A 139,928-nucleotide genomic window follows, 5' to 3' on the forward strand; every position below is an offset into this window, starting at 1 on the left:
AATGCCTTGGTGGTTTCAACGATCCCAGAGGTTTTCTTTGGGACTCGGGTCTGGAGGAGGTGCAGGTCACTCTATTTGAGGTTCTGCGGTCTCCGCCAGCCGCTCCCTGAAGATACGACCTCGATGCGCTGCGGCATTGTCTTCCATGGGGATGAAACGAGGCCTGTGTGGAGCAGTTCTGTCTTGCCTACACACACCTGCTCACAGCCTAACACCTCCTCTTGGCGGCCATGATTTCTGCCCAGCATGAACGGACTTTCATCAGAGGACAGCTCTGAGACCCGCCGGCCCCTCGTCCTGCTAGAGACTCAACTGAATTCTCCTCTCCATGCAATCCCAGCTGAGTGATAATAATACTGTGATGCTTCTTTACTAAAGTGACTTGTCTTAAAGCCATCCCAGCTGCGGCAGGCGTCCAGGTCCAGCAGGGCGTTCGACACATCCTGTGTTCATGACGCCTTTCTGTCCGGTGGAGATTTCCTCAGGATGAACAAAACAGCAGAGTTAGAAAAAAATATTTAAATATATTACTGTAGCAGAGCAAATTAGTGATTTTGTGAAGTCATTTTACATTAAAGCGTGTCTGACCTGCTTCAGTTTTTGTTTCTTTTTTCACATTTTGAGGCAACACCAGGTGTCACATGATAATCAGTAATGTACTTCATCACAGTGTTCACACTGTCGTCTACAGCTGAAATGGGAAAATTCTAATAATGATTAGGATGCAAAACATTAAAGACAAGCTTTGTGGAATCGTCCAACGCTTCAGTTGTGATTCGGCCTCCATCGGGTTAACATGTTGTTGAGGGAAATGTAGAAGACATCACTGGTAATTTATCATCTCCATCCTCTCATACGGAAACTGCAGTGTCTGAAAAAAACCAAGTCACTCACAGGCAACACATCTTGATTTCAAATCAATCAAAACCCATATATTATCTGATGGAAATGCACCTCATGGCATTAAACGTGTAGCCCAGAGGCTAAACATTAAGACTAACATTTTCTTGCAAAACACCAAATTTGCCTTGTATGCAAAATTCAATATAAAACCCTAATCATCAGAATTAATGGAGAAGTGATGGGGCAGTGGTTAGCACTGTCATGTCACACTGAGAAAACCCCTGGTTCATCTCAGTTGTGGGGGTCTTTCAAGTGTGCTTTGTGATTTATTTGTACTGGAAACTAATTTAAGCATGTCGTAACTAAACAGACACATAAACTGGGTGCTGATTGAAAATCTCCTCACACACGCCTCGTGCTCAGTGCTTTAATGCGTAACTTTGTTTTTTTTTGTTGTCGTCGGTGTGTCGATGCAGACGCTCCAGGTTTGTGTTGTCCATGAACCCAGCAGGCCTCTCTCCTCCTCCTCCTCCTCCTCCTCCTCCTCCTCCTCCTCCTCTCATCATCGGCGTCAATCTGTGGCTGTCACTCGGGGCCGGACAGTGACTAACGACACTCCCAGTCAGTCAAACACTTATCACCACACAGGTAACACACAGGCCTGGAAATGACTGACATGAAATGGAAACGTCTCTCATTCTGTGGGCCCCGGAGCTGAAGTGAAATATTAGCTGTGGGAGAGATGGCGGACGATAAGAGGCTCCCTGTTTGGGCTGGAATTGTGGAGGTCCAAGTTCTATTACATTTCTTTTTTATGCCGCAGAGTGGAATGAAGATCCTGTTTCCCTGGATAAAGGACGCCTCTCCTTTCCCATTTCATTTCTTCTCTCTGCATCTGCATCATTTTGACGTTTTCCTCACAGGCCCCAACATCCACCAGCAGCTATTTGTGACCCGCTTTTGCAGTGAATGGCCCTCAGAGCCGCCGGGTCTCGTCGACACACACACCGCCGTCCCCGAGGCTTTCTGCCGTCCACAGGAACCAGACCGCGGAGTGTTTGAAACCAGACTGCAGCCTGCTCAGTGTCAGCGGGTCACATGTGTTTACCCTGCTTCTCCTATTAGTCAGAGACTCCTGCGCGTCCTCCCTACATCCATCTTTTTTCACATCACACACACACACACACACACACACACACACACACACACACACACACACACACACACACACACACACACACACACGGTCCCCTGTGCAGAAAGATAGATGGGATGCCTCTAAACACAGGTGCTGCTCTACTTGTGGGTCTTTTGCATTCTTCACTCCGCGGTGCGGATCTGCTCTTTTTGTTTCTTTTTTTCCACTTTTCTGTAAAGTTCAGAATCCTTCCTTCATGCAAAACGTGACCCCGGCCACTAGATGGGGCGAAAGGCATTTCCAGCGGTGTGTCTGTCTGGAGATCCAAACCACAGATTCACTCTGCTGTGCAAACTGCGCCATCTTGTGGCGGAAATCACCAAACTTAAACGTCAAAGGATGTGAAATGACAATACACTGGCCTGTAAACAGCTACAAATGATTCCTTATGTTACATTGCATAGAGGTGAGAACCCGTTTTAAAACCTTTTAGGAAATATATTTGTATAATTTGACAATTTCAACATTATGCAATTTTTAGGGTACAAAATGAATGAATAAAATAAAACTTCCCTATTTGCATCTATATTTTCTCTTGGAATTTCTTTGCGTCCGAGATTAAACAAGCTTTATTTTGTGCATGTTTCTGAAAATCTGCTGAAAGCTCTGAAACCCCGTCCACCAGTGTTTGTCCTCAGGCTAGTATGTGTGTGTGTGTGTGTTTGTGTGTGTATGTATTATTAAATGATCTTCTCACACACAAAAACAAAGCCAGAGAGAGAGAGAGAGAGAGAGAGAGAGCACAATAACTTGAACCACAATGCACAAACCTGAACTCTCACCACATGCTTTGTTTCACCTTCAGGAGTGACGTGTGGTTAAATGATATTTCGCACACTGTTTTCAGTGTAACAATATGTTCATGAATTTGCTACGATTCATATCATTTCACTATTTCCACACTTTATGTTACAACCTTATTCCAAAATGCATGAAGTTATTTTTTTAACCTCAAAATTCTGCACACAGTTCCCTGTAATGGCAACATGAAAGCAAATTTCATTGAAATGTTTGCAAATGTATAATGTTGAGTCAGATGTAAAAGTGTTCACGGCCTGAGCTCATTATGAAGTTGATGCATTTACAGCCTGAAGTGTTTTTGAATATGTTGCAGCAGACATCCTGGCCCAGCCGTCCGTGGACAGGTTGGCTCTTTCTTCTTCGCAGCTCCACTCAGGCTTGATCAGGTGAGACGGACGGCGTCAGAGCCTGATCACTCCGATCTGTCTGCTCAGACGGATTCCGGTCTGTTCTCTCTCTGTGGCCGCTCAAGAACGTTCACTAAGCATTCCTGAAGATGGCTTTCATATCTTGGCTGTCTGCTTCAGGATGCTGAAAGAGGAACTTTCATCCAGGATGTCTTTTTTAAGCCAACATGTTTCCCAGTTCCTTCTGTTCAGCATCCCCACAGCATGATGCTGCCACCACCGTGCCTCGCTGTAGGGACGGAGCTGGTACACTTGTGTGTATGTGATTTCTTTGTTTTTCTACAAACTTTTTTGTCATTTAGAAGGAAATGTAGAATACATTTACTTCATAGGACACTGCTGTTTTCACCGGGCCCTTCATTCAGTCTGGATTTTACACTCTGCTCCATTTCCCCAAAAAGAAATTGGTCATTTCTGCAATTTCCATCATTGTTGCTTGTAAATAAATTGTTTTTCATCAACTGCACACAAATGTAGTATGACTGACCAGCATGTGTGACTCCTTAACCTTCATTTAAGCACTATAATTAATGTGAATTAATCAACAGCGGAGCTTCAACTGAATAACGTTGTAGTTATAAACTGAATGAATTACATCTTTTTTTTCTGGGTAAAGTGGTTTGATTGAGCATAAAATTGTGTTGTGCTTCTTTTTCACATCAAAGTAAAGGAAAACAGAAAGAGCAGTGTTGAGGGCTGGCTGTTCCACTTGCTCTCAGTTCATGTAGAGAGATATCACAGCCTCTGAAGCCATTAGTTGATTTAACTGATAAAACATTTCTCACAAATATGAGGGGAAAATTGTCTTGACAGACTGTACAGCAGCTTTTCTTTATGCAGAGAAACTACTTCTGTCCTGGTCAGCCAAGACTGTGAACTAAATTAACACTGCTTCAGACATCGGTGGTGAAAAGGAGATATATCCTGTTTTCTGCGTACAGTGGTTATAAATAGGATCCAGCCTGACCCGAAAAGCTCAAACAGACATAACACCCTTAAGCTAGACTTGTATAAACTGCTAGAGATAAAGTAAGTGATTCCCAGCTTCATTAAGTAATCCAGCCTCCTGCTGATCACATTGTATTTATGAACAATATTAAAGGCCTTGAAAATTGAATAAAGAGGAGCAGATACATCAATAACTTCATGGTGACTGAAATGGTGATAAAATATATATCCTTACTAAAGAAAGTAGTAAAACTGTGATGGGATATGGAATTTATTAATACTGCTTCAGTCAACTTTATTTGTACTGTCATCATGATTCACCAGGAAACTTGCAGAAACACGATCAGACACCGAATGCCGCTATGCAAGGTGCTCACGCAGCATTAGGAACAACTGGACGGTTCAGCGCCTTTCCCAGGGACTCTTCAGCTCATGAACAGCTGGTGATGGGTATCAAGTCTCTGACCTTTAGGTCAGACGGTGACCTTCTCTGCCAGCTGAGCAGCAGGCTCCTGCAGTAAAATTCGGGAATCAGTTTATCTGAAGTTGGTATTTTCAAGTTTGTTTCATGTTTACTAGATTGTGACAAATTATTAGTTTTAGCCTGTTTTATCTTCTCATATATAAAAAAAAACAATAATAAATCACAATTCCCCAGAGAATTCTGCCATCTTTGAATCACAGAATGTCTTTTGAATTTCTATTTCAAACCTCTGAAACGGCCTCTCATTCCTCACAGATTACTGCCTCTTTACACTGATAGCTGTGAAACATGAAGCCAGATTTTGCAACATGTGACACATCTTTGCTGTTTTCGAAAGGGGCATGAGACACACACCCACACACACACACACACACACACACACACACACCCACACACATACAAGAAGAAACGCCACTCACTCACACACACACACACACGAGTTTCAGATGAGCCGAACACGTGAACGCTGCGTTCAAAGCAAACCGCTCTCCGGATGAAGGTAATTGCCCATCACGTCTTGTCCCGGGACCACCGGGGGTATCGGTGTCTGCTGTGAAGCTGGAACGTGTGTTATTGACTCGACTGATGGTTTCCTGTCGTGACAGTGAGACGTGGTACAAAATGGAGATGGTAACCGAAAAAGCCTGTGGTCTCACCTGAATTGAGCGCAGGTAGGCAGCACTAGTCTGGGGCCAACCTCAGTGACCACAATAACATCTCAGATCTTGTTTTTTTACAGTACGTTTGATGCCTCTGTCTCCCTCTTTCTCTGCCAGCTGTGAGTTGTTGATGTCTAGTGTGTAAATAGCTATGGCATGCGGTCCAGATCAAATTTGAGGTCACTTAATTGAATTTCCAACTCTAAATCGACTTTAAATCCAAAACAAACATCCAAATCTAATAAAGACGACAATACTTTTAAGCGTTGCCATTGATCATTACACTGAACTTTTGTTTTTTTCTCCCAAAAATCATAGTTTTTTTTTCTATTTCCTCTCAAATATTGTGTCTAAATCTGAGCTGGTGAACACTTTTCCTTCCATACCTCTTGATACATTTGATATCGAGATGCTGATTAGAGAGTAGCTTAAGGTTGATGATGTTGATTTACAAAGGCACTCATGCATGTGCGGCCTAAAAACACGCTGTAAACATCAGAGCACGCAGTGGTAAAGCTGAACTCCTCTGCACTGTACAGCTGCAGCGGAATATGAAAACGATCTGAGGCTGTGGCACCATTCCGCCTGTCTGTCACCTCCTTTTCAGACTCAGCTGCCGTGAGGTGAGTTTGAGGACACCGCCAGCACGTCGGTTTGACTGATCAGTTAGTGTTCAAGCCGTGCAGTCAGAGCTAAACTCAGATAAAGTTTCAGTGATCGAGAGCGCCGGCGCACACACGATGACACAGACTCAGATCGAGAGTGACGGCGGATGGACCTGGCCACATGCCACCCTGTTTCCGACCACAGTGTGTCCGTTGTATCAGTGAAAGCCCTCCATCAGTTTGCCAGCTTCCTTTCTGGGCCTGCGTTCACTCTCACTTGTGTGTTTGCAAGTGCTCAGCCTGGACTTTGCTGTTGGAACCATTAAATACAGCATCCTCTATGGGTTTTAGGGTTTTTTTTTATTAAGATTTCTGTCTGGAAAAAAAAATCCAAAACACAGTTTTTATTTAAAAAAAACCAACTACAGCAGCAAACTACAGTTATATGATAGAAATATACTGAAACTAATACACACAGAGAAAAAAAACAATAGTATATACACTATGTTACAGTTTTTAAAGTAGTCCAAGAAGTAGAATGCACATGTACCAGTCAGAATCTGATTGCACACTGCTGCCACGTTTGATTCCTTCACCTGTTGAAATGCTCTGTTGATAGAAGGTAATGCTGGGGAACCAAATAAACGAAAGGTTCAGGTGTCAGGTTTAAGACTTGAGGTAAACGACCATATTTATATGGAAAGGGCCGGGGTGGTGTCAGTGTCTGACATGATGGAGGGACGTTTGGGGACTGCTTGTGATTTGCTGAGTCCTCCTGCGCCCAGGCAACCGCTACAAATCCTGGCGATCCTCAGGAGGTCCTGCCTGAAGCGGACGCCGATGAAGGCGTACAGGAGCGGGTTGACGCAGGCGTGAGTGTACGCCAGGGTCTTGGCGAACTGTCCGGCCACGTCGACTGCGCCTGAAACTCCACAGTCGGTGATAGTGGTGTGAACAGCCTGGTTCGCTTCCACGATCAGCAGGGCATTGTGGGGCAGCTGAGAGAGGATGAACACAAACACCACGGCGAAGATGACGCGCAGGGCCTTGTGCTTCTCGAAGCTTTTGGCCTGCAGGAGGGTGTGAATGATGACGGAGTAACAAAAGATCATGATGAGAAGCGGAAGGCAAAAGCCCATGCAAATCTGCAAGGACAGCACAAAAATCTTGGTCTGGTTGTTTGTGCTCTCGTTGTAGACAAGAGCGCAGAATTTTCCAGCGTTCACCTGGGCAAAGATAAAATCGGGAAGAGCAAGGAGAGCAGAGACGATCCACACCGTGAGGCAGGCTAGCTTGCTGTAGAACAGCCTCTGCTTCTTAAAATTCTGCGCTTTTATGACTTGTACGATTGCGATGTATCGGTCCACGCTGATGCAGGTGAGCAGCAACATGCTGCTGAAGAAGTTGATCTTGTAGACGGCCGAGACTATTTTGCAGAAGGCGACGCCGAAGTCCCAGCCCTTGACGGTGTCCACGGCCCAGAAGGGGAGCGTGCACAGGAAGAGCAGATCGGCCAGGGCCAGGTGCAGCAGGTACATGTCGGTCATCGTTTTCAGGCGGTTGCGCACAGTCGTGTAGATCAGAACCACCAGGATGTTGCCCAGCGCGCCCAGGATGAAGATGACGGAGAAGATGGGCGCTTCGTACTGGCCGCGCAACTCCCTCACCCAGCTTTTTTCACAGAGGCCCGACTCGAAGGTCGGACCCGAATCATAGACGTAGTCGGTTGGGTCCTGCAATCAGAAGCAGAAAGCGTGACGTGGAGTGAAAGACAGACGTGCGCTGCACGTCCACTGACCTCCTTTCCCTTTGTTTTCATTTCCTGCCATACACACACATCTTTCACGTTGTTAACCAACTGATGAAGTTCTGCACGGTTTCATAACGTGATGCTCTCAGCGGGGACACGCTGAGGTGACACGGAGCCCTGCCTGTGACGTACGAGCTAACCAGAGCGAGCAGACGAGCAGCCTGCCGGCAGGTGCAGGTGTTGTGTCTGCGCAGGAGAAACCACACCACCGCTCGGCTTCCTGCTGCTTTCCAAACCTGAGGGGGGCAAAACCGACCGGAGGGGCTCCATGCAGGGGCCCACATCAGTACCCCACAGGCATCGCGCTCAGATGTAGAGCAGAGATAAACTGCGCGGTGCAGCGGCTCACACACAATGGAACATTTGCTGATACGGCTGTGACATTTGCTTAAGATAAGTCAACATGCATCATAAACTCCATGCTTTTAAGTGTCATTGAAAAGGAAGTTTTAAGAGATAGTATAAGGTCTGGCTCGATGGCAAACTTGTGAGTGATCAGTGCTGTATGACTGGCTATGTTTAGAATTATTTTACTTAAATAATAAGACTTTCAGGAAGCTTAACCCAACCAGAATTCTTTATTTTTATTTTACTATATTGTTTATTTCATATAAATGCAACCAAGTATGTTTTTCTGATATGTTTGGGATAAAGAATGGAAAGTCACCTTTTGTCAAATCTGCCTTATTTACTGCACCCTTATGAGATTTTACATTCACTGATATGCATTAAAAAAATAGATACATCAAGATACAATGCAAGTGCAGTGCATTCTTGTATTGAAACCCTGACTGTTAAAGTATTCTTTAAAAACACAATTAAACAAAATTTTTTTTAGTTCACAGTTTTTCCTCTCTTTGTCTACAAACACCCTCACTTTACAGTCGCAGCTTCAGTCTTTTCTTTTCAACGAAACCATGCCATCATACATGAAGAACTGAAGTCCCTTTATTACTGGCTCATAGTGTTTGCAGCAGGTAAAAAAAAAAAAATCAGTGCAGAAATTAACATCAAAAGTCGCACTTACAGTTGAAGCGGAAAAAGTTCCAAAAGTCATCCCAGTAGTTTCATTTCCTGTGTTCTCTACAAAGAACCGTGAGAAAATAAGAAAGCTGTGAAAATCACAATAGCACAAGAAGACAAACACAGAGCACGAGTAGAAACTGCCTCTATAACTGCAATACAACCAGTAAATCTCTTACCCATGCTGTGTGGATGCAGAGACCTACAAGTACCTCTCTGTCTGAGCAGTCCTGCTGTCAGCTCCACCAGCTGCACTCATCCTCTCTCTTATATGGCTTCCTCATCAGCCAGAGAGTCATGTGCACTTGCGTGTGCGTGTGCACCACACCATCCCTATCTCGGTCTGCATTAAAAAAACACACAGACACACACACACACACACACACACACACACACACACACGTCTCCCTGCAGTGCAATTCTTTGGTTCAGTTCGGTCTAACAACACAGCAAAGGCGTGCTGCGGCTTGAAACGTGTGACTTGTAAATGTCACAGAGCTGCACATCAGTTTCAGCCTCTCACCCGGGGCTTAAATCAAAGCGGGGCGCCCACATTCTCCTGAGGTTTCATCCAGTTTTGGCACACTTTGTATACACAGGTGGACCACTTAGTGCCACAGATGAGTGATGTACGAAACAGAAAACCCTGAAGTGCGACTATAAGGTCTAGAATTCAAAGTGGTGGAGATCAGCTGGATGCTGTAAACGCCTCCGGTTTGTCAAGCCTTTTCAGAGGTTCAGAGTCTAAAACCACGGTTGTACCAACCATGTTTATTGTGAAGATGTCACGTTTTGGAATAAACTGGTGTGCTGAAGTGACAGAGATGTAATATTGATTTGACTATCAAGTTCTAATGGTGATAAAATGTCTTTATGTCTTGTAGGAAATAAATAAATATCAAACCCATAAGCATGTTTTGAACAGGTTTTTTTTTCCTCTTACACACACACACACACACACACACACACACACACACACACACACACACACACACACACACACAGCCTGAACCACAATGTACAACCCCTAACTCTCAAACCACACATGCTTCGCCTCACTCTGTGTAGTAACTGTTCGTCATAATGAAATGTTTTAAATGATGACGCTTGTTTAATGTGAACAACTGATAGGATCTTTTGGGAAATTTAAAAAAAAAAAAAAGTCCAAGTGACAAATCATATTTCACCAGAAGTATCTGGTAAGTCTTCAAATATTGTCTGCAGCATAGTTTACCTTTTCCAACCATCTTAAAATCCTCCATAACTCTTTCATCTGCACCTTCTTAAAATACATAAAAATGTATCATTAAAGATAGGTTATAGATTCAATTCAAATATGAGGCAAAGGAAAATGAAAAGCCTCAGAAAATAAAACAATGAGATACAAATCTACTTTTTGGTGAGCTTCTTTCAGCAGTTGCGGTTTCTGCTGCAGAGAAACAAAAAGCTTCAGGACGTATCGCTGAATCAGAGATCTGCTGAGGGCCCAGCGCTGGCCTCAGTGTTTTGATAAATATTTTGCTCGACGCGGAGGAAACCGCTTTAGATGTTGCAGATTATCCAACCACTGAACACGGAAAAATGTCCGATAGTCAGAAAACATAGATGCGAAGCTTGAGCCCATGAAACATGGAAGTCAGAGTGAGTGATAACTCTCAATCAGGTCAAAGGTAAAAAAAAAACAACTGGGCCTTGCAGACAAAGTGGATATCATTACACACATCGGTGTGACGCATCATACAAACAGGTGAATGTGTTTCTTGGAGTGGACTGAGGGGGCCATCATGTCATCGAAAAGTACCTTCTTGTTATGATCTAGCAGCAGCAGCGTCATTTGAGCGTCATGCTCAGTAATACCAGCGCAGATAATGAAACACTCATTTAGCGAGTTCAGAAAAACAACCATCAACCCAACAAGAGATATGTCTAAATTCATTGGTACTTCAGGTTGTAAAGGGAAACACATTTACAAAACAAAAGAAGAAGGAAAAAAAAAAGGAAGAAGTCATGAGTGTGACATGAAGTTTCCGGTCATGACAAGTGTTTCTCCAGAAGCCCCAACAAAAATCATCAACTCATCTTGAGACCTAGAAAACACGGAGGACGTCACAGGATTAATTATGAAACAGAGTTTATAATAATAAAGCAGTCGTATCTTAATATTTCTGTCAATCATTCAAGTTTCGCCTCTTTTTTCTTTCTCTCTTTATTTACACTGAGGCCTCCATGATAGAGGATGAGCGTGGGCCATCAACCCTTCAGATTTCTGCCAATTACTGGTTTCGTTTCTCGGTTTTGTTCACAGCGGGGCTGGAGGAAGCGGCTGTGTCATGATCGGCCCGGTGTTTTCCTCCTGGGAACAGACTCTTCAAGCAAGTCGCAGACTGAGAGCTCTCTCTCACCTCCTCCCCGCAGTCGGTGGTAAATAACTGCCATCGTGCGGCTTGATCATCGCCCTGTTTTGATGTGTGAGAGTGACAAAGGAGATGAAGCAGAAACAGACTTTTAAACAATAGGAAGTCAAATTTTCATTGTAGACAATCTTATGGGGACGAATTGGAGTTCACCACATCGCACGTTAAGATCGACAATCAACAAACTTTGTGCAGACAACTCAGTTTTATAACTTGGAAAAGATTTGACTGCTGACTGTTGAAGTGTCAAAACCTACTGGTGAATGAAAAAGTTTCTTGTTGAAACAGTCGTGCCTTCCTTAGACTTCAAGAAAAGACTGAGTTATGATGCAAAGAAACACAGCGGAGACGTCTCGGCTGAAAACTCTCAGAGGGTCACTTCATTCATTTATTGGAAACTCTGACCTTAAACCTGAGTTTTTTTTGTCCCCCTTTGACCATCTGATTATTACTGACGGTGCTTTTCCTCATGAAGCATAGCTGAAGTCAATGTGATCACGTCGTCTCTTTAGGTTTTGGGAGTAGTCATATCACGACGCTTCTCTATGCGCAGAGGTTATCAGAACATCGGCTTGTGAAAAATTCTCACGGTGACAAAAGACGAGTATTAATCATCGAAGTGAGGATGGCTGCAGACGCGAAAGTGAGACACTTCAGTCTAACTAACCAAGCAGAGAGATAAATTTGGATTTGCTGACAACCTAAGTGATGCTTGACCGATCAAACTCAGCTTTCTGTGCTGAAGCTGCGCCGCTTTAAACTGAATTATATGAAAATCAGGTCATGAAAACCCGTCTACGCAATCTAGATCTGTATCACGACAAAGGCAGAGACATTCAGAAACTCCTGGTTGACTCAGTTTTCTGACAGAAGCACAGAGAAGAACTTTGTGAAAGAGAGAAGCACAGATTCCTGATTTGTTCTCATTGATTTCTGAGGACATTTATCAGGCCATGGTGGGTTACTCAGAAATACTGAGATGATGCAGATTCTAACTGATGCAGACATTTGCAGGCTTGAATCCAGCTGCTGCGCATGAGTAACACACTCTGGTTCATTTCATGTATTTCCTACTGTGGACGTCGCCTTGCACTGAAGAAATCCTCACAAGCCAACATCTGACTTATGATTTCACAGAAGAAGAAAAACCAAAACACCAGAGTTCTACGTCTTGCTGGTAAAACGGAGAAAGCCCCGTTGTGAGGCCTTCTCTGCGAGCAGGAAGCCGAGTGAGAATCGGGCCTGCTCCTCTGACGCTCATGAGCCGGTATCCCATGTTGTGTGAAAGTGCTGTCAGTGCAGAGCAGCAGTTTGAGACACAGAGACAGGAGTTACCACTTCCTGTGTATGTGAGCGCTGTGATTTATTTCATGCTCTGACAGGCATCGAACAGGTTCAGTATTTGCATCGCTACTTGACATTCAGTTCTCCCACGGCTCGTACTATTTATGATGAAATGAGAAAGCATTTATTTGAAAGGACATCATTATGATTGTTTTTTTTTTTTTTCAATGGATGTAAAACAGGAAATGAGGCAGGATTTAAAGGATCATCTTAAAGCTTTTACTTTTTCTTCTTTGACTGATACAAATCTCCTCCCCAAATGTTTCTGTACGAAGAAAAAAACGAAAAGCACACGCACGTCAAGAACCTGTGGCTTTCACAGCTCCACTGCAGACAAAAGGAGATCAACAGTCGAGAGCTTGTGACCACTTTCATAACGGCTCCGAAAATTTAGCACAAACAAGCCACAACCAAGACGTCTGTTACACATTATGTAATGTTGATAAATGTTTTCACGCTTGGTGTCTTACTCTGTCTCTTTGCTCCTACTATCTGGAGATGTCTGCGTTGATGTATCTGTTAGTGGTGTTTTGATTAAAACAGACCTGGCCGTTTTGTAATTAATTTACTTCAGTACTTTACATTTCTAATTAGTAAATATGCCCATTACACATGTTACATGTTACATGCAGTTTTATGATATGCAAACAAACAGGTGTCAGGAAGATGAAGATTGAATCAATCATTCAGTTTGTGCAGCCACTATAGTTACAGTATGCTGCCCTCTGGCTGAATCACACAACTCCACAGACAGTGATTTACTGTACATGTAAAATTAAAGTTATGTCCACAACTTAAAATAAAAAAAGTATGAAGAGTGTTGAATGATCTTACCAAAACTGATCACACACACACACTTTTGGTACCAGCTTTTATTACCCCATACTTTACACGATACAAACAAATGCACACCTAGTACAGTAGAGGGCTGACGTATCATACTCTACAAGAGCATTACTTCATGAACATCATGGATATTAGATTTCATTTCCTCTGATACTTCATCACCCACAGTTATACGAAAAGAACACGGTAATTCCAGACAAAATATGCTAGGCCCTCTGAGGAGGGAAGTCATTCTAGATCACGATCCATGGCATTTAATATGCAACAGCAGGAAAAAAAAAACAATAAATTAATGTGTTTTCAATGATGATACTTCCATACAATGCAAGCTGATTGGAAATATTCTTGTGTGAAATATTAATGAGAGGTTAGGTCATAAATAAAAGCAGAAGTACCCTCAAGGAGTCAACACACTTCTTTTTTTATTACTGTTACGCTGATTGTTGCTGAATTGGCCTGTAGTCGACTTGGAAGTGATCCAATGCAGATCTGCCACAGCAAAAAAAAAAAAATCTAATGAAATTAAAACTCATCAAAAAAGAAAACCCATCAGTAATCAACTACCTGGTGCAGGAAAGCTAAACAGTAGCCGTAACCCTCTGAGAGAGAAGACTGCAAAGCTTCAGGCAGACGGAACACATCTGCCCAAGTCAGCGAACGGACAAGGCCTCTGAACAGGGACGAGTTAGTGTTTGCATAGAGCACTGAGGGGGGGGGTCTGCTGGCTGCTGAGGGTGAGCTCCAAACTGAGACGGACAGAAATGAAAAGCACGGCTGATAAAAGGTTATCGTTTTGTCTCCACTACATTGGAGCGCGTCCCACTTTCCCCGCACCGCCTCCGCACTAAAGCCGATCACTGGTGGTTCTTGTCCAAGCCGCAGCCACGCGTTCCGGTCCCGTCTTCCCTGGTGGACCTCTGTTAAAGCAGCTGTCCGGGAACAACTCATTCATTGGGCTCGTACCTGAAACAGGGTCAGACAGGAGGGGGAGGTCAAGTCTGTGTGTCCAATCACAACAAAGCACATCCCTGTGAAATAAACTCCTGCGATGCTTTCTCAGCATCGGTCAGCGCTCACCTCTGCAATCGTTTTCTAATTTCTTTGATCTGCTCATTCTTCTTGGTCAGGATCTCCTTCATGTTGCGATAGGCTGCAGTCTGCTGGAACTTCTTCTCCAGCTCCTACGCGGCACAGAAAACGCAGCGCCAGAGGTGTCAGCAAAAACAGAAATAGGTGAAGGTGATAGGAAGCAGCGTGTGACAGCTGGTGGGTGGATGCATCAGCCGCAGCTCAAGAAACAATCTAATACAGCTTCACACTGAAACGCCCTCCTTCCTCCTGCTCAGAGGTATTAAAAAGAACGAGTGGCTTGTTTGTTTCATGAGTGTGAAGGTCAATTTCAGAACACATTTTTCGAAACTGCAGCTAATTCATGTTATTTTACATAAATAAGTGAATATGATCTCATATAGCTACTGCAGAAGCCACATAACAGGAAAGCCTCGTAGTGTTCTGCGTTTTCACCTCCCACTCCCCACGTCAGTCACCACAACTTTATTTGAGAGTGCTACCACACGAGAAGAGAAAGAGCATGGCCCTCAGGCCCTCAGACAGTCACAGAGAGTGATAGTTTCCCTTCACAGAGTTTATCTGTTAGTTTTATCAGCGGTGGACGTTGGCCTTCCTCCATCAACGTACCTTCTCTGCCAGGCTCAGCTGTTCCTGCACTCGCAGAAGCTCGTGTTTGGCAGAGATCAGGTTTTCCTGCAAATCTTTCTGGGATGCAGCGTTGGCACTGAGAGACCTCTGGTAGTCCTCCTTCAGAGCCGCCACCGTGTCCTCCAGACTGTTGATCTCCTGGGATTGAGCGGCCAGCTTAAAGGGAAGAGAGTTCAGCTTGAGATCAGACGACGTGATTGGCCGTCGCTGCTACAACATCCTCACACTGGAGAATCTACGTCCTCTAAAGCTAAAAGTCGCACTTTGACTAGGTGGATACATACCATTAGGTCCAGATTAGCAGATAAATGCAAATGGCAGATGGACAATTAAAATAAATCAGAATTATGAAATGAAAAGGAAATGATTATGCTGCATAAGCCAAACAGGGGAGAGTACCTGTTGTTCACCTTGCACCTTCTGGAGGTCTTTCAAAGCTCTCTCCGCCCTGCTTCTTTCATCTAATGCACTCATGGCCTGTTGAAATTAACAGGGAAGGTAATAAGTAGCAGAACTGCTTTCAGCAGCTCCATGCAAAAGGTGCATAAACCTGTTTTTGATTGATACCTGAGACTCTAAAGTGCGGAGCCTGGCTTTCAGCTTGTCATTTTCCTCCTGTAGTCTTGCGATTTCCTGAAGAGGCAAGTAGAGAAACAGTGATAAATGGTGATGAAGGAGCATCCGTGCTGGTAATCGATGTAACAAAGTGTTGTTTTGAACCTTGTTGAGAAGTTCAGACACGCCGCCCTCGTTCAGAGGTGCGAGCTTGGGTTTGCTTGTTTCCTGGCTTGTCTGCAAATAAAACAATAATAAACATGTAAGTGTTATTTCACATCGCTCATCTCTTGCCTTTCCCAGCACGCTGTGGTTCGTTTGCGCGTGCCATTTGAGAGAGGTGTGAGCAGAGAAGTCGAAGCATTACGCTTCGAAAAGTAATATGTATTTAAGGCACTAAAACCGCAGCATCCGCAGCGAGGTGTGACTCCTGACCCGCACAGCTAGCTACAAACGCTCGGCGACCCGACACGTAAAACTACCTCAGATGTGCAGGAATGCATGGCCGCTCTCACGTTACTGAACTTCATGTGGGGTCGAATATACTAAACCTGCATGATTAATGACGGCTGAGATCATGGCGGTGCTTGACGGTCCCACACGTGAGGGAGAGGAGCGCACGACGCTCACCTTATCGGCGGTTTTGAAGTCGGTCTTCTCAAATTTAGCTACTTGCTCCAACAGCTCCCTGCATGGGCAAGAAAAAAAAAGAGTGAGACCAAGTGTTTTAAAACAGACTAATGACGGTGAAAGGCAATGTGAAAACTAAACAGAAAGCTGTCACCTGATAACCGCTGCCGTAAAACCACTGTGTTTATATTTTCTAACACTACAACCGTCGACTTTGGTGGTCAGAAATGTTTGGCAAGAAAAAAAGACGGCGTTCCTTTCAGAGGAGTGCTTTTCAGATACACACTTGTGGTGAAACACAACAGTTTTCTAAGTCTTAATGTGGTTTACTTAAAAGCAGCGAAAGCCACGTACACCGTGATGCGGGGTGTGCTCCTAGGTATATACGCCCTGTATGTCACGTATCACTGAGAGCTGTGAACGGGGCTTCACGGGCGGCTCATCAACCCACCCATGCGCACGTTTACAAAAGAATTTGTTTTCCAAAAGTTGCTTTTATACGGTGAAGGGTTACCTCGGTCAAAAGCTACACAAAGTTCACCTGAGTGCAGCGAAGCTTCGCCGCGATCAGCCTGGAAAACAGACTCAGCTCACATGACTTAGGATGTGAAGACAATACTTTTGTTTCTTTATCTCACGAGCAAAAAGAGGAACAGAGAGAGATGTGTGTGGTTTACATCTGAAATTTGAATAATTGCTCAAACCTCCCCTGCTGCTGATGTTGAGTTTCAGACACGTGATTAGTGAAGATGATGGACTCTCTTTTGCATAGTTGTGGCTTTGTGTATTATTCAACCTGACGGATGCTTCTAACTTATGAAAATAATTAGAAAAATGGCGACAACAGATGCAAACAGCATGCATTCAACAGTTCACTGTATCAGATTTATGGTAATGTTCAGATCATTCAGCAGAGCGCTGCCAAGTGCATGTAAACACATTGCACAGCAGTCACCAAGTCAGTTTTGAGAATATCAGCTATTTCTGCGAATTACATTTGTGGACTTAAAAATTTGTGGATTTAATAAAAGTTGCTGTTATTAATCACTATTTATAAAGTATTTATTGCATTTGTGGACTTTTATTAATTCAGAAATCAAAGGTAGGAAAGCATGTAAAGGAAACAAAGAATAGACAGAAATATCAGTGTCAAAATGTCTATAGAGAACATTTGATTGAAATCTAAATTCAGAAGAGAGGAAGCGGACATTAATAAAAAAATATGCTTTTTGCTTTAAGCTAAATGTACTGAGCAGGTGGAAGAAGATGTGGTGGAAGGGTCGAGTATATGTCACTGTAAGGAAAAAAGAATGTAAGCAGTCTTGTGGAAAGGAGGGCTGATCTTGTGACAGTGACCTTTTAACCTGGTATGACATATGAAAGACCTGCATCGACACACTGCTGAAGAGGAAGTGGCCTATCGCACACTGAAGAGGAACGCTTCTCAACAGAGACTTTTATCACATCTCGCATCTGTGACAATCTGTTTGCAATCGGACTGCAATTTCTTGTTTTCGGTTCTTTTATGACCTCAATAAAACCTATTCCTGTTTTTGGTGGCTCACCTATTCTCCAGCTCTGAGATGTCGCTCTGCAGTCGGAGGTAAAACTTCTCCGCCTGGGAGAACAGCTGGCGGAGCAGCAGGACATTGGTGTGGGCCGTGTTGATGAGCTCCATCTCCACCTCCCCGCGCACCACCACCTGCAGCCCGTCCAGCATCTCCCGCACCTCGTCCACGGTGAACGTCTCCTCCACCAGCCTGCAGGAAGAAACACACACAACCTCCGGAAACTGCAGTCTGTCATGCCTTACTTCTACTGACACTGGCACAAAAGCAAATATACAGTAATAATAATGATAATAATAAGAGTAATGACAACTTACCTGCTCTCCTTCAGCTCTTCAAAGCACGAGTCAATTGTCTTGAGTCTCAGGGCCCTTTTTGAACGTGCAAACCTCATGTAATTGATGACTTCATTCTGATGGTGTTCGTTAAAACCAAATTCAGCCTACATGAAGACAAGACATCGATAGTGGTTAGACACAAAAACTGGGATTTCTGTAGATTAAGTCACTGTTGCCCTCTTCTTTTTCACACAAACTAAAATTCACCCTTAAGTCTGCAACTTCTTCAAATGAAACAGTGTAGATATTTCATCACATCAGGAATCAGAGAGCAATTTTTTAACATTTCACTTTTCACAGATCACCTGGGATTGGCTCTGTGCTACATCACGGAAATAGTGCTCCCATATGAACCTTGTTGCAGCCAAGATAGAGGCTAATGGTTTTGTTTTGCTACCTGGTACCTTAAACCTCATGAAAATAAATGTGATGAGGCAAAATCATCACTACTCAAAATGAGTTCCTTTTCTAATCAATATTGTTCAAGTCATAACCCCACTTTAATGTGATGACATGGCTTTATGGTCAGTCAAATGATTTTCACTGTTTATTTATAATGATGTGCTCATCATTTATTTATGTGAGCACTTTTAAATCCCTTATTGACTTAATTTATGTCTTTTATTACAGTTTCAGCCTTTACTTCTAGTTGTATTAGTTTTAAAAATCTTTTGTCTGTTTGGCTTTCAGCTGAGGGGAATTATATCTATTATTATCATTTGAAGTGCTAAATATGGACAGAGAGACACCACAGAAAAGACAGAATATCTCATCAGCTAACTTGAAGAGGATTTTCTCTTGCTAACATCCAGCAGGGCCTTTTTTTAATGAGCCGGGGAGGTTGCACGCTATCGCTAGCCATCAGCTCGTCTTTGACTGTAACTCCTAAGCCTTGTTCGGAAGCGAGAGATATCACGCTAAACTCCTAAAAGCAGAGAGGCGGCCTAGACAGCAGACCGCAGCAGCTACTCACCATGACGGCTGTGGAAGTGGTGTTAGCCGAACTAAGTTAGCTAGCCTGTGGTCCAAAGAAGAGAGTGGAGAATGTGTGAGTCTAATGTAGGCCACAGATTAGACAGCAGACGTAACACGTTGGAGTCGAGGGTTCTCCTGAACTCCCGGGCACTTATATTCGCCACAGTGAAGAGGCTGGACACGGGTTAGATCATAGCTATGAGATTATCTCGCAGATTTGCTAGCATGGCTACCAAAGCTACTGTTTGCCTCGAGAGCGCCTTGGTAACGGAAAAGAGCGTCAGTACCTTGGTTACGGGCGGGGCGTTCAAGGACACCACGTACAAAAAGCAATGCGATTAATCCTCATCTAAATACGCTGCATCGTGATGCGAAAAAAAAAACATGTTACGTAAACAGGCTAACGTATCCCGACTTTCAGGTTAATATTTTGAGATTTATTCCATTATAGACTCGTATTTTCAAACCAATAAAAGTTAATGCTCTTTTTTCCGGGGTGTCCTGAATCTTGCAAAATGCTCGCTACTTTTTTTCAGACTTTACAGAGATAGAAAAGGGTAAGTAATCGGGCTAAGCATCTACCTTACCTACCTGGAGAGTACAATACTTTTTTCTGTGTCTATAACTATATTGGAGTGATATAAAGTCAGGATTTTTTTGTCTTTGTTCACCCATCAAACCTGTATTAGTACGTGATGTCCATCAGGAGGTGGCAGTATAGAGCTAAAAACTCTGATGGGGAAGCAGTTTGACTGAGAACTCCCCATGAACAGCCTGAACTGGGTGACTCTCCAGTGACCTCTGCCTTTCCTCTTTACCACTCTTTACCTTGTAAATAGAATTTTGAATCAGAAATCCATCATTAAATCCAAATTCATCACCACATTGGACCATGCAGTATATGCAGCATTTAATATTGTAATACACTATAATGTCACTATATGCGATAATAATGCATATTCCTTGGATTTATTCATGAATTTGTGACACTGGTAAGGAAGAATACTCTCCGGACAGATCACAGCTCCATTTTTGGACAAACACACAATCACACATGTTCACAAACCAAAGCCACACACTGGCCTCAAGTATGGACTGAGAGAAAACCAGAGAATCTGGAGAAAACCAAACATTTGGAAAAAATGAAAACCTCACATTAGAAAGCTCAGCCTCAAATCTGTGACATTCTTGCTGAAAGGCTAAAATGCAAACCACTAATAAACTTGTTTCTCCAAATCTAAAACTCATAAAGAGTTACATTATCTAATCAAAACCATAAAACATTATTGATACAGTCTTAACGTAATCAACATTATCAGCAGAACCTGGAGAACTTCACTTCCCATTTCCTTTAGGGGGATTCTGGGAAAGACAGAAGGAGGCCTTTTTTTCCTCCTCATGTCTCTCTAGCTGTAATTGAATTAGACTAACTGGCAGCACATGATTGGTCACCTAATCAGATGCTTTATAACGTGACCATTCTGATCTGCCTCTAGTTCAGTGTGCAACATCAGTCAGCAAACAGAGGCCAAGATGTTTCCCCTTTATCTTCAATCACGGTGAGTCACTTATAATTGAATATGGGCACTAAACACTGCATGCTCAGCCATATATGACTGCTTTAAGTTTTTCCTAGAATTCTCCATGTTCGCTCTGTTACACTGTTAACTTTACATTTTCTTTCCAAACTATGAGAAAGTGGATCTTGTCAGAAAGAAATGCAGCATATGACTGTTAGCCTGTTCATGTAAAGTCACCAGATGGAGGCGTAAGTGCAGCTTTTAGTACGTTTATTTAAAGATGTTACTCATAAATGATTCACAAGCCACCGAGGCTGGAGGCTGTGAACATGGCTTGAACCAATCATTTTTAACACCGTACTTTGAACCTGAGCCTACTATTTAGAGTCAGTGTTAGCAGGGGTGATTAGAGTACAAATGTTTTAGATAACATTCACAAAATAACTCTTGTATGCCAGCATAGTTTGTTTTTTAAGCCTAAGTTGATCTGGGTTTTCCTGCATGGTGTTCCTACACCTGATAATGAGTGCTGGACGCTGGAGGGTTTTCCCAGGCTTCCCTGCTTGGGAATGGAAGTGGACAAGTATGACATTACTTATCAGAAATAGCTCACGTTCAAATATGTCTGAACAGAAACTAAAACATCCCTCAGAATAAATCTTTCACTAACCTGTCCAGGATCTGCCTTTCACTCAGTGATATATGAAATATGCTCCAGCCTCTGAGACCCTAATCTGTATAAAGAATGTACAGATGATTTGTGGATGACATGCCTCTTTTTAAATGAAACATGTACAACAATCTGTAGATTTTATTGTACTTAGCTTTATTTAACCTGGTGAGTGCCATTGGGATTACAGGATCTCTTTTTCAAGGGAGTTCTGGCAGCAGACATCCAGCAACCGAGCCAGGGCGGCAATTGGCAAGTTGCTGGATGTCTATGAGATTAAATACCATGATGTTAATCTCATTGGTATTTGGGACTTGAGCATATTTGAGGAAATGAAATAATAAGGCGTAGGAGGTTTTCCTCCTTTTGAAAGTATGCGATTGGGTTGATCCACATATTGACAATCGCTGTCCCCTTTCTGAACCTGAAGCATTGCTGCATTTATGAACAATGTCTTTGAAGGACTTCAGAACTCTGAGGAGCAAACTGAAGGAACTTTAGAGATTAATACAGATGAAGAAGTAAATAGTCAAACTGAGAAGAAATGTGATGAAGGGTCATGAAAGCCAGCATGGTAGAAGTTGGTTTACTGTTTATAATGTGTATAGAAAGTAATTAACCATTAGATTGAAAAAATACATAATTACTGCTTGTTCACTTTGTTACATTTTGTCACCAACAAGAAAGATTTCTCGAAATGTAAGAGTTTAGTTCCTCCTCTTTCGTGTGTAAGGGTGGTTGGTGTCCTTCGTCTGCCTGTTTTGACAGTTTGTTATGAGCAGCTGGCAAAAGATGTACGTTGTTCCCTCCTCCATCTTCTGACACCTGCTGTTTCTTTCCTCCTGCTGAACTGAGAATGAACTCTAACCTTCAGAGACTGGTTTTGCCATGTTGTGAAAGTGGCAGTATGGGACTATATGGGCTGTCTCTGATTTTCTTCAAAGGTTGTTTGTGTGCATGTGCGTGCCTCAGAGCAGCACTTTCATGTATTACAGTTGCAGTGTGAAGAGCAACATGAGGATCATCAAGTTTAAATTACAGACATGAAGAGAATTGGAGAATTCATCTCCATTATGATGGTGAGGAGTTCAGCATTGTTCAGTAGAGGAATCACAGAGGCAGGAGGGAGCAGGTGTAATTTATACACTAGAGATATTTTAGGAGTTTATCATCTGAGTAATGGACTGATGGAATAAAGTGATGATGTCTGAATTGTTCACATTTCAGATCACTGAAGGAAATATGTTGTGATGTGACGCAAAAACATGGTTTTATGGATTAAAAGCAAAACTATTTATTCTTTGGCTTTGAGCGTGTGTGACATGTGGGAGGACGTGTGTGTGACAATGCTGCTTTATTATGAACTCATTTCCGTGTGTATGGAGATTTTCTTAACTTGTTGGGGTCAATAGACATTGGTGGATTTTTATATAAGAGGTGAAATAGCTGCTTTCTTCTTCTTCAAATCATTTTGTTTAAAAACTGGTTGTTTCAGGGTTAGGTTCCATCTTAGCTGATATGGTCATTTTACTCGATTTAGCTTTTTAATATTTTTTTCTTTCAAAGCCCCTCTCTCTCTCTCTCTCTCTCTCTCTCTCTCTCTCTCTCTCTCTCTCTCTCTCTCTCTCTCTCTCGCTCTCTCAAGCATTGCCTAGTGGTTTTGTCAATTTTTAAGCTATCATACATTTTTTGTTGTTTCTCTCCACATGCACCAACAATGATTAAGAGAGTCTGTCCACATCTCTATTTTCTTTGAAATTTGTCTTGGATTTTTTTCATATAAGCAAACAAAGAGCTGCATTTGGAAACTCAACAATTATCACTTGTAGTGAAAGACAGCTTTCAGGTGACATACTGTATCTTCGTTGATCAAACTACCAAACCATGCCACATTTTTTCAAAATTTAGTATTGTGCAACAGCAGTTCGTTTTACTGAAAAAAAATCATTCAAAATCTCCTTTTTCATTTTCATGCTTTACTTTACTTATTTCATCCTTGCCTCTTTTCTTTAAGTTTACTTCCTTTTTATGGCTTTTATTTTACATGCAGATGAGACCCTGTGGTGGACCGGTTTTGGGCCACGGGATGTATGTTTAACACCACAACACTGGCCTTCTGGGGATGGTGCACTGATGTAACAGCGCCAATAGATGGCAGGAAAGCCCCGTTAAACCCAAGGCGAATACTCCAGTCAGCAAACCATTGATGTGCTCAGATGATCAAGTTGAATCACTTTAAAACCCTCATCCTGCAAAAATAGATAGATAAAAGTTAAAAAAAAAAAAAGAAAAAAAAAGACAGAGAGAGAGAGAGGGAGAGAGGAACTAGTGAAATGCAGATTAGATTTCACACGTGCATTATATCAACATGAATGTCAGACTCGGGTGATTGCCCATAAAGCGTGCATAATTCGGTATTTTGTGAATGCAAAGTGAATTTAGTGTTTCTTTGATGACTGAGTGGAGAAATCCTCCTCGACAAACCAATCAGCTGACAGCCGCATGACAGGCAGGCCGCGCGCATGCGCACTGGCTCCTTGTAGCTATCAGGAACATGGCAGCGTCCTGAGTCCTGTTGGGGGGAATACGGCACAACTGAGCACCTTCAGCATCAGAGCAGGAAAACTGAGAGCCACCGGCCGCACTCGGAGGAGGGTGGGGGGCTCAGGGACGGCTACGAATAACGCCCGCTAGCGATTTTACAGGTGAGCGCGACAGGGAGCCGCTGCCACTTTGTTCTTGTCCATGTTTGCTTGAGTGAACCCCGCTGCTAATGCGACGAGCTAATTCTCCCATTAAAGAAGCCGGAGCGACGTGCTAGCTAGCCGCTAGCCTGTGGCTAAGCCAACACTGGCCTGCCTCAGCCAAGCCTTTTCCGCATTCAGCAAGCAAACACTGAAAGCAGTAACACACGGGCTGACAGTTAATACTCAGTATTTGAAGCCTTAATGTCCACGTAACCCAACTTGTTTTTAGACGGATAGTTGAGCGTGAGGGCCCGTTGCAGTGGAGCAGAGTTTAGCTAGCTGCTGGAAACCCAGGTAACGTTAATTCTCTCTGACATGGATCTGTTTGACAGATCGGGGGGGTCAGACGTGCCATCAATCCCTTTGACGCTTCTAGATTACGAGCAATCTTTTGCATCTCTTGCCTGCAGCAAAGCAAAAAAAATGAATAGAAGCTGCGGATTTGGCTTTCCCAGATCATTGAAATTCTTCAAGTGCTGCACAACATGAAGCTGAGCAAGTTTCCTGTGTTGGTCGAGGGATTGCTTCATGTAATTGACAGATGTCGGGAGATGTTGCAATGTGTATCCAATGCAGAAGAAAGTTTGAGAGTAGGAAAAGCACAATGCAGGCTTTGTGAAGACAAATAGAAAAAAAAAATATGATCATGAACTTTAAGGATTTTTTTTACTATATATATATATATATATATATATATATATATATATATATATGTTTTGAAATTCAAATGAGATCATCTAATACAAATGTCAAGGAAGACATTTGAACCAGTGAAAGCTTTTGACATTCCCTTTATGTACAGCGAATAACAAATAGTGTCACATTCAGCTTCATCTTCTCTCAAATGGGTCAGACCAGTGAAATGCCATCAAAATTGCTCCACCTTTCATTGATTTCCCTTTGTTCTGGTACATTGATGTGTTTGTACATAAATTTGCACATTGGGAAAACTTATAGTAAGCAACAGAAATTTGTAATTAAAACAGAAAATCTGCAATCTTCTTTCCTGTTCTGTGATTCTGTCAACAGTCATTGGAGAAAGCCTGTTGCTCGTCAGGAAGTGTAACTTCAGCAGCCTTCAGCGTGCCATATTTCTGCCACCCTGGTATTAGATCATATGATAACACTGAAAAGGCCGTCCTGGATTGATGAGAAAGTGAGAGGCATATAAATGAAGAGCAGCAGCTCGTCAGTCTGCAGGAAAGTTGTTTTGAAGAGTAGAAGCTCATTCATAAAATACCTAGTTGTGTTTCATCCTCCTTCTAAACTGTGGGATGTTTAACAGAGGGGACCTCCGATTGGGACTGTTATTTGAGATATGTATTGTTATTTCAATTATCTTCAGCTCATTTTACTTTCTTTGTATTTTTAGGTAGTGCTACACCTGGACAAAGGAACACATTTTAAACTTGGGATATAAAAGCATGGGTTGGGTCACATAATGTTGCAGTATCACATGATAGTTTAACCCTTGTACCCATTCTGATGTTGAGGCACATTGCCTGTTATCTTTGCTTTCCAAAGCAAGCAGGTGATTTAACGTTTTCTTTTAACTCATGAGACTAAAACAATTACGTCAAGCAAACATAAACTTATGAAGTCACTTGATTAAGTGATTGTGTAAGTGTGTTCCTACATTCCCTTTTGTTTATTGAGACTGTATCCTTTTGCAGTTGTATACTGTCATGTGAGAACTGCAGTGTTACTTGATCTTAAAGATTGAGCTTCCACAATCAGAACAGTGAATAATTAAGGATAACTTTGTTTTGAGCAGGATATTAAAACCTGCTCAGAATATGACTGCATACCTTTGGAAGCTTTGTCTGGCTTCGCACCATGTCTGGATTTACCTCACTGTCCTTTTCATTTCTTTTATAGAACTTAAAAATTTTCCACAAATAAATGGTTATTGACTTGTGTGCACGCAAGGGGAACCATCGGGAATGGTTATCACATGACCAAATCCTGGAGTGTGCTCCACCCGCTGCTGCATCAAAGCACAAGTCATGCAGTATTTCATGCTAGCATCTTCACTGCATGCCGTCATTTCCCTGCTTTGTAGCAGATTCTATGGTTGAATGAAACATTTCAATGCAAAACCTCATTCTGGACCAGACTACGCTCTGCATGAGGGTAACTTTAAAATGTTCTTATCCTCTTTTGACATCTTAATTTTGCATCCTGTTCTTCTGCCATCAGATATTTGCCTCCTTTGTGAATAATGAGGCAATAAATTGTTCGTTATTTGCTGCTCCCTGCTTCATTTGGTTGCTGAAAAAGGAGAGGAAGGAAAACTGGAGTCAGATTTTTCCAGGATCCTGGCAGAGTGCTGACACAGGTTCCCGTTGTCACAGTGCAGTCGCCAGCAAATTACTGCACCGAGGATAGGTTAGACAGTTATTCCCTCCTTTTGCTTTATTATGTACTGATGGGTGCATTTTCTGTGATCCAATCATGTTGGATTTTCTTCAGTCTGTCCCGAACTGCCACACTTTTAATATTATATGACAGAGATTTTATCCCATTTGAGTGGTGTTCCAGCAATCCAGGTGAATTCTTCTTTATTTCCACCCTGATTTGATCAGGAAAATGTTAGTTTAAGTTTAAATCCATTCTAAGACACTGCTTGAACTTTTCCTCCCCCAGGCATCAGTAATCTATTACTTTACACCTGATTTTGTTCTCACACGTTCAACTGCTGAACCGTTTTAATCTTTTCACACCTGTATAAATCTAGACTTGTTCAGTTCCTCTCGGTTTCTGCTCAGGAATTTATGTCTCAATAACTTTAGTTGCGCTTTGGTTTGAAATGAGCCGATGGAACGAAGCATGAGAGAGACTGAGGGTCTTTGGCGATGGTTAATAAAAATAAAAAGTCATGTGTCTCCAGCACACGTGCGGATGCTCTGAGAGTAACGGCGAGGAATCGGTGTGTCGTGGTTCCTCTCCACTGTTTGTTAATCACTGTTTACTCAGCATTAGTTCCTCAGCAGAGGGAGTGTCCGGGGGGGGGAGTCTCTCATTCGGGACAGAAAATGTTGAATGACTGTGTGAAGTGTGTGTTTGTATATATTGGAATGTGTGCCACATAAACTTGGATGTAGTAGTTACTTGTTAAAAAAAAAAAAGAAAAGAAAAAGATTCTGTTTCAGTCATTAATTTTTCTCCGCTGGTCTGACAGTGAATCTTTGTTTCTGTGTTGTAGGTCCTGTGAAAAGATGAATGTTGTCAAAGAGAACAAAGACTTGGCCTGTTTCTACACCACCAAACACTCCTGGAGGGGAAAGTAAGACACCAACTTATTGTCCTTTTCTTTTCTTTTCTTTTTTTTGCCTGATTGATATTATTTGTGCACCATTTTCTCATTCGTGTCGTCTTTTTTAAACAAGCCCTTATTTTCAAAGGTGATCAGTGAACGTCCTGACTCAGCTTCAGCTGTGCTGACTTGCTCGTGCCAGCCGAGGCCAGGAGGTCTGCAGACTGCAGCCCCTGCTCTCCGATCAGCAGTTCTGTGATCGGCGTGTTTTGCAGAGCTGTGCTATCGTATGAAATGTAGCACAGAGCAACAAAAACACTCTTCTGCAAGATGACACCCCTGGATCCAGACTTGCACAATACCTGACTTTTAAACTAAGAAAGGATCCTTCAGCAACAACAGCTAAACGTGAAACAATGCAGACCATTGTTAGTCTGTCTCTCTATTGTCTCATGTGTGTTTCTTCCAGTGATTTTAAAGCTTGGTGTTCTTTAACTGTTGTAATGGTTCAGTTTCTGACACATGGAACAATCTCCGACTGTGGGGAGGATACCCGACAGCAGCGGGTTATTTTTTCACTGCGGTGATGATGGATGACTTATCTTTACCTTACATCACATCCTGACCAAAGCTTATCTTGTTGTCATAACAAATCCAGACTGAAAAGAGGCAGGGAATATCTGATTGATTACCTGGCCTTACCTTTGTGCAGGGTGAACGGAGGTAATATGAATTGTTAGTGTTGTCTCAATTATAGTGAAATGATTAGGATGTACAGTGTCTGAAATAGCATCAAAAAAACTGTAATCTTTTATACATAATACTGTCTGGGTTTCCAGTGTCCGTCATGTCGGTGCTTTGATAAACACTATGAGCAAGCTCCAGCTTGGGTAGTGCGTCGGTGGGATCACATTACCAATACTTGCTCTCTAAATGCCTTTGTGCCATTAAGGCTCTGCATCGACTTGGGTAAGGTAACTTAAGCGGCGCTGCGGAGCAGCAGCCATCATCGGCGGCTCATCCTGCTAATGCTCGCCGAGTTTTAAAGCTGAAACGAGCGTTGATGTACGATCCGCAGCAGACTGAGTGATCTGAATTAGTCCTGCTGTTTCTACCCTCCTGCTGAGCCTGATAGTTTTCTAGATGTGTGTTAAACTGAAGATGGTGTTTTGGTTTTTCTTTTCCTTTTTTTTTTTTTTTTTTTTTTTTTTTAAATGTGAAATGCAAATTGAATTTAAAAACTGTCAGAACGGAACGGCTCAGGCCCAGCCATCGTTCCTGGTTGGGGTCCCAAACCCCAGCCACTTCTGTACTGCATTGCTGTGGTTTATCAGAGATGTAAAACCACAATTGCAGACATATGTATGTGAATTTTAGCAGCCAGATCAGACTGAGGAGTTTGAAATGAACAGACGCAACTGCACCTTGTTTTTTTTGTTGTTTTTTTTAACTACACACGTGTTTGCATTTCAAACAGGATTGATATTACTGTAATTTTTCCATGATTTTTTTCTGTTTCCACCCTGCTGTCACCAGGTGTGACGTTGGAGTAATGCAGGGATATGATTCCTTGTCAACAGAAGGGTGCAGTAAGCCTCCATCTGATTGGCCAGATATATTGATATGGAAAGCTTGGATGCAAATCTGTGGCAGTTCAGCCAGTATTTTTGCAATATTTACATTGCAAATGTGGACATTGTCATGATCAGTTTGCAATATATTGTCACAGCTCTTGGCCGTGCATAAGAAGCATGTTTGCCATGAACTGATGGCATGTGTGACAGTGCACAGTTTCACTGAACACGTGCCATCTTTTCCAGGTGTATTACATTTACATACCTTTTTAAATCAGAAAACGGTGCTAGAAGTCTAAGTTGTAATGCAGAAACCCTTGTAGGGTCACAGTAGACTTTGACTGTTGTAGCATTCCTTTGCTGTTAAAACATTTACGACCTCTGCGCTCATGAGCATGCGATAATCAGATCTTGTGACTTCAGTCATTCATTCAGTGAGATTGATGTGTGTCTTCCTCCCTGATTGACCTTCTTTTCTCTGACTTTTGATTGTGAATTCATATCTACCTGAGGCCGATGTTCTGTTGCTGTTTTACACACAAATAGCTGAGATGTTTAGAAACTTTCTGTCAGGAAAACTATGATGAAATAGACAATAATAGCTACTTCGTTACACCCCAAATTAGAATCAAAATAAAAGTTCAGTAATATTGTTGGAGATCTTGTTGGCACATGGAACCAAATCACACACGTAAAGTCAATACTGTGCCAAAATCCAGCCTTCCTGGGAGAAATATTTGGCTGTGAGATATTCCAAACCCGCTCGGTCTGAGATCTGGGTCAGTAGAAAGGGACCATCCGAATAGAGGACCTGTACCTGTTTAAGATCGTCTCAGCAGCAGCCAGAAACCGAACGCAAAGAACTGGCTCAGCTCAGTGGCACCAAATAATAAAACCTGGGAGTCGATAATGGAGGACGTTTTCATGAAAATCACACATAAACTGAAAATATGAAGAAATGGTTTTTTTGGAGGAAACCTGGATAAATGATCCATTTAGAAGGAGAAAACAGCAACAAAGATAAGAGACTTGATCAGTATTTCAAAATAAGGACTCACATTCCTCAACTTTTGTTGAATGAATGTTTTTTTACTGTTCATTTGTTTTTGTTTTTTTTTTCATTAAGTTTTTTACCTTAATTATTTGTTATATTGTTGTTGATTCTTTGTGTGAATATCCTTTATTTTGTTGTGATACTTTTCCCTAATCTAGTGTTTGTGCTAATTCTTGCATGGAGGATTATGTTGTTGTGTTCAGCATGAGATTATATGAAATCTTGAGTCTTTCTCTTTGTGAGAATTAAATCATTTTTATTTTAGATGAGGAGAAGCAGTTGTGAGGACAGTTTAGTCAGATTCAGGAAGTTGCCAAATTTGATGTTATGAAACCCCAAAAGTGGAAGGAAGAGGTTTAAAGTCGTGCTGTACAGTAGGATTGAATGGAGACCAAACTGTTACCTGTAACTGATCATATTTCTGGAGCGGGCTGTACTTTTACAGCTAGATTTCCAGTCAGTTCTTCTCATAGGGTTGAAGAAACTTGTCAAAAATACACATTTCTTGACTTTTTGTTTTTGCAAATGGACGTGAGAAAACATCCACTGCTTGTGCGTGACGACCAAACTTAATGATATAAACAGTTTTCTGTGAAGGGATACCAAACACCGGTTTAAGCCAGGCCTCTGCAGGTTTGTGCACACGTCCTTGTATTGATGTGAATTTAAACTGCAGCAGCATGACTAGGAAATTGTGATTCATAAGTTTTAGTAGACAGATGCAAAATAGACATATCATGTCTTTATTTGCTGCAATAAAATAAATCTGAATATTGTCTCTTCATTTAAATTTGATGTGAAAAAGATCCCATCAGATGACGGAGAATGAAAAATGCTGACACCCAAGTTGAGCTGTCTTCTCAGCACCAAGGTCAAGACATGTGGACAGTTATACAGACTCTGCAGCCTGAAATAACCAAATTGTGGGGAAGAAGGCCTGGAGATGGCCACCCTAATGAGGAACACATCCAGAAGGGACACTTGTATAATTGTGGAGAGTGAAGGAGGCCTGAGCTCTGTGGCCTCGCCTCAGGCTCGCTCTGCCCGCTCTGTCCGTCTGTGTTAGTCATGCAATCCGTGCACAAATGCATTTTGTGGAAATAACCCCTCGATTATGCTTTCTTTTTGCTCTGCTTGGTGGGGCTGGCTGTCTGAATGTTAGCTTCAGCAGGCCTCTTGTTATCAGGACATAATGAGGATGTGCAAAAAGGAAAGAAGCCCAGTCAGCATGTTGACTGAACAGGCTAACAGTCATTAAGAGATTGCAGGAACATTATGTACACAGACGAACATGCAAAGACAGCTTAATGTTTAACTCCCCTCCCAAAATACAAACCAGTCAGAATCCTCCAATGACTCATTTTTAAAAATCAAAACATGGCTAAAATGCTAGAAATTCAGCAGAAAGGCCAAGTGGAAGTGTTGCCAAACCACGCTTCCCGAAGCCCGTGTGCTCAGACGCACGCACTCGCGCCACGCCGCTCGCTCAGTGCAACATGTAGAAGGAGCGACAAAAGAGAATTTCGCACTTCCTTCCTAGCGTGGAAGAAAGCCCCACTGTGAAAACCGTTGTGATGATTTCGCCTCCATTGTTTCCACGAGTTGATCAGTGAATTTTAATTTCAAAACTCGACTCAGTGGAAAGTATTCGTTCATCACCGTCTGACTTCTGCCCGTGTTAAATGTCAGTCTTGAGGGGTTCTGTGAAATAATAAAGGTGAACGTGGGCTCGTTCGGGGTTGCCGTGGTAACGGGATCCGCCACTCGACTGATCCGTTTCTCACGTTCACCGCAAATATTATGAGACCGTCTCTGCTGCTGTAGGTGTTTCTCTCATGTCTTTTCTCTCTGTCTCTGACTCATCCTGTGTGTGTGTGTGTGTGCGTGTGTGTGTGTTTTCCAGGTACAAGCGGGTCTTCTCAGTGGGGACGCATGGCATTACCACTTACAACCCAACCACGCTAGAAGTAACAAATCAGGTCAGTGTGCGGGAACTGCATCGTCACTCGGGAGCCTCACAGATGTTTGTGGAATGTGCTGACACTGCAGAATATCAGACATTTTTAAATAAGCAAACCGCTTCAAAAACTAAGAGCTGAAACACGGTTGTTGTTTGGCTGGGAATAATCCACACGGCGGTGCACATTCAGCATCACCTGCTCGTCTTCCTCTCTCCGATCCAAATCATTTTAGACGCAGACCTTTAAAGTCTTTAGGCAGCTCGTCAGGAATGTCTAGTGCCGGTATTCTCAGCCTCCCGATGGGATCACCAAGTTACCCGTCATCGTGCATGTTTGATTGTGTCTGAGGCCTTCGTTCTGCTGCGAGGCAAAACTCTAGATCAACCCCAGGATGTAAGAGTTACCAGTTTCAGTCAGCATATTACAAAAAGCAGAGAATGGTCCAAACACAGGCAGCTTCCCTCCACTGCCGACAAAGCCTCAGAAAATTATTTGTTAGTCTCCCACGCCTGGGGGAACTCATCCCACTGATGGTATAAAGCAGAATTCACCACAAAACCACAAACATGACAAAACCGGTTTTGTGGTTTTGCTGTTCTGCAGTGACGCAGCCGTGAGAACGAGGAGCGACACAGACAGCCCAACTCTCCTTTCCCTCCTGTTCGAACTGATCCTACATGAATAATACTGTCTGTTGGTTCCGTTTCAGTGGCCTTATGGAGACATCTGCAGTATCGGTCCAGTAGGAAAAGGTCAGGGGACCGAGTTCAACCTCACATTCCGCAAAGGCAGCGGCAAGAAGTCGGAAACGCTCAAGTTTTCGACCGAGCATCGGACAGAGCTGCTCACAGAAGCACTGGTGAGGAGGAACCGTCACTCTGCATCTCTGTCCTACATGAAGTCCTCCAGCGTGGTGTTCTTGTGGCTTGTTCAGGCTTTTGTCGTCGTGTCATGTTTGCAGATTTGTCTGTAGCATTTGATCATTGATCAGAAATACAGAGCCAGCAGATACTTTGCTCTTTGTGAAAGAAGAATGTGTTTTCATCCACTAACTGCATCTGTTTAAACTTATACGACTCATCCTTCTCTCCTTTTTGCTCATTTGCAGAGATTCAGAACAGATTTTTCAGAAGGAAAGATTACAGGCAGGGTAAGTACTGTTGAATACAGTTGAATCTGAAAAAAACTTAAAAAATTGCTTTTTTCATTTTTTTTTTTTCCGGGAATTAATTCATTGCATTTTTTCGAGATGTACCTGAATCAAAGTTCTTCTTTTCGTGTTTCATCTCAGCGATACAACTGCTACAAGCATCACTGGAGCGACACGCGGAAGTCGGTGTGTTTAGAGGTTCGGCCCGGCGGCATCGACCAGATCGACCCTCACACTAACCGAGTGGTTTGCTCCTACGACTACCGGAACGTGGAAGGCTTTGTGGAAGTCTCTGACTACCAAGGGGGGTTCTGCATCCTTTACGGTGGTTTCAGCAGGCTGGTGAGCTTTTAGTTTATTTATCCTTTATATCTGCTTCAGCGCCTCACATGTTCGCTGAGGAAGATGAAGCTCCTGCCTTCATTTCCTTCTCCTTGCCCCGTCCTCGTCACAGCATCTGTTTGCCTCGGAGCACCGGGACGAAATCATCAGCAGCGCCATCGAACATGCCGGGAACTTCATCGGCATCACGCTACGGCTGAGGAAGGAGGCCCTGACCTTCGAGGCTTTCGTGACCGACAGGTTGGGGAAGTACAGCTCGGACGAGAGCATCACTTCTCTGGCAGAGTTCGTGGTGCAGAAGATCACCCCTCGACACCCGGTCAGCACACGCCGGCCTTCGTCCTCCTTATTTCTCTCTATATCTTTTATGATCTCTTATATGTTTTTGCTGCGTGTTCGTCTCCTCTAGGAGCCTGTAAAGCGCATCCTGGCCCTGACAGAGACGTGTCTAGTGGAGAGAGATCCAGCTTCATACAACATAGTGACCATTAAACCCTTTGGAGAGGTGAACATCTTACTGTTTCACAGCCCCAGTGGGGATCCGCGTCAATTGAACCGCTTGTTTTTGCTTCATTATGTATGAACTGCAGGTCAATGCTCAAAGCCTTTGAGTCTGCATAACGTTAGTCAGCCGCCCCTTCCCCTCCCTCTCCTTTTTCACCTCTGCGTTCTGGTTTCCCTCCAGGTGTTTGCTCTCATCTGTGACGCCGACAACCCTCAGGTGTTCACAGTTGAATTCATTAGAGGTCAGATCAGGAAGTTCTCCTCCACTGAAAGGTACAAACACCATGTATATGTCTTCCTTTGTGTTTGCAGAGACTTTGCAGCCCCAGTGGTGCACATTTAGTGGAAAATTCTCCTTCATTTCATCACATTTGCTGTTCTAACTCTGCTCGACATGCACCACGAGTACCTCACACCGCTTCTCTGAGTGTTTGCGTGTTGCTCTGCAGGGACTCGCTCTTGGCCAGCCTGCTCGATGGAGTCCGTGCATCAGGCAACAGGGACGTCTGCGTCAAGATGGCGCCCACGCAGCGGGGGCAGAGGTGGGGCTTGCTGAGCATGCCCGTGGACGAGGAGGTGGAGAGTTTACATCTCAAATTCCTGGCAGCACCTCCGAGTGAGTCAGAGCTCCTCGTCTCATGAGACCGGAGTTTAATAACATCCTTAAACTATAAATAAAGACTTAAAGAGCAGCTCTTAATGCTGAGCAGTGGTTTTTGCAAGTTGCCAAATTTGGTGTTTTGTTCAAAACCGGAAGATTTTAAATAATTATTTAAGTAAACATAAACAAACGTTTCAAAGTCTGCATGATACCTGAGAGTAAGTGCGTGACTATGTGTACTTAACGTTTGTCACAGCTCCAGTTTGTACTATTTAAATGTATATTTTTACCAAATGGAAACTATCCAGCTTTTTCCACATGACTGAACTACATTTTTCTCCTCTTATTGATTTAAAAGCACAGACAGGTGCTTTTCTACCAGTAACAGGAGGATGTTTGGTCTTTCTCTATTGCTTGTCAGAAGGCCAGTGATGTTATTGAAAAGCATCCGACACTGGACGGGTGGAAGATTTCTCCACATGTCGTAATCACGTTGCGTCTACATCTGCAAGCGATTCTTTCTTGTCTTGAATTGTTCCATCCCTCCTTCCTCCTCTCAGATGGAAACTTCGCAGACGCAGTGTTCAGATTTAACGCCAACATATCCTATAGCGGAGTGCTGCATGCAGTAACCCAAGATGTGAGTTTGCACACTTCCTATGTAATTAAGTCCATCCATCTGCTGAAGTGGAATCCGTGTTCATTTTCCTCTCCGTCTCCTTTATTGTTTTTCCTTCTTCTCTTCAGGGGCTTTTCTCCGAGAACAAAGAGAAGCTCATCAACAACGCCATCCTGGCTCTTTTAACTCAGGAGGCCGAGCTGCCTGCTCTGAACGCTGAGCTGGAAAGCCATTTTCAGGCCATCCGGCGCTTGGTGGCCTCGAAGGCCGGCTTCCAGGCTTTCACCCAGCTGCCGAAGTGAGACCCGCTGCACATCCGTCACTTCACCTGTCTGTTTATTTCTTTAGTGGAGCTGCTGGTAACAGCCATGCTCTGTCATTTCAAGGTCTGGTCAAGGGTCTGGACTCACAGATGCAACGTAAATATGAATCCATACATCTCAGTCTGCCCTTTTGTCTGCCTGTATTTTATATGTCCTTGATCTTTTTTCCAGAGTGTTCCCTTGATGTCTGTCAGCCCTTTCCTCTTTTATCTCTGTTCTGCTCTCATCTCAGGCTTAAAGACAGGCACTTCAGAAAGGAGGCTATGTCACTTCACTCCCTTCAGCCCAACTGTCTGCCGCAATTTGTCTTAAACTTCCACGGCCGCCATCTCATCCTCTCATAGCCGTGCCTGTCTCTCTCTCCCATGATCTACTTTGGCCACTCGGTTCTTTACGTTCCTGTTATCCTTCCTGCGAGGGAATCCTTTTGCAGTCTTTCAGGGTCACTGAGATGTATGAGAGGAACTGTATTTACTGTTTGTTCCTCGTGCCTTGTGAAAGAAATGAGCCCAAATTGGTTTTCCTGACAGATTCATTGCTGGTGTAGCTTGGCGTTTCATTTATGCACGCACGAGACACTAATTTTTATAAATAAGCGTTTAAACAAACATGATTTGCTCTTAAAAGCTGCTTATCAGCAAAAAGAAACAACAAGCCACCTCTGAAGCAATGAATTCTTTGTGTATCCAACCCCAGACCGTTTTTATAACAGTATTTATGATTTATTTTCAGTTGCGTTTAAGTGGTTTTGTTTTTTCCTCGATGCTTTCAAGGCCTGGCGTTCACATGTCAAACTTACTTTAAATATGAGAATTTGTCTGTGTGTTGCAGGTTCAGGGAAAAGCTGGGAGTGAAGACGGTCAAAGCTTTAAAACGGAACAACAACGGTGTTACACATGCTGCTATAGACATGCTCTGTGCCCTCATGTGTGTAAGTGTCACCGTGTACTCAGAAAAATGCAACACACACACAGCTTTGTGTGTTTTTCCTGACGTTTGACTGAGACGTTTCCTCTTATCCTCGTCTCCAGCCGATGCACGATGATTATGACCTGAGGCAGGAGCAGCTGAACAAGGCGTCTCTGCTGTCCTCCAAGAAGTTCCTGGAAAACCTTCTTGAAAAATTCATCACCAACGTGGTGCGTTGGCGTCTTTTTATCGTCAGCAGCTCGGTTGAAGCCTTTCAGAAATGCTGCTTAAATATATTTCGGCACATTTGCATCTAAAATATTCTCAATGTTGCTTCCCTTGTTTCCTTTTTTCTCTCGTAGGACCATGGAACGGGAGCTCTGGTCATCAGCTCCCTGCTGGACTTCCTGACCTTCGCCCTTTGCGCCCCCTACAGTGAAACCACGGAGGGGCAGCAGTTCGACATGCTGCTGGAGATGGTCGCCTCGAACGGACGAACCCTCTTCAAACTCTTCCAGGTGCAGCAAAACAAAGAGTGAAGGAGTGTTCAGTAGAAAAGACTCTGACATATCCATCAGATTGGTCTGTATTGCTTGTTGTCTTTGTTTTTCAGCATCCCTCGATGGCGATAGTGAAGGGAGCCGGCTTGGTGATGAAAGCCATCATTGAGGTGAGTCTCCCAAAGGTTAAAGAGCTCTACAGTCCTAAAACGAAATGATCTCCCTCAGTGTGCGATTTATGACGATAATAAACGCTGCCTTGCTTAAATTCAGGAGGGCGATAAGGACATCGCCACTAAAATGCAGGAGCTGGCCTTGAGTGAGGGCGCCCTGCCGAGGCACCTGCACACGTCGCTGTTCACCATCAGCTCAGACCAGCGGATGCTCACCAACAGGTGAGCATCACACGTTTCAAACGAGACGTTTTCCGTACTTCCCTCAGCTGAAACATTGATGCCGCCGATCGGGGACCTCAACTGCTGCCGTGTGATGTTTGTCAGGCAGCTGAGTCGTCACCTGGTGGGACTGTGGACGGCAGAGAACCCCGTGGCCATGAACCTCCTGAAGAGGATACTGGTGAGCCTGCAGATGAGATCTATCTGAAGCATGTCTAACATCAGCATTTATTAGTGATTATATGCATAAAATCATGCACGCCAGCCAAATTTGGGAAAAACAAATAGTTCCATTACATGAGATTATATTAACATTTCAAGATTTTAGCATTTAGTCAGGACATCTATTGACCTAATGCTGACTAGTTCCTTCACAGGCGAGATTAGACTGACTGTGTTCTTTCTGACCTGTCTGAAAAATCAGATATCAGCTCTGCATTGAAGATTAGCCAGCTTCTGTTTTTATCTATAAACTAATTTCCACCCACTGTCCCTGATCCTGTTGTTTTTCTTCCTCTTTCAATGCCCAGCCGACGGGATTGTTGGCTTACCTCGACAGTCCGGACGCCGTCCCGGAGAAAGACGTGGACAGAATGCACATCCGGGACAACTTGAAAATTGCAACGGTACCTGACACTTTCAACCTTATGACCTCTGAGAGGCGGAATGAAGAACACATTTTTTTTATGGAGGCATATTTTAAAGCCAGGTGGTCATAATGATATGGCTGATGGAGGATTTATTTTTGCAGAATTAAAGAGGATCATCTCCGTGTGCAAATGCAGATTTTGTCTTTTTGTTTCCAACAGGACCAACTAAATCGGAACAAAGTGCCCGAGTGGCAGCGAATAGCAGGCAAAGCAGCCAAAGAGGTGGAGAAGTTTGCCAAGGAGAAAGCCGACCTGGTGCTGATGCACTGGAGGGATAAGATGGGCATCGCCCAGAAGGAGGTAAAGCGTGACTCTCTTTTTGTGTGAATTCAGTTTTTTTTGCTGCTTCTGCTGCCGTCTGGACCCGCCCAGGTGCCTTTTTCCCCTGTTGCTCCTCGCTGAACACTGCTGAAGCATCCGGATGCGAACTGGGTTCATTTCCAGCTGCTGCTGCTGTTGTGCATGGACACGGTGCCGCCAGCATGTGTCAAGAAACAGCCGCATTTACACGTCTTTGAGACTGTTATCCTGCCTTTTTGCCTCTGAAATTGCTTGCGGCTGTTTTCCTTTGTTTTTAAAGGTTAATTAGGGAAAGGTTGCAGGTTTGTGTTTGTGTGTTTGGTGTTTTGATGGGCTTCAGGATGGGAACCGTTCGCTTCTTTCTCTGAAGGAAAACGTCAGTGCTTGTTGTGTTTACTGAGACGTGGCGGAGTTTGTTCGATTTCAGAAAGCTTCGGGTCACTCCAGCTTGCTCTGTGTTGCTTCAATCAATTTTTATTTTCCTCACCTGTATTTTCCCGTGTTTACCCCCCCCTGCCTTCAGTGACCCAGACTCACCTCGGCCAGATGTATTAATTGGCTTGCTTTTGCTGGATGACGGCTAATCACTCCCATCTTTTATCATTTGCTCCATTTCTAATGAATTATGTTGTGGTTGTGGTTAAAGATTCAATAATTGAGCAGATAATCAGTCATTCAACTTTAAGTGAAGTTATTTTATCGTGCCAGCCTGTATGTATTGGTAGTGACGTAGCCTGTGACCCTGTTGTTGTGTTTGATATGTGAGGAAGAGTAATCTCTCTGTGTGTCTCTGCCCCACCCTCCCCTTGTCTTGTGTGGTTTTCTCTGCTGTCAAACAATGCAGCAGGACAGAAATAACCTGGTAAGTGAACTGGCCAATGGGATCCGAACTCTGTTCTTTCCACATTCTTCCTCCTGAGCAAACCATTTTCCATCTCCATGTGACATACTGTGCGTGTGTGTGTGTGTGTGTGTGTGTGTGTTGACTTCTGTAACTGGTAACACATAAAACACTTGCTTATGTTGAGTACAAACATTTCTTTTTTCTGCAGGCTTTTGTAAAAACTCTACAAGTGGTCTAACTTGCATTAAACAACACAAAGTGATTCTGGAGGCGCAGCTTCCTCTTTCATACCTTCTTACTTTGAGTCATGAAAATTATTGTAAGGAAGAGAAAACGCTGTACATGTCAAGACCTTTCTTTCACTGTGAAAACTCCACAACTTTTGGGATCCCGTTTGGTTTTTGTGTTTCTTGTGTCGGTCATATGTCATTGTTTTTTTTTTGGGGTGTTTGTTTCATTGTTTTAACTCTCTTCAAAAACATTGTTTCCATCATTCATCAGTGACATTCAGTTCATGTCTGGTGTTCTTCTGTGTCCATATCGTTGCTCATCTTGTAGCTGTTTTAACTTCACAAAGCTTTTTTGTGGCAATTAAAAACAAGAATGCGAATGAAAATAAGTCTGATTAAGGTTTCTGTTCTGTCATTTAATTTCAGAATCCCAACCAAAAGCCTGTCATCCTGAGAAAGAGACGGCAGAGGATAAAGATTGAGTCAAACTGGGAGCTTTTCTACTACAGGTACGACTCGATCCTAGCTCCTGTCAGTCTACTGGGTGGCCTGTGTAACAATCTTTCTTCTCCTTCTTGTGAAGATTCCAGCTCGACCACGCTCGCTCCAACCTCATCTGGAACTTGAAAACGAGGGAGGAGCTGCGGGACGCTCTGGAGGGGGAGATGCGAGCTTTCAGCGTGGACCGCGAGCTGGGCAGCGCCACCGTCATCTCCTGGAACCACCAGGAGTTCGAGGTTTGCTCGCAGTAACAGACGAAAGCAGAATCACGCGGCGCTGCTGCAGAAACTTAATTGGGCTTGTTTTGCGCCGTGCAGGTGAGATACGAGTGCCTTTCAGATGAGATAAAGATCGGGGATTATTACCTGCGTCTGCTGCTGGAGGAGGATGAAAATGAAGACTCGAGCGCCATCAAGAGATCGTGAGAACCTTTTTCCATCGAGACGATTAGCCGGCGTTTAATCCAAAAAGATAATTAATGCTTTTTCCTCCTGTTCACTTTCAGGTATGAGTTTTTCAACGAGCTCTACCACCGCTTTTTGCTGACACCCAAAGTTACGATGAAGTGCCTGTGCCTGCAGGCGCTCGCTATAGTTTACGGGAAGTGTTACGAGGAGATCGGCCCCTTCACCGACACTAAATACATTGTGGGCATGCTGGACAGGGTGAGTTCAGGCAGCAGCGTAGAGAAGGGCTTGTTTTCTGTTTTCCTCCCTGACCTTGAAATGTAAAAAGCAATTCTGTGGTTGCAGTGCACAGACAAACTGGAAAGAGACAGACTCATCCTCTTCCTCAACAAACTCATCCTCAACCGGGTAAGCTGGAATCTGTTTGTTTTGTGATTCTGATTGACCGGAGTTTTGATTGTTGTTAACATTTTTTTTTTTTTTTTTCTGTCTTGTAGAAAAATGTGAAGGAGGTGATGGACTCAAACGGAGTTCGTATCTTAGTGGACCTGCTCACCTTGGCCCATCTCCACACCAGCAGAGCCACAGTGCCGCTGCAGGTGAAAACCCGAACGACTCAGTTGCGCAGCGCTCGACGCCGCTGATAATCGATAAAGATCCTTCAGTATGAAACGGTGTTTTCTCTCTGCGCAGACCAACGTGTTGGAGGCTGCACCAGACATGAAGAGGGAGAGCGAGAAGGAGTGGTACTTCGGCAACGCAGACAAAGAAAGAAGAGGACCTTTCAGTTTCGAGGAGGTTTGTCCAATTTAGTGAATTCTCCAGTCGTCTCTAGTCTGAATACATTCAGAATTCAAACCACCTCACTTGTAAGTATGGATGGAAGCCACTTCCACTTATCGTCCTGTCTCCGGGCCCCAGATGCAGGAGTTCTGGACCACTGGTGTCCTGACAGCAAAGACCCGCTGCTGGGCTCAGGGGATGGACGGGTGGCGCCCCCTGCAGGCCATTCCTCAGCTGAAGTGGTGCCTCCTGGCCTCAGGACAGGCGGTGATGAACGAGTCGGACCTGGCGACGCTCATCCTCAACATGCTCATCACCATGTGCTCCTACTACCCCAGCAGGTGGGATCAACCAGAAGTCTGACAGGTTTCCCAGCTCGGTTGATTTGAACTTTCAGACTGTAACAAACTGTTTTTTTTCTCAGGGACCAAGACAATGCGATCATCCGTCCTTTACCTAAAATCAAGAGGATGATCACTGACAACGCCTGCCTCCCACACATCGTCCAGGTATTCACTCTTCATTCTGTTTGACATCCGACATCGTTTCATCATAACATCTTTGATTATTGATGGAAACTAATGACTTGTCTGTGTTTTCCTGTTGTGCTTTGTTCTCTCTAGTTGCTGTTGACCTTTGACCCCATTCTTGTGGAGAAGGTGGCCAATGTTCTCTTCCTGGTGATGCAGGACAACCCGAATCTGCAGCGCCTCTATTTAACCGGCGTCTTCTTCTTCATCATGATGTACACGGGCTCCAACGTGCTTCCTGTGGCCAGGTGAAAACATACAGCATCTCACTTTTTTATTTTTTATTTAAAGCTAATTTACAAAAAACATTTATTTGGTTATTTTATCACCAACTTATGCAGATTCAATGTAACACCAGGTTGTGAAAAGCTGTACAAGATTTCTGACTTTTCTGCTTTTCTTCAGGTTCTTGAAATACACCCACCTAAAGCAAGCCTTCAGATCAGAGGAGGTGATTGGTTTCATTGATGTTTATTGATTTCCTCGTTACGGCCATGCACCGGATGCTGTAACTCTGATGTCTGTTTGAAAGTGACACAGGCCTGTGGTCTTGTCTCTCCAGTCCAAAGGTCAGGACATCGTGCAGCGCAGCGTTTTGGGGCCGGTGCTGCCGGAGGCCATGGTGTGTTACCTGGAGAACTACGAGGCCGAGCGCTTCTCCGAGATATTCCTCGGAGAATTTGACACGCCGGAGGCCATTTGGAGCAGCGAGATGAGGTGGGAACTTTCATCTCTGCACAGGATTGCGCCATTTTTCACGACAGATGCTGAGATATTACAGAGGCTCAGTGATGAAAGCCTCTCGGGTTTCACTTGCGCCTCTTTCTGCACTCAGGCGGATGATGATCGAGAAGATAGCAGCGCACGTCGCCGACTTCAGCCCTCGGCTGCAGAGCAACACCCGGGCCCTCTACCAGTACTGCCCCATCCCCGTGATCAGCTTCCCTCAGCTCGACTTCGAGCTCTTCTGCAACATCTACTACCTCAGGCATCTGTGCGACACGACCCGCTTCCCCAACTGGCCCATCCGGGATGCCGTACGTCTGCCGCTCTGCTCCTGCGTCCAGCCTGTTCCCACCGATCGAACGCGGCTCATACATGGTGTTGATGTGTTTCAGGTGAAGCTGCTTAAAGATACACTTGAAGCTTGGAAGAGGGAAGTGGAGAAGAAACCTCCCTCCATGTCTGTGGACGACGCCTACGAAGTCCTCAACCTCCCCAAAGGACAGGGACAGTGAGTGGAGGGCACTCATCATTTAAACCGACGCTTGAATATAATGTGTTGCATTAATGATTCGTCTTTTTTCCTGTGTTTCAGGCATGAGGAGAGTAAAATCAGAAAAGCTTACTTCAGGCTCGCACAGAAATACCATCCAGATAAAAACCCAGAGGGCAGGGTACGTCTGGTCACATCACTACACAGACAGCGCTTTATCTGCCAAATAAGAACCGGTTTAATGTCATTGTTTTGTGTGTTTTAGGACATGTTTGAGAAAGTTAACAAAGCCTACGAGTTCCTCTGCACGAAGTCCGCCCGGATCGTGAACGGCCCCGATCCAGAGAACATCATCCTCATCCTCAAAGCCCAGAGCATCCTCTTCAACCGGCACCGGCAGGGTGAGCAGAGGAACACCTGGCAGGTCGTCAGACAGCTGGACGTTTGTTATGATTTCACCTGACTCGTTGGGTCCTGGTCGGCGTTACAGAGCTCGAGCCCTACAAGTACGCCGGCTACCCCATGCTCATCAAAACCATCACCATGGAGACGGCGGACGATCAGCTCTTCTCCAAAACCTCGCCTCTCCTCCCCGCCGCCGCCGAGCTGGCCTTCCACACGGTCAACTGCTCGGCTCTGAACGCCGAGGAGCTGCGCCGCGAGAACGGCATCGAGGTAACCGACCCCGATTCGCCCGCTCCGCAGCGAAACTTCCCACTGCGATCACGTCCAAAATAACCTTTACCGCATCACATCTTCTCAGGTCCTGCTGGAGGCTCTCTCTCGGTGTGTTGCTGTATTGACTGCATCAAGCAAGCCTGAAGACATGGCTGTGCAGGTAGGAATCAGGAGAAAAAGAAATTCTCCTCTCTGGAGAGATATGATGATTGCCAACATTTTTTTCAACCCTTAACTGTGCCGCAGGTGTGCGGGCACATCTGCAAGTGCTACAGCGTTGCAGCGCAGTTCGAGGAGTGCAGAGAGAAGATCGTCGAAATGCCCAACATCATCCGAGACCTCTGCCACATCCTGTACTACGGGAAGGTGAGATTTGCACGGCTTCCCTGCTCAGTGGATTGTTCACGCTAATGCGGTGACTTGACGTTCAGAATTCGCCGTCCTTCCTCTCACTCAGGGTCTTCCGAAAACTGCAGCCCTGGCGGTTCAGTGCGTGAGCTCCTTCGCGGTGGATTACTTCCTGCAGACCCACCTGTATCACGCCGGCGTGCTCTGGCACCTGCTGGTCCACCTCTTCAACTACGACTACACCCTGGAGGAGAGCGGCGTGCAGGCCAGCCAGGAGACCAACCAGCAGGAGGTCGCCAACAGCCTGGCCAAGCTCAGCATGGTGGCCCTCAGCCGCCTGGGCGGCTACATGCAGATCCCCCACAGCCCCGACGGAAACACCCCCGTGTCGGAGACCAACGGCGTGGAGGGCACGCCCCCGGAGAACCCCACCATCCGCAAGAGCCTGGCCGCCATGCTGACGCCGTACATCTCCAGGAAGCTGGGGACGGGAACGCCCGCCGAGGTCGGTAAACGCCGCTGGTCGCAAGCAAGCGTGGCTCAGTGCCGCCGCTGACAGACGCCTCTCTCCGCCAGGTGTTGAAGCTGCTGAACAGCAACTCGGAGAATCCCTACCTGATCTGGAACAACGGAACCAGAGCGGAGCTGCTGGAGTTTCTGGAGGGTCAACAGGAGGGGAACATCAAGAGGGTAGAGACCGCTGCAGACCGCGTTCAGACTCCAGTCAGATCAATCAGCCTCCGAGACGCCCGGAGTTTGATCCTCGCTGTCTTCTGCTTCCTCACAGGGAGAGAACGATAAAAGCTTCGGCGCAGAGTTTTTGTTCTCCGATCACAGCAAGGAGCTGATAGTGGGAGAGATCTTTGTTCGAGTCTACAACGAACAGCCGACTTTCCCACTGGAGGTGAATCTAATACGTTCTTAAAACTTCTTAAATAATTTTAAAATATCTGAGTAATGCTGATGTTTAGTTTTTCTTCTCCACCATCGGTGTGTTTAGTTTCCTAAGGCGTTCGCGGCCAGTCTGCTGGACTACGTTGGCTCTCAGGCTCAGTACCTCCACACCCTGCTGGCCATGAGTCAGAGCAACAAGGTGGAGTCCCAGCAGCACGCCGAGCGTCTGCGCTTCGCCGAGATGGCTCTGGAGGCTCTGCGCAACGTCATCAAGAACAACCCCGGTGAGATGCGTCGCTTTCACTCCCATAATGCTCCAGTTTTTTTTTTTTTTTAAACATGTTTTTGTTTGGAGCTTCTTGTCTGAAGTCCTCTCTGATACGATGGCAGGGTCGGAGTCGGAGTGCATCGGTCACTTCAAGCTGCTCTTCTCGTTGCTGCGGGTTCACGGAGCGGGCAGAGTGCAGCAGCTGGTCTTGGAGGTTCGCACCGACAGCTCACTGTCTTCATATCTGATCACCACAACTTCCACTCTGTCCTGCTTTGCAATCTTATTGCTTCCGTCTCTGCAGGTTGTGAATACAGTGACGTCCAACCAGGAATGTGTGAGCAACATTGCCGAGTCCATGGTGCTGTCCAACCTCCTGTTACTGCTGCATTCGCTCCCCTCCAGTAAGAAGACACCAAACCCGATCAGACTCCCTGTCAGTCCGATCTGTTCCTGTTTGTTTTCCAGGCGCTGTTTTTAGACTAATGTGCTTCTTTGCATCTGTTCAGGCAGGCAGATGGTGCTGGAGACTCTCTATGCACTGACTTCAAATACAAAGATTGTCAAAGAGGCTATGGCCAAAGGTCGGTGTCTCCCTGTTGGCGAGGATTTCATAAATCTCTACGTTGTCGTGCCCGGGTGTTGATGACTCCCTCCCTGTGTGTTCTGCAGGCGCTCTCATCTATCTGCTGGACCTCTTCTGTAACTGCACACACCCGCAGGTCCGCACGCAGACGGCAGAGCTCTTCTCCAAGATGACCTCAGACAAGCTGGTTGGGCCAAAGGTCGGCAGACGAAACGACGCGTCTCTCTTTTTTCCCCTATATTTTCAAATCTTCAACGTGCGTCCTTCTTTTGTCTGTTTCCAGGTGCGTCTCACCCTGATACGCTTCCTCCCGGGGGTGTTCATGGACGCCATGCGGGACAACGCCGAGGCGGCCGTGCACATATTCGAGGGGACGCACGAAAACCCCGAGCTCATCTGGAACGACAGCTCGAGGGAGAAGGTGTCCACCACTGTGCGGGAGATGATGCTGGAGTATGTGACACCCGCTCAGCTCGGCTCACGTCCGGCTCGCCTCGCCACAGGCATCTTTCTGACACTTTGAACTCTTTTTCAGGCACTTTAAGCAGCAGAAGGATAATCCTGATGTGAACTGGAGAGTAAGTATGACGCTGTGGTCTTGTTGATCTAGATATGCAGTGATTATTGTTCAGCTTGAAAAATAAAACCTGTTTCTCTCGCTCAGCTGCCAGAGGACTTCACAGTGGCTTACGGAGCCGGGCAGGGCGAACTGGAAGTGGGCGGAGTCTTCTTGCGGATCTTCATTGCTCAGCCTGGCTGGGTGTTGCGCAAACCTCGAGAGTTCCTGGTGTCTCTCCTGGAAACGCTCACCGAGCTGCTGGAGAAGAACAACCCCAACGTGAGCTTCCTTCGAGGGGAAATACAACACAACACACATTACACCCACACGAGTGAACGGAGATCCACCTGACCGTGTGCTGTGCCGCAGGGCGAGGCTCTGGAGACCGTCACCACAGCGGCGGTCTGCCTGTTCAGCGCTCAGACGCAGCTGGCCGACCAGGTTCCTCCGCTGGGCCACCTGCCGCGCATCCTGGCCGCGCTCAACCACAAGAACAACGCCGTGCCCAAGAGCTCCATCCGCCTGATCCACGTGCTCTCAGACAACGAGGTGACGCCAAGAAAACTTCATAATAAACACCAGATTTGTTGGATTTAAAGCTCCGAGCTCTGTCTTCTCTGACTGTATGGCTAAACGTGTGTGTTGTTGTGTAGCTGTGTGTGCGCTCCATGGCTGCTCTGGAGACCATCGGCCCGCTGATGACTGGGATGAAATGCCGGGCAGACATGGCCGGTCTGGCCTGTGAAGCTCTCAACCGCATGTTCCAGAAGGAGCAGACGGAGCTGGTGGCGCAGGTACACACAGTTATGGCCGTGTTGTTTACTCCTCGTCGTGTCTGATGCGGCCTGAATGACACTCGGTGCGACTCGCCGCCCGACAGGCTCTGAGAGTGGAGCTGGTGCCGTACCTCCTCAAACTGCTGGAAGGAATCGGCCTGGAGACGCTGGACAACCCCTCAGCCACCAAGGCTCAGATCGTCAAAGCTCTCAAATCCATGACTCGCAGTCTGCAGTACGGAGAGCAGGTGCAGTTCAAAACCAGGAGCTTCTCTGTGTGACCCTGTGGTTGTTTCCCTGATCTGAAACCTGTGTTTGTCTCTGATCTGCAGGTGAATGAAATCCTGGCGAAGTCCTCGGTGTGGAGCACCTTCAAAGACCAGAAGCACGACCTTTTCATCACAGAGTCTCAGACTGCCGGCTACGTGACAGGTACCGCCTTTCCCTCCAGGCTGCTGTAGAATTTTCTTTGTGTTTCTGTGTTGTCCTCTCTCGCATGTTGATGAGTCTCGATGCTTTGCTCTACCCTAAACACCACCTGGTGGCTGACTCCTCACTTTGTGCTTAAACCCAGCAACCCTCCTCCTCCTGTCCGTGTCCTCTAACTTCCCGGCTCTGCCCTCTCCTTCCTCTCTCTCCTCCACATTCTGCTCCTCAGGGGTTTCCACTCCTTCTCTCCTGGCCGCCAGCAGCCCTCTGCGAGGCGGGCTCTAGACTCCTGAGCCGGGCCCTCGCAGCCCTCCTCTCTCTTGCTCTTAATGCAGGTAGACTCTGACCTGGCTCCTACTGCCTCCATCCTCGTCCCCTCACTTTCATTTCCCACTCCCACCTCTCATCTCATCTTCTCCCGCCTGGGAGGTGCAGTGTTTGAGTGAGTGAAGTGGCCGTAAAGCAGCAGAAACAGCTGCACAGATACAGCAGAGATCACTGATGCTAGAATTCTGTTTTCCTGAGCAGATATTCTCCAAATAAAACGTTCATCCCTTCACTCCATGTTCAGATCTCATATGCCAAACGTGACTGTAGTCAATGTGGCGATCATCTTTTCATGCACTCAGTAGTTGTTGTAGCTCCGTAGCATCACTGTAGTTGTCCACTAGACTGTGGTTCCCCCTCACGAGTCCCACCTGAGCGGCATCTCACCCCCTCCCCCTCCCATCTTCTCGCCCGCAGGTCCAGGAGTCGCAGGTTACCTTACAGCAGGAACGGGCACCACAGTGATGTCCAGCGTCCCACCCCCCGTGGACAACGACAGCGGAGACTAAGGCTGAAGGACACTGGCACAGCCACGCCGGGGCACGCCGTCCGCCCTCAGAGAGGGAGCGATCGGCCCCCCCGTCACGCAGGGGACGGACAAAAACAGCCCCAACTCAAAACCCAGCGGGGGGAGAAGCGGACCGTCACTCTCCTCCCCCGACCGCCCAACTTTTACAAACGGCACTCGAGTCTTGGAAAGCGCTTCGTTTTAACCGATGACCACATTTTTGTTTCTGTGCTACTTTTTTCTTGTTTCTCCCGGTGAAATGAAAAGAAGTTTACTTTTTGTAATGAATATATTTTTTACTGTTTTTCTTTCTTGGGGACTGAGGCTCATTACTGGTAAATCTTCTCTAATCCGCTTTCTTATTGTTCTTGTCCTGATTGGCCGAATTTCACCCCACGGCTCTTCTGACCGAGGCCGGTTTGTGACGCATCCGCACACAGGACCTACTCACCCCTCAGAAAATGAAAAGCTGTTAACCAGGATGACAAACGTCACTTTAGCCCTCATACTGATGCCCGCCTCTCGTCTGATCTGATCCAAAATGAGACACACACGCTCATCTCATGTTCAGCCTCTTTCCTCTGGTCTCGTTCAGTCTCCTGTCTTTTCCCTCTCTCTCTTTTTTTTTTTTTTTTTTTTAAAGTAATTCTCCCTTCCAGAATGCAAAAAGCACTAGAATATTTATAAGTGAATAATAACCACACCGGAACATGAGCTTCAGCTGACATGACGAATGACTTTGACTCTGATTATAAATCTATGTGAAAGACTAGTGCAATTTGTGAAATGTTCAATGTAATATTACGTATATAAACTTTCTATATTGAATGTACATTGAAAAAAAAAAATAAATCAGTCACACTTGTACATAAATTTTTAAGAATAAAAGGGAACCCACAGTGTTGTTCTTTTGTACCTACGCTTGTGCTTAATGGGAGAATCTCAGCACATCACAACAATCTCAGAATCATTTCTACATTAAATTTTTGGGAATCAGCCTGCAAATAAAGTCTCCGATTAAATTTAAAGACATATTTGGCGCCGATTAGTCAGGATTTGGCAATTTTGTGTTTGGATATATAGCTGTTGTACCTTTGAGTTAATTTGCAGGCTGAAATGTGGTAAAATAAAACCGCCGAATGTGCAGGGATAAATATATATACACAAAGTGTGTGTGTTTATATTTACACTACATGCATTTTTAATAACTCACGTCTGTGTATATAATTTTAAAGCTATGCTATCGTTATGGTGTCCTCCGCATTGTCTGTAGGGATTATTTATTATGGGATAAAGTGGATTTTTGGGTCTAAACTTCAATGAAACCTCACCAAATTTAGAGGAAAAATGAAGCGTGGTGCGATTTTGAGCATTTTTTGGGGTATCCGGCATTAGCAGGCCAAAATGGCTCCACAGTGCCTTCATTCCTCCAGTCCTTCATCTCGATGAAAACATGAATTACAGAAACAAAATTCAACCAAAATCAGCTTGCAATGCTAGGAAAGATTAACATGTATGATTGTGCAGTACCTTTTTCATCAATGACTCAGATTGACCACTAGAGAGCAGTATTTACAAAGTCAAGATCAGCAGTGATGCCCTCAGCTTTTAATGACTGCAATGTAGCCATGGGGTCAAAGCAAAATTGCAAATATAGCTTAAAGTTCATGCATGAAAGTGAAATAAAAGCACCAGGAAACAGCACAAAGATGGAATTTGCAATGAGCTAACTCGGTTAAACTACATGGGGGTTCAGGAGCTCTCTTCACTATGCTGCCATTCAAAAAGCCACGCCCATCTCGGTCGATGCCACGCCCCCCACGCCAGAACAGGGTCAAAGAAAGTTTTAAAATTCTAAAGTCGAAAACAAGATTTGAATTTGATTTAAAAAAAAAAAAACTGAAAACAGCACATACCTGCACCTGAAAAAAACCCGTAAATTTAAAAAAGGTCTTTATGAATGAAAATAAAATGATTTTATCAAAAGAATTCCAGAGCTGAATCAAAATTATATTTAAGTTGAAAAAAGTTTTCATACACTTGCTCTCATTTAGTGTGTTTTAGGGTTAGTGTTAGACAAATGAAAAACACTGGTCAGTGTTTTTCATTTTCAAAATTTTTTAAAAATTCAAGATCACGGCTTGAGCATTTAGTTTCAAATATAAGGTTTTCAATCACATTTGTTTTTCTCAAATGAACAAACTTGGATTTGATTTAGTCACTGGTCCACCGTAAAAACTGACTTAAAATAAATACCAAATTTAACAACACTTTCAAATCTATTTTGTGATTTTTGCTCAGGCAGTTCGTTGGACGCCTGCACTGAGGTCGTGGCGTCGGAGGACCCCTGGTGAAGCGGAGAATTCAAATTTCAAAACAAACCCGTTGTTGCCTGTTTTTATTATCATGTGACCGCTTTTACCTTCAGAAAGAGGCATTTCACGGCCATTCTAAGCAGCAGGAAATGGATGTGGAGGAGAACCGCGGCTCGGGGACGAACGAGAGGTCTGTGGAAGTCCCGAAGCCGCCCTCCATCGAGGATTTCACGGTGTTGAAGCCGATCAGCCGCGGAGCTTTCGGGAAGGTCTACCTGGCTCGGAAGAAGAGCAATGCGCGTCTCTATGCTGTCAAAGTGAGTCAGTTCAACTTCATGCGGGCTTTAAGCCTTCCAGAACAGCGCTGATTCTGTTGTTTTTACCCTTCAGGTGATGAAGAAAGCCGACATGGTCGATAAGAACATGACGGGCCAGATGAAGGCAGAGAGAGACGCACTCGCTCTGAGCAAAAGTCCCTTCGTGGTTCACCTGTTTTACTCTCTTCAGACAGCCACGAAAATCTATCTGGTAGATCCTGCAACAAACAGATGTTTTTATTTTATTATACAGGTTTTTATTTACGGATGTGTATTTCCTGCTGTGTACAGGTCATGGAGTACCTCATTGGAGGGGATGTCAAATCTCTTCTTCACATTTACGGATATTTCGATCAGGTCATGGCCGTGAAATTCATTTCTGAGGTCGCCCAAGCTTTGGACTACCTTCACCGGCACGGTATCATCCACAGGTACTCTGACACCATCAGGCTTCTTCTCCTGTCCATTACATGACAAACAGAGACAGTCTTCAGTTGTTGTTAAACATTAATAATAATGCTGAGTGGTCACACTCTGTTGACTGCAACCAGACAAAAACCCAGGGTCTGAAATAAATGCGGTTTGGTCTTTACAAGTTAGAAAACCTGAACTATGTCATCGTCCATCTTTCTTATTTTATTTTTAATTCATTCCTCACATTATTCCCCTCAAAGTTGTTGAATCTTTGGTTTTTCAGTCCATCCATATACTTGGATATTTCTTCGGGTTATTTGTCCACTGTGTGTAACAGAGTGATCGGCATGTGTTGTGTCATTATTTGTTTTAGGGATCTAAAACCAGACAACATGCTCATATCCAACGAAGGTCACATCAAACTCACAGACTTTGGCCTTTCAAAAGTTAAGCTTGATCGAGGTAAGAAGTCCTACCAGCTTTATAGAAAAAAAAGCTGTTCCATCGCCGCTGGTGGTACTTAATTAATATTTCTGAATTTATCTGTATCAGAACTGAGTTTAATGGATATTCTCACAACTCCATCCTTGGCCAAACCAAAGAAGGATTATTTCCGCACGCCAGGCCAAGTCCTCTCCCTCATCAGCTCCCTTGGATTTGTAAGTGATCTGAAGTCATCATACCCAAATCAGGGACTCTGCATCTAGTTTGAATGTGACTGTGACTCTGTCCTTTCATTAAATCATACAGAATACACCTTCGGGAGAAGCGAAGCGTCACTGCAGTGCATCTGCTGTGTCCAGCCCCATGTCCTGCAGTAAGATCAAACAGAAGAATAACTCGCTTGGCTCTCCCATGGTGAAGTCAAAAGAGCAGCTGTATTCTCCACGCTGCTATCCTTGGAAGTTAGGTATGTCATGTTGGATATTGAAAAATTGTCATGTTGATTTAGAAAGAAAAAAAACTTGTTTAACTTTGCGGCTGTCTGTGTTGTCACAGGACCAAACAGTGTTGCACTCGGGCCGCATCATTCGTCCAAAAATCTGACTAAATCCTTGCTGCAGAGCAGAAAGAGGCTTGAGACGATGAGTGCAGGCAGCACCACCGACATGGAGGGCTGCATCAGTCCGATGTGGGAGGGGGAGGGTGACGAGGTCAGTGACCCTGAGCCTAATGATCCACCGTATCAGTAATGTTGACTTTGCTTGGAGTTTCCACAACAGCCTCAGTTTGAATTTATTTTGTAATGTCTGCATATTTTTACCTCGGCGCTTTACTCGTTATGATGTTTCCAATCATTTTTGTTTTTCTCTGCAGAAAGAAAATGAACACATCAATGATCAAAAGCAGAACAGACCGTCTGAATCCAAAGACCCGGAGCGGGACCGTGTCCCTACAGCTTCGGACACCTCTGGCCTCTCTGCGAAGAGGTCAAGCAACCCGTTGAGATCAGACCGCCTCACAGCAAATGGCTCTCATAGCAGAAAACCTGTCTCTGTTCCCACAGTTCAGGAGGATTTGTCTGTTTCAATGAGACATGGCCGTCAACCTGCAGTCCCCTCATCAGTCAAAAGAACATTTTCAGATGTAGAAAGAAGTCCCGAGCCTGTGGAGAGACGAGCCAAAAAGAGGGACGCGGACTACAAGAGAGGCTGTGAGATTCCAGAGGAACCGGCGAGGTTCCACACGGGTCTGACTGGAGCGTTCTCCACCGTCCAGATAGACAACTTTACTGCCTCGGCCGACACGGTTGGGGAAGGCGAGGATCCGGTTCCGAAGCGATCCAGCCCGATAGAAGTAGCTAAAAGTCTGTTCTGTGAGCTGGAGGAGCCCGCCGAGGACGTGTTTGAGAGTGCAGGTAAAGACTTTTCACCTCCTCCCGGGGACATCGACGTCTGCAGGAGCCTGAGTCTGGACTCTGACGGGTCAGCGCACGAGATATCGCTCACTTTTGACTCAGCTCAGCAGTCGAATCCTTTCACAGCCAGTATTTCAGCCTCATATGAGAAGCAGCAGGAGGATGGAGACTCATCCATGATCGAACTGCCACCTCAGACCCCGTCTGCTGCCTTCAACCAGACACCCAAACTCGGCCTTTTCGGGAAGAGAGCAGAATCTCAGGGTTTCTTTTTCAACCGGCTCCACGATGAAGTCTCCGGCGGCTTGGCGCACTCCCCCGCCTTCCTCAAGCCGCGGAACGTGGTTGCGTTCCGCAGCTACTGCAGCTCCATTAACCGCTCTAACCTGTCCGGGGTCTCTCGACTCAGCCTGGGCTCTTTGGACGGGATGGACACGTCCGCAGCAGCTTCTCATCATTCGGTGTCTGGGACTGTAACGCCAGTGCAGCGACGATCCGGCTCCAGCGCGTCCCTCTGTCAGGTGGGAGAAACACTGACATCGTTTTAGAGTGGCGGTTTCAGACGTCCAGTGTCTCGGGCTTCATTTCTGATCAGGAGTTGCTACTAAAATATGGATGGACTTGATTAATTCATTGATTTTTTAACATCTATCCTCATTTTCATCTCCCTCACCAGACTCCTCAGCCCATGTCGACCTCTCAGACCCCGTTCAGGACCCCGAAGAGTGTACGGAGGGGGGCGCAGCCTGTCGAGGGCGCTCCCATCCTGGGAACCCCGGACTACTTGGCTCCAGAACTTCTTCTGGGAATACCCCACGGTAAGAAATGAGAGAGAGAGGAAGAGTCCCACAAATGACCATGATGCACCGTTTTGATGAAGAGCTGTCATGTTTGGCCCTGCGGCTCATGTGACAGGCGTCTTCCTTTAGTTTCAGGTATGGGTCAGTGCGGTAAGTTTATCAAAGCCAGTTCGCATGTTCACCCAGCCTGCTAATCATGCTAGAGGAGCTGATTCCCCCTCCCACCACCATTCCCCCCCCCCTTTGCATTGGTGAACAGGCCTGATTGGCGGGAAAGGGATGGAGGTTTGAGTCTGTCATTGCCAATCAGGTGTTTCCAGTCTGGGGCCTGGACTATGAAGCAGTGACGCTGTCTGACTGGGTTCATGTGTGAGTTTGTTGGATTACCATACTAATAACGGGGCGTCAGGTTAAGTCTTCAAGCTTCGATGTCGGGTGGCCCGGGTTTGAGTTTCTGTTATGGCTGGACAGAGATCCTGTGTGGAAACTATCCAAGTCTGCAGTGCAACTGAACTGGTTTAACCGTATCAGCTGAATAAACACCTCTGCGACAAGAAGAGCTCGCTCCAGTAACATGTATGAGTTCCTCAGATAATAAAAACTTTTAAAAGGTTCAAATCCCACCTTTTAGTCCAGGCATGTCCTGTGACAGGGCTAACAGCAGCTGGAGAATCAGAGCCGTTCAAGCTGAAACATTTTGGACTCTAATGGGTGTCTGGACGTTGAGCCTGCATCACTTTTCATGTTCAGCCGCTGACACACTAAATGTGGTCTAATAACAGCTATCTTGACCGGCTGGTGATAACGCTTTAATGCCCCGGGGGTGACATTTCCACTGGATTGCTGCTTGAATTCATGAGCGCTGATTCTGTGACATGAATGAAGCTGTGTGATAAGAAGTGCAGCTTTCCTTCCAGTATGAATGCTGATGTGTAGAATGAGTTCATCTCCTTCCCTCGGCCCCCAGCTTAACGCCAGCACCTGCTTCTGCCACCGCAGTGCATACAGTGGGCTCTCACTCTAACAGGAAGCACACAGGGACGTCTTCAAAACCTCAAGAAAATGTGACTCTTCCTCTTTCTTTCCCCTGGCACGCTGCCAGACTGCATGGTGGACTGGTGGGCGCTCGGCGTCTGCCTCTTCGAGTTCCTCACCGGCGTGCCGCCGTTCAACGACGAGACGCCTCAGCTGGTCTTCCAGAATATCCTCAACAGAGGTGAGAACCAGACGTCACGCACACACACGGGGGTCAGCAGAGAGAACAAAGACTGTATGAATCGTTTCAGATATCCCCTGGCCCGAGGGGGAAGAGGAGCTGTCTGCTAACGCCAGGAACGCCATTGAAATCCTTCTGACCATGGACATGACCAAGCGGGCGGGACTAAAGGGTGAGGGCCTCATTCAGTTTCAGACACAAATAAATAATAAATAATGCTCATCGGCAATAAATTGTCTACTTTTTCAAAAGATCAGCTGTTCCAGTCGAGTTTACCCTACTCTGTTAGAAGAAGAATAAGAAAACCAAGACGTTCTTCCGCTGTGTTAATGCGAGGTGTGTTTTCCCTCCACCAGAGCTGAAGCGCCACCCCCTGTTTGACGGCCTGGACTGGGACAACCTGCAGAACCAGGCGATGCCGTTCATACCGCAGCCGGAGGACGAAACGGACACCTCGTACTTCGACGCCCGAAACAGCGCGCAGCACATCGCCGTGTCCGGCTTCAGCCTGTGAACGCAGCTCAGCCTGACCTCGCCGTCACTTTCCTTCACAATACACTGCATTAATGGGGATTCTTGAATGTTTGGTCTCTTTTTAAACCATTTTATACATGTGCAATCACCAGTTGTAAGAGACACTTAGTTACGAGCATGGACTGCTAACATCGGCTTCATTAAAGATACGGTTTGTTTCTTCTTGATGAAATAGATTTGAAATGTGTGCGTTTCCTCTTTCCTCTCATTGTCACACACTGCTGCTGAGTGTTGCAATGCTTCTGAAGAGAACACCAACTAATATATACAAGGCAAATGACATTTTTTCATTTGTATATCTTGCTAGTTAGTTTATCTCAATATTTTTAAAAGACTTGATATTATCCCAAAAATGTTTTTTTTTCTGTTTTTCTGTTGCTTTTGTTCCTAGTTTTGATGTCACGTCTTTCCTGTCGTCCCACACTACTAGTTTAGTTTGTATGTTTTGACTGTAAGAGAAAAGAAAAATACAAATAAAATGTGTTTGTAACATGATTATTGTATGTTTCAATTTATTTTTCCATTTGGTGACACCACACGAGTGTTGTTAATAATGTTCATTTTTCAGAGTTCAGTGATCTTCTGAATGCTTTGAGGGCAGGTGTGTCAAATGTGTGGCTTGTGGGCTAAAGCAGGGTTGCAGGATGAGCTTTCAACGTGTGAAAGAGAGACGTCTGATTAAGAGTCAAAGAGAAAACATCAGAGGTGTTCACAGCTGAGAGATCAGAGAAAACAGCAGATTTCCAGAGTGTCAGTCATATTTCAGTGTTATAAATCATACCACTATTAAATGTAACGTCTGAACCAGCATAAACATTTGTATATGTATTATTGTCCCGTCATATGTGATATTAAATCAAAGAAGTTTGTCGCTGGTAATAGAAACTAAACCTGATGGCAGATACTCAGTTCAGCCAACCACAGCAACCGAGCACAGAACAGCTGAGATCCTGCAGAACCCTCCAGCTCCCAGGCCTCTGGGAGAGGACCCGGGCTTGAAGGACGTACCACCCAGGAAGGGCGAGAACACAGTTTTTTTTATATATGCAAAGAGATATAACTTACAATATTCAGCCATGACAGTAATTACTGTGTAAAACTCAAAGAAAATGAAAGAAGAAACGGATTTAACCTCAGCTCTATCTGAAAATACATAAATCTAACATTTTATGAATATAAATATACACCTATTAAATACATCTTATGTACACACACCTATCTAGAAATACATATGTTTGCATAGGAATACACATATAACACATATATTTAGTTTGACATTTCTGAAATAATCATGGATTGATAAAAAAATATAATTGGATGCTGCAGAGTCTTCATATTATTGTTCAAATAAAGGTACACAAAAAAAACAACCATACAAACACGACTAATGAGAAATTTACTGTATTTATTGACAAATATATTTACTCTGAGGAATAAACGATCCTCACAGCTCCAGCTTTGAAATCATCCTGTGTGGATTTTACATGACAGATGTAGATTTTATAAAAGCTGCTTTTATACACAGTTTCTTCACGTTTTCACTTCATGGTGAAAAGATCAGCTAAACGGTACAGTAATGGAAAAGTCTGACCAGCGGTTCTGGTGCTTCTGCTCCCATCCGGTGGCGTCCGCCTCGTATTTCATCAACTTTCCTCTCTGCTCACAGGGGGATCCTCCACCGACACCGAATTTCTGCAGTTTAAAGCAGAACTATGCAACTTTTAAACTGCATGATTCCCAGTGATGTTTACACACACACACACACACACACACACACACACACACTATGAGAGATTCTGGACCAATAATGAAATGCGACTGAGATTATTAAGCCTTTCTTCGGATAGTCATAAAAAGTTTAACTTCTTCCCCATAATTGAACATCAATAGTAAATTTTCCATAAACGTATTTTTTGTCAGACTTTAGGTGAAATTTTTCATTTGCATTTTGTTTATTTTACCATAATTTGGAAAAATGTTAACATCAGATTCATACAATTTGCTATTATTGCAATTTATTGTCACAAAAAATGTGACATTTCCCAATACATATGTTGCAAAGATAAAGAAAGAATAGAAATTCTTCATTGTTTTACAATGTTGCTTCACACAGAATAAATAGAAAAGAACATCAAATATGGCAGAAAAGCAAACATGATTTACAAACAGAAATAAATGAGAAAAAAAGGACTTTAAACATATCGCTGTAAAGTGTGCTGAGGCACAGTGGCGCAGTGGTTAGCTCTGTTTCCTCAGGTTTAGTTCTGTGTGCAGGAGACCTGTTGATGTCCCTGCTGCCCCTCCCATGTGACCATCAATGGAACAAAGATACAAATTCACAAAGCAGCTACTCATCACCATCTTACAGTTTCAACAGAGTCATCAATGAACAAGAATCCAACAATATTATATAGTTCCCTCTCATCTCTGCCATACAGGTACGCTCCACTCAATTCCCCATGAAAGGATGAAGGACCTCCTTCTTCCTGTTTGGTGGTCAGACCTGGAACCTGCTGATGAGGTGAGTGAAGAAATGACTGAACGGAACAAACTTCAAACAGAATGTGTACAAATTCTACACTTGTAGCAGGGTGGAGGTCACAAAAAAATACTTCTCTATTTTGTGACCGTTGCTTCTGTCTTTATACAGTAAACAGACTCCTGCTCTCAGCCTCATGTGGTGAGAAGTTCTCCTGTCATGATTTAATCTGCAGGGTGTGGAGGGTGAAGAAACACTTAGTTTCTCTTGACTTTAGCGTTCAGATCCTCGGGGCCGTTAGCAACTTGACTTGACTGACTTTCTTGCCCGTGAACTTTGACCTGTGCGTACACGGTCTCCTCCTGCTGTCTGTTGTCCTGCACTGACACGGTCAAAGCTCCATCTCTCCGCTTTGAGAAGCTGACGTGCTCGTATTGAAGGCCCTCGTCGCCGCTGACGTCCTTCTCTGCTTCATCTGCCGCCATGTGGCTGGAAAACTGCTCTGCTGCTTGAGTCTGTTGAAGAAGTGATTGAAAGGAAACTGAGGTGAACGAGATCGTCCAGGTCAGTGCTGAAGAACAGCTTCTGTTCACTGTCAGCCAGCAAATAAGGAACATTGAATTGGAAAAGAATGAAGTGAATTATATTCAAAGTTCTTGATATACATTTACAGTGGGAAATGTTTCTTGTTGAGTGAAAAATAGAAACACATCACGTAGAGCCAGAGGCCACAGAACAATATCATGTGATCTATTGGAGTTCATGTCTTGACAGGTCTGAACAGCTTTAGCAGTAAAACATTGATATTAGCCACCTGGTCATAATGTTTTGGCTGACTGGTGTATGTCTGGTTCATATAATCTAAGAGTACAGTCGAACCACGTGTTGTGAAATGTACCGACCTGAGTCTGTTGTGGGCGCCGACGCTTCTTAAACCACCTGAAAGACATCAGGAAAGTGAAAATATCCATGAAGTGGGAAGAAGTCCAGACTGAGGTCAAACCAGCATTAATACACAGCTGCTGCTGTCACATGTTTTAGTTCAAGGTACTGACCAGACAGAGAAAAGCAGGAAGATGAACACAAAGCTGATGCTCACTGAAACGGCAATCATCAAAGGAACACGTCCTGTGTGGAGCAAAGAGAAAATCACACTAAGGTGTACAGTATGACATGACTGAGAGTCTTTAGTGTTGAAATAGTTTCTGCTCTACCAACAGGAAAAGACTGAGGGGGGTGAGGAGGAGATCTTTCTTTTAGTAATAGTTCTGAAAAAGACCGATCTGAACCAGCAACAGTTCCATATTCAGATTAACAGGAGAAGGTTTGTCTTCTGGGTTCAACTGGAACTTGATGTGGAGCAGCTTTTAGCAACATCATTGCTGGTAAATGAGGCAAACAGGCCCAGAACCAAGAAACACAGGCCCCTGGTTCTCCTCTAAACCTGAGGGGGCCACAGAGAATCAACTCAGAGAAGACCACACCCCCAGTCCAGGAGGAACCACAGGTGACTTTCAACTCTAAAACTACCCAGTCCAGGAGAATCTGAACTGGGAGTCATGGCAGTCTGGAGGAAGACATTGTTATTGCTCATCTAAAGAACTATTTACTACAGCCATGATTGACATGTGCAGTAGCAGTGGTTCTTCTGTCTGCACAGACAAAGATGGAGTATTTCTGAAAAGTTTCACCTTTGCAACCATTTTCAAAAAGTTCGATTTTTACTCTCTTCAGACACCATTGTAGTGTAACTAGAAACTGAAGAGGCAATGGAGGTTTGGTGTTTTCACATCAAAACATTGTTTAAACAGTGTGTTTAAAGTTGTGGGCAGAATATCAGATGAAGGATCAGATCACAGTGATTTTGTCCCATTTATCTGTTTTGTTCACAGGAATCCGAGATGACGTCTGATTACCGAGAGGATTTTCAGCCACACAGTAAAAACTTGCTGGATCTGTTGTGTTGGCCACATTAAAGGTGTAAAAGTCTCCTTCAGACACTTTGATGGGCCCATGGTCACTGTTCTTGAACCAGGTGAAGTTGCTGACGGCAGGTTTGGCTCTGCTGGAGCAGGTCAGGGTCACCCAGCTCCCTGATGGACTGATGAAGGCTGTCGTGTCTTTAAGGGTTAAAAAAAAATAAAACACATAGTAATATCAATTGAATAAGTAAGAAACAATCAGGAATGAGCAGTGAACCAACAGCGTCAAAAGTAAAATGCTTGTATAAAAACAAAAGTTTTAAGATGAGTTTTAAAAAAGTTGAGGGTTTGAATGTTTCTAATTATGGAAAAGAAGGTATGAGTGTCATCTGCATAGCAGTGGAACTGAATATTGTACTGACATGAAATATGACCAAGGAAGAGGAAACAGACAGTCATCAAAACACATCTCTGTCTGTCTGTCAGAAAAATTAGAACCTATTTACCTGCTTTGTTCACATGAATCCACAATGACGTCTGATTACCAAGAGAATTTTTAGTTACACAGTAAAAACTTGCTGGATCTGTTATGTCGGCCACATTAAAGGTGTAAAAGTCTCCTTCAGACACTTTGATGGGTCCATGGTCACTGTTCTTGAACCAGGTGAAGCTGCTGACGGCAGGTTTGGCTCTGCTGGAGCAGGTCAGGGTCACCCAGCTCCCTGATGGACTGATGGAGACTGTCGTGTCTTTAGGAGAATCTGAGGGGAAAATAAGACTCAGATTAACTTGATTCATCAGAAACATCTGAAGTGTGATGAGCTGACAGGATCACTCACATGAAACCCTGAGAGTTAACTCTGTCTCAGGTGTTTTCACAGATTTTCCTCCATCAACAGGATACACAGCAGAGCAGCTGAGGTTGAATCCATCATGTGTGTCTGACAGAGTGAGGGTCTTCTGGATCTGAGTGCTGAAGGTTCCATCTGTGTTTTCCTCAGTTTGGCTGTGAGCGTCTTGTTGGAGGCTCCAGGTGAGTTGAGGAGGGGAGTGTGAACAGGGAGTGGGAGCTGAGCAGGTTACAGTGACAGACTCCTTCTCCTTCAGGTCCTTCAGATCAGCTGAGACTTCTAATCTGGGCCTCGGAGGAGAATCTGCAGTTTCACATGAAACACACATTATACCTGTAAAACTACAACATAAGACAGTTTCTACAAGTTCTTCTAGTAACTAAACTAGTCCTTTGAGACTTCACATTTATATATATCAATCAGAAAACAAACTTTAAACACTGAATAAATCCAGAGAAAGCTCTGAACTGAGTTTTCAGACAATGACTACAATAACTTCCAGATTGTTTTCAACGAAATACTGACAGTTTTATGTTAGATACAGCAGTGCAGACATGAGTTTCCTGTTGTTGTAGGACACAAAAGCAATAATCAACCATTTCATCAATGATACGTCAATGTTATGGAGTCAGATTCAAATCGTAATTGTGACTTTTTTTCTTTTTAATGCACATAAATGAAGCAGTCTTACCTGTCAGATTAATCTCAACAGGATTTAAAGCAGCTGTTGCCTTGAACGATTCATTCTCAATTCTGAAAAAGAACTTTGTGGTTTTTTCAAGTTTGACAATATTAAACTTGGTGGTGCAGTTTCTTTTTCTCAGGTCTCCAATGATGCTGATATAACGGTAGTTAACTGAATCACTGCTGTTAAAAACTATTCTTTCTGGATGACCCGCAAAAGGTGAATCATCTTTAATCCACACTGCAACAATTTTTCTTCTGTTGTCAAACTCTTTCTCTTTCTCTGAAGCAGGTGTGAAGCCACAGGGGATAATCAAACAGGATCCATTCACTGCTTCCAGACTCCTCGGTGCAGTGATGAAGAGACGTGCTTCTTCACCGGCACAATGAACCAAAACAGCTGGAAAAACAAACAACTTGTGAGTTCAGTTTACAATCTGAATCACTGATTTAAAACCTTCAGATTATTGAACAATCATATTAGATAATATCAACAGAGAGCTCACCTGGGAGGAAGAAAACAGTCAGAAGAAGAAACATGTTGACTGGAACCTGCACATTCACACAGTGGACATGTTAAAGACACATGTAAAGAAAACAATAAGACATCCTGAATGCTACAAAAACAATCATGTTAAATTTTCCTGAATTTGACAACAGAAATCAGTTCATGTCTGAGAATCTGGGACTCAAACATGTAAATTCAGACATGAAACAGTTTTTTCCTCATGTATTTAATTCAAAATAACATTGAATCCATTTCTCTTTTGAATCCCATAAACAGTCTGACACTGGCTTTAAGAACAACATGTTGATGATTCAGCCTTAATTCTTCATATAATGGTTCAAAATACACATGATGCATTTCAACAAACATCTCAAGTCAAAATAAACTGTGAAAAAGTTTCTCACCAAATGTGTTTTCCAGCTGATCAGCTGCAGTTAAAGTTGTCAAATCAATTGAAATGTGAACAGAAGCAGAGCTGCTGCTTCTTAAAGTCTCCCTTCTTCCTGGTTTGATATTTAAAAAAGAGGAAATTAGCTCTCTGAAGCATCTGCAGCTCACTGGGGTGTGAGTGACTCATCCATGCAGCTCAGTGCTTCACATCTCTTTAACTTTAGCAACAAACATTAGAATGCAACCTGAAATGTAATGTCCCATAATGCATTGGGTGGAGCTGAGTTATCGTGAAGTCCATTCTGACTTTAATGTCAGATGAAGATGTTGGAGGGCTGTATGACAGTTCAGTAGTCATAGTTCGTCTCCACAGAATGAAAAACAGTCACTTGAGAAAACCGTGAGATTTCAGTCATTATGAAACAAACTAATCAACTTCCTCTGTTTGCTTCAACACTCTCGTTTTTCTCAGATGTTTATCAGATGGATTCTATTTTTTCTCTCTTCTTCATTTGTCACTTAAGTACAGTTTTTTGTTTTTTCACTACTGACATCTGCTCAAAGCATCACGTTCACAGAGAGATCATGTACAAGTTGCCACGTTGTTCAATGTTGTGCTTCTGGGTTTCTAAATTGCAAGATCACTATTATTATTTTTTTAATACTTGAAGAACAAGCAAATGTTCACAAACTTAAACAATAGTCAAACAAATAAAGATGGAAAATCAATTGAAGATCAAAGATAAACAACAATTCTTTGTAAAGGTTTGATTGTGTACATGTTTCAGAAAGTGTTCGCTCGCCATTGACTGTTGTATTCTGTGAGTTCATAGGTTGACAGGAAATGGGCCAACACTGATGAGGTCAATTTTTCCACCTGCACTGCAGAAGACGGACTGAATGATTTTGGAGAAGGTGTATTTCTTAAATAAATCACCAAAGCCTCTTTTTCACAGTTTAAATTAGTTTGCTCACTCAGCATTAGCATCAGCAATGGCAGATGCTAACATAGTCCAGAATAGTCCCTCATGGCCGACGTGCTGCTTTTCTTTGAGCTTAAATCCCCAAACTCCTCTTCTGGTTCTGATGAGGACATTTCAAGACACCTGTTTTAAAGACACCAGTTTGCTGTTGCTGAGTCTGCCGCGTCTGATTAATTAATATAGTGGGTCGGTTTATGTTGACACAACAGATCCTGGGTCAGGAAAACGATAGATTGTTCAGAAGCAACACAGTTCTGGTGGAGACAGTGACTTTGGGAGAGAGCAGGGCTCTGAACAGCACCTCGCTATGGTCAGACGGAGGTGACGGAGAGGTGAGCACTGCTTCAAGAAGAGCTGCATGAACCAGGACGGTGGGGATTCAGCAACAAGGAGCCTGGATGAGATGGGAACACACGGTGGAGAACAAAGTCTCTGGAGCAGAACAGTGTGAAGCCGAGCACCACTGCAGAAGGCTGTTGATTCCGGGGAAAGCTGCAGTCTCCAGCCTGCAGCCTGTGCAGAACAGAGGGAAGATCCTGAACTGCTGCTCAAACACTCTGGAAGAGAGACGTCTTCACTGTCGTCATTAAAATGCGTGTGTGTGTGTGTGTGTGTGTGTGTGTGTGTGTGTGTGTGTCGAGTCCAGTTGTTTGGTGACTGTGTCAACAAGCATGATCCTGCATGCAGTGGTTGAGTCCTTCCACTGGTTGGGGACGGTGCTCGTGTCCAGGAGGTGCTGGAACAGCCTGGTTGACGCCCCACCTTGCTGGATCGAGCACTCCTTGATCTCCCTGCGTCCGAGCCTGTCAGGTCCAGTGGCTTTGCCAGGGTTTACTCTGTGCAGGATGGAGGTCACCAGCTGCTGGTGTGGTGGGAGCTTGGGGGAGGAAGCTGAGGATGTTGATGTTGAAACAGGTGAAGAAACAGAACTCTTCAGTTAACTCTTCAGTGGAGTCTTAACAAGCAGTCACTGCAGGACTGGATTCTCTTCTGATCACGATGATAATTCTTGCCGTGTTTTGGATTTCCTGATATTAATTTCTTCTCCAGGCTGTCTTGATGCTGTATTTTAGCCAGACTGGTGCAGCTCTCTCACCCTGACTGTGTTACTCTGCTGAAAAGCCTTTTTCAAAAGATGCTGGCTCATTTAGCATGAAACATTAACTTCAATTATGTCAACAATTTGCCTTTACTTCAACATATTTCTTATTTGTTGTCTTTTGATGAGCTTAAAGGTCCATGTTGCTCTTTTGTTCAGCAAGCTGCAATCCTAAAGACTCTTCAGCAATCATCAGTCAGCCTCTTAATCCTGCATCACACTACAGGAATCTGTAAACCTGCCTCGATTTAGAGAATACACACTTGAAGACAACAAAAGACAGATCACACAGGATCTTCCGCTTCTGCTCTCATGTGTGCTGAGTTCCATGGTGCTAATGTTAGCAGGTGTGCTCGCTTACTGGGCAGCTGGGAAAGAACGCTCAGTTACTGCTATAACATCTGAAAATAAATGGGTTACTCTGCAGAATTTTTTTGGGAACAAACCTCTTAGAGGGGCTAAAGAATATTGCTGTTTTTCATAATGATACTTTGAGTTTTTTGTTTGGGGTGACCGGAACTTTAAACTTCTAACATGCAGACAAGACATGACAGCTGATCTTCTAACTTTAAACTATATTTGCAGCAACACAGTTCTCAGAATTTAAAACCATATTTGGCAAATGGAGAATAGTGAATAAAGAGGATCTATGTGATAAACATCTGAGAAAAAACAGGGTGTTAAAACAAGAGGAAGTTGGGAGTTCATTTCACAGACACTGAGTCTCATGGTTTTCTAAAATGACTGTTTCTCACCCTGAGGTGCTGAATTGTGATGACTGAACTGTCATGGCAGTCCTCCAACATCTTCATCATGCATTAAAGTCAGACTGGACTTTACAATAACTCAGCACCACCCAATGCATTATGGGACATTACATTTCAGGTTGTATTCCAATACTCATTGTACAAATACTCAAAATGTTACTTTTTTTTTTACCTATCAGTCAAAATATCTAATTCCACTTGATTTATGATGAATCCACTTAAAGGAATACTCCGAAGATTTTTGGATATACTGGAGCACAGCGGCTATGGCTTCTACTGCTGTGCTCCGGTATATCCTTCCGCCGAGCACTGCACACGTGCAGGTCTGTGTGTATTTAATGGATTGAAAAGATAACACGTCTTTTAAAATGTTTTATAGCCGTTCGGATTTACTTCACGTGCTAATACGCCGTCCCCTGGACCACTGGAAGGGGTATTTTGTCCACTTTCGTCAGTCTGGCTCTGTTCCCTATTGACTTCCAGCAATTGAGCTAAGCTGACTACGATGCTAACAGCTGGGAACCAGCCACTGGACGCAGAGACACGAAAAAGGTATTAATGAGCTTGTCTAAAGGCCCGTCCATGCTTCACATGTCCGCGTGGGTGCGCGTTGCGCGTTGGTCCGCGTGACGTAAAAATCGTCATGAATTCCTGTCCGCTAGGGTCCGTGCGGACCGGTACGCGGACGTCCGCGCAGCAGCCAGAATTTGAGACCGCGTTGCGCATTGCGCGCAGGTCGCGGAAGTGTGCGCCTGCGCCAGAGCGCCATAGCAAACAAAACATGACGGTAAAAGTGAAAGTAGACGGAGCTCCAGCCTGATGGCTCCACTTAAAGACACCAAAAGAGTGTACAAGTCTAAACTAGAATTTGGCACTCGGAGAGCGCAGACCTCCACCACAGCTGAAATCAGTCACCAACAACAATAAGAACACCATTTATAATGAAACAACATTGTGATTGGGGGTGCAATCGGAGCGGAGCGCTGCGGTGTGCGGCGCGCTGAGCAGTGCGGCGTGCGGTGCGCGGAGCAATGTGGCGTGCAGCGCGTAGGGTTGCCAACTCCCAGAGATTGAAATAAGGAATGCTTCTCGCAGGCAGCTGAAAAAAATTGAGTTTTTGGGGGGTGAAAAATGCATATATAACAGCATTTTGCCACAGTTATACCTATTACAGACTATTAAAACACTTTAGAGTAACAAGATAATAACTCATGATCAGTTTGTATTTGAGGCCTACAGTGAGACAGTTATCATTCAAGTATCATCCATCATCATGGACAGCAGCTCTCAGCCACTGCACCGGACGGTAGAGGAGCTCAGCAGCTCCTTCAGTGGTGACTGAGACGCCCTCAGTGCAGGAAGGAGCTACCACAGGTCTCTCATCCCCATCGCTGTCAGACTGTACAATTCTACTGTGCAGAATATGTGCAATAATCCTGGACATTATAGTATCCTGCACCCCCCCTTGAGAAATTCAGCAACACTTTATCATCCATTCACTCTGCTGTACCCATTCACTCCGCTAAAACATATTGGACATGCAACCCATATAGTTATATATTGCATCGTATATTGCATATTGTATTGGATATATTGTATATATTATATATTTTCTGTTATATTTTTAAGATTCATGTTGTCCATACAGTTATCTCTTATTGTCTTGAGCTTCTATTATCAGTCAGTCCTACAATGATTTGCACTGTTACTTGTTAATTATTGCACCATTCATTACTTTTGCACCCCGCTGTGTGTTCTGTGAGCCTATACACCTGTAAATTTCTCCACTGTGAGAATAATAAAGTCTTCTATTGTAAATTTATTGCTAAATGTGCAAAATAAAATTAAACAGTTGCTGTCTCTTCTGGATTTTAACATGTTCTTTTTCTTATTTTCAACTGAAAAAGTGCAAAATCAAAAGTGTAAAACCTTCTGAACAAAAAACCATTAAGGTGCAGTCTATAGACGCAGATCAAGAGATAAAAACAGAAACTTGAACTTGAACGAACAGACAAACACCGGATCAAACTCTACATAGCCTAACACCCTCAGTATTCTTCTTCTTCTGACCCAAACAGAGCAGCTCCAAGGTGAGTTTCTTCTTCACTCTGCTTTGTGCGCTACTGCTCTGGTTGTAGCGCCCCGAGTGGCTGGGCCCGCAAATTACATGCCATGCCATACAGCCTTCAGAACACAGAGAGAGAGAGAAGAAAAAATATGTGTCTTGCCTTGACTCGTGCGGCCGGGACAAACAATGCCCCGTACGGGACACGCCTCTTTTGGCTTAAATACGGGACGTCCCGGCTAATGCGGGACAGTTGGCAACCCGAGGAGCGCGGTGGTGCTGTGCGCGGCACTGAGTGGTGCGGCATGGTGCCTGCATGCTGTGGGCCCGGGACAACAGACCCGTTTGCCCCCCCCCCCCCCCCCCCCCCCCCCCGTCGGCGGGCCTGCCCAACCATGTCAAAGACTGCCCTATGTTTCAATGATAAAGAATCCTTTAAAAAATTCCTGGATCCAGACAGTGATCCGGATCTTCACCAAAATTTAATGGATTCTAAGTTAGCCCAAGACACACCTTTCCACAAAGTTTCATTGCAATCCGTCCATAACTTTTTCCGTAATGTTGCTAACAATCCAACAAACCGACTACATAACCTCCTTGGCGGAGGTAAAAACTTGGCAAGAACTTGAGTTGTGCAAAAGTCAAAGAGATGTGAAGTGCTGAGCTGCAGAAATGAGCCTCTCACACCTCAATGACCTGCAGATGCCACAGAGAGTTAACTTCCTCTTTTGACCCCAGATGAAGAATTCAGAAGACTTCTTGAAGCAGCAGTTCTGCTTCTGTTCACATTTCAACTGATTCCATGACTTTAACTGCAGCTGATCAGCTGGAAAACACACATTTGGTGAGAAACTTTAAAACAGTCGACATTTTCACTTTAGATGTTTGTTGAAATGCGGTATGAGGTATTTTGAACTATTAAGAATTATGGCTGTATCATCAAGATTTTGTTCTTAAAGCTAATGTCGGAATGTTTTAGTGTCTCAACGGAGAAATAGATTCAATGTTATTTTGAATACAAATGAAGAACATGAGCAAAACTGTTCCTGGTCTGAATTTACATGATTTTTTTTCGTAAATATGATTGTTCATCGAACATAGATTACTCAAACGTGTAAATGAAGAGAAATATCATCATAAGTTTTTCTGAGGCAATCACACATGAAAGTCCACTTTTCATTATAGGGTTCCTTTAACATGTCCACTGTGTGAATGTGCAGGCTCCAGTCAACATGTTTCTTCTTCTGACTGTTTTCTTCCTCCCAGGTGAGCTCTCTGTTGAAATGATTTAATATGTTTGTTGAATAATTTGAAGGTTTTAAATCAGTGATTCAGATTGTAAATTGAGCTCACAAATTGTTTATTTTTCCAGCTGTTTTGGTTCATTGTGGCGGTGACAAAGCTGATCTCTTCATCACTGCACCGAGGAGTCTGGAAGCAGTGAATGGATCCTGTTTGATTATCCCCTGTAGCTTCACACCTGCTTCAGAGGAAGGCTTTGACAACAGAAGAAGAGTAGTTGCAGTGTGGATTAAAGATGATGCACCTTTTCGGGATCATCCAGAAAGAATAGTTTTTAAAAGCAGTGATGCAGTTAAATACCCTGATATCAGCATCATTGGAGACCTGAGAGAAAGAGACTGTACCACCAAGTTTAATATTGTCAAACTTGAAAAAACCACAAAGTTCTTCTTTAGAATTGAGAATGAATCGTTCAAGGCAACAGCTGATTTACATCCTGTTGAGATTAAACTTAAAGGTAAGACTGCTTCATTAATGTTCTTTTAGAAGGTAAATGTCACTTAAGATTTTAATAATAATCATAATAATAATAATAATAATAATAATAATAATAATAATAATAATAATAATCTGACACCATCATATTTTTGATCAAATAATCTTATGATGGTGATGACAATGATAAAACAGATGATGATTTGCTTTTATGTCCTCCAACAACAGGAAACTATTGTCTGCACTGCTGTATCTGACATAAAACTGTCAGTATTCAGTTGAAAACAATCTGCATATTGACTGAAAACTCAGTTCACAGCTTGTCTGTATTTATTCAGTGTTTTAAGTTGTTTGTCTCATTGATGCATTCATCTGAAGTGTAGGATTAGTTTAGTTTTTAGAAGGAATTAAACAAACTGTCATGTTTTAATTGTAAAATGTGTGTTTAATGTTGAACTGCAGGTTCTCCTCCGAGGCCCAGATTAGAAGTCTCAGGTGATCTGAAGGACCTGAAGGAGAAGGAGTCTGTCACTGTAACCTGCTCAGCTCTCACTCCCTGTTCACACTCCCCTCCTCAACTCACCTGGAGCCTCCAACAAGACGCTCACAGCCAAACTGAGGAAAACACAGAAGGAGCCTTCAGCACTGAGATCCAGAAGACCCTCACTCTGTCAGACACACATGATGGATTCAGCCTCAGCTGCTCTGCTGTGTATCCTGTTGCTGGAGGAGAACCTGTGAAAACACCTGAGACAGAGTTAACTCTCAGGGTTTCATGTGAGTGATCCTGTCAGCTCATCACACTTCAGATGTTTCTGATGAATCAAGTTAATCTGAGTCTTATTTTCCCCTCAGATGCTCCTAAAGACACCACAGTCTCCATCAGTCCATCAGGGAGCTGGGTGACCCTGACCTGCTCCAGCAGAGCCAAACCTGCCGTCAGCAGCTTCACCTGGTTCAAGAACAGTGACCATGGACCCATCAAAGTGTCTGAAGGAGACTTTTACACTTTTAATGTGGCCAACACAACAGATCCAGCAAGTTTTCAGTGTGTGGCTGAAAATTCTCTCGGTAATCAGACGTCATTGTGGATTCATGTGAACAAAGCAGGTAAATTTAATCTTTTTACCATTTCTGTGCAAGTGTTTTTTTATATTTATATTCATATGTGTGTTGATGATCTTTCTCTTTCCTCTCATCCCTATTTAATGTGGATATTTTATGGAAAATCTTTTCAGAAACTCTTTTACAAACCCATTTGACAGCCATGATATCACCATCACTGGAAACCTGAGGAAAAACAAACTGCATCTCTGTGTTTTCTGGTGTCGTCTTACCTTTGAAAAGCACAAAATACTTCTTCAGTATTGAGAACAAATGATTCAGGTTCTTTTCATGAATGAATGAATGAATGAATGAATGATTCAGGTTCTCAACGACTGCTGATCCTCTTTTCATAAAACTGTAAAGTGACAGTTTTATGTGAATATTTTATGAGAATCAAGGTTATTTTTAAGGCTCAACAGTTAAAATCATCTGTGTTTTCGGCTCCATGAAGTGACCTTCACTAACAGATTAAACTGAGTCTCTGGCTGGATTATCTGAGATGTTGAAGCAGTTTGTCACCAGATTTTGGATCATGCAAAGACTGGAAACTATTGTCAAAGTTAGAGAAAACTCTCACGTGTTTCTCTGCAGATGAACTGAAGATTGAACTCGTCTTCAAAACACTGATGATCCTTCAGGTTGTATCTCTCTACTGTACGATCATCATCTTTGAGTGGTGAGACAAACTTTTCCATCTGCAGACCATTTGATCATTATTTAAAGTTACAGTTCAAAATATTCATCGGTTTATTTTTTCTCTCTTTCAGCTGGTTCAGATGGAGACATTGCCGCAAACAAGTGAAGGTAAACACGTTGTTTTAATAAACATAATAGTTAAATTCAGAAGAAGAAAATCTTTCCTTCATTAACTCTTTAACTTACTCCACTACTAATGTGATTTCGTGACAACAAATGTAATAATTGACTTGTGAGAGTCTCTGATCTTGAGATGGGTGATAAGACTTTATTGCTGTGTGTCGTTTCATTTCCACACAGGACTCACCAGAAGCAGATGACGTCAATACAGTGAATGAAAGTCCAGCATCATGGGCCACAAGGAGAAACCCAAGACGTTAAAGCCATCATCAGTGACCTGCTCTATTAATTCTGATCGTTTTTATCTGCCTGGTTGTCATTTTTGTCATGAAATCAGTTGTTTTGCTGGGTCTCAGCATGAAGCAGGCCTGTATATAAGAAGTGGTGCAGCTCTGTAGAGGATTAACACATTTATATTCATGTAGAGTCTTAAACAGAGCTGATGTCTGTTTCCATTCTGAAGATAAACCAGCATGTATTGAAGCTTCATATTTTCTGTATACATTTAAACAAGTTATATCTCAATGTATTCTTGCATTGTTTTCCATTTTCTCCTGGTTTCATTTGCTGTATCTATTGTAGTGGTCATTTAAGTCATGACAATAGAAAACTTAATAAATTTTCTTTTTTTTCCCACAAAATCATTGTGTTAATGCTTTGCAGAAATAAAGTTTTTTCTTTGAAATAAAGTCATGAGAATCTGTGAAGTGATGAAAGTGAAAGAGGTTAAATGGAAAAACTGCTTTAATTTGGGTCTGTCAAGAAAAAGGTTGTGAACTCCTGCTCCACAGGAAGAATGTATGATGTGAGAAGTATGGACCCAAACACAGAACCCTGCAGAACTCCGTTTAGTCTGAGTAGAAGAGTCATCAACATGAAGTAAATTGAATTTTTGTGAGAAAGAGCAAAATAAAATAAAAACATAAGAACAGTAATACAATTGTGATTTTCCTTTTTTTTTTTTTTTTTTTTGTAACTTCCTGGTTTTCGGACTTGGGCTGCAGGTTGAACATGTCTGCGTCTCACAGAGTGATTCAACCTGCGGTCGGAGCCCTCCGTCTGGCCGCCTTCAGCTCGCTGCTGCGGGGGAGAGAGCCGGGGAGGTGTCCGGGGGTCGGGCGCTGGATGTCGGACACACAAAGGTACGGACCGCTGCCTCCGGAGCTCACCGCCGCGGGTCCGCTCCGTCACCGGGGATCAACAGGCTGGTTCCACCGGGGACTCCTGCAGGGGGAACCGGCTGCTCACAGAACCAGCTGCTGACAGCCTGGGACTGAGAATGATCTGTGAAACTTTCTACACAGACCGGAAATGTGGAGATGTGCCTCTTCAGAATCCACTGCATGAACTTGAATCCACGGTGCTTTTGTTTTTCTCAGAAGAAAACCTCAGACCACTAGAGGGCGTCAGAGTCCTGGACTTGACAAGGTGAGATCAGTCATTAAAACTCGACTCGTGTGGGGTGTGTACCAGTGTTCCGGCTGGTCCCTTCACCACCATGAAACTCGGACGCGGAGCTGTCTGTGGTGCTGAAACGTCTCTCTCTCCGTCTGGTCCTCATCGAAATCCACACTTCAAGAAAAAATACGTGAACTGAACAACCAAAAAGAAGCAGGTCATGCTCAATGCTCCACTGTGCCTATGTGGCCTCACTTCATGCCATTCACACAGTTATCCGTTTGACATCTGATATTACGGATTTCATATCCATAAAACAACAATGCAACGTTTGAGCATTGTTACCTAATGGTTTACACAATGAACACCGTCAACAGGAGAGAGATCAGAGTTACTTTAATTGAAGATTAAATCCAAGTGTTTGTCCTTCTTGACAACGTTGTTGATCACAGCATTGTGAAACTCCTCTGTTTTGACTTCAGTTTGATGAGCCACTCCTCTCAATGGACATCACAGCCAGAGGTGAAAGTCTTCCCTGCTCTGTCCTCTTATGGCTGCAGACCTCTCCACCGATGCTGTGGTGGCCTGATTGTTCAACACCAACTTCAGGAGTTTTGTCCCCAGTGGAACCTTGTGTTCAGGGTCGTTTTCAACCTCAAAAGCAAGAAGTTCATGAGGTGATTTATTTTCTTTGATCATTTGTGAGCTACAGTCCAATGAGGTCAGCTCTCAGCCTCACAAAATGAAATACTGGCCAAATTTAGCCAGGCTGTAGTTACTTTATACAGTTCACTGAAGCCAGAAAATCAAGTTCTCCAAGCTTTTTAATCTTACCTCTCTGTGCAAGTTGATGTTTTCCAGGATGCTGTAAAACTATGGCAGACCGAAACTGTCATGATTGAAACACAGAAATATAACAATGGCTCAGAAAACAATTTGATATGCCAAGAAATTATAAGAGATTTTTTTTTCATGAAAAAAGTACTTGTGACTAAAATGTATATTTGTTTCATCATTATTTGCTGTTTTAATGTAACTTTGTGTTGATACTCTCTGCCTACCCAAAGCTCCATCGTGTCTGCCTGTGTGAAACAGTCTGAAAGGTCGGGTGAATGGTCGCATGCAATGCTATAGAATCATCTGCAATGATCCGATTTGGTATTATTCATTTTCCTACGACTGCGTACCATCTCCTATGATTTCGGAATAGTGATGACTCTTGCCACATACTGCAGATTGATCCTAGACTGTTCACCTATAAGCCTGAACCAGCCAGTCCGCCACAGTCCGCCATTAAAAATTACACGTTTCATTTTTTGAAAAATAATTTTTCAATAATTTCAGACATTTTCCTGTTGATGTTACATCGTTTCACAATACATTTCATGAAGACCCGTAAACAATTTCACCATCTGACAGGACGGAGCCCAGTATGAAAGAAGCATCAGTGTCTGCCACACACACACACACACACACACACACACACACACACACACACACACACACACACACACACACACACACACACACACACACACACACACACACACACACACACACAGTCTTTAATGTGAGGTTTATTGACATATTTGATTCAACAAATCCTGAATTAATCATGCTGAAACATGATGCTGGAATCCAGTTACATAAGAATATTAAATCTCTGAAAACAAAAGTAATGAGATTAAGATGCTCTGTGTATTGGGTATCAGCTGAATTTATATCAGTTAGTGGGAGGAAGATAATCTGGATGTCAAACTTAAATCAATCCACTAACTTCATTTGCTGTCTGAAGACGAGATGCATTAAAACTGATTTCACATGAACAAGAGGACAGTGGTTCAGTTCTACTGGACGACTGAACACTGATCATTTACACACACTATGTGAGATTCTGGGCCAATAATGAAATATGACTGAGATTATTAAGGTGTTTATCAAGATGTTTATTATGGTGCAATGAATAAACAGATCATTTGCAGAAACAGTGACTTGTTAATGTTTCCAGCAAGTTTTCATAAATAAATGCTCAATGGGCACATATAGTTCACTTTTAGTCAGAAAAAAACTGACATTTTCACCATAATTGCATACAAATAGTAAATTGTCATGACGCTTTATACTTATGAGACTTAAATGAGGCTGAAATATTTACAACGATTTTGTTGAATTTACTGTCATTTGAAAATAATATAAATTTTCATAAGAGCTGACTGTTTTATTTTTAAATATGTTAAAAATAAATACTTTTTACCAGCATTGCTCCACTAATGTTTGCCACACTTGGGACGCTCCACTCAACTCCCCATAAAAGGATGGAGGACCTCCTTCTTCCTGTTTGGTGGTCAGACCTGGATCCTGCTGATGAGGTGAGTGAAAAAAGGACAAAATCGAAGAAACTTCAAATGAAATGTGTTCAAAAAATACTTCTGTATTTTGTGACCGTTGCTTCTGTCTTTATACAGTAAACAGACTCCTGCTCTCAGCCTCATGTGGTGAGAAGTTCTCCTGTCATGTTTTAATCTGCAGGGTGTGGAGGGTGAAGAAACACCTAGTTTCTCTTGACTTTAGCGTACAGATCCTCGGGGCCGTTAGCAACTTGACTTGACTGACTTTCTTGCCCGTGAACTTTGACCTGTGCGTACACGGTCTCCTCCTGCTGTCTGCTGTCCTGCACTGACACGGTCAAAGCTCCATCTCTGCGCTTTGAGAAGCTGACGTGCTCGTATTGAAGGCCCTCGTCGCCGCTGACGTCCTTCTCTGGTTCATCTGCCGCCATGTGGCTGGAAAACTGCTCTGCTGCTTGAGTCTGTTGAAGAAGTGATTGAATGGAAACTGAGGTGAACGAGATCGTCCAGGTCAGAGCTGAAGAACAGCTTCTGTTCACTGTCAGCCAGCTAATAAGGTTGAATGAAGCACAATGAATTAGAATTGGATGCTTCTCGTCAAGAAGAGTGAAAAATAGAAATACATAATGTAGAGCCAGACGCCACATCACAAAATCTTATGATCTATTGGAGTTCATGTCTTGACAGGTCAGAACAGCTTTAGCAGCAAAACAGGGATATTAGCCACCTGGTCATAATGTTTTGGCTGACTGGTGTATGTCTGGTTCATATAATCTAAGAGTACAGTCAAACCACGTGTTGTGAAATGTACCGACCTGAGTCTGTTGTGGGCGCCGACGCTTCTTAAACCACCTGAAAGACATCAGGAAAGTGAAAATATCCATGAAGTGGGAAGAAGTCCAGACTGAGGTCAAACCAGCATTAATACACAGCTGCTGCTGTCACATGTTTTAGTTCAAGGTACTGACCAGACAGAGAAAAACAGGAAGATGAACACAAAGCTGATGCTCACTGAAACGGCAATCATCAAAGGAACACGTCCTGTTTGGAGCAAAGAGAAAATCACACTAAGATGTTCAGTATGACATGACTGAGAGTCTTTTAGTGTTGAAATAGTTTCTGATCTCGCAACAGGAAAAGACTGAGGGGGGCAAGGAGGAGATTTTCCTTTTAGTCATAGTTCTGATAAAGACCGATCTGAACCAGCAACAGTTCCATCTTCAAATTAACAGAAGGTTTGTCTTCTGGGTTCAACTGGAGGAACATGTTGCTATTGTCCATCTGAAGAACTGTTTGCTGCAACCATGATGTGCATCTGCAGTAGCAGTGATTCTTCTGTCTACACAGAGACAGAGATGGAGTATTCCTGAAAAGTTTCACCTTTGCAACCATTTTCAAAAACTTACATTTTTACTCTCTTCAGACAACATCATAGTGTAACTAGACACTGAAAAGGCAATGGAGGTTTGGTGTTTTCGCATCAAAACATTGTTTAAATAGTGTATTTAAAGTTGTGGGCAGAATAAGACCAGATGAACGAACAGATCACAGTGATGTCGTCGCATTTACCTGCAATGTTCCACGATGACGTCCGGTAACCGACAGCACTTTCAGTCACACAGTAAAAAATTGCTGGATCTGTTATGTCGGCCACTTTCAAGGTGTAAAAGAAGCTGCTGAGGGCAAGTTTGGCTCTGCTGGAGCAGGTCAGGGTCACCCAGCTCCCTGATGGACTGATGGAGACTGTCATGTCTTTAGGAGAATCTGAGGGGAAAATAAGACTCAGATGAACTTGATTCATCAAAAACATCTGAAGTGTGATGAGCTGACAGGATCACTCACATGAAACACTGAGAGTTAACTCTGTCTCAGGTGTTTTCACAGGTTCTCCTCCAGCAACAGGATACACAGCAGAGCAGCTGAGGTTGAATCCATCATGTGTGTCTGACAGAGTGAGGGTCTTCTGGAACTGAGTGCTGAAGGTTCCATCTGTGTTTTCCTCAGTTTGGCTGTGAGCGTCTTGTTGGAGGCTCCAGGTGAGTTGAGGAGGGGAGTGTGAACAGGGAGTGAGAGCTGAGCAGGTTACAGTGACAGACTCCTTCTCCTTCAGGTCCTTCAGATCAGCTGAGACTTCTAATCTGGGCCTCGGAGGAGAATCTGCAGTTTCACATGAAACACACATTATACCTGTAAAACTACAACATATGACAGTTTCTACAAGTTCTTCTAGTAACTAAACTAATCCTTTGTCACTTCAGATGAATACATAAATCAGAAAAACAACTTTAAACATTGAATAAATCCAGAGAAAGCAGTGAACTGAGTTTTCAGTCAATATGCAGGTTGTTTTCGACTGAATACTGACAGTTTTATGTTAGATACAGCAGTGCAGACATGAGTTTCCTGTTGCTGTAGGACACAAAAGCAATAATCAACCATTTCATCAATGATAAAATTATCCAATCAAAAATGTCATGGAGTCAGATTCAAATCTTAAATGTGACATTTTATCTTTTTAAAGCACATAAATGAAGCAGTCTTACCTGTCAGTTTAATCTCAACAGGATCTAAAGTAGCTGTTGCCTTGAATGATTCATTCTCAATTCTAAAGAAGAACTTTGTGGATTTTTCAAGTTTGAATCTCTCAAACTTGGTGGTGCAGTCTCTTTCTCTCAGGTCTCCAATGATGCTGATATCAGGGTAGTTAACTTCATTACTGCTGTTAAAAACTATTCGTTCTGGATGATTCTGAAAAGGTGCATCATCTTTAATCCACACTGCAACTATTTTTTTGTTGTTGTCAAACTGTCTCTCTTTCTCTGAAGCAGGTCTGAAGCTACAGGGGATAATCAAACAGGATCCAGTCACTGCTTCCAGACTCCTCGGTGCAGTGATGAAGAGATCAGCTTCTCCACCGGCACAATGAACCAAAACAGCTGGAAAAACAAACAACTTGTGAGTTCAGTTTACAATCAGAATCACTGATTTAAAACCTTCAGATTATTCTACAAACATATTAAATAATATCAACAGAGAGCTCACCTGGGAGGAAGAAAACTCTCAAAAGAAGCAACATGTTGACTGGAACCTGCACATTCACACAGTGGACATGTTAAAGACACATGAAAACAGAATAATGAGACATCCAGTCCTTTTACAAAAACAATCATGTTAAATTTTCCTAAATTTGTTTTGCTCATGTACTTAAATCAAAATAACATTGAATCCATTTCTCTTTTGAATCCCATAAACAGTCTGACACTGGCTTTAAGAACAACATGTTGATGATTCAGCCTTAATTCTTCATATAATGGTTCAAAATACACATGATGCATTTCAACAAACATCTCAAGTCAAAAATAAACTGTTAAAAAGTTTCTCACCAAATGTATTTTCCAGCTGATCAGCTGCAGTTAAAGTCATCAAATCAATTGAAATGTGAACAGAAGCAGAGCTGCTGCTTCTTAAAGTCTCCCTTCTTCCTGGTTTGATATTAAAAAAGAGGAAATTAGCTCTCTGAAGCATCTGCAGCTCACTGGGGTGTGAGTGACTCATCCATGCAGCTCAGTGCTTCACATCTCTTTAACTTTAGCAACAAACATTAGAATGCAACCTGAAATGTAATGTCCCATAATGCATTGGGTGGAGCTGAGTTATCGTGAAGTCCATTCTGACTTTAATGTCAGATGAAGATGTTGGAGGGCTGTATGACAGTTCAATAATCACAATTCAGCACCTCAGGGTGAGAAATGGTCACTTTAGAAAACCACAAGACTCAGTGTCTGTGAAATGAAGTAACAACTTCCTCTGTTTGCTTTAACACCCTGGTTCATCTCAGATGTTTATCAGATGGATTCTATTTTTTCTCTCTTCTTCATTTGTCACAGAAGTACAGTTTTTTTTTTTCGCTACTGACATCTGCTCAAAGCATCACGTTCACAGAGAGAACATGTACAAGTTGCCACGTTGTTGATTGTTGTGCTTCTGGGTTTCTAAATTGCAAGATCACTATTGTTATATTTGTTTTAACTGAAGAACAAGCAAACGTTCAGGAACTTAAAAAACAGTAGTCTAGAAAATAAATATGGAAAATCAATAGAAGATCAAAGATTAACAGCAATTGTTCATAGAAGTTTGATTGTGTCCATGTTTCAAGTGTTCGCTCGCCATTGACTGATGCTCTGAGCTCATAGGTTAACAGGAAATGGGCCAGCAGCACTGAAGAGGTGAATATTTCAACCTGCACTGCAGAATTTGGACTGAACAATTTTGCAAAAAGGTCAAATTTTTTGTCAGATATTGTGATTTCAATTAGATTTGCCCTATTTTTTCAGGTCAAGCTTCAGTGCAATATTAAACATGCTCAGTAACAGATTCACCCTAACCGACCCACTATGTTAATTAATCAGGCGCGGCAGACTCAGCAACAGCAAACTGGTGTCTTTAAAACACGTGTCTGGAAATGTCCTCAGAAGAAACACAGGAGGAGTTCAGGGATATAATTCCAAAGAAAAGCAGCACGTCGGTCATGAGGGACTATTCTGGACTATGTTAGCATCTCTCAATACCGATGCTGATGCTGAGGTAGTAAACAAATTCAAACATTGAAAAAGAGGTTTTGGTGATTTATCCTTTCCTGTATCACTGTTGCATGTTCCCCAGACACAACGTTTGGCCTTTATTTATTAACGCACTTAAATAGACCAGAAACACGGTTTACTCTGACACAACAGATCCTGGGTCAGGAAAACAGTAGATTGTTAGAAGCAACACAGTTCTGGTGGAGACAGTGACTTTGGGAGAGAGCAGGCCTCTGAACGGCACCTCGCTATGGTCAGACGGAGGTGAAGGAGAGGTGAGCACTGCTTCAAGAAGAGCTGCATGAACCAGGACGGTGGGGATTCAGCAACAAGGAGCCTGGATGAGATGGGAACACACGGTGGAGAACAAAGTCTCTGGAGCAGAACAGTGTGAAGCCGAGCACCACTGCAGAAGGTTGTTGATCCAGGGGAAAGTTGGAGTCTCCAGCCTGCAGCCTGTGGAGAAACAGAGGGAAGATCCTGAACTGCTGCTGAAACACTCTGGAAGAGAGACGCCTTCACTGTCGTCATGACCAGGCGTCAAAAGCAGCTCTAGATACCATTTGAAGTGGAATCAAGCAGTTCAGGGACCTCCACCCAGGAAAGCGGGCCAACCTCTCTGCTGGCTTTACTTTAATAGCTACAGTCATGTTAACACAGTGAGTGTGGCACAAATAATGGCTAAATCATGAAATAAATGAGTTCTTATCTACCTATATTCATGTCCGTATCAAGAAGTATTTACCTCAGAAACAAAGCCAGGCCAAAGTGCTTTTTTTTTGTCTCTCCTGACCACTGAGCACCTGTACAGTTCAGTCAGAGCTCGTTGGGATGTTCTGGTTATTTTCCTGCCCTGGTTTATTGTGCCAGAGAGTTTTCTGTTGGTGGTGGTCGTGAGGAAGTTGAACCAGGATGAGAGGTTGGAGATGAGACCGGATTCAATGAATGATCTTTAAATAAGAGTTAAAATGTCTTTTGTCATGTTAAAAGTCCTCAGTTTTCCTCTCAGTCATTTCTTTTAAAAAGTCCTTTATCCATAAAATCAGAGAAGGACCAGTGGCTTTGTCAGGGTTTACTCTGTGCAGGATGGAGGTCTCCAGCTGCTGGTGTGGTGGGAGCTTGGAGGAGGAAGCTGAGGATGTTGATGTTGAAACAGGTGAAGAAGCAGTTCAGCTGGTCAGTGAGGGAGGTGGAGTCTGAACAGGTAACCACTGCAGGACTGGATTCTCTTCTGATCACAATGTTTAATTCTTGCCGCGCCTGTTTTGGATTTCCTGATATTAATTTCTTCTCCAGGCTGTCTTGATGCTGAATTTTAGCCTGACTGGTGCAGCTCTCTCACCCTGACTGCATTACTCTGCTGAAAAGCCTTTTTCAAAAGATGCTGGCTCATTGAGCATGAAACATTAACCTCAATTATGTCAACATTTTGCCTTTACTTCAACATATTTCTTATTTGTTGTCTTTTGATGAGCTTAAAGGTCCATGTTGCTCTTTTGTTCAGCAAGTTGCAATCCTAAAGAGTCTTCAGCAATCCTCAGTCAGCCTCTTAAAGGGCAACTCCGGTTTTTTGACACCTGGACCTTATTTATAGGTGTGTGCATGCTCATATACTCACTCAGACAAACATCGTGCAGCTCGGAGTCCTTCAGAAGTTATTTAGATCCAAACGATGTAGCCGCACTAGCGGGGGCCACAGCAATGGAGTGTTAGCACGGGACATAATCTCTGCAAAATCACTCATTTCGGCTGTATTTCTTCAACCATCGCCAGTGTTATCATAAAGTCAGCTCGTCTACCGTCTTCAGGTGGGTCAGCTGAAGAGCTGACAGTTTTCGCTAACTTAGCCATAATTAGGCTAATGGGATGGGAACGTTGCGGCGCTCCTCTCCCCAGCAGAGAGGCACTTTGAGTCGGCCTCGGCTGTCACGGTGCCCCGGCGTCTGACTTCCAGGGGCCGAGTTGGAAAATGGCCCTCAGCTGCTCCACGGAGGCTCCGGACACCGGCGAAGACGCACGGCTCACGCGCGGCCGCTGGGCCGCTGGGCCGCTGGATGTCTCTCCTCGCCGGGAGGATGCGTATCTCTGCTCCCCGGCGGATGCGCGCTCCGGGCCGGCCACGGGATGCGCGACGGCCGGCCGCGCTGAGGCCGTAGCTGTCTCCTCGCGGGGAGGAAGCGTATCTCCGCTCCCCGGCGGATGCGCGCTCCACGCCGGCCGCACGACGGCCGGAACTCTCTCCTCGCCGGGAGAATCCAGATCTCCGCCGCCCGGCGGATGCGCGCTCCAAGCCAGGCCGCGGGACACCGCCGGAGGCTCCCCTTCCGACCGAAAGGCAACCCAGCGCCAATGGAGGAAAAATACAGCCGAAATGCGCGACTGTGCAGAGATTATGTCCCGCGCTAACGCTCCATTGCTGTGGCACCCCCGCTAGTGCGGCCACATCGTTTGGATCTAAATAACTTCTGAAGGACTCTGAGCTGCACAATGTTTGTCTGAGTGAGTATATGAGCATGCACACACCTATAAATAAGGTCCAGGTGTCAAAAAACCGGAGTTGCCCTTTAATCCTGCATCACACTGCAGGAATCTGTAAACCTGCCCCGATTTAGAGAAAACACACTTGAAGACAACAAAAGACAGATCACACAGGATCTTCCTCATCTGCTCTCATGATGTGTGCTGAGTTCCATGGAGCTAATGTTAGCAGGTGTGCTAGCTTACTGGGCAGCTGGGAAAGAACGCTCAGTTACTGCTATAACATCTGGGAATAAATGGGTTACTCTGCAGATTTTTTTGGGGGAACAAATCTATTAGAGGGGCTAAAGAATATTGCTGTTTTTCATAATGATACTTTGGGTTTTTTGTTTGGGGTGACCAGAACTTTAAACTTCTAACATGCAGACAAGGCATGATGGCTGATCTTCTAACTTTAAACTATATTCGCAGCAACACAGTTCTCAGAATTTAAAACCATATTTGGCAAATGGAGAATAGTGAATGAAGAGGATCTATGTGATAAACATGTGAGAAAAAACAGGGTGTTAAAGCAAACAGAGGAAGTTGGGAGTTCATTTCACAGACACTGAGTCTCGTGGTTTTCTAAAGTGACTGTTTCTCACTCTGAGGGGCTGAATTGTGATGATTGAACTGTCATGGCAGTCCTCCAACATCTTCAGCTGCCATTAAAGTCAGACTGGGCTTTACAATAACCCAGCACCACCCAGTGCATTATGGGACATTACATTTCAGGTTGTATTCCAATGCTGTTTGATCAAAAACTCAAAATGTTACTTTTTTTTCACCTATCAGTCAAAATGTCTAATTTCACTTGATTTAAGATAAATCCACTTAAAAAGTATATTTAAGCAGGATAAAGAATCTTGTTTTAAGACAATGTTCCTAAAATGAACACTATTTTCTTTGTTCTGTTTGCAGAAAAGTTTCTAATACAACAAATGGATTTATCTTAAATCAAGTGGAGTGAGACATTTTGACTGATAGCAAGTCGAAAAAACTTGGTAGGAATTTGAGTTGCCGTGTAAAAGTCAAAGAGATGTGAAGTGCTGAGCTGCAGAAATGAGCCGTTCACACCTCAATGAGCTGGAGATGTTACAGAGAGTTAACTTCTTCTTTTGACGTCAAATCAAGATTTCAGAAGATTTCTTGAAGCAGCAGCTCTGCTTCTGTTCACATTTCAACGACGACATTAACTGCAGCGGATCAGCTGGAAAACACATTTGGTGAGAAACTTTTTAAAAGTTTATTTTTGACTTGAGATGTTTGTTGAAATGCATCGTGTGTGTTTTGAACTATTGTATGAAGAATTGAGGCTGAATCATCAACATGTTGTTCTTAAAGCAAGTGTCAGACTGTTTGTGTGATACAAAAGAGAAATGGATTCAATGTTATTTTGATTTAAGTACATGAGCAAAACAAATTTAGGAAAATGTAACATGATTGTTTTTGTAAAAGGACTGGATGTCTCATTATTCTGTTTTCATGTGTCTTTAACATGTCCACTGTGTGAATGTGCAGGTTCCAGTCAACATGTTTCTTCTTCTGACTGTTTTCTTCCTCCCAGGTGAGCTCTCTGTTGATATTATTTAACATGATTGTTTAATAATCTGAAGGTTTTAAATCAGTGATTCTGATTGTAAACTGAACTCACAAGTTGTTTGTTTTTCCAGCTGTTTTGGTTCATTGTGCCGGTGACAAAGCTGATCTCTTCATCACTGCACCGAGGAGTCTGGAAGCAGTGAATGGATCCTGTTTGATTATCCCCTGTAGCTTCAGACCTGCCCCAAGGAAAGAGAGACAGTTTGACAACAGAAGAAAAATATTTGCAGTGTGGATTAAAGATGATGTACCTTTTCAGAATCATCCAGAAAGAATAGTTTTTAACAGCAGTAATGAAGTTAACTACCCTGATATCAGCATCATTGGAGACCTGAAAGAAAGAGACTGCACCACCAAGTTCAAGAGATTCAAACTTGAAAAATCCACAAAGTTCTTCTTTAGAATTGAGAATGAATCATTCAAGGCAACAGCTGCTTTAGATCCTGTTGAAATTAAACTGACAGGTAAGACTGCTTCATTTATGTGCTTTAAAAAGATAAAATGTCACATTTAAGATTTGAATCTGACTCCATAACATTTTGATTGGATAATCTTATCATTGATGAAATGGTTGATTATTTGGTTTTGTGTCCTACAGCAACAGGAAACTCATGTCTGCACTGCTGTATCTAACATAAAACTGTCAGTATTCAGTCGAAAACAATCTGGAAATTTATGTAGTTATTGACTGAAAACTCAGTTCACAGCTTTCTCTGGATTTATTCAGTGTTTAAAGTTTGTTTTCTGATTGATATATAAATGTGAAGTCTCAAAGGACAAGTTAGTTGCAAGAAGAACTTGTAGAAACTGTCATATGTTGTAGTTTTAAAACGTGTGTTTCATGCAAAACTGCAGGTTCTCCTCCGAGGCCCAGATTAGAAGTCTCAGCTGATCTGAAGGACCTGAAGGAGAAGGAGTCTGTCACTGTAACCTGCTCAGCTCTCACTCCCTGTTCACACTCCCCTCCTCAACTCACCTGGAGCCTCCAACAAGACGCTCACAGCCAAACTGAGGAAAACACAGATGGAACCTTCAGCACTCAGATCCAGAAGACCCTCACTCTGTCAGACACACATGATGGATTCAGCCTCAGCTGCTCTGCTGTGTATCCTGTTGCTGGAGGAGAACCTGTGAAAACACCTGAGACAGAGTTAACTCTCAGTGTTTCATGTGAGTGATCCTGTCAGCTCATCACACTTCAGATGTTTCTCATGAATCAAGTTAATCTGAGTCTTATTTTCCCCTCAGATTCTCCTAAAGACACCACAGTCTCCATCAGTCCATCAGGGAGCTGGGTGACCCTGACCTGCTCCAGCAGAGCCAAACCTGCCGTCAGCAGCTTCACCTGGTTCAAGAACAGTGACCATGGACCCATCAAAGTGTCTGAAGAAGACTTTTACACCTTTAATGTGGCCAACATAACCGATCCAGAAAGTTTTTACTGTGTAACTAAAAATTCTCTCGGTAATCAGACGTCATTGTGGATTCATGTGAACAAAGCAGGTAAATAGGCTCTAATTTTTCTGACAGACAGACAGACAGACAGAGATGTGTTTTGATGACTGTCTGTCTCCACTCCTTGGCCATATTTCATGTCAGTACAGTATTCAGTTCCACTGCTATGCAGATGACACTCATATCTTCTTTTCCATCATCAGAAACATTCAAACCCTCAACTTTTTTAAAACTCATCTTAAAACTTTTGTTTTTAAACAAGCATTTTACTTTTGACGCTGTTGGTTCACTGCTCATTCCTGAATGTTTTTTACTTATTCAATTGATATTACTATGCGTTTGACGTTTTTTTGTTTTGTTTTTTTTTTTTTTTACTCCTAAAGACACTACAGTCTCCATCAGTCCATCAGGGAGCTGGGTGACCCTGACCTGCTCCAGCAGAGCCAAACCTGCCGTCAGCAGCTTCACCTGGTTCAAGAACAGTGACCATGGACCCATCAAAGTGTCTGAAGGAGACTTTTACACCTTTAATGTGGCCAACACAACAGATCCAGCAAGTTTTTACTGCGTGGATGAAAATGCTCTTGGTAATCAGACGTCATTGTGGATTCCTGTGAACAAAACAGATACTTTTAATCTTTTTATTATTTTTAGACAAATTTATATATGTTCATATATATGCGCTCAAAAAATGTATCTAATTAATTACAGGATTTGTAATTAATTAACCTAATTAATTACATTTTAATCTCATACCTAATTTAGGTCCCTGAGTGAAGAATTCAAATTCTAGGACGTTACAGAATTGCAGTGCATGACTCATCAAATTAATCCACTGAGAAGAGAAGATTTGCAATCCACATTTTTATTGATGATGAATGAGTCAGGACGTCTCATCCAAAATGAATTCTAAGCCCAATCAGGCAACGTAAATAACACTATCAGTGTGTTTCATCAATGAAATTCAAAAGAAGAAAAAGTTTAAGTCCCTCCCAGCAAACCAATTCAGCCTGGTGCACTATTCAAAAATGCAGTACAAAAATAGATGAAAAAAAAAATCTGAAATAAGACAAGGCTCAGTCTCAAATAGCCACTGAAGCAAACTAAATTCAAAATTAATACTAAAACTAACTCAATACAGCAATTTAAAATGAATACTACAAGTAAAACATGCCTCTAAATAAGACAACAATTCCATTCACATTGAATTGCCACTAAAGTGTGCTATAATTAATATTAGATAAATTTTTTTTAATGCGTTAATTTGCGGTGTAATTAATTAATGTAATTAATGCATTAAAGTGACAGCCCTAATTTATATTCATATGTGTACTGATTTTCAGTCTTTTCCCTCTTGTTCCTATATAATGTTTCTATATTTTTAACAATCTTATCTCAAGCCCATTTGACAGCTCGTACATCACCATCATTGGAAACCTAAGAAGATTCAGGTTAACAAATACCGCTGATCCTCTCTTCATAAAACTGCAAGGGGACATTTTTATAATCATATTTTTTGAGAATCAAGATGACCAATCAAGTGACCTTCACTAACAGATTAAACTGAGTGCCTCTGGTTGGATTATCGGTGATGCTGAAACAGTTTGTCATCAGATTGTTTTCACTTTATGCTGCTTTTGGATCCTGCAAAGACTGGACACTGTTGTCTAAGTTAGAGAAAACTCTCAGTACTAAAATCACGTGTTTCTCTGCAGATGAACTGAGGATTGAACTCGTCCTCAAAACACTGATGATCCTTCAGGTTGTATCTCTCTACTGTACAATCATCATCTTTGAGTGGTGAGACAAACTTTTCCATCTGTAGACCATTTGATCATTATTTAAAGTTACAGTTCAAAATATTCATAGTTTTATTTTTTTTTACTTTCAGCTGGTTCAAATGGAGACATTGCCGCAAACAAGTGAAGGTAAACAAGTTGTTTTAATAAGTATGATAGTTACATTTAGAAGAAGAAAATCTACCCTTCATTAACTCTTTAACTTACTCCAATTGTACGAATGTAAATAAGTGACAACAAATGGAATAATTGACTTGAAAGAGTCTCCAAGCTTCAGATGGGGGATAACACTTCATTATGTGTGTCGTCTCATTTCCACACAGGACTCACCAGAAGCAGACTACGTGAACACAGTGAATGAAAGTCCAGCATAATGGGCCACAAGGAGAAAACCAAGATGTTAAAGCCATCATCAGTGACCTGCTTTATTAATTCTGATCATCTCTACCTGCATGTTTGTCATTTTTGTCATGAAATCTGTTGTTTTGGTGGATCTCAGCATGAAGCAGGCCTATAAGAAGTGGTGCAGCTCTGTAGAGGATTAACACATTTATATTCATGTAGAGTCTTAAACAGAGCTGATGTCTGTTTCCATTCTGAAGATAAACCAGCATGCATTGAAGCTTCATATTTTCTGTGTACATTTAAACAAGTTTTATCTCAATTTATTGTTGCTTTTTTTCCATTTTCTCCTGGTTTCATTTGCTTTGTATCTATTGTAGTAGTCATTTCAGTAATGACAATAGAAAACTTGATTCATTTTCTTTTTTTCCCACAAAATCATTGTGTTAATGCTTTGCAGAAATAAAGTTTTTCTTTGACATAAAGTCATGAGAATCTGTGAAGTGATGAAAGTGAAAAAGGTTAAGTGGAAAAACTGCTTTAACTTGGGTCTGTCAAGAAAAACGTTGTGAACTCCTGCTCCACAGGAAGAATGTATGATGTGAGAAGTATGGACCCAAACACAGAACCCTGCAGAACTCCGTTTAGTCTGAGCTGAAGAGTCATCAACATGAAGGAACCGGAATTTTTTTTTTAGACAGAGCAAAGAAAACAACAACATAAAAACAATAATACAATTGTGATTTTACTTTTTTTTTTTTTTTTTTTTTTTGAGTTTATCTTCGTGGTTTTTTGGACTTAGGCTGCAGGTTGATCGTCTGTCAAAGTGATTCAACCCGCGGTCGGAGCTCTGCTGCTTGGGGGCTGGGGAGAGAGCCGAGGGGGTGACCAGGGGTCGGGCGCTGGATGTCAGACACGCTCACAGCCTGGGATTGAGAATAGATCTGTCAAACTTTTGTACACAGACCGGAAATGTGGAAATGTGCCTCTTCAGAAGCCGCTGCATGAACCACAATGATCCACAATGCTTTTGTTTTTCTCAGGAGAAATCCTCAGACCAGTAGAGGGCGTCAGAGTCCTGGACTTGACAAGGTGAGATCAGTTGTTGAAACTCAACTCATATGAAGGGATGTGGATGTTGTGGCCAGTCCCTTCACCACCATGAAACACGGACGCAGAGCTGTCTGTGGTGCTGAAATGTCTCTCTCTCTCTCTCTCTCTCTCTCTCTCTCTCTCTCTCTCTCTCTCTGGTCCACGTCAAAATCCCAATTTCATGAATAGGTGAACTGAACAACCAGAAAGAAGTAGGTCATCATGACTCATGCTGAATGCTCTACTTTGCCTATGTGGCCTCAATTCATGCCATTCACACGGCTATCCGGTTGACGTCTGCTATTAAAGGGCAACTTCGGTTTTTTGACATCTGGACCTTATTTCTAGGTGCGTGTATGCTCATATACTCACTCAGACAAACATCGTGCAGCTCGGAGTCCTTCAGAAGTTATTTAGATCCAACCGATGTAGCCGTACTTAGCGGGGGCCACAGCAATGGAGCGTTAGCGCGGGACATAATCTCTGCAAAGTCGCTCATTTCGGCTGTATTTCTTCATCCATCGCCAGTGTTATCATGAAGTCAGCTCGTCTACCATCTTCAGGTGGGTCAGCTGAAGAGCTGACAGTTTTCGCTAACTTAGCCACAATTAGCTCAGATGGGAATGTTGCGGAGCTCCTCTCCCCAGCAGAGAGGCACTTTGAGTCGGCCTCGGCTGTCACGGTGCCCCGACGTCTGACTTCCAGGGGCCGAGTTGGAAAATGGCCCTCAGCTGCTCCACGGAGGCTCCGGACACCGGCGAAGACGCACGGCTCGCATGCAGCCGCTGGGCCGCTGGATGTCTCTCCTCGCCGGGAGGATGCGTATCTCTGCTCCCTGGCGGATGCGCGCTCCACGCCGGCTGCGGCACGCGCGACGGCCCGCCGCACCGCGGCCGGAGCTCTCTCCTCAGCAGGAGAATCCAAATCTCCGCCGCCCGGCGGATGCGCGCTCCAAGCCAAGCCGCGGGACACCGCCGGAGGCCCCCCTTCCGACCGAAAGGCAACCCAGCGCCGATGGAGGAAAAAATACAGCCGAAATGAGCGACTTTGCAGAGATTATGTCCCGCGCTGAAGCTCCATTGCCGTGGCCCCCGCTAAGTGCGGCTACATCGGTTGGATCTAAATAACTTCTGAAGGATTCTGAGCTGCACAATGTTTGTCTGAGTGAGTATATGAGCATGCACACACCGAGAAATAAGGTCCAGATGTCAAAAAACCGAAGTTGCCCTTGGAGAACACGGATTTCATATCTATAAAACAACAATGTAATGTTTGAGCATTATCACCTCATGACTTACACAATGAACACTGCCATCAGGAAAGAGTTCAGAGTTACTTTAACTGAAGATTAAATCCAAGTGTTTGTCCTTCTTGACAACGTTGTTGATCACAGCATTGTGAAACTCCTCTGTTTTGACTTCAGTTTGATGAGCCTCTCCTCTCAATGGACATCACAGCCAGAGGTGAAAGTCTTCCCTGCTCTGTCCTCTTATGGCTGCAGACCTCTCCACCGATGCTGTGGTGGCCTGATTGTTCAACACCAACTTCAGGAGTTTTGTTGCCAGTGGAACCTTGTGTTCAGGGTCATTTTCAACCTCAAAAGCAAGCAGTTCATGAGGTGTTTTTTTTTGGATCATTTGTGAGCTACAGTCCAATGAGGTCAGCTCTCAGCCTCACAAAATGAAATACTTGCCAAATTTAGCCAGGCTATACAGTTACTTTATACAGTTCACTGAAGCCAGAAAATCAAGTTCTCCAGGCTTTTTAATCTTACCTCTCTGTGCAAGTTGATGTTTTCCAGGATGTTGCAAAACTATGGCAGACCGAAACTGTCATGATTGAAAGTAAATACAGAAATATGAAAATGATTCATTAAACAAATTGATATGCCATACAATTCCAAAACATTTTTTCATGTGACAAAATATAAAAAGTGACTAAAAATGTATATTTGTTTCTTCATAATCTGCTGTTTTAATGTAACTGTGTTGATATTCACTGCCTACCTTTATGCATGTTTAAAACAGTATGAAAGGTCGGATCAATAGTCATAAGTAATGCCATAGAATCATCTGCGATTATTCCACTTGGTATTATTTTCCTACGACTGTGTATCATCTTGTATGATTTTGGAATAACTACAGTGACTCTTGCCACATATTGCAGATTGATCCTAGATTGTTCACCTACAACCCTGAACCAGCCAGTCCGCCACAATCCACAATTAAAAATTAAACATGTTTCATTAAAAAAAAAAAATCATTTTAAAATTAATTTCAGACATTGTCCTGTTGACGTCACATCGTTTCACAATACAAGAGGTGTCAGTGTCTGCCTGAACAACGTGAGCCAGGAAAACAAACGCACGCACGCACGCACACACACAGTCTTTAATGTGAGGCTTCTTGACATGTTTGAATCAACAAATCCTGAATTAATAATGCTGAAACATGATGCTGGAATCCAGTTACACAAGAATATTAAATCTCTGAAAACAAAAGTAATGAGATTAAGATGCTCTGAGTATTGGATATCAGCTGCATTTATATCAGTTAGTGGGAGGAAGATAATCTGGATGTCAAACTTAAATCAATCCACTAACTTCATTTGTCGACTAATGATCCATAAAGAAGAGATGTATTGAAACTGATTTCACATAAACAAGAAGACAGTGGTTCAGTTCTACTGGACGACTGAACACTGATCATTTACACACACTATGTGAGATTCTGGGCCAATAATGAAATATGACTGAGATTATTAAGGTGTTTGCCAAGATGTTTATTATGGTGCAATGAATAAACAGATCCATTTGCAGAAACAGTGACTTGTTAATTTTTCCAGCAAGCTTTAATAAATAAATGCTCAATAGGCACATATACTTCAGCTTTAGTCTGAAAAAAACCTGACTTTTTCACCATAATTGAATACAAATGTCATTATTTCGTTGAATACAATTGTCATTATGTTTTATATTTATGAGACTTAAAGGTGCATTAAGTTTACAACCTTAAAAATACTTATTTTCCACCATAAATATGTTCCACATTTTTAATGATGTGTACAATGTGCCCTGATATATTCATTACAAGTACCTCTAACAGCGCTAAATTGTCACTTGAAAGTTGCAGTGCCGGTCCGGCACCAGCATGTTTTTGGGGAGAATTTGAAAGGAATGATGTAATGCGCGCTCCAGCTCCTTGAGTTTCGATTTGTCCGCCATTACTCCGCCAGATGCTTAGTGAGCAACAACTGAGCAGGATCTTCCAGAAAGTAAGAACAGACTGGCTTCTGGCACTGCCACAGCTCCACACAGACTCCACCAGGTAAAAAAAACTTACATTTTACTTGAGCGCTTCTAAACGAGCGAAGACGGAGTCCCCCTCTTCCGTGCACGCGAGCCACAGGGACGAGTTTTTCACTAAGCTGCATCACACCCAAGGTCTGCAGGGGGCGCTGTTTTGCATAAAACATGCAGACTCCTTAAACCTACACTAAGGAACTTTTCAACCTTAATAAAACATTTTAATATCTTTTGTGATGATACTTCGACTTACAACTAGTTGAATGACCCCTCTGTCACGGGCTGAGGGCGTCAGTATTGCTTTCACTTGGACTAAGCAGCTGTGAGGAGGGTGGTAGGAATCCTGCACACTAAAAAGCTCCAAATGTGCGAACTGCTTTACGGCATGCGTCACATCATGATATAACATTGTTTAGCCACCATTAGATTCATTTAGATTCATTACCTCGTCGCTATCCATCCTTCACACAGCCCCTGGAAACAAATGTAGGCGAGTTCAGTCCGACAGCATGCCACCGGGAGCAGCAATTTACGACGCCACGCGCTAGTCCTCATGGGAACTGTAGTATTCGGTCAGGCAAAACACTACCGCTTTTGTCCACTGGCGCCGCCAAAATCAACGAAAACTGAAAGTTCCTTAGTGTTGCTTTAAGGCACCTTTAAATGAGGCTGAAATATTTACAACGATTTTGTTGCATTTATTGTCATTTGAAAATTATATAAATTTTCATAAGAGCTGACTGTTTGAATTTGCAGTTATTGCAATTTAATGTTAAAAATAGTTTTATTCTTAAATATGTTAAAAATAAATACTTTTTTTCAGCATTGCTCCACACAGAATAAATTGAAAAGAATGTCAAATTTCAAATAAGACAGGAAAGCAAATTCTATTTACAAACAGGAATAAATGATAAAAATAAGAAATGTCAATATATGTATATATACTGTATATATATATATATATATATATTCTGTGTATATATATATATATATATATATATATATATATATATATATATATATATATATATATACATATATACATATATGTGTGTGTGTGTGTGTGTGTGTGTGTGTGTGTGTGTGTGTGAAATAATTACATGTTGCCTCAGGTGTAGTTCTGTGTGCAGAAGACCTGTTGATATCCCTGCTGCACCTCCCATGTGACCAAAAATACAAATTCACACAACAGCTACTCATCACCAACTAACAGTTTCACTAAAGTCGTCAATGAACACAAATCCAGGAAAATCAAAAAATTTACACTGATTAACAATATTCATGTTCCCTCTCATGTTTGCCACACTTGGTACGCTCCACTCAATTCAGCTTCTGTTCACTGTCAACTAGCGAATAAGGATAAATGGAGCACAATGAATAAGAATTGGATGCTTCTCGTCAAGTAGAGTAAAAAATAGAAATACATTGTGTAGAGCCAGACACCACATCACAATATCATGTGATCTATTGGAGTTAATGACTCGACAGGTTCAGTCTGCTTTAGCAGCAAAACAGGGATATTAGCCACCTGGTCATAATGTTTTGGCTGACTGGTGACTAACAGTAAAGAGCACAGTCGAACCACGCATTGTGAAATGTACCGACCTGAGTCTGTTGTGGGCGTCGACGCTTCTTAAACCACCTGAAAGACATCAGGAAAGTGAAAATATCCATGAAGTGGGAAGAAGTCCAGACTGAGGTCAAACCAGCATTAATACACAGCTGCTGCTGTCACATGTTTTAGTTCAAGGTACTGACCAGACAGAGAAAAGCAGGAAGATGAACACAAAGCTGATGCTCACTGAAATGGCAGTCATCAAAGAATGAAGGCTTCCTGTTTGGAGCAAAGAGAAAATCACACTAACATGCACAGTATTACATGACTGAGAGTCTTTTAGTGTTGAAATAGAGTCTGCTCTACCAAAAGGAAGACTGTGAGGGGGGTGAGGAGGAGATTTTCCCAGTATTCCACAGGCTTATCCAGATGCTGTTTAGCAAACTTTAGACGAGCTTCAACATGCCTTTTTTTGAGGAACGGAGTCTTGCGGGCTGAGCGTCCATAGAGGCCATGGTGGTGGAGTGCATTGCCTATCGTTTTCTCTGTAACACTTTTGTACCTGCTGCCTCCATGTCTTGCTGGAGTGCTTTCCGGGTGGTCCTTGGCTCTTTGAGAACTCTTCTGACCATCTTTCTGACTCCCTGGTCAGAAATCTTGCGAGGAGCTCCTGTGCGCGGCCTGTTGATGATAAGGTGATGCTTCTTCCACTTGCGGATAATGGCCCCAACAGTGCTTACTGGAATACTCAGATTCTTTGAGATAAGTCTGTAACATTCCATTCTGATGCTGAGCAACAATCAGGCTGCGAAGGTCTTGAGAGAGCTCCTTGCTTTTACCCATCATGAGATGTGTCTTGTTTGACTACTTGGTGAAAAAACAACCTGTTTATAGGGCCATCAATTAGCACTAACCCAGCTGATGTTGGTTTGCACTTATAGGAAGTACAAAGACTAATTACTTTCAGGTGTGAGATGGTATGGTGCCTTTCCTTGACAAACTATACAGCTTCCCCATGGTGTGTTCAATACTTTTTTCCTGTGTTATTGCACTTAATTCCACATAATCACTATTTATGGATTTGAATGTTGTGATTTCTTTTCATGTGTGGATTATTTGAGTTAATACCAGTGTCTGGAAGAAATGTCACATGAATTGCATCTTTGGAAATAAATGTAATGACAAAACAGTTAATGCGTTCAATACTTATTTCCCCCATTGTATATATATATATATATATATATATATATATATGTATATGTATATATATATATATATATATATATATATATATATATATATATATATATATGTGTGTGTGTGTGTGTGTGTGTGTGTGTGTGTGTGTGTGTGTGTGTGAAATAATTACATGTTTCCTCAGGTGTAGTTCTGTGTGCAGGAGACTTGTTGATATCCCTGTTGCACCTCCCATGTGACCAAAAATACAAATTCACACAACAGCTACTCATCACCAACTAACAGTTTCACTAAAGTCGTCAATGAACACAAATCCAGGAAAATCAAAAAATTTACACTGATTAACAATATTCATGTTCCCTCTCATGTTTGCCACACTTGGTACGCTCCACTCAATTCAGCTTCTGTTCACTGTCAACTAGCGAATAAGGATAAATGGAGCACAATGAATAAGAATTGGATGCTTCTCGTCAAGTAGAGTAAAAAATAGAAATACATTGTGTAGAGCCAGACGCCACATCACAATATCATGTGATCTATTGGAGTTAATGACTCGACAGGTTCAGTCTGCTTTAGCAGCAAAACAGGGATATTAGCCACCTGGTCATAATGTTTTGGCTGTCTGGTGACTAACAGTAAAGAGCACAGTCGAACCACGCATTGTGAAATGTACCGACCTGAGTCTGTTGTGGGCGCCGACGCTTCTTAAACCACCTGAAAGACATCAGGAAAGTGAAAATATCCATGAAGTGGGAAGAAGTCCAGACTGAGGTCAAACCAGCATTAATACACAGCTGCTGCTGTCACATGTTTTAGTTTAAGGTACTGACCAGACAGAGAAAAGCAGGAAGATGAACACAAAGCTGATGCTCACTGAAATGGCAGTCATCAAAGAATGAAGGCTTCCTGTTTGGAGCAAAGAGAAAATCACACTAACATGCACAGTATTACATGACTGAGAGTCTTTTAGTGTTGAAATAGAGTCTGCTCTACCAAAAGGAAAAGACTGTGAGGGGGGTGAGGAGGAGATTTTCCTTTTAGTCATAGTTCTGAAAAAGACCGATCTAAACTTTGTTCTGAACCAGCAACAGTTCCATATTCAAATTATTCAGGTTCACTATGTTGTGGAGAGTATCAAAACTATACATTTTTGGAGACCTTATAACATGAACAATCAGAAAAACAATGTTTCTATTTGGCCCAAGTCCTATATTGCCACCATCTTGGATTTTACAAAATGGCTGCTGTGAAAAGCATTTTCGTCAATATCTCAGCTTCTAATAACCTACAATTTTTATTTTGACTGCTAAACTACCAACTGTACGGCCAAGGATTCCAAAGCTCCTAGTTGCAGGTGTCTTGAGACACTTGTTACTGCAGTTCTTGCAAATACTGTCTAGTTTCATAAGACAAATTCGTCATTAAGCCATACTTAGCACCAAACACAAGGAAACCTTTATCTAGTGATCTGATTATTGTAGTAAATGAGACCAAGGACTTGTATGGCAGACTGATGGTCCTGGCCAGGTCCAGCAGAGACATCAGTCAGAAAGAGGCCATTAGGAACCACAAATTCACTCTGACACCAAGAGCTCTTTTTGCTCCAGATGGTACAATCCTGTCATGCCTGGACAAATCGAAGTTGATCCACCTCCTGAACAAGTTGGTAACAGCAGGAACTCCACAGGAAGTTCAGCAGCCAGCAGATGGGATGGACACCACACCAGATGCTCCAATTTGCAAGACAGCCCTGGTAGATGGAATGGTCCTACTGCAGAAGATGGCCAAGAAACCAACAACCACAGTGACAGTCAAAGATCTCAACGAATGCTTCAACAACAGGCTTATTTTCCCTCACACAAGTTTATGATGAAATCATCCATGTGTTTGACACATACAGGGAAGATTCTCTGAAGAGTGCTACCAGTGATAAAGGAAGGCAAGGAAGAGCACCAGTCCAGTATCAGGTTAGAGATGACACACACATAAAACACATCCCAATGAGCAGGTTCCTTTCACATTACGAGACGAAGGCTGACCTGACCAACTATCTTGCTGCAAAGACTCTAGAGTACAACAGTACATCAAACAAACTGGTGACCACCTCTTCTTCAGGGCATACCAGGAGCAAGGGAGACTTGCTCTTCCAAGACAACAACCATGAAGAAGCAGACACACTGTTGATCTACCAGGCTGTTCTGGCATCACAGCGAAATCCATCAGATGCACAGATGGTTTTCTTCTCCCCAGACACAGATGTCCTAGTGTTAGTCATAGCAAACTATGACCTCAAGCTGAAGAATACGTCCGTTTCCATGGCCTCTGGGTTTATAGGGATAGAGCCAATAAGGAGAGCCATAGGGGCAGAGAGAGCAAAGGCTTTGCCGGCCTTCCATCCATTCACTGGAGCTGACAACACTGGAAGGTTCTCTGGTATAGGCCAGGGGTTCTCAATTATTAAAATGTAAAAGGTCCGTAAAATAAGTATTGTGGAAGTCATAGGTCCACAGTACATGCGTGTTGGTGGAGAATTTTGGACTTTTTATTTTATGTTTTAATGTGGTTTGAGCCTGGGTTTGCTGTACTGTAATTATCAGGAGTTAGTGGAAGGCACAAAAACAATTATTTTCAGTATCACACTGATATTCTTTCTCACTTAGTATTACTCAGTCAAATAAAAATAAACAACAACTTTCACGAAAGTCAAATCAAGTGTCTTGAGAATTCAAATGTTCACACATCTCAAAAGTAAAACAAAGCGTCCTTTTCCTTTTGCAAAGGAATCATTTTGGTCACATGCATTTTCCCTTCATGCCACTAGGTGGGCTGTTCAGGTGTTCAACTTGATTTTACACAGACACCGCAGAAGAAGAGGGGCCCCTGAAGCGCAGCCTCTCTCTGCAAGTTAGAAAAAAGTCTGTCAGACAGCGAGACAGTGCCAGAAGAAGTTGTGACATGTTCTATGATATGATGCAGCGTTTTTCAGTAAAGGAGAAGGACTGAACGATCGTTTCTCTCACTCGCTTGCTCGCTCTCGGCCAGTCTCACCTCGCGTTAGTCAGTCAGAGCGGTGCGCCGTGTTTTTGTTTTTTTCCTTGGGTCCACAAAGAGATGGTCACCTATTGTGAACCCTGGGTATCGGCAAAGCAACCTGGCAACAAGTCTACATGAAGGGAGATAGAGATGTAATCAGTTCTCTGCAGATGCTTTCAACAGTGGTTGAATTTAGCTTATTTATTTTGATAACATTGAATTCCTTGGCCATGAAAATGGTGGATTAGCTGTCAAAATCTAATTTCTAGGTTATTCAGAAGCTGAGTTATTGACGAAAACCTTTTTTACGGCAGCCATTTTGTCAAATCCAAGATGACGGCCATATAGATGTCAAGGCAAATGGAAACATTGTTTATTTTATTGCTTATCCAATAAAGTTCAGAAAAATGTATAATTTTAATACTCTCCAGAAAAATCTGGCAAAATTACACAGTGAACTTGATTAAATTAACAGGAGAAGGTTTGTCTTCTGGGTTCAACTGGAACTTGATGTGGAGCAACTTTTAGCAACATCACTGCTGGTAAATGAGGCAAACAGGCCCAGAACCACGAAACACACGCCCCCGGTTCTCCACTAAACCTGAGGGGGCCACAGAGAATCAACTCAGAGAAGACCACACCCCCAGAAAGAAGGAACCACAGGAAGGAACCAGAGGTGACTCTCAGCCCTCGCCACCATCATAAAACAGTCACTTCAGAAAACCATGAGACTTCAGTCACTATGAAACAAACTAATCAACTTCCTCTGTTTGTTTTATCACACTGTTTTTTTCTTTTTTCTCAAATGTTTATCAGATGGATTGTATTTTTTCTCTCTTCTTCATTTGTCACATATGTAGTTTTTTTTTTAGCTACTGACATCTGTTCAACATGTACAGAGAGAACATGTTTCATCGACCTCTTCCTCTTCGCTCTCCTCCTGCACTGTTGGCGTCTGTGTGTTTTCCTGGATGTGGTTTCTAAATTTCAAGATCACTATTATTATTATTTTTTTTTCAAACTGAAGAACAAGCAAACATTCTGGAACTTAAAAAACAGTATTCTAGAAAATAAAGATGGAAAATCAATAGAAGATAAAGATGAACCCTGGGGTGGGGGACAGTGGGGATTCAGCAACAAGGAGCCTGGATGAGATGGGAACACACGGTGGAGAACAAAGTCTCTGGAGCAGAACAGTGTGAAGCCGAGCACCACTGCAGAAGGTTGTTGATCCAGGGAAAAGTAGGAGTCTCCAGCCTGCAGCCTGTGCAGAATAGAGGGAAGATCCTGAACTGCTGCTCAAACGCTCTGGAAGAGAGACGCCTTCACTGTCCTCATGACCAGATGTCAAAAGCAACTCTAGATACCATTTGAAGTGGAATCAAGCAGTTCAGGGACCTCCACCCAGGAGTGAGGGCCACCTCCTCTGTCGGCTTTACTTTTGTAGCTAAAGTCATGTTAATGTACGGGGTGCAGGAGGCTGCATGCTGTGGTGGAGTCCTTCCACTGGTTGTCGACGGTGCTTGTGTCCAGGAGGTGCTGGAACAGCCTGGTTGACGCCCCACCTTGCTGGATCGAGCTCTCCTTGAGCAGCCAGCGGCTGAGCCTGTCAGGTCCAGCGGCTTTGTCAGGGTTTACTCTGTGCAGGATGGAGGTCACCAGCTGCTGGTGTGGTGGGAGCTTGGAGGAGGAAGTTGAGGATGTTGATGTTGAAACAGGTGAAGAAGCAGTTCAGCTGGTCAGTGAGGGAGGTGGAGTCTGAACAGGCAACCACTGCAGGACTGGATTCTCTTCTGATCATGATGTTTAATTCTTGCTGTGCCTGTTTTGAATTTCCTGATGCGAATTTCTTATTTAGGCTGTCTTTATACTAAATTGTAGCCAGACTGGTGCAGAGCCTCACCCTGACTGTGTCACTCTGCTGAAAAGCCTTTTTCAAAAGATGCTGGCTCATTGAGCATGAAACATTAACTTCAGTTATGTCAACATTTTGCCTTTACATCAATTTACATACTTTTTTTGTCTCTTGATGAGTTCAAAGGTCCATGTTGCTCTTTTGTTCAGCAAGCTGCAATCCTAAAGAGTCTTCAGCAATCCTCAGTCAGCCTCTTAATCCTGGATCACACTACAGGAATCTGTAAACCAAGATCCTCCTCTTCTGATCTCATAATGTGTGCTGAGTTCTGTTGTGCTAATGTTAGCAGGTGTGCTAGCTTACTGGGCAGCTGGGAAAGAACGCTCAGTTACTGCTATAACATCTGGGAATAAATGGTTTATTATGCAGAATTGTTTTGAACAAATCTATTAGAGGGGCTAAAGAATATTGTTGTTTTTCATAACGATTCTTTGTTTGTTTTATTTTTTTTGGGGGGGGTTGGGGCAGAACGTTAAACTTCTAACATGCAGACAAGGCATGACAGCTGATCTTCTAACTTTAAACTATATTTGCAGCAACACAGTTCTCAGAATTTACAACCATGTTTAACAAATGGAGAATAGTGAATAAAGAGGATCTATCTGATAAACATCTGAGAAAAAACAGGGTGTTAAAGCAAACACAGGAAGTTTGTTACTGTAGTTTGTTTCACAGTGACTGAAGTCTCATGGTTTTTTACTTAAAATGACTGTTTCTCACCCTGAGGTGCTGAATTGTGATGATTGAACTGTCATGGCAGTCCTCCAACATCTTCAGCTGCCATTAAAGTCAGACTGGACTTTAGAGTACAATAACCCAGCACCACCCAGTGCATTATGGGACATTACATTTCAGGTTTATTCCAATGCTGTTTGATCAAAAACTCAAAATGTTACTTTTTTTTGACCCATCACTCAAAATGTCTAATTCCACTTGATTTAAGATGAATCCACTTGAAAAGTATATTTCAGCAAGAGAAAGAATCTTGTTTAAAGACAATGCTCCTTAAATCAAGACTTCATTTGTTCTGTTGTCAGAAAATGTTCTGATACAACAAATGGATTTATCTTAAATCACGTGGAATTAGGCAATTTGACTTAAAACAAGCCTGGTTGGTAAGAAGAAACTTGGTAAGAGTTTGAGTTGTGAGTTAAAGTCAAAGAGATGTGAAATACTGAACTGCAGAAATAAGCTTCTCACACCCCACTGAGCTGCAGATGCAAAAGAACTTCTTCTTTTGAGGACAGATCAAGAATTCAGAAGACTTCTTGAAGCAGCAGTTCTGCTTCTGTTCACATTTCAACTGATTGGACGACTTTAGCTGCAGCTGATCAGCTGGAAAACACACAATTGGTGAGAAACTTCGAAACAGTCAACATTTTGACTTTAGATGTTTGTTGAAATGCATCAATTGTATTTTGAACTATTATATCAAGAATTACGTCTGTATCGTCAGCATTTTGTTCTTAAAGCTATTATCAGAATGTTTTTGTGATTCAACAGAGAAATAGATTCAATGTTATTTTGAATACATATGAAGAACATGAGCAAAACTGTTTTAGTTCTAAATTTACATGATATTTTTTAGTAAATATTATTGTTTATTGAAAGAACAGAACTGGATATCTTATTCTTTTCTTTTCATGGGTCTTTAAAGCAGCTGTATCATGATTTTCAGAGACTGCCAAATTCAGCTGTTACAGGCTATTTTAGCACCTGTGGCACAATGGAGTATTTTCACTTTGAGAAATATTAATAATTCTAGGGCTGTTAAATGATTAAAAATTTTAATGGAGTTAATTACAGCTTAAAAATTAATTAATCGGAATTAATCACAATTCAAATGATCCCCAAAATATGTCATATTTTTCTGTAAATTATTGTTAGAATGGAAATAAATGACACAAGGCGGATATATACTGTACAGCAACATACTGTATTTGTTCATTACAACCATAAATCCACACTGGATGGCATTGATATTGTTCAAGAACATAATTTATGTCTTCGACAGTATTCTTTTTTCTCTTCAAAATCAACAAGACTTTTCTTTCTTTCTTTCTTTGTTTCACTAACGGGACAGTATTCTTCCCTCTCTTCAAACTTCAAATCTCGCAGCATTCCTCCAAGTGTGGTCCGCACGCCTTCTCTCTCTGTCTTGGGCAGGCTCTTTAAGTCTTTAAAACGTGGATCCAACGCCGTTGCTGGCTTGAGCCATTCCTAGTTGGTGTTCTGTTGGTGAGAGGTTAGGTCGTCCTTGATTTTCTCCTTGAAATTCACCACATACTCGTATGCAGGGTCCAATTCAGACACTGCCGTCGTATTCTGCAAGTGGCGGAGGGCAGGCAGTACCATGGAGCAGGAGACGGAGGCCTCTCCACCCAGGAGCTCAGTTACATACCTGCAGTGGAAAACACACACACACACCCACACACACAGAGAGAGAGAGAGAGAGAGAGAGAGAGAGAGAGAGAGAGAGAGAGAGAGAGAGAGAGAGAGAGAGACAGAGAGACAGAGAGAGAGAGACAGAGAGACAGAGAGAGAGACAGAAAAGGAAAGATAAGTAAATTACTTAAACACAGCTTGTTAGATAATTCATTTTTTTGGAATAAATTTTAAGGTTCTTTTATTGGTTTTTAAATCTCATAATGGTGTTGGACCCTCTTATTTATGTGATTTGCTTACCATATGAGCCCAGTAGAGCCCTCAGGTCTTCAGGGAGTGGTCTTTTAAGCACAGCACTTTGTGATACATCTTATGTATGAAAAGTGCTTTATAAATAAAGACTGATTGATTGATTTGTTTTATTTAATTTCAGTCTGCAATGAAAGGTCACATTATATAGCCTATTCATTTATTAATTTGATGTCAGCCTACAATCTACAATATGTGGTCACTTCAGTGGTTCTCAAAGTGGATTTATGGTCTAAATTGCCCCTTACAAGTCTGTGACAGTGTACAATGTAGGCTAAACTATCAGAGTTAAGAGGAGAACTTGAAATTTGACAGTTTGAGAATCACAGAATTAAATGTCATACTTACCGACAGGGCTCTAGCAGCAGTGGTGAAAGTAAGATAAGATTCTTGCAGGAACTGTGAAACTCAAAAAAATGTTTTAGTTTGTGCACAAAGCGTGCGAGCATCGTACAAAACAGATATTGATTAAGCCTGCTCTTTTTGACATCCTTGAAAGCATGATTTTTTTTTTTTTTAATTGTTCAAATATTATTTTGAATGTTTAAATATAATACATATTGTGATGGCGGCCTCTTCACGACAGAGGCAACAATTGACGAGGACTGCTGCCCTTCAGCTCTACTAAAGCTTTTGATGTTGTCACACAACTACTGTATACTGGGAGTTTGTTGCTCACATCGAACAATGTCGGCACAGAGGCCTGGTCACTCTCACACCGACCCCTGTAACTGTTGGTCCACCATAACGTAAATGAAACTTGACATGAAAAGACCAGAAAAACGGCTTCAACACATAGAAAAACAATAACTTAACACATCTATAACAAAACAAAGTACATTTTAACACATTTTAACACAAAATACATCTTGAAACGGCCCGAACAATCCCCTCCCATGATGCCTTGCGGCACCAAACAGTATGGCGGCCCCCAGCGGCGCCTGCGACCGCAACAATATATATAATGTATATATAATATATGTTGTTTTTAGTTAAATGTTTTATTTTTTATTTTTCTTTGCATTTTTGACCTGTCCTGGTTGTCTCTTGAGACGGGGACGGGGGGCGGGGTCCATACATCACCTAGGCAACCAGCCATCCAATGAAAAGAACGCATTGAGTTTACCTCACTTCCACGTGTGCTTGTTTGCGGAAGGAGTGATGCTGCTCGCATGACAGAGAGATGGAGAATATTTTACAACGCGTGAACCCTCACAATTTATTACTTGTGGATTTATGTTGTTTATTTTGCAAAAATGACTTCCCTGTTGTCTGCAAAAAAACACACAACCGTGGACATTGGATTAACGTTACGCTACAGCGAGAGACTGCCGCTACAAGCTGCAACCTGTCACGGTAAGCGAGTGCTCCATTGCTCGTCAGGCGCATTAACCTTGTTCAACACGTCACAGAAGATGTAGTCTGGAGATGAGTTTTATGTATTCATCAAGTTTACACTTATTCCGGTAAAATTTGCTTGAAAAAAGAAAGGGCTCGCTTTGTATACATGAGTGAAAGTTGCTTTTCAGAGGCGTTCCGGGGCGTTCCTGTAGAAGAGGCCAGAATATTTCTTACCGGCACGGCGTTCCGGTGCGTTCCGGCTTACTTTCACCTATGTCTAGCAGGGTTTCAGGTTTGTGGATTTTGTCCCATTCGGCTGGTGTCAGCATAACGAGTTTATGCTGCTGTTGGCTCAGCGTGGCTTTTATTGCATCTTGATTGCGTGACAGGCAACCAATTTCCAACGTGGAATTCCAGTGCATTGAAACGTCCTGGGTCAGTGGCTCCTCCGTTTTTTTTTTCATCACTTTTGCACTGCGTTCAGCTCCGCCAGGTTCGCTGGGCTCTTCTTAAAATGACCCACAATTTTGCGACACTTGGCGAACAGAGCGTCAAACCCACTGTCGGCCAGACTCACAGTGATGCTTCTCTGTATGATGTGGGCGATACATGGCATGTGATCGTATGGTAGGATGCGAGCCGCGGCACCCATATTACGTGCGCTGTCCGTCGCTATGATGGTAATCTTCCCCTCGATATCCCACTTGCGCAAAAGTTTGGAACTGTTCAGCGCATGCCGATGCAAAGCGGCGTTCTTTTTTTTATTAAAGTTAGTGCGAATGAGACCAGTTCCCAGTTTTTAGTGATGTGATGTGCAGTATTACTCACTGAGGTCCAGTGGTCTCCTGTCAGGGCGACACATACTATATTCATTCTGCATTATATACATTCCGCTTGAGATAAAGCCTCTTCTTTTTTCTTTTTCTCGGTTTCATACAGGCTGTGGATCCTCGTCATTATTGTGGTTCTGCATGGTGGCTTGTAGGACGGGTCGAGGGACGCTACTCTTACTGTTTTTGCGAGGCCCTTGTCTTCAACAATGCTAATCGGTCTGCAGTCCTTTGCAACCCATTCAGCTATTGTGTTGGTTAATTTCTCCTTGGTGGATTTGGTCACTGGCCGGCGCTCAGTTAGCGTGGTCTGTCACAAGCTCGCTGTAGCTTTGGGACTGGAAGACCCCGGATGCTTATGTTCGAGATGGTACTTCAGGCTAGAATAGCTCCGGTGGAACCGGAACTCCTTCCTGCAGTGAGTGGAAATGACCTTCTCCTTATTTATTGTTCCATCTGAATTGTTTTTAAACTGAAATTCCCCATCCAGAGGGCCAACCTGCTCTTCCTCCATATTTACATTCACCACGTGCATGCATCCGCTCTGCCCCCTGCTCGTCACTGAGAGGTATTATGGGCTGTAAGGGGCAGGTCATTCTGCATGCGTCAAATGCGTGAACATTTTTAACGGCACTAATTCTAAAAATTAATTGTCGCCCATTAACGCGATAATTTTGACAGCAGTAAATTCTACACATCGACACAGAGGTCACTCACTTAACCACGCCTTGGAATTCAATTTGATGAAAGTACTGTTTGCAGCATGCAGGTCAGATGTACTTTCTGGATGTCCATCTGATGGCTTTAGTGGAGGAACTGCACCACTTTAAAGAGTCAGCCTCACAGAATCCACGTTGAAACCGGCCAAGATTTGTTAAGCAGTCAGCAGTGAAATGTTTGTCACAGAAAAAATAAAGAAGTGTGTTTCTTGTGGTACACTCCCCAATACAAAATCCAACCACTCTTGATGGCTGTGCTCTTCTTTTGGAGGGGTAAAAAAAGTTTTTGAGCAAACAAACAAATTAAGCACTTTGCTACGAGGCTATACTCGTGTATTTGGCGCTTCATGACTGGTTCCAGTAGTTTGAGGGGAGGCCGAGCTTGGACAGAATATTCATGTAGATTACTCAAATATGTGTGAATAAAATGAAATACTGACTTGAATTTATTTATTTATTTTTTTTTGTGAGGTTATCACACACTAACAATGTTAAAAGCTCATGAAAGTCCACTTTTCATTATAGGGTTCCTTTAACATGTCCACTGTGTGAATGTGCAGGTTCCAGTCAACATGTTTCTTCTTCTGACTGTTTTCTTCCTCCCAGGTGAGCTCTCTGTTGATGTTATTTAATATATTTGTAGAATGATTTGAAGGTTTTTAATCAGTGATTCAGATTGTAAATTGAGCTCACAAATTGTTTGTTTTTCCAGCTAATTTGGTTCTTTGTGCCGGTGAAGAAGCTGATCTCTTCATCACTGCACCGAGGAGTCTGGAAGCAGTGAATGGATCCTGTTTGATTATCCCCTGTAGCTTCAGACCTGCTTCAGAGAAAGGCTTTGACAACAGAAGAAAAATAGTTGCAGTGTGGATTAAAGATGATGCACCTTTTCATGGTTATCCAGAAAGAATAGTTTTTAACAGCAGTGATGCAGTTAACTACCCTGATATCAGCATCATTGGAGACCTGAAACAAAGAGACTGCACCACCAAGTTCAATGTATTGAAACTTGAAAAAACCACAAAGTTCTTCTTTCGAATTGAGAGTGAATCATTCAAGGCAACAGCTGCTTTAGATCCTGTTGAAATAAAACTGAAAGGTAAGACTGCTTCATTTATGTGCTTTTAAAAGATAAAATATCACATTTATGATTTGAATCTGACTCCATGACATTTTTGATGAATCTTTTCATTGATGAAATCATCATCATTTGCTTTTGTTTCCTGCAACAACAGGGAAGTAATGTCTGCACTGCTGTATCTAACATGAAACTGTCAGTATTCATTCGGAAACATTCATTTTCTGCCGCTTTATCCCTTTTTGGGGTCGCGGGTGGCTGGAGCCGATCCCAGCTGCTGTGGGCGAAGGCAGGGTACACCCTGGACAGTTCGCCAGTCTGTCGCAGGGCTGACATATATAGACAAACAACCATTCACTCACACATTCATACCTAGGGGCAATTTAGGGTGATCAATTAACCTACCATGCATGTTTTTGGACCGTGGGAGGAAGCCGGAGTACCCAGAGGGAACCCACGCACACACGGGGAGAACATGCAAACTCCTCACAGAAAGGCCCAGGGCCTTCTTGCTGTGAGGCAAGAGCGCTAACCACTGCGCCACCGTGCGGCCTCATTCTCATTCGGAAACAATCTGGAAATTATTGTAGTTATTGACTGAAAACTCAGTTCACAGCTTTCTCTGGATTTATTCAATGTTTAAAGTTGTTTTTCTGATTGATATATTAATCTGAAGTGACAAAGAATTGGCTTAGTTACTAGAAAAAGTTGCAGAAACTGTCATATGTCGTAGTTTTACAGGTATAATGTGTGTTTAATGTGAAACTGCAGGTTCTCCTCCGAGGCCCAGATTAGAAGTCTCAGCTGATCTGAAGGACCTGAAGGAGAAGGAGTCTGTCACTGTAACCTGCTCAGCTCTCACTCCCTGTTCACACTCCCCTCCTCAACTCACCTGGAGCCTCCAACAAGACGCTCACAGCCAAACTGAGGAAAACTCAAACAGAACCTTCATCACTCAGATCCAGAAGACCCTCACTCTGTCAGACACACATGATGGATTCAGCCTCAGCTGCTCTGCTGTGTATCCTGTTGCTGGAGGAGAACCTGTGAAAACACCTGAGACAGAGTTAACTCTCAGGGTTTCATGTGAGTGATCCTGTCAGCTCATCACACTTCAGATGTTTCTGATGAATCAAGTTAATCTGAGTCTTATTTTCCCCTCAGATTCTCCTAAAGACACCACAGTCTCCATCAGTCCATCAGGGAGCTGGGTGACCCTGACCTGCTCCAGCAGAGCCAAACCTGCCGTCAGCAGCTTCACCTGGTTCAAGAACAGTGACCATGGACCCATCAAAGTGTCTGAAGGAGACTTTTACACCTTTAATGTGGCTGACATAACAGATCCAGAAAGTTTTTACTGTGTGATTGAAAATGCTCTCGGTAATCAGATGTCATCATGGATTCCTGTGAACAAAGCAGGTAAATTTAATCATTTTATTATTTTTGTATGTATGTTTCTTCATATATATGTGTGTTGATGATTTTTCTCTTCCCTCTTGTCCCAATTTAATGTGGATATTTTATGTAGAACCTTTTTACAGACTTTATTACAAACCCATTTGACAGCCATGATATCACCATCACTGGAAACCTGAGGAAAAATAAACTGCATCTCTGTGTTTTCTGGTGTCGTCTTACCTTTGAAAAGCACAAAATACTTCTTCAGTATTGAGAACAAATGATTCAGGTTCTCAACGACTGCTGATCCTCTTTTCATAGAACTACAAGGGGACATGTTTACGTCAATGTTGTTTGAGAATTAAGATGATTTTCAGGGTTAATCAGTGAAAATAATGTCTGCTTTTGGCTCCATCACGAGCACATTAAACTGAGTGTCTCTGACTGGATAATCGGAGATGTTGAAGCAGTTTGTCACCAGACTGTTTTTAATTTATGTTGCTTTTGGATCCAGCAAAGACTGGAAACTATTGTCTAAGTTAGAGAAAACTCTCAGTATTAAGATCACGTGTTTCTCTGCAGATGAACTGAGGACTGAACTCGTCTTCAAAACACTGATGATCCTTCAGGTTGTATCTCTCTACTGTACAATCGTCATCTTTGAGTGGTGAGACAAACTTTTCCATCTGCAGACAATGTCATCATTTCATAAAGTTACAGTTCAAAATATTCATAGGTTTACTTTCTCTTTCTTTCAGCTGGTTCAGATGGAGACATTGCCGCAAACAAGTGAAGGTAAACACATGGTTTTAATAAGTACACAGCAAATTTCCCAGTGTTGAATTAACTCTGAAAGTGTTAAGAGTGGTCTCATATATACACTGTTGTAGTGTTAAATGTAAGTGTTAAAATATACACTTTAAAGTGTTCATTCTAAGAATTAACACTGTATCGAGTTAAATAGAAACACTGGTCAACAGAGAGGAATATTAATATAACTCCACAAAGTGTCAGCATTAGAAAATTAACACTGGTCAGTGTTGACATTTTAACACTACAAAAGTGTATATATGAGACCACTCTTTAACACTTTCAGAGTTAATTCAACACTGGAAAATTTGCTGTGTATAATAGTTAAAGGAATACTCTGAAGATTTTGGTATTTATGAGCTTGTCTAACTTTGTCAGTGATAGGGAAAGGGCGTGGGTCCAAAATCTTCGGAGTATTCCTTTAAATTCAGAAGAAGAAAATCAACCCTTCATTAACTCTTCAGGTTACGAATGTAAAGAAGTAACTAATAACATAGTAATTGACTTGAGAGAGTCTTCGCCCTTCAGATGGGGGATGACACTTTATTGCTGTGTGTCGTCTCATTTCCACACAGGACTCACCAGAAGCAGATGACGTCAAAGTGATTGAAAGTCCAGCATAATGGGCCACAAGGAGAAACCCAAGACGTTAAATCCATCGTCAGTGACCTGCTTTATTAATTCTGATCATTTCTACCTGCATGTTTGTCATTTTTGTCATGAAATCTGTTGTTTTGCTGGATCTCAGCATGAACCAGGCCTGTATATAAGAAGTGGTGCAGCTCTGTAGAGGATTAAGACATTTATATTCATGCAGAGTATTGGACGGAGCTGATGTCTGTTTCCATTCTGAAGATAAATCAGCATGTATTGAAGTTCCATATTTTCTGTGTATATTTAAACAAGTTTTATCTCGATTTATTGTTGCATTTCTTTTTCCATTTTATCCTGGTTTTATGAACTTTGTATTGCTGTATATTTCTGTTCTATTTGTGTGACTGAGCTGTGATTTTACCACTCTGCTTTTGTACTTGTGACGGCATATTTGAAAGGTCACTTTAGTTTAACCTTTGAGTGAGCTATAAACGATGTTAAACTATAGCCTTGGAGAAAGATTTGGTCAGAGGATTAACAGTGGGGAGAGCAGTCATCTCTCAATCGGAAGGTTGTTAGTTCGATCCCTGTCTCCCCCTGTCTGCATGTTGAAGTGTCCTTGGGCAAGACACTGAACCCTACATCGCCCCCAGTGGATGAACTGAGTGCCTTGCATGGCAGCTGCCTCCACTGGTGTGTGAGTGTGAATGGGTGAATGTGATATTGCAGTGTAAAGCGCTGTGGGCTCTGTCAGTGCAGGGTAAAAAACGCTATATAAGTGTTGTCCATTTAGTAAATGGACTACGCTTATATAGCGTTTTTTAACGTATAGCGTATAGCGTAACGTATAGCGTTTGTAGTTTCCTGGTTCATGAAGCCTAAGTCCGACGCTCCTATTCCCTCCTTAAGTCCACACATGAAAAACCGAAAAAAAAAAAACTCCACACGATCCTCGTTTCCTTTTAAAACGTTTAGTTGAACTTTAAAGTCACGTTACAAAAATATAATGTCCACAAAAACAAGCAAATAACAAAGGTAATATCCAAAGATACAAATACAAATCAACAAAGAGAAAATGAGAGAAAGAGAGAGAGAGAGAGGTCAAAAAAACTGTGGCTCCACTCCACTAGCCTGTCTGCCTGTCAGATCCCAGACAGCCCCACTCAAAAACGAAACTTAAGTTTTTTCACAAACGATTAAATATGCAAATTATAAGAAAACCTCCACAATTTCTAACTAACTTTATCCATATGGCATTTTAACCCTAACTTATTTATAAACATATTTTCAAATATAATTACCACATCATGAACTGTAAATAATCACATGTAAATATTTCAACCATGAAAATAGTCCTTAATCATCACAAACAAAAATAAACATTCAAACATGAAATCACAATTTCCACGTTAAATAAACCAAAATTGTATTTAAGCTCCTACATTTCCGGCCCCTAATTGTTATCAACGTCCTTGAAACAATTACTCAAAAAGAGCAAACATAACTCAAAGGAGCTTAAATAATATTACTTTCATTATGTAAAACATTGCTCTTGAGCCCTTTCTTCAGCCCACTGTTCCTATTGACTTCAGAACAGTCCATCAGTCCTCTTCTGATTCCTGAAGAAGACATAGCTTCGTTATAGGGCGACAAAGCTCGTTGGTTTTGGTTTTTACTTTAACCTGACGAACAAGACCATTTCTGTCAGGAAAAGTCTCCACGATTCTTCCAAGTAGCCATGAATTCCTGGGAGCAGTGTCGTCCACGATCAGGACCACATCACCCACACAGAAGTTTCTTCTCGGTGTAGACCATCGCTGACGTTCTTGGAGCTGTGTGAGATATTCTTTGCACCAGCGTTTCCAGAAGACATCCGCAAGGTATTGCACCTGTCTCCAGCGGCGATTAGCATACTGGTCTTCCTTCTGATATACTCCTGGTGGTAAATCAGGTTTGACCTTCATCAACAACAGGTGATTGGGCGTTAAGGCCTCTAAATCATTGAGGTCGGATGATGCCTTTGTGATGGGCCTGCTGTTAATCACTGCCTCTGCTTCACAAAATAAGGTGTGGAGACCATCTTCATCCAAAGGCTGTTCCTTGACTGTGATGTTCAGGATTTTCCTCACTGAGCGGATTAATCGCTCCCAGCTTCCTCCATGGTGAGAACCTGCTGGCGGGTTGAAATGCCACTGAACACCTTTCTGTTGCAAATGTTTCTCAATCTTGGTAGTGTTCCAATCTTTGATTGCCTTTTTCAACTCACTGTCTGCTGACCTGAAATTGGTTCCGTTATCTGAATACATCTCTCTGACTTGACCTCTTCTGGCTATAAACCTTCTGATCGCATTGAGACATGCATCAGTGTCAAGTGAAGAGGCAATCTCTAGATGCACCGCTCTTAAGGCAAGACATGTGAAGATCACACCGTATCTCTTTATTTGTCCTCTTCCTCTTTTCACCAGAAACGGACCGAAGTAATCCATGCCGACTCTCGTGAATGGAGGATCATCCGGCAGGATTCTGCATGTTGGTAGATCTGCCATAAGTTGCTTGCCAGTAGGTCCATGTAGTCTTTTACAGATGACGCACTTGGAGAGATAACTTTTGATGGCTCCACTGGCTCCAGGGATCCAGAATTTCTGCCGTAGTTGAGCCAACATGTGATTGCGTCCTGCATGAGCTGTAACTTCGTGAATGTGTCTCAACACAAGTTTGGTGATGTGTGAGTCCTTAGGCAAAATAGCTTGCTGCTTAGAGTCGTCAGGCATAGCTGCACGGCTCAACCTTCCTCCAACCCTTATAACTCCATCTTGAAGTACTGGATTCAGCTTGAAAAGTGAGCTACTTTTCTTCACCCTTTGATGTTCCTTCAGCATAGCCAAATCTTCTTTGAAATTTTGCCTTTGACAGTACTTCACGATTTCTGTTTCTGCTTCGATCAAGTCGTCACACTTCAGCTTCTTTCCTTTGAAAGCTTTCTTGATCTCAACCATCTTGCTTTCTCCTCCTGACACCTTTAGTTCTTTCCTCTTATCTTTAAGCTCTTTCAGTAACTCCTTAAGTTTCAGAAACCACGCTACAGCACGTTTCAATGCTGTCCAAGAAGAGTAGTGGTTCATCCACTGGTCCATGAAATCCTTTGGTTCTTGTGCCTGGATGACATGCACTTGAGTCACTCTTTTGACCTCTGGGTCATCAATATCCAGCCTTCCAGGATCCGGATTCTTGGGCCATTGGTCCTGTGAGCTGAGCAAGAAACTTGGTCCTGAAAGCCAGCTCTCATTTTTCAAAAATGCTTCCACAGTTTGTCCTCTGGAGACATGATCAGCGGGATTTAAGGTGGTGTTGATGTATCTCCACTGTGATGTTTTAGAGTACTCCAGGATTGCTGAGACCCTATTAGCGACAAACGTCTTGAATCTGGTGCTTTCGCTGTTGAGATATTTTAGCACAGCCGTGCTGTCAGTCCAAAAGACAGACTCATCAAGTTCCAGCTCCAGCTCCTTCTTCAAAAGTTTGTCCATCTTAGTCGCAACTGTGGCCGCTGTCAATTCCATTCTTGGGATGGTTGGAGACTTCAATGGTGCGACCCTTGCCTTTGCCATGACCAAGCTGCACTGCGCTTCATCAGTTTCAGATCGCAGCAGCAGGTAGCTTGCTGTTCCGTAGGCATCTTCACTCGCATCAGCGAAATGATGAAGCTGAGCGTAGACTGGCACACCAAATTGTCTTGACTTGACGCAGCGGTTGACTCCAAATTTCTCAAGCTGAGCTAGACTTGAAATCCACTTTTTCCAGATCTTAACCACGCTGTCTGGCAGCTCTTCATCCCAGCTATACTTCTGCCGACACAAATCTTGTAGAATTATTTTAGCAGGAAGTACTACTGGAGCGAGAAACCCCAATGGGTCAAAGATGGAGCTAACCAGGGAAAGCAAACCTCTCCTTGTGTGTGGCCGATCCTTGAGGCTGATCTTGAACCTGAATTGGTCTGATTCAGCACACCACTGGATACCCAAAGTCCTCTCCATTGGAAGATTGTCCTCGTCCAAGTCCAGATCTTGAAACCCTTGAGCCCTCTCCCTCTCTGGGATTGAGCTGAGTAGTTTCCTGCTGTTGCTGGACCATTTTGTCAGTCGAAATCCACCCTTTGCCAACATGCTTCTCAAGTCAGCACACAGCGTGATAGCTGCATCTTCATCAGAAACTGACTTGAGACAGTTGTCACGTAAAAATTGGTCTTGACCGTTTTTGCTGTCTCCTGACCAAACTCCTCTGCAAAATCTGTTGCACACTTCTGAAGCGCAAAGGTTGCCACACTTGGTGAGGATGTGGCACCAAAAATATGCACTAACATCTTGTGTTCAATGAGATTCAGGTCGTAGTTTCCTTCAGGCCACCAAAGAAACCTAAGGAGATCTGTGTCTTCACTGTTGACTCTGACTTGGTGGAACATGGCCTCGACGTCAGCCATGACTGCCACATTCTCCTGACGGAATCTCATGAGAACACCCACTAACGAACTTGTCAGGTCTGGCCCCTGAAGAAGCTGTTGGTTCAATGCCGTTCCCTGAAAGCTTGCTCCGCAGTCAAAAACAACTCGTAATTTCTGCTTGGTTGGATGTCTGACCCCGTGGTGAGGCAAATACCATGTTCTCCCTTCAGTGTGTTCGCATGCAGCTCCCTCAAACTTCACTGCATAGCCCTTCTTGAGAAGATCATCCATGAACGCAACGTATTCTCCGTGAAACTTGGCGTCTCTTGAGAATCTTCGGCGTAGGTTCAATGCACGTTGCTCTGCAACTGCTCTGTTGTTTGGCATGTGCAAAGATTTCTTCCTTACTGGAAGACAAACACTGTAATGACCATCTTCGAGTTTCGCAGATTGAGACACCATGTCGATAAACTGATGGTCATCCTTGGACATCTCAAGGTCTTCATTTTGTCCAGCATCAGGAAAGTCCTGCTTGAACTGAAGATGCCAGAGATCTTCTAGCTTAGCCACTGAGATGCGGTTTGCAGTGATCCCTGAAGGTGTGTTCGTTTCCACTATTTCGCTTCCACCTCTTAGTGGTCCATTCACTGTCCAGCCCAAGATTGTTCTTACGGCGTACGGTCCATTGTCCACACTGTTAACCACTTGCAGCGGTTCCATAGCCTTGGGAACATTTGCTCCAATGAGCAATCCGACCTCTGCTTGGATCGTGGGAATTCTCACCTCCTGTAGGTGAGGCCAACCATCAATATCCTCTTGTCGGGGAATATTGTCCTTAGTTACAGGAATGTCTTTCTGTGCATACACTTCTGAAAGTTCCACAAACTGATCACCATCCAAGCTGCTGATCTCCAGACCTGTCACAATGCGCGTGTTCACAACTGAATCATGCCCCATGGTTCGCAATGAGATGTTGATATTGCGTCCATTCATGTTCAGCTGGTTCATCAGTGATTCTGTAGCAAAGGAAGCCGAGCTACCTGAATCCAAAAACGCGTACGTCATCACTGTCTTGGTTCCCTTTTGTGCTTTGACACGCACTGGAATGATCGAAAGAACATATTCTTCTCTTCCGGCCCCAGTGACACCAGAAGTTCCAGCTGTTTGTACAAGCGCACTTGATACAGATTGCTGTCCACAACTTTTCTTTACTGATTCTTCGTTTGAGCCCTTGTTCGTAATGTGTAGCACTGTGGGATGTAGTTTGTAGCATTCTTGACACTGAAGCTTTTGTTTGCAGCTGTTACTCATATGACCATGTTTCAAACATGCAAAACACAAACCTTTGCTCCTCAAGAAATCAATCTTGTCTTTGTGTAGCTTGCTCTTGAGTTTTTCACAGACTGTGAGGCTGTGATTCTCTCCACTGCAATAAACACAAGGTTTGCCGGTAGCATCCACTGATGAGGGATGTGTTTTTGGTGCTGAATGTTTGTCGTTCTCTGTCTTAGGGGGCACAACAGCCGTTGTGAACACCTTCTTCGCTTTGAACTTCTCCATGAATTGTTGTTGTGGTTTGGATTTTGCAGGATCTTTCTTAGTCAAAATGGTGTCTGTTATGTTTCCATACAAGGGGTGCAAAATATACTTAACTTGCTGATTCAAAAAGTCAACAAAGTCCTTAAACTTAACTCTTTTCTTTGTCCTTTCTTGCAGATCACAGGCAGACTTTCTCCAGGATTCCTTTAGTTTGTATGGCAGTTTGTTTGCTAATGCCTTTATATTAGCTGTGTTGTCCAAGTCTTCCATGTAGCTAATATCTGTCATTGTGTTGGCACAGCCAGTGAGGAACAATGCAAAGGACTGAAGAGCAACACCATCTTCAGGCTTAATTGTAGGCCAATCCAACGCCTCTGTAATGTAGGCTTCTGAAATCTTAAAGTCATCACCAAAAAACTCCTTCAACATCTGTTTTGCTTTAGTATATCCTGCTGAAGATTCCATGTGGATGCAGCTCTTAACCAACTCATGTGGTTGTCCACTTGTGTACTGTAGCAAAAACTGAAGCCGATCACGATTGTTATCAGTGCGACTTTCAATTCCATGTTGAATGGCTCCAATAAAAGATCTGTATTCCAATGGATCTCCCTTGAATACTGGTATGGTGAGATCTGGCAGCAGTGATGCTTTGTGGTTCTTCACAAGATATTCTGTGACATTGGCTTGGTGAGAGATAGCCTGACAAAGCTCATCAAGCTCTGGCCCTCGATGCTCTTTATTTTCAGTCTTTGATGCAGATGTTGTCATTTGAATGGGTGCTGGTGCAGAATTGTATGTAAAGCTAGATTCCTTAAAGTTGTCCTGGAAAGATAGCTGTACAGCAGGTGTGATATCTGCTTTACTGCCTTTTTGATCAGCGTGAATGATGCCGCTATCCTCTTGAATGGTTCCATATTTCTGCAAAATTTCCATTTTGGCATCAGACTCAGCAAGCGCTGTCTGCATTGCATGCATCTCCTTCCTTGCCTTCAAAGCAGCTTCAACCCTCTTATGCTGAGCTTCAAACTCTGCTTCTCGCTGTTTTTCTTCAGCTTGCAGTTGAACCTCCCTGAATCTTTTCTCTGCAAGCCACTCTGCTTCTTCCTTTTCTATTGCCAACTTCTCCTTTAAAGCTGCAGCCTTCGCCTTTAATGAGGCTCGCTCCATTTCTGCCTTTAATCTCACTGTCGAAGATGATGAGACTGAGCTTCCACAACGTGATGAAGATCTGCTTTTACTTTTCACAGTTGCCTTTGATGAGGTTGATCTACTGTCTGCAGGAGCTACCTGTGCATCAAACTTCTCAGCCTGCTCCACACGTTTCTGAACTTCTTTCATCCACTTTTCACAACTCCAAAAGAAGCCATCCATGAGGTCATGCTTCGGACCAAACCAGCTCTTTTGGTCTTCCACATATTCCGCCTCATCCATGATTTTCTGCAGACCAGAATTTATCTCCTTAAATTCTACCTGCAAACCACTAAAGTCAACACGAAGTTTATCTTTCACAGCATCCACATTTGCATCATCTTCCATTAATTGCTCAATCTGCTTCTTCAAGCTTGTTAACTGAGCCAGCTTAGACCTGCGAGTCTGCATTTGTCTGGCCTTGTAATCCTCTGCTGCTTTCTCAGTCATTTTTACTGTCCGTTTTCCACTCTCTTGTTCATCCATAACAAGTCAAAGTTCCACTTTAATCCACAATAATATCAAAAGCATCACAGCTTCCCACTTCGTCATTCATCAGAGCAACGATCCATTTTTTTTTTTTTTACTCACGGACTTCAGCAGCAGCGCCATCCTCATCAATTAACGATCATGCAGGGCAGAACTGCGCAGCTCGTTATCCAATTATTCCTTCCAAAAGTCTCCACAAAATCCGTTCTCAGACAGGCAGTTCCACAATAAGTCCGTCCACGAAGAGCAAGTTTTTCGACTAATGTAGTTTCCTGGTTCATGAAGCCTAAGTCCGTCGCTCCTATTCCCTCCTTAAGTCCACACATGAAAAACCGAAAAAAAAAAACTCCACACGATCCTCGTTTCCTTTTAAAACGTTTAGTTGAACTTTAAAGTCACGTTACAAAAATATAATGTCCACAAAAACAAGCAAATAACAAAGGTAATATCCAAAGATACAAATACAAATCAACAAAGAGAAAATGAGAGAAAGAGAGAGAGAGGTCGAAAAACTGTGTGGCTCCACTCCACTAGCCTGTCTGCCTGTCAGATCCCAGACAGCCACACTCAAAAACGAAACTTAAGTTTTTTCACAAACGATTAAATATGCAAATTATAAGAAAACCTCCACAATTTCTAACTAACTTTATCCATATGGCATTTTAACCCTAACTTATTTATAAACATATTTTCAAATATAATTACCACATCATGAACTGTAAATAATCACATGTAAATATTTCAACCATGAAAATAGTCCTTAATCATCACAAACAAAAATAAACATTCAAACATGAAATCACAATTTCCACGTTAAATAAACCAAAATTGTATTTAAGCTCCTACAGCGTTTAAATGGCATTTACCATGTAGTCCATCTTATTGTTGCATAAGTGCTTTAAGAGAGGAAGAAGTCTAAACATCTCAACTCATGGCCTGCCATGATAAGCCAAGCCATTAAAATTGCCACAGTGAACTGGGAAGAAGGTCTGGTATCTGTCTGCTCTGGTCGTAAATCCAAGGAAGAAGTGGAGGAAAGCACCCCTCCCTTACTGGGCAAACAGAGGGAATAAAATCCCTTGTTTGTAATCGGTCAGACACCATTTCGCCTGGGGTTCTGACTGAGATCAGTTCTCGCAGGGCGGGGGTCCGAGACGTCTCGTATTTTGATTTGATTGCTAGTCTTTAGATTTGATTGCTAGCCTTTAGATCTTTTCCTCTGTCTGATCATCTTCTTTAATGGAATAAAAGAACCTGTGCTGAGACTTACAGGTTTCAAGCATCCTTTTTTCATTGCAAATTCAGTCTCAACAGTATCTATTGTTGTGGTCATTTAAGTAATGACAATAGAAAACTTCATTCATTTTGGTTTTTTCCCACAAAATCATTGTGTTAATGCTTTACACATACATTTTTTTTCTTTGACATAAAGTCATGAGACTCTTGAATTGATGAAAGTGAAAAAGGTTAAATAGAAAAAAATGCTTTAATTTGGGTCTGTCAAGAAAAAGTTTGTGAACTGCTGCTCCACAGGAAGCATGTATAATTAGTAGTTACTAAATGTAACTCCAGTTCTACGTGCATGCGCGTGCCCACATACGGGCTTCGCTATTAGTACTCCCCTCTGGCGCCAGCCAACCACTGAGACAAATCTGAAACCGACGCGCCAATTCCCCACGTGCGCTGGCACACTGCCATACTGCCACGCCCCTCGCCAAGGGGATATAATCAGCACGCACCTGCTCCACTTCCTTCGTCTGAACAGCCAGTAGAAAAGGAAGCAAGACAGCTGGGTGGGCACGCACACACTTGTAGAACTGGAGTTACGTTTAGTAACTACTTCGTGTGGTGTACTTCGCCCATCTATGGGCGTCGCTATTGGTACTCACCAAGGCGGAGGCCGTAGGGATAAATGTACTCCCAGCTGGCGTGCTGACAGGATTGGTGTGGAAAAAGGAAGTAGGCAGGCCGTACGTCCAGTATAGCCACACCAAAACCTCCAAAACATCAGCGGCAGGCAGCCTCGCAGCGAGGCGCCGCCCGCAGACATGCCAAAGCACCGTAACAACAGCGCACACACATGCCGGCTGAGACACCAAGTCACAACGGCGGGCTGTAACCACACCCGGCCTGGATCCCCCCCGGGGAAGCAGAGCCGGACTGGACGAGAGCCAACACAGTTAAGTGACAGAACTCCTGTTCATGCTGAAATCTGACATGGCCACAGTGTCTGTGCACATATCCATCAGATATGAATGCACAAAGCTGGACGCGGAAGCCCAAGAGGCAGCCTGGAAGATATCACCCACCGTGACACCTCTGCACAGGGCCGCAGAGGCAGCCATGCTCCGTGTGGAATGAGCGCGAATCACCGCCGACGGTGGGTGATGCAGCACCTCGTAGGCATCTGCAATAATGCCCCCGACCCAGTGGGCGAGACGCAGGGAGGACAGCGGGGCTCCATGCCCCCTGGTCCCGAACCGCAGCTGGTCCATAGTGCAAAAGCCAGCTGTGCGCTCAACGTACCAACGTAGAGCCCTGACCGGACACAGCAAATGCAACCGAGGGTTGTCCCCTGATGAGCCAGGCAGGGAGCCAAGTGCCCTGATCCGGATCACTCTTGACCGGAAGGCCGAAGTGATCACCTTGGGATGAAAGGTCGGGTTAGGCCAAAGATGCACCAGTCCCCCGTCCTGACTGAACACCATGCAGGAGGGATGGACGGACAGAGCACAGAAATCCCTAACCCTCTTGGCGGATGCGAGCGCCAACAGGAGAGCAGCCTTAAAGGAGAGAAAGCGGTCCTCTGCCTGCTGGAAAGGCTTGAAGGGGGGCCCCCTCAGACCATCCAACACTGTGTAGAGGTCCCACGGGGAAACCACATGCCTGGGTGGGCGGCCTCAGCCGACACGGCCCACTTAGAAACCGCTTCACCAGCGGGTGACTGTGTGGGCATGTCAGAGAAGCGGCCGAAGCTGTCATGGCCCACCGCAATGGCTGATGCAAACACCACGAGAGTGGACACAGCGCGACCACTGTCCAGCAGAGCCTGCAGAAACTCCAACACCCCGCCGATAGCGCAGGAGACCGGGTCCCAACCCTGCTCCGAGCACCATGACGTGAAGAGATGCCACCGAGACCTGTAAGCCTTGACAGTAGAGGGGGCCCTGGCGCTCTGGATGGTGGATACCACAGCCGGGGGGAGATCTAGTCTCACTAGTCTCACCCTCTCAGCTTCCAGGCCAAGAGTCTCCTGCCCAGGACGGGGCGAGACTGAAGGGCACCCCATGCCTGCAGTAAGGCGTCGGGCCCATCGGGGATCAGCCACGAGCGGCCACCCCCGCAGGGCACGCCAGCCGCGTATGAAGGCTCCCCTTGAAAAGAGGCGGGCAACACGCGAACTACAGGGCGTAACTCTTGAGGGAGCGGCGTTGAGGTGGCACTGCTTAATGCGGTGGCGGGAGGCATCCGGCGGAGCGAGCGCTGCAGTTGAGAAGCCGCAGGCACACTCCGTACAGCTCCGCAAGGCGGGCGCGGCAGGGGGCTGCTACTTGTCACGATGCCCGGGCACCGTCGTGAGCGCGCCGGTCAACTCGGCACTCCGCTTTGTGAGGCACCGGAGAAAGGGAGGGGGAGAGCTCTGCCGAGCTGGACATGCTTCAGTCATGCAAGCACGGTGAGATAGGAAGGACTGCTGCTCTTTAGTGATGTAACGAGCCTGACGGCCTTTAATTGTCACATTTTTCACAACAGATGATGCAGGTAGACGAGCAGACGAGGCGCACCGTGACTCGGGAGTGTGGGACCATCTCGGCTGGTCGGAGCCCCGGGAGGAAGACGACTGGTGGGCAGCTCAGCAGGTCTGGTCAGGTGCCGCGGCATCCCACGGGGTAGACCTCCGTCGTTCTGCAGGGTGCCGTCCCTTGTGGTTCGGCACACGGTGGGGGTGAAGGTGGGGGGCAAGCTGCTGAGAGCCTCGGGTCGCCGCCTTCAGGTGGTCGATGATCACCTGAATGTCTGGACCGAAGAGGGAGGAAGTCGAAGGGGAAGCCCCAGGATCCCCTTCTGGTCCCGTTCAGCGAAGGACGAGAGGCCAAGCCACAGGTGCCTCATGGCAAGCTGGGCGCTGGTCATGGCGCAGACTCTGTTGATGGCAGTGGCGGGGCACATGCGCATCAGGACCTTGGCTGTGTTCTGGATCTCCTCGATGTCCTCCAGCGACAGTTTTGACCGCTTGTGGGAGAGCTTATCGATGGAGCCTAGGAGAAAGGTCATATTGTTAGCTAAGGCGAACACTTGATTTCCATTAGCATAACCACAATCCAGGAAGCCCGCCATGTGCCTGTCTCTTTCAGACGGCAGCATGGATTTTCCGCCGGGCCACGGAGTGGAGGTGGGTAACAGGCAGAGCCTCACAGAGTCCTCTACCATAGGTACTCCGGAGACAGGCGGCCAGCCGTCCACACGGCAGTACTCACGGTAGCCCTGCACCACCCCCTTGGCGGTAAGCAGCGCACACCAGTCACGCTGCACATAGGAGTGGAACGATGGCACGGCGGGACACAGCACCGCAGTCCGGGACTGAGCCCGTGACTGAGCCCGTGACTGGGTTGCTAGCCCGAGAGTGAAGTCGCACTGCGCCAGCTCAGGTGGTTGCGGCGGGAGTGCCAGGCCGATGTGTTCAGCAGTGGAGGTGAAGAACCCCGCGAGGTGTTCCACAGGCTCGGGATGGGGCACTCTGACAGCTGGCTCTGGAGAACGTGGAGAGGGAATCATCGTGCCGAGCAGATTTTTCCGATGCAGAAGAGCTGCGGCAGCTGAGGAGATCCCCGCCCGACTTGGCCCAGTCAATGAAAGAAGTGGGAACGGCGTTGAAGTCTGCGCTGGCATCGCCCAGAGTGGGAGTCGGTGAAACAGCGCCCATGAATGTCATTCGCCGCTCGGATTCCTCGAGCGGTATAGGTCGAGGCAGGCAGGGCAGGATGCCTGCTGGCGCTGACGCTGCCAGCCCAGGCAGGTGAAGCAGCGCTCGTGGCGGTCTTGCTCCAGGAGTGCTGTGCCGCAGCTGTGGCAGGAGAACGGCCCGACGCCGGATGGCGACTCTTTGCGGGCCGACTTGTCCGTCTTGAAAATCTTGGTCTTGAACAGAGCTTCAAATGTCTCAAGGGCTGAGAAAGAAGAAGGAAGTGGAGCAGGCGCGCGCTGATTATATCCCCTTGGTGAGGGGCGTGGCAGTGTGCCAGCGCGCGTCGGGGATTGGCGCATCGGTTTCGGTCTCAGTGGTTGGCTTGCGCCAGAGGAGAGTACTAATACCGAAGCCCGTAGGTGGGGTAAGCACCACACGAAGTAGAATGTGAAAAGTATGGACCCAAACACAGAACCCTGCAGAACTCCATTTAGTCTGAGCTGAAGAGTCATCAAAATGAAGGAAGTGGAATTTTTGTGAGACAGAACAAACAAAATAAAATAAAAATAGTAATATAATTGTGATTTTCCTTTATTTTTTTGTAGTTTTTATATTCTTTTTTTTTCTATTTAAGTTCATGGTTTTTCGGACTTGGGCTGCAGGTTGAACATGTTTGTCTCTTAGAGTGATTCAACCCGCGGTCAGAGCTCTCAGTCTGACACGCTGCTGCGGGGAAGAGAGCCGAGGAGGTGTGCGGGGGTCGGGCGCTGGATGCCGGATGTCAGTCAAACTAATTCTACTTGATAAAAAGTATGTTTCAGCAGGATAAAGAATCTTGTTTGAAGATAATGCTTCTTAAATCAAAACTATTTTCATTTGTTCTGTTGGCAGAAAATCTAATACAACTAATGAATTTCTTTTAAATCATGTGGAATTAGACAATTTGACTGAAAACAAGCCTAAAAAACTGGTTAAGAATTTGAGTTGTTGTGCGAAAGGTAAAGAGGTGTGAAGTGCTGAGCTGCAGAAATGAGTCATTCACACCTCAATGAGCTGGAGATGCCACAGAGAGATAATTTCCTCTTTTGACGCCAGATCAAGAATTCAGAAGATTTCTCAAAGCAGCACCTCTGCTTCTGTTCACATTTCAACTGATTCGACAACTTTAGCTGCAGTTGATCAGCTGGAACACACATATTTGGTGAGAAACTTCGAAACAGTCGACATTTTAACTTGAAATGTTTGTTGAAATACAAGAACTGTAATTTGAACTATTATGTCAAGAATTAAGGCTGTATCATCAACATTTTGTTCATAAAGCTAATATCAGAATGTTTATGTGATTCAAAACAGAAATAGATTCAATGAATACATATAAACAACATGAGCAAAGCACTACTTCAGCTCTGAATTTACATATTTGTTAGTAAATATGATTGTTTATTGAAAGAACAGGACTGGATTTCTTATTATTTTCTTTTCATGGGTCTTTAAAGCAGCTGTATCATGATTTTCAGAGACTGCCAAAGTCAGCCATAGGCTGTTATAGGTAGTTTTAGCACCTGTGGCACGATGGAGTATTTTCATATTGAGTAACATTAGTAATTCTACAAATCAACACAGAGGTCACTCACTTAAACACGCCTTGGAATTCAATTTGAGGAAATTACTATTTTCAGAATGCAGGTCAGATACTGACTGTATGTTAATCTGATGGTTTAAAGCTAGGGTCGGCGATCTTAGAAAACTAGCATGTAGCACGAATGTAGCATCTCCCCAAGGCTCCGCCCAGCTCCCACCCCATTGGAGGAGCTCCCGTTGGGAGCGAACGCACTGGATGCGGAAGCGCCGCGCGCACGGAGTTTGTGATCGTATGGCGTCATTTTAGTGCCAAAATTCTGCGCGCAAAAAAATCATAATCGCGCACAGTTAAACCACTCTCTGGGCGCTCGCGATGCCTCTCCGCGCGTGCGTGGTCTCTTTCTGCGCGCGCGCGGTCACTTTTTACGCGCGCGACATCACTTTTTGTTTGCGTGCGATCTCTTTCTGCGCGCGCGGTGACATGTCTGAGCTGTCTGCTCGCGCGGTGGTGTTGAGTTTTGGCACTCAGGGGGCGGGCTTTGAGTTGACGCCACTCAACCCCCCTCTCCTTTGTGATTGGTTGCTCTAAACGTCTACTGTCTTCCGGTCAGAGCCAATCAGAGGTTAAGTAGGGCGGGTAGTCATCGTTTGGCGGCAGAATTGGAAAATTGAGGAGTAAAATTGACATAACATGACCTCCATACAGTGATTTGATTACTGTGGAGGAGACCTGGCTGTTTCCTGGGAGGAGAAAGAAGGAATAAAAACGTTTTCATGGAGCCATCAAGGCTATCTGTCTGAAATGTATATGTAAATTATATTTGATTTATATCTGTTAGTGTATATCTGTTATCCATCTAAGTATAAATCTGTCTTAGATTTTTTTTAATTACATTTAATTTGTATCTGCTAGTGTATATCTGTTATTTATTTAAGTATATGTGTCTTAGATTTATATGTAAATTATCTAATTCATATCTGTTAGTTTATATTTGTTGTTTGATTAAATCTGTCTTAAAACGATATTTAAACTCTAATTATGTTATTTAGTTTATATCTGTTATTCAATTATACCTATCCTACATTCATAGTTAATTTTTTCTCCTTTTTTTCTGTCTTTTTCCCTCTCTCTCTCAGATTTCATTTGATTTTATGCCAGGATCAGTGAAGTACTTTTGCTTTTTTTTTTCCTTTGTTTTGAGCAGGTGATATGTTGATAAGTTTCATAAGTCACAAAAGTAATAGACCCATTTGAAGACAGTAGACGTTTAGAGCAACCAATCACAAAGGAGAGGGGGGTTGAGTGGCGTCAACTCAAAGCCCGCCCCCTGAGTGCCAAAACTCAACACCACTGCGCGAGCAGACAGCTCAGACATGTCACCGCGCGCGCAGAAAGAGCTCGCACGCAAACAAAAAGTGATGTCGCGCGCGTAAAAAGTGACCGCGCGCGCGCAGAAAGAGACCACGCGCGCGCTGAGAGGCATCGCGAGCGCACAGAGAGTGGTTTAACTGTGCGCAATTATGATTTTTTTGCGCGCGGAATTTTGGCACTAAAATGACGCCATATGATCGCCTCCAATGTTATTAACCTTTGTGACTGCCTGCACACAACGCGCATAGGAACGCAGCGCGCCCGCTCCGCTTCGGTCTATTTTTCACGCGAGCCGCGAGCGCTGAGAGCGCCTTGGCAAAGCGCGCGCACACTGAACAGGGCCAGTGCACGCCACTGAAATGTACGCGCGGGGGGCTGGTAGAACGGTGAAGGGATTTGATTGGTTTCTTAAAGCGATACTTCAACATTTTGGCAAATTGGCCCATTTAGGGCAATTCCCTAGTCATTTAGAACAGCATACTTACTTTTTTTGTGAGGGCGAGCTGTTGTTTATTCAGCGGTGCGTCTGAGGAGAGCTTCACGGCAGACATAATGGAAGTGGATGGTACAGTTGCTTCCCTCGTCAAAGTCATCAAATACACAATCCAACAACCCCAAAACACTTTGGTGGACATGTTATAATCCCCACATTCACTACACTGTGAAATATTAATGCAAAATTACGAGATTGAGTGGTTTTTGCGAAGATTGCTAAAACGGAACTACTTACTAAACATGGCGTCTGGGCGTAGTGATCTCAAAAGAAAAAGTAGTTCCCAGTATTTGCTTCAGTGTCGTAACGCTACAATATTATTTGTAGGTGTTTCACAGCGTAGTGAATGTGCAGATTATAACGTGTCCATCCGAATGTTTTGGGGTTGTTGGATTGTGTATTTGATGAGTTTGACGAGGGAAGCAACTGTACCATCCACTTCCATTATGTCTGCTGTGAAGCTCTCCTCAGACCTACTGCTGAATAAACAACAGCTCGCCCTCACAAAAAAAGTAAGTAGGCTGTTCTAAATGACTAAGGAATTGCCCTAAATGGGCCAATTTGCCAAAATGTTGAAGTATCGCTTTAAGAGCAGTCCGCGCCTTATGATTAGTCGGAGTTTTTACTGTCCTTTGTCCGCTACAGTTGTCAGATTTTTTCCGCACCTTTTTCCGTCCACATGATGTATTGACTTCTCCCAGGGGGCAAGGAGCATTTCACTCAGTATGACAAAAAGTGCTTGTGGAGGAGGGGCGTGGTTTGCTCTCTGATGCAGGAGAGAGGGAGGCGGCTCAGGGAGCCTGTGCCCAAGGTGCAGCAGGTGCTGGCGATTGAGGTGATTGCTCTCTCTCCTGCTTGAAGTAGGGTGCTGGACCGGGAGAGAAGAGAGGAGAGCTGGACTGACAGCAGCAGGCTGAAGAGGCCAGAGCACACAAGCCTGAAAAGGCTGAAGACCAGGACGACCAGGACCAAGGACTGCTCAGTGTGGCGGCAGCGGCTAGTGAAGCCTGCCGAATTGGGGGGTGGGGATTGGGCCCACTGATAGACAATAAAGGACGTTTGAACTCACTGGCGGTGGTCTCACCTGTGTCTAGCTGACCCGCAGTGGCACTTGTGTGCTACAGTGCTTTTGGACAACATCGTCTACCCTAGCTTTAAGTGTAGGAACTGCACCACTTTAAGGAGTCAGTCTCACAAAATTCACATTGAAACTGGTCAAGATTTGTGAAGCAGTCTGCAGTGAAATGTTTGTCGCAGGAAAAAAAGAAGAGAAGAAGGGTGTTTCTTGTGGGATACTCTTCAATATGAAATCTAGCCTCTTTTGGAGGGATAAACACAGTTTTTGAGCAAACAAATTGAGCGCTTTGCCACGAGGCTATGCTCGTGTATTTGGCGCTTCATGACTGGTGCCAGTAGTTTGAGGGGAGGCCGAGCTTGGATAGAAAATTCGTATAGATTACTCAAATATGTATGAAAGAAGAGAAATACTGACTTGAATTATTTTTTATGAGGTTATCACACACTGAAAATGTTAAAAGCTCATGAAAGTCCATTTTTCATTACAGTGCAGGTTCCAGTCAACATGTTTCTTCTTCTGACTGTTTTCTTCCTCCCAGGTGAGCTCTCTGTTGCTATTATTTAATGTTTGTTGAATAATTTGAAGGTTTTAAATCAATGATTCAGATTTTAAATTGAGCTCACAAATTGTTTTTCCAGCTGTTTTGGTTCATTGTGCCGGTGACAAAGCTGGTCTCTTCATCACTGCACCGAGGAGTCTGGAAGCAGTGAATGGATCCTGTTTGATTATCCCCTGTAGCTTCAGACCTGCTTCAGAGGAACAGTTTGACAACAACAGCAAAATAGTTGCAGTGTGGCTTAAAGATGATTGGCCTTTTCAGAATCATCCAGAAAGAATAGTTTTTAACAGCAGTGATTCAGTTCACTACCGTTATATCAGCATCATTGGAGACCTGAAACAAAGAGACTGCACCACCAAGTTTAATGTATTGAAACTTGAAAAAACCACAAAGTTCTTCTTTCGAATTGAGAGTGAATCATTCAAGGCAACAGCTACTTTAGACCCTGTTGAAATTAAACTGACAGGTAAGACTGCTTCATTTATGTGCATTAAAAAGATAAAATATCACATTTATGATTTGAATATGACTCCATTACATTTTTGATGCAATAATCTTATCATTGATGAAATGGTTGCTTATTTGGTTTTGTGTCCTGCAACAACAGGAAAGTAATGTCTGCACTGCTGTATCTAACATAAAACTGTCAGTATTCAGTCGAAAACAATCTGGAAATGATTGTAGTTATTGACTGAAAACTCAGTTCACAGCTTTCTCTGGATTTATTCAATGTTTGAAGTTGTTTTTCTGATTGATATATTAATCTGAAGTGACAAAGAATTGGCTTAGTTACTAGAAAAAGTTGCAGAAACTGTCTTATGTTGTATTTTTACAGGTATAATGTGTGTTTAATGTGAAACTGCAGGTTCTCCTCCGAGGCCCAGATTAGAAGTCTCAGCTGATCTGAAGGACCTGAAGGAGAAGGAGTCTGTCACTGTAACCTGCTCAGCTCTCACTCCCTGTTCACACTCCCCTCCTCAACTCACCTGGAGCCTCCAACAAGACGCTCTCAGCCAAACTGAGGAAAACTCAAACAGAACCTTCAGCACTCAGATCCAGAAGACCCTCACTCTGTCAGACACACATGATGGATTCAGCCTCAGCTGCTCTGCTGTGTATCCTGTTGCTGGAGGAGAACCTGTGAAAACACCTGAGACAGAGTTAACTCTCAGGGTTTCATGTGAGTGATCCTGTCAGCTCATCACACTTCAGATGTTTCTGATGAATCAAGTTAATCTGAGTCTTATTTTCCCCTCAGATTCTCCTAAAGACACCACAGTCTCCATCAGTCCATCAGGGAGCTGGGTGACCCTGACCTGCTCCAGCAGAGCCAAACCTGCCATCAGCAGCTTCACCTGGTTCAAGAACAGTGACCATGGACCCATCAAAGTGTCTGAAGGAGACTTTTACACCTTTAATGTGGCTGACATAACAGATCCAGAAAGTTTTTACTGTGTGATTGAAAATGCTCTCGGTAATCAGACGTCATCGCCAATTCCTGTGAACAAAGCAGGTAAATTTAATTATTTTATTATTTTTTATATATATGTTTCTTCATATATTTTTATGTGTGTTGATGATTTTTCTGTTCCCTTTTGTCCCAATTTAATGTGGATATTTTATGTAGAACCTTTTTACAGACTTTATTACAAACCCATTTGACAGCCATGATATCACCATCACTGGAAACCTGACGGAAAACAAACTGCATCTCTGTGTTTTCTGGTGTCGTCTTTCCTTTGAAAAGCATAAAATACTTCTTCAGTATTGAGAACAAATGATTCAGGATCTCAACGACTGCTCATCCTCTTTTCATAAAACTGTAAAGTGACAGTTTTATGTGAATATTTTTTGAGAATCAAAGTGATTTTTCGGGTTAAACAGTTAAAATCATCTGTGTTTTTGGCTCCATGAAGTGACCTTCACTAACAGATTAAACTGAGTCTCTGGCTGGATTATCGGAGATGTTGAAGCAGTTTGTCACCAGACTGTTTTTAATTTATGTTGCTTTTGGATCCAGCAAAGACTGGAAACTATTGTCTAAGTTAGAGAAAACTCTCAGTATTAAGATCACGTGTTTCTCTGCAGATGAACTGAGGACTGAACTCGTCTTCAAAACACTGATGATCCTTCAGGTTGTATCTCTCTACTGTACAATCGTCATCTTTGAGTGGTGAGACAAACTTTTCCATCTGTAGACTAATTGATCATTGCTTAAAATTACAGTTCAAAATATTCATAGGTTTATTTTTTCTTTCTGTCAGCTGGTTCAGATGGAGACATTACCGCAAACAAGTGAAGGTAAACAACTTGTTTTAATAAGTATAATAGTTAAAGGAATACTCTGAAGATTTTGGACCCACGCCCTCTCCCTGTCATTGACAAAATTAGACAAACTCATAAATACTTTTTTTTGCATCTCTGCGTCCCGTGCCTGGTTCCCAGCTGTTAGCATCATAGTTAGCTTAGCTCAATTGCTGGAAGTTTATCGGAATCAGAGCCGGACTGACAAAAGTGGACAAAATACTCCTTCCAGTGGTCCAGGAGACGGCGTATTAGCACATGAAGCAAATCCAAATGTTTCTAAAACATTTTAAAAGACGTGTTTTCTTGTCAATCCATTACAATAATGTTTTGATACACACAGACCTGCGCATGCGCAGTGCTTCGCGGAAGGATATACCGGAGCACAGCAGTAGAAGCCATAGACTTAAGCCGCTTAAGCCGAGACACAAAAAAGGTACTTATGAGCTTGTCTGACTTTGTCAATGATAGGGAAAGGGCGTGGGTCCAAAATCTTCGGAGTATTCCTTTAAATTCAGAAGAAGAAAATCTACCCTTCGTTAACTCTTTAAGTTACAAATGTAAAGAAGTAACTAATAACATAGTAATTGACTTGAGAGGGTCTTCGCCCTTCAGATGGGGGATGACACTTTATTGCTGTGTGTCGTCTCATTTCCACACAGGACTCACCAGAAGCAGATGACGTCAAAGTGATTGAAAGTCCAGCATAATGGGCCACAAGGAGAAAATCAAGACGTTAAATCCATCATCAGTGACCTGCTTTATTAATTCTGATCATTTCTACCTGCATGTTTGTCATTTTGTCAGGAAATCTGTTGTTTTGCTGGATCTCAGCATGAACCAGGCCTATGAGAAGTGGTGCAGCTCTGTAGAGGATTAAGACATTTATATTCATGCAGAGTATTGGACGGAGCTGATGTCTGTTTCCATTCTGAAGATAAATCAGCATGTATTGAAGTTCCATATTTTCTGTGTATATTTAAACAAGTTCTATCTCGATTTATTGTTGCATTTCTTTTTCCATTTTATCCTGGTTTTATGAGCTTTGTATTGCTGTATATTTCTGTTCCATTTGTGTGACTGAGCTGTGATTTTACCACTCTGGTTTTGTACTTGTGATGGCATATTTGAAAGGTCACTTTAGTTTAACCTTTGAGTGAGCTATAAACGATGTTAAACATGTCTGAAAAGCAGCGCGACCACGGGAAAACTATGAAAGGAACTGGAACATACCGTTTGGAATCATTTATTAATTATTTATGGACAAAATATAATTTACATCAGTCTGTAATTCAGATAATTTTTAGGCCAGCAGAGAAGGCTTTGCAGGCCCTGACGGCCCACCACTGCCATTTACCATGTAGTCCATCTTATTGTTGCATAAGTGCTTTATGAGAGGAAGAAGTCTAAACATCTCAACTCATGGCCTGCCATGATAAGCCAAGCCATTAAAATTGCCACAGTGAACTGGGAAGAAGGTCTGGTATCTGTCTGCTCTGGTCGTGAATATAAGGAAGAAGTGGAGGAAAGCACCCCTCCATAACTGGGCAAACACAGGGAATAAAATCCCTTGTTTGTAATCGGTCAGACACCATTTCGCCTGGGGTTCTGACCAGGGGCGGACTTACCATTAGGCAAAACTAGGCAGTTGCCTAAGGCCCCAAGTTCCTGGGGGCCCCATAAAACTCCTCATACACTTATGGTTAATACAGTTATTATTTATTTGTACACATTAAGTATGTTTTGATTGAAATACTGTCGCTAAAATGCCAGCAGAATGCTTATTGTATTATGTGTGTCTCGGGCCCCCCCTTCAGTCTCCACTACATTAGCTCAGTCCATCTCACTGCGCATGTGCAGAGAGGATCCAGGAAGACAGCAGCAAAACATACGAAAACAAACGGCGCGAAGACAAGAGAAGAGCAGACAAGAGAAAAGAACAGAAGAGAAAAAGACGACGAAAAGAAGCTACCCCAGCGGTGCTGAAAAATGGAGGAAAAAGGAGGAAAGCAGAAAGCTGCTCTCAAAATGCCCCAAAGTGATGACATACTTCACTGCGGCAGCGGCTCGCAGCAGCAACCCACAACGGTTTATAGTCGCCACGGCCCCAATCCATGTTGTTCCCCGACCAACTCGACCCCAGCCCCCGATCGACTCGGCCCCGACCAACTCGGTCCCAAGTAACTGTTCCAATGGAACAGAGCACATTTAGAGCAGCCGCACGTTGTTTTTATGTTTTTAATCCTCGTGAACGTCTGTGTGCGTCTCTGCAAACAGCGGATGGTGCGTTCAGGAGCGTTGGAATGTTTATTACTACTGAAAATAACTGGGGTTACACATGAAGGATTTGTGTGAGGTGGAGAAAAAAAAATAGCAGTGGCAAAAAGTGTGTCGGGGGGGTGGGGCACGTCCCCCCCTTAACTGACGCCTATGTGCAGATGGTTTTAATGAGACAGATGTTGCAACTGAGGCTTTACTGTTCATGGTATTAATCATGTTCAAACTTAGTATGAATCAAAATAAAATACAATATCCACAACAACCAGCAAGTGAAACGGCGACGTCGACACCTGTTTGGGAGGGTCAGTTGTCGACGTGTGGAGATGAGCAACTAGTGAGTATCAAAATGGCGTGTGTGTTGTCTTCTCATTTCAGAGGGCCCCATTCCTGCCTTTGCCATGGGCCCCAAATTTGTTAAATCCGCCACTGCTCTGAACTGGGGAAGATTTTAAAAAATTCCTGTAGTGTGTGCCAGACTTAATATGAGGCAAGGACAGGATCAAAAATACAGACATACCCTTTGTAATTATTAAAAAAAGATAATTTAAATGAAAATATGTGCTTCAAACTTAAATATTATGTTTTTGGGCGTCTGAGGCCGATATGATGTGATTGAAAAATAGCATAATATGTCCCCTTTAATGGTAATGCCCTGGGACAGGCCCCTGTTAACACGATTTACAACATTGAAAAACTATATTATTACATGATTATATTGCTAAGTCACACAGTTATGAGTTCACACTTTTCGTTACAACTATCCTGCTTTGCTGCAAGCCCTATTTCAATTCTCCACAGCCTTTTGATGCTTGGCTCTGTTGTTGAAAACCTCCAGATGGTTTTTCAACATCTTTCTTGAAAGGTTCACTCAAGGATATCAGAATGATTCAAATTCAGTGAACTTGAAGGAGTTTGGGAAGCTTCTCATGAGCGACAGTTTTTTCCAGGATACAACAAAAAAAACACAAATGTTCTGAATCCAAATCAAACTGATGATCAAACTATGAGCTCAAAGAGAAACTTAAAGGTGCATTAAGGAGTTTTACAACCTTAAAAATACTTATTTTCCACCATAAATATGTTCCACATTTTTAATGACGTGTACAATGTGCCCTGATATATTCATTACAAGTACCTCTAACAGCGCTAAATTGTCACTTGAAAGTCACAGTGCCGGTCCGGCACCAGCATTTTTTTGGGGAGAATTTGAAAGGAATGATGTAATGCGCGCTCCAGCTCCTTGAGTTTCGATTTGTCCGCCATTACTCCGCCAGATGCTTAGTGAGCAACAACTGAGCAGGATCTTCCAGAAAGTAAGAAAAGACTGGCTTCTGGCACTGCCACAGCTCCAGCACAGACTCCACCAGGTAAAAGAAACTTACATTTTACTTGAGCACTTCTAAACGAGCGAAGACGGAGTCCCCCCTCTTCCGTGCACGGGAGCCACAGGGACGAGTTTTTCACTAAGTTGCATTACGCCCAAGGTCTGCAGGGGGCGCTGTTTCGCATAAAACGTGCAAACTCCTTAAGGCACCTTTAAAAGATTAAAAACAACCAGTGTTCACCGAAGGTCAGAGAGGAACTGTTCAGGTTCTACAGTGTGACTGAAAAGCAGCTCATTGTTGATCCTGTCGTCCTGCTCCTGACGGCTCTCAACACAGGCCGAGCTCTCGGCAGCAATACGGGTCGGCAGCGGAGAGGACTGCGATCAACTTGGTGCTGGCGTCGGCTCCTTTCTTGCGCGCCGTGTCGATGAGTTCCCGAGCCTTTTCCGGCCGGAGTTTGGCTCTGAGCGCCTCGTTCTCACTGTCGGTCAGCACGCCGCAGTGCAGCAGCTCGTCCAGCAGCTTGTTCAGGACCGGCTCCGACACCTTTTCCACGAAGCTGCAGCGGACCTGAAACAGCTTCTCCTGGGCTGTGATGTCGCTCGCCAGCCGTGGCTGGTTTCTGCTCGCCGTGGTCACCACAAGCATGGCTGAGAGGGGAATCAGAAATGGGAGAGTTCCACTGAGTTCACGATGCCTTGAGTTTCATCACAGAGGCAAAAGTCATGGATCACTGTGATCCTGAAGCCAGCTGTTAAAAGGCAGGTGTTGCCTCCATATTGTTGTCCTCGGAGGACAGAACATGAACTGTGCAGCCGCTCGCTGTGCTCACCAGGCAGGTGGAGCTGGTGCTCCCACACTTGGGTTTTTTCTGCATCTCGCAGCACCAGGGTCACTTTGTCCGCCTCCGACAGCATGAGCATTTCAAATGTTGGGTGGTAGTTTGGTCCGTAGTTTCTAAAGAATTCTGCACGCTGCAACAAAGGCAAGCAGAGCTGTGAGTTCAAAAGTCACCGCTGGCTGAGTGGAGAGATGCTGGTACTCACTGCGGGCTGTATGTTGAAGTCCTGCAGCTGCGCCTCGCTGCACAGGCTGTAATAGTGGCCTGTGTGCAGCAGACAGAAGGACGGAGCCTGGATGTGCTCACAGTCCACCAGCTGAGCTTTCACCTTCAACCACAGCAAACAGCTCGTCATGTTAACTTGAGAAACGTGGATGTAAACGGAAACGAGTAAACGAGAATGTGGAAGAACATGTAGAACTGGGAGAGAGAACCTTTGGATCATGTAGCAGTAGCCAACATATTCTCCCTGGGGTTCTCTTGTTGAATGTGTCTGTATTTCTACATGCTGAGATCTTCTGTCTGAGTGGACTGGTTCTTACCTTGCTCAGCGGCACGTTGCTGGGCAGCAGAATCACCCACAGGATGAAACCCTGTCTGTGCATCGGTTTGAGGAACAGCAGGATTTGACTGCGAATCGGTTTCATCACGAAATCCACAAAGCGTTTGACCAAGTCCCAGACGATGCCGAGGGCTGAAAGGTGTGGGACATCCACCACCACGTGGGTTTCGGTCACCTCCAGAGGCTGGATGAAGCTCATGCCTTCATCAGTGATGTGAGCCACAGAGAGGCAGTCAGAGAGCAGCGCTGGGAGGACAGAAGATCAACGTCACCTCACGTGTTACGACCTGAAAGGCTCTGAGGGGTCCTGATGGCTCATGGAGGAGTCTCAAGAGTTGTTCTGAAAAGTTTCTGATGGTGTCTGAGGGGTTTACACTGTTCGGCTCTGAAGGGTTCTAAATTATCCTGAAAGGTTTCAAAGGATTCTGAAGTCCTCTGAATGGTTCTGAAGGTCTGAAGGTTGTCAGTGCTCTCACCGGGTTCAGGCTCGCAGTGAGGGAGGTGCAGCTGTCTGATGGACTCCTCTGGACACGTGATGCTGAACAGAGCTCCTCCTGGAACCTTCTGAGCCGACTGAAGCTGCATCTCATCCCAGATCATCATCTCGTAGGTGGCTTCGCTCTCGTGAGTCACACTGAAGACCAGATCAGTCAGCGAGCAGTGGAACAGACCAGGACCGGGGAACCTGAACCTGAACCCAGGAGGGAAACGGCACAGTGTGGAGATCGTTCTCAGAAAGACTGGAGAATTTACAATCACACAAAATATTATTTTCAATCCACAGAAGGAATGAAAACGTGGACCAACGTTTCCCACAGAGTATGAACACCACTAACTGACCATCTGCTAAAGCTGCTGCTCCTCATGATACTGAAGCTACTTTGGTGTATTTCTTAGACTTCAAGCCATGACTAAAGACAGTATTTAAAATGACTGGTGTGATTGATGATGACCAGTCTTACCTGTAGGACAATCCCATCTTTTCTTTTTTCACCTCTGGAGTGAAACTTGTCTGAACCTGAAATCCAAGCAGGCCCAAATTCAATTAGTGACTCTGTGCATTGATATCAGGAAGGAAACACAAGGACCAAAGAAGACACTCCTCTCTATTACAGGTGAATGGATTTTTAGTGTGGTGGAGGTGTCTCAGCCTGTACAAGTGGTCTCAGAGTGTCTGAATGTGGCGTGAAAACAATCACGATGGTCTGGGACTTCACATATTCCACAAGTCTAATCTAACCAAGCTCCAGTCATCTGTTGAGCGACAAAGATTTTAAAAACACTCAGTTGTCAATAATACAGGATGTGTGCACAGTTTTCAAAGCTGTCTCATTGCGAGGAACCTTAAACAGTCTGTAAATCCATGCTGCATGAGGGCAAAAAAGTTTCTGTTCTGTCACCACCTGACTTTGATGGTCCCATATCCCGTTATCATGGAAATGTAGGCCCCACTTAAGAGCACCATTTGTCCGTTAGACCAGATGCAGAGAGACCAGACCTGGGTTGACATTTTAACTGTTGCACTGGGAACAAAGGTGGTCAAAGATGGCTGATGTCTGGCGACAGCATCGCAAGTTCGCTCAGACCAGTTCCGACCGGGAAGTCTCCTGAGCCCGTAGGTGAAGGGGGAAACTCGAGCACGCAGGCCTGTCATGTCCTCCACCTCGGCCATCACGTAGGAGCAGCATTGCTCTGTTCTCCTCCTTTCCCCTCCCTTTCTGTTCCTCAGGTGGGCGTGTGTCTTGGTGCGTGTGGGCAGGAGTGGCTGGGCCAGTGCAATCAGCTGATGAGCCTCACCTGTGGCAGAGTGGCCTGATTGCCTACACCTGGTCTTCCCCTATTTAACCTGGCTTTTGGTGCCACTCGATGCCGGACTATCTTTTCGCCATATCTCAGCCAGCCTCTCCAGACCGCTTCCAAGACCCACCCTGACCGCCCACCGCTCCGCTCGACGCCTTGTGGGGACCTTCCTCCCCTCTGCTGCTCCACTGCAAACTCTGAAGCTCTTCAGTTGGATTACTCCTGTTGGAGTGGAACTGCTACTCTCAAGATCTCTGTAAATAAACGTCATCCTAACCTGCAACCTGCCTCTGCTTGCTTTCCCGCACTTGAGCCTCAGATCTGTGCCCCGTAACAGTACAGTCCGGCCACGATGAGCTCAGCGGATCGCAAGCCCAGCCCTGATGACGTCCCTCCGATCCAGCAGGCCATCGTTAACCAGGAGGCCAGGTTGGAACAACACGAAAAACTCCTCCAGAACCTGATTGAGAGTAACCGGGCAATTTTTGACCAGGTTTCTAAGCTAATTTCCCAGGTCACCAGCCTCTCCCCTCAGCAATCTGGAGCTGCCCCCATTCCTGACCAAACTCCACCTAGCGGTCATGCTAATGTTCCTCTGGCCATGGCAATGCGAGAGCCCTCTGCCCCAGCTCCTGAGAGATACGACGGAGAACCTGGTTCATGTCAGGCTTTTCTCACCCAGGTAGGCCTGGTGTTTGAGCTCCAGCCTCTTTCCTACCCTACTGACCGGGCCCGCATCTGCTATTTGATTGGGCTCCTAAAGGGGTCAGCTAGAGCCTGGGGAACCACTGTCTGGGAGAATCGGTCTCCTGTTTGTCAGACTTACCAAGCGTTCACCCTGGAGATGAAGATTTTTGACCACCCAGTAAGAGGAACGGAGGCAGGAGACAGACTCGCCATAATTCGCCAGGGTTCCCGAAGTGTGGCTGAGTTCGCATTGAATTCCGGATTTTGGCTGCTGAGTGTGGGTGGAATGATCAGGCTCTCCAGAGAGTTTTCTACCGTGGACTACAGATTCACTCAAGGATGAGCTGGCGAGATGGGACCCTTCTCCTGATCTAGACCACCTCATTTCACTCGCAATCCAGATCGACAACCGGATCCACAAGCGGCGGCGGGAACACTCCCTCCAGCCTCACCCCCCCGTTTCGACTCAGTCTGAACCTGTTAATCTGCGATCTTCTCTTTCAGACCCGGAACCTATGAAGATTGGCCGAGCTCGACTCACCCCAGAGGAGCGGGGCCGTCGTCACGCCGCCAATGTCTGCCTCTACTATGGCCATGCAGGCCATTACATTGCTGGCTGCCTTGCACGCCCAGCAAAAGGACGGGCTCCCCAGCAGCTGAGGGAATACTGGTGAGCCAGGTCATTACAGAGAACCCTCAACGTCTACAACTTTCTGCCTCTGTTTTCAGTCCCAGTCCTTGTCTGTTGCTGCTTTGGTGGATTCTGGAGCCGAGGAGAACCTGATGGACTACCAGTTGGCCACCCAGCTTAAGATCCCCTTGGTCCCACTGCCCTCCCGTTTGGAGGCCAGATACCTCAATGGGTTCCACTTGGCTCATGTAAGTCACAAGACTGTGCCTGTGTCTCTGGTGCTGGCTGGGAACCACCAGGAGACAATCTCTTTCCATTTGATCCGAAACTCTCGTTCTCCATTGGTTCTGGGCTTCCCTTGGTTACAAAGTCACAATCCCCGGATTGACTGGTTGAAAATGGAGATCGAATCATGGAGCCCCCACTGTCTGAATAACTGTCTGCATTCTGCTCTGACTCCCTCTGAACCCCCCAAACTGTCTCCACCTAAGCCAGTTGACCTCTCTCATGCATTGATTTCCGGGGCCTTAATGACATCACCATCAAGAACAGGTACCCCCTTCCACTACTTAGTTCGCCTTCTCTCCTCTCCACAGAGCTACCATCTTCACCAAGCTGGATTTACGGAACGCCTACCACTTGGTGCGCATCCGTGAAGGGGACGAGTGGAAGACAGCCTTCAACACACACCTGGGCCATTTTGAGTACCTGGTGATGCCTTTTGGACTCACCAATGCCCCCGCCGTGTTTCAGAACCTAATGAACGACATTCTAAGAGATATGATTGACCGGTTTGTGTTTGTTTACATAGATGACATTCTCATCTACTCCCGCAGCTCAGGGGAGCATACCCAGCATGTGCGCCAGGTGTTGGAGTGGCTCCAAAAGAACCAGCTGTACATCAAGGCCGAAAAGTGTGAGTTCCATCAACACACGGTGTCGTTTCTCGGTTACATCATTTCACAGGGGGAGATGACAATGGACCCTGTGAAGCTGTCAGCTGTGCAGAACTGGCTGCAGCCCGAGAATCGGAAACGGCTCCAGCGCTTTCTCGGGTTTGCTAACTTCTACCGGAGATTCATCAGGGATTATAGCAAGATTGCTGCGCCACTCACTGCTCTCACCTCCACTTCTCGCCCTTTCATGTGGACAGCTGTGGCTTCCCAGGCATTTCAAGACCTCAAGAATCGGTTCACGTCCGCTCCCATCCTGATCCAAACCTCCAGTTTGTGGTAGAGGTGGATGCCTCCGACTCTGGGGTAGGGGCAGTCCTATCCCAACGATCCCCCTCCGACAACAAGCTCCACCCCTGTGCCGTCTTCTCGCATCGCCTGTCCCTGGCAGAGCAGAACTATGACATTGGCAATCGGGAGCTCCTAGCTGTTAAGCTGGCCCTGGAGGAGTGGAGACACTGGCTGGAGGGAGCTTCATTGTGTGGACTGACCACAAGAATCTGGAATATATCCTTTCAGTCAAGAGACTAAATTCTCGCCAAGCCCGGTGGACCTTGTTTTTTGGGCGTTTCCGATTCACCCTGACTTATCGACCTGGTTCCCGTAATGTTAAGCCTGATGCTTTGTCACGACAGTTTTCCGTGGAGGAACCATCTGATGAGCGTGTCTCGATCCTCCCCAAGACCTGCACCCTGGCTTCTCTCACCTGGGAGATTGAGGGTCAGGTCCGCGACGCCTTAAACCAGCACCCAGACCCAGGAAATGGTCCTCCTGGCACCCTGTTCGTTCCCGACTCTGTCTGCTCCCAGGTCCTCCAGTGGGCCCACTCGTCCCGTATCTTCTGTCACCCCGGTGTCTCCGGCACCCTGGAGGTCCTCCGCCAAAGGTTCTGGTGGCCCAGAATGATTAACGACACCTGGGAGTTCATTGCAGCCTGCACTATTTGTGCCCGCAACAAAACCTCCAACCAAGCCAGCCCAGGGCTCCTTCAACCTCTGCCGATTCCTGGTCGCCCTTGGTCCCACATTGCTGTGGATTTTGTCACTGGCCTGCCACCATCCAATGGTAAGACTGCCATCCTTACCATAGTAGACCGATTCTCTAAAGCTGCACACTTTGTCGCCCTTGTTAAGCTTCCCACCGCCAGAGAAACGGCGGATTTGTTGGTTTCTGAGGTTTTTCGGCTCCACGGCATTCCAGCAGACATTGTGTCAGATCGGGGTCCCCAGTTCATCTCTGAGGTCTGGAAGGCTTTTTGCACAGCTCTTGGAGCCAAGGTGAGCTTGTCCTCTGGTTTCCACCCACAGTCCAATGGGCAGACTGAACGGCTGAACCAGGAGATGGAGACCTTCCTTCGGTGTGCCACTTCCGAGAACCCCACTGCCTGGAGCGACTTTTTGCCATGGGTTGAGTATGCCCACAACTCCCTTCTCAACTCATCCTCTGGATTGTCTCCCTTCCAGTGTTCCCTGGGGTACCAACCCCCACTATTCCCGTCCCAGGAACTGGAGTTGGCGGTACCTTCAGTCCAGCATTTCATCAGGACATGCAAGCGGATCTGGAGACGGGCTCGGGCTGCGCTTCACCGGTCTTCATGCAGGATGCAGAGGCAGGCCAACGTGAGACGCTCGGTGGCTCCCAGCTATGTGCCCGGACAGAAGGTTTGGCTTAAGGCTGGGGACCTTCCTCTGAAGGTGGAATCACGGAAGCTCGCGCCTTGTTTTGTTGGACCCTTCGAGATTGAACACATCATCAACCCCAGTGCTGCGCGTCTCAAACTGCCTGCCTCAATGCGGATTCATCCTACTTTTCATGTGTCGCAGCTGAAGCCTGTACGGGAGTGTGGACTGGCCCCCCCTGCCCGCCCCCCCTCCGCCGCCTAGGATGGTGGCTTGGTCTACACTGTTGGACACTTGATGGACATACGTCGCCAGGGGCGGGGTCTCCAGTATCTAGTTGACTGGGAGGGCTATGGCCCAGAGGAGCGCTCTTGGGTTCCCCGCAGTCGCATTTTGGATCCTGCTCTGATCCGCGACTTCCACCGCCAGAACCCGGGTTGCCTGGGTCGTGCGCCAGGTGGCGCACGTAGAGGGTGAGGTGCTGTCATGTCCTCCGCCTCGACCATCACGTAGGAGCAGCATTGCTCTGTTCTGCTCCTTTCTGTTCCTCAGGTGGGCGTGTGTCTCGTGCGTGTGGGCAGGAGTGGCTGGGCCAGTGCAATCAGCTGATGAGCCTCACCTGTGGCAGAGTGGCCTGATTACCTACACCTGGTCTTCCCCTATTTAACCTGGCGGTTGGTGCCACTCGATGCCG

The 139,928-nt window shown here is 43.9% G+C and overlaps 10 protein-coding genes and 4 long non-coding RNA genes across 16 annotated transcripts in view; 7 read left to right on the forward strand and 7 right to left on the reverse strand.

Annotated features, from left to right (window-relative positions):
- Positions 1-6,284: 6,284 nt before the first annotated feature.
- LOC115394674 (C-C chemokine receptor type 9-like) lies at positions 6,285-12,825 on the reverse strand. Its single transcript, XM_030100027.1, has 4 exons — positions 12,820-12,825; positions 8,958-9,011; positions 8,783-8,838; positions 6,285-7,678 (listed from the first exon to the last, which is right to left on the reverse strand). Exons 2-4 carry the CDS (start codon positions 8,959-8,961, stop codon positions 6,638-6,640), a joined length of 1,101 nt encoding a protein of 366 aa, XP_029955887.1. The 5' UTR covers positions 8,962-9,011; positions 12,820-12,825; the 3' UTR covers positions 6,285-6,637.
- Positions 12,826-13,390: 565 nt separating this feature from the next.
- lztfl1 (leucine zipper transcription factor-like 1) lies at positions 13,391-19,445 on the reverse strand. Of its 2 annotated transcripts, none has more exons than XM_030099659.1 (10): positions 19,166-19,445; positions 18,172-18,296; positions 17,852-18,046; positions 16,287-16,344; positions 15,822-15,893; positions 15,669-15,734; positions 15,501-15,578; positions 15,081-15,239; positions 14,460-14,563; positions 13,391-14,345 (listed from the first exon to the last, which is right to left on the reverse strand). In XM_030099659.1, the coding sequence occupies exons 1-10, from the start codon at positions 19,166-19,168 to the stop codon at positions 14,327-14,329; spliced, it is 879 nt and encodes a 292-aa protein (XP_029955519.1). In that variant the 5' UTR covers positions 19,169-19,445; the 3' UTR covers positions 13,391-14,326. The 2 variants fall into 2 exon arrangements, with proteins under 2 accessions (XP_029955519.1, XP_029955518.1); XM_030099658.1 differs by having other exon boundaries at positions 15,081-15,257.
- Positions 19,446-23,901: 4,456 nt separating this feature from the next.
- On the forward strand, positions 23,902-48,392 carry LOC115394328 (dnaJ homolog subfamily C member 13). 2 transcript variants are annotated; one of them, XM_030099624.1, is made up of 57 exons: positions 23,902-24,062; positions 27,310-27,390; positions 31,892-31,967; positions 32,659-32,808; positions 33,058-33,099; positions 33,241-33,441; positions 33,554-33,760; positions 33,851-33,946; positions 34,127-34,218; positions 34,395-34,561; positions 35,107-35,186; positions 35,294-35,463; positions 35,552-35,584; positions 36,320-36,419; positions 36,520-36,627; positions 36,760-36,915; positions 37,011-37,067; positions 37,171-37,292; positions 37,398-37,473; positions 37,823-37,918; positions 38,102-38,242; positions 39,087-39,104; positions 39,743-39,825; positions 39,900-40,053; positions 40,135-40,238; positions 40,323-40,482; positions 40,570-40,632; positions 40,722-40,823; positions 40,918-41,022; positions 41,146-41,348; positions 41,432-41,516; positions 41,631-41,785; positions 41,943-41,988; positions 42,100-42,254; positions 42,373-42,574; positions 42,656-42,771; positions 42,856-42,934; positions 43,019-43,154; positions 43,244-43,428; positions 43,517-43,591; positions 43,678-43,797; positions 43,889-44,284; positions 44,356-44,469; positions 44,567-44,683; positions 44,780-44,957; positions 45,064-45,155; positions 45,246-45,345; positions 45,451-45,525; positions 45,614-45,726; positions 45,811-45,980; positions 46,063-46,105; positions 46,192-46,365; positions 46,456-46,635; positions 46,740-46,880; positions 46,967-47,110; positions 47,195-47,294; positions 48,036-48,392. In XM_030099624.1, exons 2-57 carry the CDS (start codon positions 27,323-27,325, stop codon positions 48,125-48,127), a joined length of 6,813 nt encoding a protein of 2,270 aa, XP_029955484.1. In that variant the 5' UTR covers positions 23,902-24,062; positions 27,310-27,322; the 3' UTR covers positions 48,128-48,392. The 2 variants fall into 2 exon arrangements, with proteins under 2 accessions (XP_029955484.1, XP_029955485.1); XM_030099625.1 differs by lacking the exons at positions 23,902-24,062; positions 35,552-35,584 and having other exon boundaries at positions 27,323-27,390; positions 48,036-48,127.
- A 2,198-nt stretch (positions 48,393-50,590) lies between these two features.
- On the forward strand, positions 50,591-55,923 carry LOC115394160 (serine/threonine-protein kinase greatwall-like). The gene is made up of 12 exons (XM_030099393.1): positions 50,591-50,758; positions 50,832-50,969; positions 51,050-51,189; positions 51,546-51,634; positions 51,725-51,831; positions 51,923-52,082; positions 52,172-52,326; positions 52,490-53,551; positions 53,707-53,848; positions 54,933-55,046; positions 55,117-55,218; positions 55,403-55,923. The coding sequence occupies exons 1-12, from the start codon at positions 50,591-50,593 to the stop codon at positions 55,558-55,560; spliced, it is 2,535 nt and encodes an 844-aa protein (XP_029955253.1). The 3' UTR covers positions 55,561-55,923.
- A 1,107-nt stretch (positions 55,924-57,030) lies between these two features.
- LOC115394176 (uncharacterized) lies at positions 57,031-59,190 on the reverse strand. The gene is made up of 3 exons (XR_003932031.1): positions 59,115-59,190; positions 58,962-58,998; positions 57,031-58,574 (listed from the first exon to the last, which is right to left on the reverse strand). It is a non-coding gene; the product is annotated as an uncharacterized LOC115394176 (long non-coding RNA).
- A 307-nt stretch (positions 59,191-59,497) lies between these two features.
- On the reverse strand, positions 59,498-77,518 carry LOC115394769 (sialoadhesin-like; the record flags this gene model as incomplete). Its single annotated transcript, XM_030100118.1, has 5 exons — positions 59,498-59,503; positions 60,010-60,179; positions 60,488-60,742; positions 76,577-76,891; positions 77,278-77,518. Coding segments are annotated over 5 exons (987 nt in total), but the record flags the coding sequence as incomplete, so codon positions are not given.
- Positions 68,135-71,873, forward strand: LOC115394141 (sialoadhesin-like). The gene is made up of 8 exons (XM_030099365.1): positions 68,135-68,172; positions 68,514-68,594; positions 68,701-69,087; positions 69,528-69,842; positions 69,921-70,175; positions 70,764-70,848; positions 70,940-70,976; positions 71,169-71,873. The coding sequence occupies exons 2-8, from the start codon at positions 68,561-68,563 to the stop codon at positions 71,247-71,249; spliced, it is 1,194 nt and encodes a 397-aa protein (XP_029955225.1). The 5' UTR covers positions 68,135-68,172; positions 68,514-68,560; the 3' UTR covers positions 71,250-71,873.
- A 21-nt stretch (positions 77,519-77,539) lies between the features above and the next one.
- Positions 77,540-78,209, reverse strand: LOC115394170 (uncharacterized). Its single transcript, XR_003932025.1, has 3 exons — positions 78,118-78,209; positions 77,777-77,822; positions 77,540-77,670 (listed from the first exon to the last, which is right to left on the reverse strand). It is a non-coding gene; the product is annotated as an uncharacterized LOC115394170 (long non-coding RNA).
- A 2,243-nt stretch (positions 78,210-80,452) lies between these two features.
- On the forward strand, positions 80,453-87,451 carry LOC115394770 (B-cell receptor CD22-like). Its single transcript, XM_030100119.1, has 7 exons — positions 80,453-80,490; positions 84,257-84,603; positions 84,682-84,936; positions 85,272-85,475; positions 86,604-86,688; positions 86,780-86,816; positions 87,011-87,451. The coding sequence occupies exons 1-7, from the start codon at positions 80,453-80,455 to the stop codon at positions 87,059-87,061; spliced, it is 1,017 nt and encodes a 338-aa protein (XP_029955979.1). The 3' UTR covers positions 87,062-87,451.
- Positions 87,452-91,914: 4,463 nt separating this feature from the next.
- Positions 91,915-98,185, forward strand: LOC115394166 (uncharacterized). The gene is made up of 3 exons (XR_003932021.1): positions 91,915-91,924; positions 96,434-96,441; positions 98,114-98,185. It is a non-coding gene; the product is annotated as an uncharacterized LOC115394166 (long non-coding RNA).
- Positions 98,186-104,733: 6,548 nt separating this feature from the next.
- On the forward strand, positions 104,734-107,776 carry LOC115394772 (sialic acid-binding Ig-like lectin 14). The gene is made up of 5 exons (XM_030100120.1): positions 104,734-104,791; positions 105,452-105,808; positions 106,559-106,873; positions 106,952-107,193; positions 107,768-107,776. The coding sequence occupies exons 1-5, from the start codon at positions 104,734-104,736 to the stop codon at positions 107,774-107,776; spliced, it is 981 nt and encodes a 326-aa protein (XP_029955980.1).
- A 19,855-nt stretch (positions 107,777-127,631) lies between these two features.
- LOC115394173 (uncharacterized) lies at positions 127,632-129,314 on the forward strand. Its single transcript, XR_003932028.1, has 4 exons — positions 127,632-127,745; positions 128,321-128,405; positions 128,497-128,533; positions 129,199-129,314. It is a non-coding gene; the product is annotated as an uncharacterized LOC115394173 (long non-coding RNA).
- Positions 129,315-132,468: 3,154 nt separating this feature from the next.
- Positions 132,469-134,621, reverse strand: LOC115394773 (NACHT, LRR and PYD domains-containing protein 1-like). Its single transcript, XM_030100121.1, has 6 exons — positions 134,507-134,621; positions 134,021-134,235; positions 133,525-133,790; positions 133,188-133,310; positions 132,974-133,115; positions 132,469-132,791 (listed from the first exon to the last, which is right to left on the reverse strand). Exons 1-6 carry the CDS (start codon positions 134,521-134,523, stop codon positions 132,469-132,471), a joined length of 1,086 nt encoding a protein of 361 aa, XP_029955981.1. The 5' UTR covers positions 134,524-134,621.
- Positions 134,622-139,197: 4,576 nt separating this feature from the next.
- Positions 139,198-139,928, reverse strand: part of LOC115394774 (NACHT, LRR and PYD domains-containing protein 12-like) — an 11,363-nt gene continuing 10,632 nt past the window's right edge. The window contains exon 8 of the mRNA XM_030100122.1: positions 139,198-139,257. Within this exon, the coding sequence (XP_029955982.1) occupies positions 139,198-139,257 (60 nt within the window). The remainder of the gene's footprint in view (positions 139,258-139,928) is intronic.

The sequence above is a fragment of the Salarias fasciatus genome, chromosome 9 (assembly GCF_902148845.1).
Source record: "Salarias fasciatus chromosome 9, fSalaFa1.1, whole genome shotgun sequence".
Classification (NCBI taxonomy): Eukaryota; Metazoa; Chordata; class Actinopteri; order Blenniiformes; family Blenniidae; genus Salarias; species Salarias fasciatus.

Excerpts from the sequence above, each read along its gene's own strand:
- LOC115394141 (XM_030099365.1), top strand. The coding sequence starts at position 68,561 with ATGTTTCTTCTTCTGACTGTTTTCTTCCTCCCAG. Across the intron at positions 68,595-68,700 it reads GACTGTTTTCTTCCTCCCAG|CTGTTTTGGTTCATTGTGGC; the intron begins GTGAGCTCTCTG and ends TTATTTTTCCAG. Across the intron at positions 70,176-70,763 it reads GATTCATGTGAACAAAGCAG|ATGAACTGAAGATTGAACTC; the intron begins GTAAATTTAATC and ends GTTTCTCTGCAG.
- LOC115394773 (XM_030100121.1), bottom strand. Across the intron at positions 133,311-133,524 it reads GCAACGTGCCGCTGAGCAAG|GTGAAAGCTCAGCTGGTGGA; the intron begins GTAAGAACCAGT and ends CTGTGGTTGAAG. Across the intron at positions 132,792-132,973 it reads GCACCAGCTCCACCTGCCTG|CCATGCTTGTGGTGACCACG; the intron begins GTGAGCACAGCG and ends TTCCCCTCTCAG.
- LOC115394772 (XM_030100120.1), top strand. The coding sequence starts at position 104,734 with ATGAAAGTACTGTTTGCAGCATGCAGGTCAGATGTACTTTCTGGATGT. Across the intron at positions 104,792-105,451 it reads TTCTGGATGTCCATCTGATG|CTGATCTCTTCATCACTGCA; the intron begins GCTTTAGTGGAG and ends CCGGTGAAGAAG. Across the intron at positions 105,809-106,558 it reads TGTTGAAATAAAACTGAAAG|GTTCTCCTCCGAGGCCCAGA; the intron begins GTAAGACTGCTT and ends GTGAAACTGCAG.
- LOC115394770 (XM_030100119.1), top strand. The coding sequence starts at position 80,453 with ATGTTGATGTTGAAACAGGTGAAGAAGCAGTTCAGCTG. Across the intron at positions 84,604-84,681 it reads GTTAACTCTCAGTGTTTCAT|ATTCTCCTAAAGACACCACA; the intron begins GTGAGTGATCCT and ends TTTTCCCCTCAG. Across the intron at positions 85,476-86,603 it reads CGTGGATGAAAATGCTCTTG|ATGAACTGAGGATTGAACTC; the intron begins GTAATCAGACGT and ends GTTTCTCTGCAG.
- LOC115394328 (XM_030099624.1), top strand. The coding sequence starts at position 27,323 with ATGAATGTTGTCAAAGAGAACAAAGACTTGGCCTGTTTCTACACCACC. Across the intron at positions 32,809-33,057 it reads AGCTGCTCACAGAAGCACTG|AGATTCAGAACAGATTTTTC; the intron begins GTGAGGAGGAAC and ends GCTCATTTGCAG. Across the intron at positions 35,464-35,551 it reads GCTTTCACCCAGCTGCCGAA|GTCTGGTCAAGGGTCTGGAC; the intron begins GTGAGACCCGCT and ends TGTCATTTCAAG.
- LOC115394160 (XM_030099393.1), top strand. The coding sequence starts at position 50,591 with ATGGATGTGGAGGAGAACCGCGGCTCGGGGACGAACGAGAGGTCTGTG. Across the intron at positions 50,759-50,831 it reads CGCGTCTCTATGCTGTCAAA|GTGATGAAGAAAGCCGACAT; the intron begins GTGAGTCAGTTC and ends TTTACCCTTCAG. Across the intron at positions 51,635-51,724 it reads AAAAGTTAAGCTTGATCGAG|AACTGAGTTTAATGGATATT; the intron begins GTAAGAAGTCCT and ends TATCTGTATCAG.
- LOC115394674 (XM_030100027.1), bottom strand. Across the intron at positions 7,679-8,782 it reads GAACTTTTTCCGCTTCAACT|GACCCAACCGACTACGTCTA; the intron begins GTAAGTGCGACT and ends TTCTGATTGCAG.
- lztfl1 (XM_030099658.1), bottom strand. Across the intron at positions 18,047-18,171 it reads GAAGAGCTGAAGGAGAGCAG|GCTGGTGGAGGAGACGTTCA; the intron begins GTAAGTTGTCAT and ends TTCTTCCTGCAG. Across the intron at positions 15,258-15,500 it reads AGGTGCAAGGTGAACAACAG|CTGGCCGCTCAATCCCAGGA; the intron begins GTACTCTCCCCT and ends CTTCCCTTTAAG.